This window comes from Nycticebus coucang, chromosome 6, assembly GCF_027406575.1.
Source record: "Nycticebus coucang isolate mNycCou1 chromosome 6, mNycCou1.pri, whole genome shotgun sequence".
NCBI classification, from domain to species: domain Eukaryota; kingdom Metazoa; phylum Chordata; class Mammalia; order Primates; family Lorisidae; genus Nycticebus; species Nycticebus coucang.
In genome coordinates this window covers 61,675,185-61,819,363 of record NC_069785.1, presented here as the reverse complement: position 1 = coordinate 61,819,363, position 144,179 = coordinate 61,675,185, and the positions used below count along the sequence as shown (strand labels likewise).

The 144,179-nt window shown below is 41.8% G+C and overlaps 1 protein-coding gene and 1 pseudogene across 6 annotated transcripts; one reads left to right on the top strand and one right to left on the bottom strand.

Moving 5' to 3' along the window:
- The first annotated feature begins 10,916 nt into the window (after positions 1-10,916).
- LOC128588695 (programmed cell death protein 6-like) lies at positions 10,917-12,864 on the top strand (annotated as a pseudogene).
- A 55,109-nt stretch (positions 12,865-67,973) lies between these two features.
- FAM81A (family with sequence similarity 81 member A) lies at positions 67,974-137,644 on the bottom strand. 6 transcript variants are annotated; one of them, XM_053594031.1, is made up of 9 exons: positions 136,213-137,644; positions 117,370-117,437; positions 116,257-116,530; positions 91,277-91,395; positions 83,095-83,224; positions 81,521-81,627; positions 76,528-76,663; positions 74,367-74,562; positions 67,974-69,381 (listed from the first exon to the last, which is right to left on the bottom strand). In XM_053594031.1, exons 2-9 carry the CDS (start codon positions 117,414-117,416, stop codon positions 69,257-69,259), a joined length of 1,134 nt encoding a protein of 377 aa, XP_053450006.1. In that variant the 5' UTR covers positions 117,417-117,437; positions 136,213-137,644; the 3' UTR covers positions 67,974-69,256. The 6 variants fall into 6 exon arrangements, with proteins under 6 accessions (XP_053450006.1, XP_053450008.1, XP_053450009.1 ...); XM_053594033.1 differs by having other exon boundaries at positions 137,206-137,644; XM_053594034.1 differs by having other exon boundaries at positions 117,341-117,437; positions 136,213-137,643.
- Positions 137,645-144,179: the final 6,535 nt, after the last annotated feature.

Below are 144,179 nucleotides of genomic sequence, written 5' to 3'. Positions count from 1 at the left end.
AAGAGACTTGAACAGAAACTCTGTTCACCCCCTACTAGCCTATATTTGTGTTTTATTGTTCATATGAGCATGTAACTGTGTGTATATTGGTTTCATATTAGTATGGAGTACATCGGATATTTATTTTTCTATTCTTGCAATAGTTTACTAAGAAGGACATGTTTCAATTCTATCCAAGTAAATATAAAAGATGTAAAGTCTACATCTTTTTTTAATGGCTGAATAGTATTCCATAGTATACCTATACCAAAGTTTATTGACCCATTCATGGGTTGATGGGCATTTGGGCTGCTTCCATGATGTGGCAATTATGAACTGAGTTGCAATAAACATTCTGGTACAAATGTCTTTGTGGTAAATTGATTTTTTTTCTTCTGGGTAGATGCCTAGTAATGAGATTGCAGGATGAAGTGGAAGGTCTACATTAGTTCTTTGAGGAGTTTCTATACTTCTTTTCAAAAAGGCTGTATTAATTTGCAATCCCACCAGCAGTGTAGAAGTGTTCCCTTCTTTCCACATCCACTTCAGTATCTGCAGTTTTGGGACTTTATGATGTGGGCTAATCTTACTAGGGTTAGGTGATAACTCAGAGAGGTTTTGATTTGCATTTCTCTGGTGATTAAAGATGATGAGAATTTTTTCATGTTTGTTGGCAATTCGTCTGTCATCTTTGGAGAGTTTCTGTTCAAGTCTCTTGCCCACTTGTAGAGGGAATTGTTTGCTCTTTTCTTATTATTTAATTTGAGTTCTCTGTAGATTCTAGTTATCAGGCATTTGTCAGATTCATAACAGGCAAACATCTCCCATTCCAAAAGCTGTTTGTTTGCTTTGTTTGTGGTACCCTTAGCTGTGCAAAAGCTTTTTAGCTTGATCAAATCCCAGTTATTTATTTTTGGTGTTGCTGCATTTGCTGGGGGGAGGGGGGGGCGAGAGGGGTCCTCATAAAAATTTTTTCCCAGGCCAATATCTTCAAGCATTTCCCCCACACTCTTTTCTAGAATTTTTATTGTTTTTTTCTCTTAGTTTTAAATCTTTTACTCAGAAAGAATAAATTTTTATCAATGGTGAGAGGTGTGAGCCGGTTTCAGTCTTCTATATGTAGATAACCAGTTTGCCCAGCACTATTTGTTAAATAAGGATTATTTTCCCCAGTGCATGTTTTTGCTAGGGTCATCAAAGATCAAATGACAATATGTTACTGGATTGGTCTCTAGATTCTCCATTCTATTCCATAGGTCTATAGCTGTATTTTTTTTTTTTTTTACTAGTACCATGCTGTTTTGATCACTGTACACTGGTGGTATAAGCTGAAGTCTGGTAACATGATGCTGCCAGATTTGTTTATATTTCTAAGAATTATATTCACTATTCGGATTTTTTTCTGGTTCCATATGAAATGAAGTACTATTTTTTCATGTTCTTCAAAGTATGACATTGGTGCTTTGATGGGGATTGCATAAAATCTATAGATTGCTTTGCATAGCATGGACATTTTAATAATGTTCATTCTTCCCAGCCACAAGTATGGTATGCTTTTCCATTTGTTAACACATTCCACTCTTTCTTTTCTCACAGTTTTGTAGTTCTCTTTATGGAGATCTTTCACATCCTTTTTTAGATGAATTCTGAGGTATTTCATTTCACAATTATATGTGGTGAATTATATTTATGGATTTACATAGTTTAACTAGCCTTGCATCCCTGAGATAAAACCTACTTGATCATAGTGTATAACTTTTTAATGTGTCACTGAATTCTGCTTGTTAAGATCTTTTTGAATATTTTTGAATTGATATTCATGAATAACATTGGTCTATAGTCTTCTTTTTTTGTTAGGTCCTTTCCTGGTTTGGGGATCAAGTAGATATTTGCTTTGTAGAACATGTTGAAGAGGCTTCATTCCTTCTCTGAGTTTTGGAATAGATTATATAATATAGGAACTAGTTTAACCTTTAAAGAGGAACTAGTTGGTAGAATTCTGGTGTGAAACTATATTGTCCAGGGCTTTTCTTTTTGGGGAGATTTTGTATAATTGATGTTATTTCAATCCTTGATATAGGTCTATTCAAAATTTCTAATTCTTAAGTTTAGGAAGGTGGCGTGCTTTCAGATAGTGGTCCATTTCTTCTAGATTTTTATATTTCTGGAAGTAGAGTTTTTTATAATAATCATTCAGGATATTTTGTATTTCTGTGGTATCTATTGTTATTTCCCCTTTATCATTTCTGATTGAAGTTATTGGAGATCTTACTTTTCTGTTTCTGGTTAGTGTGGCAAAGGTTTATCAATTTTATTAATCTTTTCAAATAACCAACTTTTTGTTTTGCTGATCTTCTGAATGATTCTTTTGTTTTCAATTTCATTTAATTCTGCTCTAATTTTGGTATTTCTTTTCTTCTGCGGGGTTTGGGGTTGGATTGTTTTTCCTTTTCTAGTTGCTTGAGATGATCCATTAGGCTGTTAATTTGCTATCTTTCTGTTTACTTGATGAAGGCATCTAATAATATAAAGTTTTCTCTTAGGACTGCCTTTGCAGTATCCCAATGAATTTTGATAATTTGTGGCTTCATCACCATTTTGTTCCAGAAATCTAATGATTTCCTTCCTAATCTCATCTTTGACCCAGCTGTTGTTCAGCACAAGGTTATTTAGCTTCCATGACTTTATTTGAGTATAAAGATTTCTGTTGCTGTTGAGTTCAACTTTTATCCCATGATGATCTGCGAAGATAAAAAGGAATAATTTTTTTTTTTATTTGTTGATGTTAGACTTGTGTCCTAAGATACGATCAATTTTGGAGAATGATCCTTGGACTGATGAAAGAATGTGTGTTCAGTTTTATTAGGATGAAAAGTTCTGTATATGTCTGCTAAGTCCATTTGTTCTAAGGTCATGTTTAAATCCATTATTTCTTAGTTTCTTCTTAAAGGATCTGTCTAGTACCGTCAAGGGAGTGTTAAAATCTCCAACTATTACAGTGCAGGAAGATATCATATTGTTCGGATCAGTTAGAGTTTGTTTTATAAATTAAGGCTCATTCAGGTAGGGTGCATAAATGTTAATTATTGAAATATCTTCATATTATATGTTTCTCTTGATAAAAATGTAGTGCCCATCCTTGTCTTTCCTTATTTTTGTTGGTTTAAATCTGATTGTATCTACAAATAAGATTGCAATCCCTGTTTTTTTCCTGATTTCCATTTGCTTGGATTATGTTTTCCATCCCTTCACCCTTGTGTGTTGTTTTGTCTTTTGATGTAAGGTGTGTTTCTTGAAGGCAACAGATATCTGGCCTGAGGTTTTGAATCCAGTCTGCCAGACTATGCCTCTTTAGAGGATAATTCAGGCCATTCACATTTATTTAGAGAATCGATAGATATGGTTGGAGATTTGGTCATCTTGGGTTTTGGAGGTCCAGAGCTTATTTTTTTCCCTAGCAGCATTGTGAAGGCTAGACTTTGTTCTTTAATTTCTGAGTGTGTTTACTTTGATGGTGGACCATCGTGCTGGTCATCAAAGAATGGTTCTGAATGATTCCTGTAGAGTTGGTCTAGTTATGGTAAATCCCTTGATATATGAATGTCAGTAAAGTATTTGATTTCTCCATCACAAATGAAACTCAGTTTACTGGGTTAGAAGATCCTGAGCTGAAAGTTGTTTTATTTTAGAAGATTAAAGGTCAATAACCATCCTCTTCTGGCTTGAAAAGTTTCAGCTAAAAGATCTGCGGACATCCTGATATTTTTCCCCTGTAGGTTAGGCTTTTCTTATGCCTGGCTGCTTGCAGAATTTTTTCCTTATATTAATTTTGGCAAAGTTAATTATAATGTGTCTAGGAGATGCTTTGTTTGGATTGAGTCTTGCTAGGTTTCAGAAACTATCTACTATCTGAATTTCTGTGTCTTTCATAATGCTTGGGAATTTCTTCATCATAATGTTTTGGAGTAGAGCATCTGTGCCTTTAGGACCAACCTCTTCTTCAGGAATCCTATAATTCAGATGTTTGATCTTTTGGAATGATCCCATAACTCTCTCAGGGAATATTCTGTTGTTGTTCTCCTTTTCTCTGCCTCTTTGAATGCTTGGAATAGTTCAAAAGTCTTGTCTTCAATTTCTGAAATTCTTTCTTCTTCCTGTTCAACTATATTACTAAGGGTCTCTACCGTGTTTCAAAGCTCCTTGAATGCCTTTTTCATTCCTTAAGCTCTGCTATATCTTTCCTCATTATGTCCAAATTCTTGGTGATTTTGTCTTTGAATTCATTAATTTCTTGAGACAAATTTTGAACTATTTTTTTATTTCTATTTCCATCTTCTCCATTCCAATAATCCTATTTGCCATCCATATTCTGAATTCTATTTCTGATATTTCAGCAATTTCTCTATGGATGGTATTTTCTATTGTGTCTTCTTTGTAAACTCTTGGGAGAGTTGATCTGCTCTGATTTTTTGTGTTGTGGGAGTTCTGCTGGTCCCACCCCAGGAGTAGTTATAGCTCTTTTTTTAAAAGAGTTTTTTTTTAATATAATTTTTAGCTGAAATGGTACATTGTTCCCCCCACACACACACATTTGTTGGGGGCTAATCTAATCAAGGGCTTTTAGGAAAGACTGTACTAACCTATTTGGCAGTTAAATCTGGCAGGGTGAGATTAGCTTGGAAGGCCCTAGGAACTGGAGCTAACCCTCCCCTTCTCCAATGAGCTGGGGTTGTGATTGTGGCTTTCCCCCTACATCTTTGCAAAGGTCCCTTTTAGGTTATCTCCAGAGATTCTGAGTGCTGGCTTGGTGAGATAGTTCAACCTCACTCTGTCTTGATGTTAGCCTGCCCTCTCTACCCAATCCTAAGGAGTTGTAGTATTTCGCTATATTCTGTGCTGGGCACAGATACAAACATCTGCTGCCCCACCCACCACTGATAATAGCTGGAACAGGGGAATCTGCAGGTAGATTCTCAGGTTCTGCCCCTCATTGCTTCAACTCAACTGCTACTCAGTTTTAGACAGTCACCAGGTGGACACCTCTGGCCATGAGTTCCAGACAAATTTGCTCAGACTGCACTCACAATACCCACCCAAAATGAGTTCAGGAGGTTGGTCACCAGGCAGACATCCCTGGACACCAGTTCCAGTGAAACTAACTCAGGCAGCACTAGAAAGCCCACCCAAATGACTTCAGAGGATCGACAGGTGGACATAAAACAGAAATCCATGGGCAGATTTGTCTGAGAAAGCCTAAGGTCTAGAGAAGGGTCTTTTCCAGCAGGAAAGGGAGTCAGGAAAATGGACCCCTCTCCCCACCAAAGTTAGAACTGCAGCCACTATTTCTGCACTGCAGCTCAGCAACCCCCACAATGCCCCAGCCTCCCAGCAAACTCTCCAAACACACTGGCCTCTGCAGCAGGCAATCTTTTAGGCAACTAGAAAAGATGGAAGGGTGAGTTGTGTGCTCAGGATTGTGGAGAAAATATTTATTCACTTTTGTGCCAGCCAGGATGGGGCCTAGGCTCAGAGATGAGACCTCACTGGTGTGGGCTCAGAACTTAGTAGCCCTCTCCCATGGAGTGAAGTGAGAGGTCCTTTTGTTCCATGCTAGCTCAGGAAGGCTGGCCATAGGCCTTCTGCTTGAGGGAGGGATCTCCAGTCCTCTTGTAATGGGCACCTTCCAACTAGTCACTGTGTACCCAATCTTAGTTGTCTGTCTTCCTCTTTCTTGGTCCCACCACTTGCCTGAGTAGGGATGATGTGCACCTCACTTTCTTCTTTCTCTGCTCAGCTCCCTCCTTCGGCTTCTCTTAGTGCCCTTCGGTCCAACATCTCTCCCTCTGGACAGGAGCCTCTGGCAGAAGCTGCTTCTAGTTGGCTGTATTGAATCTTCCCCCTACCACCTGTTACTATTTTCTTAGAATCTCCATCACATAGTCATTAGGCAAAGGGAGGCAGTGGCATATGGCTGTCACTTCTCTACAAGTGTGTTCTCAGCTGGGCAGCACAAGCATCCCTGAATCTGTTGCCGCATTTATAGGACCTCTCGTGGAGGAATTTATATTTTAATTTGGATTCTTCATTCCTTTCTAAAATGTCTTCAAAGAGATTACATCATATTGCAGTTTTTAAAATTTTTTTATATTGACATAATCTTGGACTTTGCAAAATAGTTGCAAAATAGTACAAAGAATTCCCTTATACTTTTCACCAAGATTTTCCAAATTTAGTATTTTATTTGCTTTCTAAACCATGAGAAAGTCAGTTTTGGACCTTGTACCTCTTAACCCTAAATATTTCAGTGTGTATTTCCTAAAAAGAAGACCATTCTTATAAATCACCATAGCACAATTATCAAAATCTGAAGGTTGATGTTGATAAAGTTCTATTAGCTAATCTACAGACTTTATTCACATTTTGTCAATTGTCTTAAGTCCTTAGCAAAAGAAAATCGCAGATCACGTGCTGCCTTTAGTTGTCAGAGTTGTTTCAACTCCTTTCATCACAAACATCTTTTCAGTCTTTCTATTTAATGGCATCGATGTGCTGGAAGAGTATGGGCCAGTTATTTTGTAGAATATCCCTCACCTGGGATTTGTCTACTATTTCCTTATGACTGGATTCATATTATGCTGTTGTGATGGGAATGCCACAGAAGTGGTGACCTTCTCAGTGATTCATACAGTGTGAAAATAAAAATATATTGGATCCACTAAAGGTTACTTAGCAAGGTAAATAATAGAAATTGTCTATTATTTTTAGAATCAAGGAGTTGGGGGAATATTCATGGGTCTTGAAGTTCATTCAAGGCTGAACATCTGTTTTAAAGGATCCAGAGGACTTTCAAGAGAAGCCATTTACTTTCCAGCATTATGTAATTCAGTTAAGAGACAGCAGCCTTCTTAAAATGCAGCTGACATCCCCCATAGTTTTCACTCTTCCCTGATATTACACTTTTAATTCATAAAGGTGAAAAGATTGAGATTGCAAGCACAATTTTGGAGGAAAAAGTGATCACCTGATACAACAACCAGGCATCCATGAACGGCTGAAAATGATCCAAAAGCATCTTTCAGCTGTGAATGTTTCAAACTCTGAGGCTCAAACTTTGTAATACGTAGGGAAGAAAATAGATATAATGATGTGAATAAGTGTATGCTACTGCCAATTTGCCAATTTAGAACTGCTACATTTAATGTGCAAGCACTTTTACCCATGCAAGGAAACTGATAGATTACATGTTCAAGTCAATGCACATTCATATGCTATACCAAATTGGTGAAAATAAATGAATGAAAATAAAATTCATACCTATACAATACCATATGTGATTTTGAATGATTTATAATTTATTAACTAATAGTAAGAGTATTACATAAGCCTAGCACTTTTCTCTAAGTTCAGACAATTAGCAGAGTTTTCAGAGAACAAAATAAATAAATGGTGAAGAAAAAACCTCACTCCTGTCTTCACTGAACTCAGAAAAGTAACTTTTCCAACTTTTAGGAAATTGCTGACATCAGAGTTTATCACGAAACCTGGAGTTAATTTGGCATCGTTGATGTCAGCAGCCAGGCAGTGCCTGGATTGCTATTATCACAAGTTTCCTCATCAGCTCAGCAGTAATAATGAAACTGATTTTTAAATTGGTGCATTCTCATTTATTTGGAGTAAATTTAACAACAACTTTTCTTTCCTCACCCCCAGAAAAACCATGTTCTTTATTTTTTTGTTTATGATATAACACATGAGAAGGTAATATTGGGACTTATCTATAAATTCAAAAGCAAAAGGTACAGGCATGTCACGAGGTCAGAACTCATTCAGTCCAATCTCCTATAGCATTTTCAGCCATAGCTGTACAATGTAATTAACAGTTATCATCAGGATTATAATGCATGTCTAAGCTCAAAGAAAGATAAATTGTGTGCCATTTGATTTTAGCATGAGGTCATTCAATATTCGTAGGTTCTTGTTTAAAAATAAATTACCAGGGCTCAGCACCTATAGCTCAAGTGGCTAGGGCGCCAGCTACATACACTGCAGCTAGCAGGTTTGAGCACAGCCCAGGCCTGCCAAACAACAATGACAACTACAACCAAAAAATAGCCGAGCGTTGTAGCGGGCACCTGTAGTCCCAGCTACTTGGGAGGCTGAGGCAAGAGAATCACTTAAGCCCAAGAGTTTGAGGATGCTGTGAGCTATGATGCCACAGCACTCTATGGAGGGTGACATATTGAGACTCTGTCTCAAAAAAATAAAAATAAAAAAAGCCAGGCATTGTGGTGGACGCCTGTAGTGCCAGCTACTAGGGAGGCTGAGGCAAGAGAATCGCTTAAACTAAGAGCTTGAGGTTGCTGTGAGCTGTGATACTATGGCACTCTACCAAGGGCAACAAAGTAAGACTCTATCTCAATAATAAAAAAAATAATAACAGAAATAAATAAATAAATAAATAACCAGGCCGGGCACAGTGGCTTATGCCTGTAATCCTAGCACTCTGGGAGGATTGCTTGACCTCAGGAGTTCCAGACCAGTCTAAGCAAAAGACCCCGTCTCTACTAAAAAAAGGAAAATAGAAAAACTAGCTCAGTGTTGTGGCAGGCACCTGTAGTCCCAGCTATGAGAGAGGCTGAGGCAGGAAGATTGCTCGGACCTAGGAGTCTGAGGTTGTCATGGGCTAGGCTGACACCATGACACTCTAGCCTGGGCAACAGAGTGAGATATTATCTCAAAATTAAAAAATAAAATAAAATTACAACAAATACAAATAAATAAAAATTACCAATGTCTAGTGACCATGGGAAATTTCCATTAAATAGAATTTGCAGAAAACTAGGACACATCTGGCTTTCCACCCCTTTTATATAAACAGATTAACATATAATATTAATATATTAACAATGTTTATGCACCACATAGAAATTAATTGATTACCTAGGTCACCTGTAGGAGGAAGAAAAAGAAAATAATGCTTGACGCCAACTATGGTCACATGCCACACAACGTTTGGGTCCACGAGGTGTCCACATGTGCATAGTAATCTCATAAGATTTTTATGGAACTGAAAAATTCCTATCACCTAGTGACCATGTCATGGCTGTGGTAACATCATATAGCAAGCACAATGCATTACTCACATGTTTGTGGTAATACTTGTGTCAACACACCTACTCCACTGCCAGCCACGTAAAAGTATAGCATGTACAATTATGTATAGTAGATAATGCTTGAACAGAAATGACTGGTTTCCTTAAACGTTACCGTGTGGATCATTATCCTGTTTTAAAACTAGTGAGACCTGGACGCTGGAGGTGTTGAGCAGCTAATGGCTCCTGTTGTATTTTATACATCATTTCACTGTGTGCTTATTGAAACTATGAAGCTGATACTGAAGGATGTACAGCTGTTTGGTTTACAAAACATTTTATTTAGCACACATTCGAGAAAGAAAGCTTCAATTATGTTAGAAAACTAGCTCGGAGATTTCTGCAATTTATTTTTTATCATAGAATGAAATGAAGCATTAGGCCATTAAATCCATCCTTCTTTCTTATTTACTTTTTTTTGACAAAGGTACGGATTGAGGTACCCAGTGGCTGAGTGGTGTAGTCAGTCACTTAGTTCACTCGTACTAAGTGGGGGCTAGTTCTAAGTCTCCTGATTCTTGGTCCAGCACAAGTTAGTATTTAACAGACATGTGGTTTTTGACTAAAGAATAAAATGTAAACTTGTTCTTATTTTATACAATTAAAGATTTAAAATAAATTGGTTAAAAAAAAAGAAATGACTGGTTTATAGATTGAGTATACTTTTTATTGTTATTTTAGAGTGTGCTTCTACTTACAAAAAAAAAAAAAGACTTAACTGTAAGACATCCTTGGTCAGGTCCTGAGAAGGTGTTCTAAATGAAGGCATTGTTATCATAGGTGATGACAGCTCTGTGTGTGTTATCACCCCTGAAGACCTCCCGGTGGGACAAGATGTGGAAGTGGAAGACAGTGATACTGATGATCCCAACCCCATAGAGGCCTAAGCTAATGTGTGTGTTCATGTCTTAGTTTTTAACAAAGCAGCTTAAAGAGAAAAAAGATTAAAAATAGATAAAAAGCTTAGAGAATAAGGATATAAACAAAGAAAAAAAGATATATATATATATTTTTTTTTTTGAGACACAGTCTCACTTTGTTGCCCTTGGTAGAGTGTTGTGGCATCATAGCTGACATCAACCTCAAATTCTTGGGCTCAAGCGATCCTCTTGCCTCAGTTGAGAGTGAGACCTTGCCTAGGGTCTCACTCTTGCTCAGGCTGACCTTGAACTTGTGACCTCATGCGATCCACCTGCCTTGGCCTCCCAGAGTGCTAGGATTACAGGTGTGAGCCACTGTGCCCAACCAATAAAATATTTTTGTACAGTTGTACAAAGTGTTTGTGTTTTAAGTGTCACTGCAAGAGTCAAAAAGTTTTTTAAAATTAAAAAGCTTATAAAGTAAAAAAGTTACAGTAAGCCAAGTTTAATATATTATGGAATAAATAAGTTTTTCTTATAAATGTAGTGTAGCCTAAGTATACAGTGTTTATAAAGTTTAGAGTAGCGTACAGTAATGTCCTAGCCCCTCACCTTCACTCACTCATCACTCACTGACTCATTCAGAACAACTTTCAATCCCACAAGCTCTATTCATGGTAAGTGCCATAGACACATAAAAAAGGTGTATCATTTTTAAATTTTTATACCATATTTTACTGTACCTTTTCTATATTTAGACATACAAATACTTACCGGTATATTACAATTGCCTACAGGATTCAGTAGGTAATATATTGTACAGGTTTATAGAGCAGGAGCAATAGGCTATATCATATAACCCAGGTGTGTAATAAGCTAGACCGTCTAGATTTGTGTGAATACACTCTATGACATTTGCACAACAATGATATCGCCTGATTCTGTGTGGTTCACGTCGTGGAGAGTCACTGCGGAGTGGGCGCTCAGTTTTCGGGTCGCCATGGCTGGTTACGAATACGTGAGCCCAGAGCAGCTGGCTGGCTTTGATACGTACAAGTACAGTGCTGTAGATACCAATCCGCTTTCTCTGTATTGTCATGCATCCCTTTTCGAACACTATAGTCAAGGTATTTCCTACTTGGCTGGTTCCCAATCTGATAACTTTTTCTGGCTTTCTACTGGTTGTATTTAATTTTCTACTTATGGCATACTTTGATCCTGACTTTTATGCTTCAGCACCAGGTCACAAGCATGCACCTGATTGGGTTTGGATTATAGTGGGCATCCTCAACTTTATAGCCTACACTTTAGGTCCCCAATTTTCTGGCAGAAATCTTGGCCCAATGTGAACTACTTGCTGCAAAACCTGTCTTAAACTGACATAAGGAAGTTTATATATAATCTTTATACTAGTTAGTGTGCTTGTTCTTCTGTTTTGCTACAAAAATGTTAATGTGTTTGATTAAAGGATGCTGCCCTAGGTCCTATTTGGGGAGTCTTTCATAATATATAGTATACGTCCTGAATTATAATTGCTAAGTCATGGAAAAAGCCCAAATGCCCATCGATCCACGAATGGATTAATAAATTGTGGTATATGGACACCATGGAATATTATGCAGCCTTAAAGAAAGATGGAGACTTTACCTCGTTCATGTTTACATGGATGGAGCTGGAACATATTCTTCTTAGTAAAGTATCTCAAGAATGGAAGAAAAAGTACCCAATGTATTCAGCCCTACTATGAAAATAATTTGGGGCTCTCACATGAAAGCTATAACCCAGTTACAACCTAAGAATAGAGGGAAGGGGGAAAGAGAGGGGAGGGAGGGGGGTGGTGGGTAGAGGGAAGGGATTGGTGGGATTACACCTGCAGTGCATCTTACAGGGGTATATGCGAAACTTGGTAAATGTGGAATGTAAATGTCTTGGCACAGTAACTGAGCTAATGCCAGGAAGGCTATGTTAACCAGTGTGATGAAAATGTGTCAAACGGTCTATGAAGCTAGTGTATGATGCCCCATGATCATATCAATGTACACAGCTATGCTTTAATTAAAAAAATAAATAAAATAAATAAATAAAGAAAAAAAACCTGAAAAATGTGTCCAGACCTCAGACTTGGGTGACTAGAATGGGTTAGGTGAGAAAATGTATAAAACCTAATTAATAGTTCATAAATTCAGTATTGCAATAACTACATAGGAGTTACACTGAAAATAGGAAATTATTGGCGTAGCGCCAGGCTCTGCCCCTGGCAAAGGCGGAAACGGAGTTGTTCCAGCAGAGTAGCATTGCCGCTGGAGCCTCAGCCCAGCTGTGTGCCTCGGCCGTGGCCTCCTATTCCTACCACCTCGGCCCTACTGCGAGCGTGGTGCTGCCGGATCAGAGCTTCCTGTGGAACGTCTTCCAGAGGGTTGATAAAGATAGGAGTGGTGCGATATCGGACAATGAGCTCCAGCAAGCGCTATCCAACGGCACATGGACTCCATTTAACCCAGTGACTATCAGGTCAATCACCTTGATGTTTGCCTGGGAGAACAAAGCCGGTGTGAACTTCAGTGAAGTACATCACAGACTGGCAGAATGTCTTCGCACTTACGATAGAGACAACTCTGGCATGATTGACAAGAACAAGCTCAAGCAAGCTCTCTCGGGTTTTGTCTACGGGCTCTCGGACCAGTGCCACTACATCATCATTTGGAAGTTTGACAGGCAAGGACGAGGGGCAGGTTGCCTTTGACAACTTCATTCAGGGCTGCCTCTTGCTGCAGAGATTGACGGATATATTCAGATGCTACTACACAGATCAAGACGGCTGGATTCAAGTGTATTATGAAAGGTATCTGTCCATGGTCTTTGGTATTATATGACCCTGGCCTATCCTGAATAAAACATGACTTACTTACAGACCCAAAATGCCAACTCTCTTACCTGTAACAGAACGTGGATGTGGTTAGATGCTGTTTTACCTTTAGATTTTACCACGTGGAGACCTGGCTGTACATATGTGGATAGGTTGATTAATGTTTTTGCAGTTGTGATATGTCGTTATATACAAACATGAGATTTGGTGACTATTTCTTTGTGCCATGTAGGAAATGGAATAATGTTTTGGGGATTGTGCTTGCAAAACAATGCATCATTTGCTTTTCTAGATATCTCCAATTCTGTAGTGGAAATGCTTTTATTAGCCAATAGAAATTGTAAAATAATATGGAACTTGCACAGAAGGCTTTTCGTGTGCCTTTTTTATAAAGGAGTTTATTGTATCATTTGAATAAACAATAAAGTGGTACAAATTTGGGGTCTAAAAAAAATGATATCGCCTAAGGACACATTTCTCAGACTATACACATACCTCTATTGTTAAGCAAAACACGACTTTAATTCCCTTTAGAATTTCTACACCTGGAACAACCATTTAATGAAATCAAGAGCTTTTGCTGCAGGCTCGGTGCCCATAGCACAATGGTTAGGGTACCAGCCATAGACACAGGGGCTTGTGGGTTCGAACCTGGCCCAGGCCTGCTAGACAAAAATGACAACAACAAAATAGCCAGGCGTTGTGGCGGGTGCTTATAATCCCAGCTACTTGGGAGGCTGAAGCAAGACAATTGCTTAAGCCTAAGAGCTGGAGGTTGCTGTGAGCTGTGATGCCACAGCACTCTACTGAGGGCAACATAGTGAGACTGTGTCTCAAAAAAAAAAATAGGACTTTTGCTGCAGACTCATTATTCAGAGAAATAAAGTTGAATTACTTCAAAAAATTATTCTCTTTTTAAAAGACATTTTTATTTTAAGAATATTTTATACAATTCAAAATTTTGACCACATAAAAAGCCACAAAGACTCCCATTCTCAGCGATGGCAAAGTTGATAGTATTACTGGACCATTATTCAGGAAAGGATGAATATCCAGTAAGGTGAGCCTATCATTTGAAACAGCTTCTACTCAGGTATTTATAAAACTTGGAAGAGACATTGGAGATAAGCTTTTAGGATGAGGGGGACCTTTCGTGACAAAAGTGGTGAACCTGGTCAACACACCTTGCATGATTTGTGCTGTGGCTCCTGAGCTGCACTTTAAGAGTCAACACACTGCAGGCTACCTTTGAGTCATCTGAGCGACCAAGACAATCACACCTTGGACAAAGGCAAACCCCAGACAGATCGCAGGCAAATGAAAATTCTATCTGGGAAAAATAACATTTTACTAAGCCTCAAATTATTTTAACAGACGGATTTTTAAATACAGCACAATCAAAGGATCAAGCATATAAGGGAGATAAATACACAAAACATAAGGCAAAAGCTATCAGAAGCTACAGATAATTAAAACACACCCACCAAGGATTCCAGTATGATTGGAACTAGCAGACACTGATTGTAAGATTTCTCTGCTTCTCATGACCAATTAGATAAAAGATAATATCAAGCATGTTGGCAGAGAACTAGACATTTTTAAAAAACTAAATTATTTGACGAATTAGAATTAGAACTTCTGAGACTGAAACATGTAACAGTTAAAATTAAGAACTCAATCAGCTATAGGTCTGATTGACCGAAAAAAAAATTGAGAACTCAATAAATACATTTGCCATCAGATCAGGTGCAACTGCAGAGAAAATCTGTAAATCAGGAGTTAGGCTGAAGTGATGGTGTACTGGTAAAGCGGCTGGGGCAGTGGGGTCAATTTGTACTGTTTGCCGATTTCCATGGTATAAATAGTCCCATATCATGCCACATGCCAAGTTATCAAGGGTTTAACAACCAGCTCACAAATTTTCTTTATATTACAAAATCTAACAATAGGCTCTCACAAACTATTATAAGTAGAACACCACTGGTTCTGAAGAAAATAAAGTTAAAGAATAAAAATACGTAGATGAAAGGCAAGAGAAAAAAAGGACAACAATGTGCAAAGATTTCTCTTAGATTTACTTATAGTCCCAAAAGGACAGGAGAGAAAAATGGAATAGAATCAACCTTCAAAAAGACAGTACCTAGAACCCTCCAAAATTGATTTAAAAAATTTTTTTATAGATTTGAGAAGCCTTGTAAGACCCAAACAGGGTAAATAAAAAGAGACTCTTACCAAGACACATGATAGGAAAACTGTAGAAAACCAAAAGCAAAGAGAAAATTTTGAAATCTAGAAGCAACAATGAGTGGGGAGGGGACTCACTGTTTTCATAGCATTTAGACTCAGTTAATATTTCAACCTACATGATAGAAACTGGAAGATGGGAAAATATCACCAAACTTCTGAAAGGAAATGACTGCCAACCTAGAATTCTTTAACTAGTGAAATCAGCCTTCCAGAATGAAAGTAAAATAATTTTTAGGCACAAATTAAACACATGTTACTGGCAAACCATATTAAAGAAAATGCTAAAGAGTAATCAAGTCAGAAAAATTAATCCCGGGTGGAAGCACAGAAACAAAAGGAAGGAACAAAGAAGAACAAAAACAGTAAATTTAAATGAATGATAAACAAGAATAGCAATGTCTTGTGGGTTTCAAATGCACATAGGAGTGAATATTGGACAACAATAGCATGTAAGTCTGGTGGGATGTAAATAGACCCAAAGTGTTTTAAGCTCCTAAGATTATCAGAAAAAAGGTTAAAGCAACAACTAATGTCAGCTTTCCAAACTGATGTATAGATTCAAAGCAATCAATCCCAGCCCAAAACTCAGCTGTCTTTTTGGTAGAAATTACCAAGCTGATTCTAAAATTTACTCTAAAATTCTAAAATTCATAAAATTCATGGAAATTCATGGATAATCTAAACCTAGATTATCTAGAACAACTTTGAAAAAAAAATTGAAGAGCTAATAGTACCTGATTTCAAGATTTGTTATGAAGTGGCAATAATCAAACCAAAAGTAGCATAAAGATAGACAAGTAGATCATTAGAACAGAATAGAGCCTAGAAATAAACCACATACATATGAGAAGCTGATTTTTTTTTTTTTTTTGAGACAGAGTCATGCTCTGTTGCCCAGATTAGAGCGCAGTGCCAGCATCACAGCTCACTGTGGTCTTCTCAATCTCCTGAGCTCAAATGATCCTTCTGCTTCAGCCTCCCAAGGGAATAGCTGGGACTACAGGTACACACCACCATGCTCAGCTGATTTTTAGAAAAATGATTTTGTAGAGACAGGGTCTCACTGTATTGCTCAGCCTAGTCTCAAACTCCCAGCCTGAAGCAATCCTCTCACCTCAGCCTCTCAAAGTGCTAGCGTTACGGGCATTAGCCACTGTGTCTAACTGGGTTCTGCTTTATAACCCAGAATAAATTACTTGTTCTTCAAATCTTAATCCCTCATCTGTAACATCAAGTAATATCTCTTCCATCTATACTCACAGTGAAACAACTAAGCAAATTAATATGTACAAAGGGGCTTTTCACAAATATCATCCAGATCATCAAGGTGTAGAATGAACCCATAGACTCTACTTTTCATTTTACTGGAAGGTAATTGCCAGTATGGGAGCCTCAGCCAGGGGCAAAACTGGGATTAGAAATCTGACCTCCCAAAGCTGAATTCAGTACTTTTCCAAGCTGCAATGTTACAGACCATTGGCAAGTTGACAGGGAGGCTAGAGCATCATTAAGTCACTTGCATGGCATGGACCCGGGTCTCCAGTGACTCAGGCTAGTGTGACTCAGGCCAATGATGATGTAACCTGGGAGAAAGCTCCTCTCTTCCCCCTGGGCCCTAGTTTCCTTATCAAACTGAAAGGGTTGGGCTGGATGACTTCTTTGTGCACTTTGGACAACTATATTCTAAAATGTTATCTCAATGTACCCTTAAAGAATTCCCAACAATAAAAAGAAAAGAAAATATTACCTCAAGGCAAATCTCAAACATATACACCTATTTCCACAGGGCACAGAATGGGCGTTTCAGATTATACAAATTTCCAACCCCACCCTCATCTTCTATGACTTCTCGTTACTTTGGATCAAGTCAAGTTCAAGTTCCATCTCTTGACACTCAACAGCCCGCCTCACCACTCTGAGGCCGTGACATCATCTGTCTAGCTGGCTGGACCCCCTTCTGCTGGCCTTGTGGGTAACTGTTCTCCACAAAGCAGCTACAGGGAAGGAGCTAAAATATAAGTCAGATCACACACTCCTCTGCTCACATTCTAACGGCTCCCATCTCAGCCAAAGTCAAATTCCCTGCAAGACCCAACATAATGTCCCTCTACCTCTTCCAATTGTTGGACCACTTCTTCTAACCATTGTCCAGCAGCTCTGGTCATGAGTCTCTTGGCTATTCCTGGCACACTATCACCTTCCTTAGGGCCTGTGCTCACATTTATGTCCCCATGACTCCAGCATTCCTCCATTACCTAAATGGCTCATCCCTTCACATCATTACTCGCATGTCACCACCACATGGAACCTTTGATGATCACTCACTTTAAAGCTATGTCCCTCCATGCACACATGCATGCCTTTCCCCTTTCCTAGCTCATTGACCTTCATTGCACTTGTCACAATTTACTTTACTTATTTATTTTATTGCCAGTCTTCCCCCACTGCAAATTTTGCTCCATGAGGGCAGAGATGGTCTGTTTTGTTCACTGCTGTGTCCTCAGCACCTACAACTGTTAAGTGAGATGCAGAAGGTGTTTGGTATTTTTTTACTGAATTCTGACCATAGGGAGATGGAATAACAAGTTGTAGTTTACTCACTTACCCGCCAAAAGAAAAGACAAGAAAAACTCAAGTAGGTCAATGGGCCACCCTCCTTTCAGGAATTCTTTTTAAATTTGGAAGGGTATAAAGGTGTGTGTGCACACACACATATGTTTAATGAAAGCAGAAAGAGAACAAATCTGGAAAAGTAACAGAATCATTCACCTAAGCTGAAAAGAGTTTCTGGACAAATCTGAGTCATGCAGTTGCTAATAATCATCATAAAGGGCTTCTAGATGTCAGGAAATGACCAGGAGGAACATTGAACAGTGAACCCCGAATAGGTATTAGAATAACCAGGACAATAAAAGAGGCAAGCTTCAATATTTACCCTGTGTTACAGTAAATGAATTAGCAGAGCATGGAGTTGGGGAGAAAGTAAGGACTTTACTACGGGAATGGAATCAGAAAGAAGCAATTATTACCTCTCCTCTGAGAACTTCACTGAACTCTCTGCCCCTGGTTCACCCCTGAATTCATAGGGTTGGGAAGCAGAGAGGTCACTATCAGTTTCACAATTGCATTTATCCAGCATACATGGCTGAGGCCACAGTTGAATTTGCCTTGACTGCAAATATGAAGTTGCTGAGCAATGAGCTATGGGGGGAGGAGCTGCCTCATAGGACAGTGTAGTAATTTGCTGCTGGGCAGGCTTCCACCCAAGTGCATCTGAGAAAATACACCAGCACATAGGAGAAGCTACGCCTCCCTCAACACGTGTGCGTGGCACCTGTTGTCAGCCAGGTCACTCTCAGTGTTGTTTCGTTTTTTGTGTGTGTGTCATTTGGAGTCTGATATTTTCTAAAGAGAGATGGAAACCAATTCTTGAGGAAGAAATATTTCATTCCGCTTTGGGTACAAGCTGTGTCATCCCCTCCCTCATTCCCACCCTGTTTCCACCTTCCTCTTTAGCCTCTTCCATCTCCTCTCCTGCCTCTCAGATCCCAGTCGTATTTCTCTCCCACTTCCGTTTCTCTTTCAAATTCCAGTGACGATCACTGGATATGGCACCTTTGAGTTGAAGGGTGTTCATTTTAAAAAAGAAAGAAACTGCTCTATTTCTTCTGGATTTTTCACATTCCCAGAGTCTGAGAAAGTCAGTATTCATTCAGTTAGCTCTCCTTCGAGCTTATCCTGAAAAAAGGATTTAATGGAAACATACATAAAATACACTAAGATAACAAAAACTAGGAGTAATAAATATGAGCAAGGGAATGTGATAGCCCAACCAGGTCCCTCCCTTGCCCACCACTTAGTGAAAGCCAATATTCAGAGGCAGCAGGTGTGGTAGTGGAGAAAGAGTTTTATTTTGTAAGGTGCCAGGTGAGGTGATGAGAGTAACTTCTCAAATCTATCTCGCTGAAAATTTGGAGGCTGTTTTTAAACAGGTAGTTTGGCTGTTTGGAGGCTGTTTCCCAAACAGGTAGTTTGGGAAATGAAGGCCTGGGGAATTGGGTCTGCCGATTGGCAGGGGATGAATTCATAGGGGTGGGAAGCAGAAATCATCTTCTCAGTTGGGACATTTCCTGGGTAGGGGTTCTCAAGGCTTGTTGGATCCATTCCTGCCCACAGTCTGCTTGACGTCAGTGGGTCTTCCCAAATTCAGACCTGGAAAAATATCTCAAAGACCAGTCTTAGGCTTTACAATAGCAAGTCTATATATAGAAGCAATGGGGGAAGTCGCAAGCAAGTCTTGCACCTGTCAGGGAGAATATGTGCCATTAAGCAGTAAAAAGTTATAGCAGTAAGGAAGTTCAGAAATAATGGTTGGTTAAACTTCTGGCTATATTCATACTTTCACAAAAATCAGACTTTTGTTACTGCTTTTACCTTATGGCTTAACATTATGTTAATATAGGTGGTTTCAGTCCCCCTGGACTTGATTACACCTCATTCCTGAGGTGTGGGCTAATAGGGTGGAAAGGGGTTGATAACTGCTCTGGCTTTCTACTGCTGACAAGGGGTATAGGTGGGGTTGGACCTGGGGTAAGAGAAAAGAAACACCACTTTGCAGTTGTCTGTAGATATTTATGAGTGCCTGGCTGGGGACCCAAAGTTTTCATTAAAAAGACACTGGTGTTCTTATCTGCTGCTTTAGTACAATATGTAAGGAAGCAGCAGATGAGAAGGTAAATAAGGAGCCGTATCATAATGAGAGAGAGTCTCAACTTTTTTTTTTATTATTAAATCATAGCTGTGTACATTAATGTGATCATGGGGCACCATACACTGATTTTATAGACTGACATATTTTCATCACACTGGTTAACATAGCCTTCCTGGCATTTTCTTAGTTATTGTGTTAAGACATTTATATTCTACATTTACCAAGTATCACATGTACCCTTGTAAGATGCACCACAGGTGTAATCCCACCAATCACCCTCCCTCTTCCCATCCTCCCCCTCCCTCCCCTCCGTCTCCCCCTTCACCCTATTCTTAGGTTATAACTGGGTTATAGCTTTCATATGAAAGCCATAATTTAGTTTCATAGTAGGGCTAAGTACATTGGATACTTTTTCTTCCATTCTTGAGATACTTTACTAAGAAGAATATGTTCCAGCTCCATCCATGTAAACATGAAAGAGGTAAAGTCTCCATCTTTCTTTAAGGCTGCATAATATTCTATGATGTCCATATACCACAATTTATTAATCCATTCGTGGATGGATGGGCACTTGGGCTTTTTCCATGACTTAGCAATTATGAATTGGACTACAATAAACATTCTGGTACAAATATCTTTGTTATAATGTGATTTTTGGTCTTCTGGGTATATGCCTAGTAGAGGAATTATAGGATTGAATGGCAGATCTATTTTTAGATCTCTAAGTGTTCTCCAAACATCTTTCCAAAAGGAATGTATTAATTTGTATTCCCACCAGCAGTGTAGAAGTGTTCCCTTTTCTACACATCCACACCAATATCTCTGGTCTTGGGATTTTGTGATATGGGCTAATCTTACTGGAGTTAGATGATATCTCAAAGTAGGTTTGATTTGCATTTCTCTGATGATTAAAGATGATGAGCATTTTTTCATATGTCTGTAGGCCATGTACCTGTCTTCTTCAGAGAAGTTTCTCTTCAAGTCCCTTGCCCAGCCTGCGATGGGATCACTTGTTCTTTTCTTGCTTATACGTTTGAGTTCTCTGTGGATTCTGGTTACTAAACCTTTGTCGGAGACATAACCTGCAAATATCTTCTCCCATTCTGAGGGCTGTTTGCTTGCTTTACTTACTGTGTTCTTGGCTGTGCAGAAGCTTTTTAGTTTGATCAGGTCCCAGTAGTGTATTTTTGAAGCTGCTTCAATTGCCCAGGGGGTCCTCCTCATAAAATACTCGCCCAGACCGATTTCTTCAAGGGTTTTCCCTACACTCTCTTCTACTATTGTTATAGTTTCATGTATTAAGTTTAAATCTTTAATCCAGTGAGAGTCTATCTTAGTTAATGGTGAAAGCTGTGGGTCCAGTTTCAGTCTTCTACAGGTTGCCAGCCAGTTCACCCAGCACCATTTGTTAAATAGGGAATCTTTTCCCCACTGAATGTTTTTAATTGGCTTGTCAAAGATCAAATAACAATAAGTAGCTGGATTCATCTCTTGGTTCTCTATTCTGTGCCAGACATTTACTTCTCTGTTTTTGTGCCAGTACCATGCTGTTTTGATCACTATCGATTTATACTGTAGTCTGAGGTCTGGTAGCGGGATTCCTCCTGCTTTGTTTTTATTTCTGAGTAATGTCTTGGCTATTCGAGTTTTTTTCTGATTCCATATAAAACAAAGTATTATTTTTTCAAGATCTTTAAAGTATGACAGTGGAGATTTAATAGAGATTGCATTAAAATTGTATATTGCTTTGGGTAGTATGGACATTTTAACAATGTTATTCTGGGCGGTGCCTGTGGCTCAAGGAGTAAGGCGCCGGTCCCATATGCCAGAGGTGGCGGGTTCAAACCCAGCCCCGGCCAAAAACCAAAAAAAAAAAAAAAAAACAAACAATGTTGATTCTTCCCGGCCATGAGCACGGTGTGTTTTTCCATTTGTTAACATTTTCAGCTATTTCTTTTCTTAGAGTTTCATAGTTCTCTTTATGGAGATCTTTCATGTCCTTTGTTAGATAAACTCCCAAATATTGCATCCTCTTTGGCACTACTGTGAATGGAATAGAGTCCTTAATTGTTTTTTCAGCTTGACTATTGTTGGTACCCTGTTTCCCCAAAAATAAGACACTGTCTTATTTTAAGGTGTTCTCCCAAAGATGCGCTAGGTCTTATTTTCAGGGGACGTCTTATCTTTCCTGTAAGTAGGTCTTATTTTCGGAGGATGTCTTATTTTCTGGGAAACAGGGTATATATAAATAGGCTACCAATTTATGAATGTTGATTTTGTAACCTGAGACGCTGCTGTATTCCTTGATCACTTCTAAGAGTTTTGTAGTAGAATCCCTGGTGTTTTCCAGGTATATAATCATATCATCTGCGAAGAGCGAAAGTTTGATCTCTTCTGACTCTATATGGATACCCTTGATCACCTTTAACTTTCATTACAATATTAAAGAGCAGTGGAGACAATGGACAGCCTTGTCTGGTTCCTGATCTGAGTGGAAATGATTTAAATTTAACTCCATTCAATATGATATTGGCTATGAGTTTGCTGTGGATGGCCTCTATCAGTTTAAGAAATGTCCCTTCTATACCAATTTTCTTAAGTGTTCTGATCATGAAGGGATGCTGGATATTATCAAAAGCTTTTTCTGCATCAATTGAGAGAAACATATGGTCTTTGGTTTTTAATTTGTTTATGTGCTGAATTATACTTATAGATTTACATATATTGAACCAGTCTTGAGACCCTGGGATAAAACCGACTTGGTCATGATGTATAATTTGTTTGATGTGTTGCTGGATTCTGTTTGTTAGGATCTTGTTAAATATTTTGGCATCTATATTCATTAGTGATATCGGTCTATAATTTTCTTTTCTTGTTGGGTCTTTTCCTGCTTTGGGGTTGTTGGGTCTTTTCCTGGTTTGGGGATCAGGGTGATTTTGCTTCATAGAACGTGTTGGGTGGTCTTCTTTCTTCTTTTACATTTTGGAACAGGTTGAATAATATAGGTACTAGTTCCTCTTTAAAGGTTTGGTAGAATTCTGACGTGAAGCCATCTGGTCCCGGGCTTTTCTTTTTAGGGAGGTTTTGTATGGTTGATGCTATTTCGGAACTTGATATTGGCCTGTTCAACATTTCCACTTGATTCTGGGTAAGTCTTGGAAGGTGACGTGCTTCCAAGTATTGGTCAATTTCCTTCAGATATTCATATTTCTGTGAATAAAGTTTCTTGTAATATTCGTTAAGGATTTTTTGAATTTCTGAGGAGTCTGTTGTTATTTCGCCTTTGTCGTTTCTGATTGATGAGATTCAAGATTTTACTCTTTTTTTCCTGGTTAGGTTAGCCAAAGGTTTATCTATTTTATTAACCTTTTCGAAAAACCAACTTTCTGATTTATTGATCTGTTGTATAATTCTTTTTGTTTTCAGTTTCATTTAATTCTGCTCTAATTTTGGTTATTTCTTTTCTTCTACTCGGTTTGGGGTTGGAATGTTCTTCCTTTTCCAGTTGCTTGAGATGTCCCATTAAGTTGTTAACTTCCTCTCTTTCCGTTCTCTTGAGGAAGGCTTGCAGTGCTATAAATCTCCCTCTTAGGACTGCCTTTGTGGTATCCCAGAGGTTCTGATAATTCGTGTCTTCATTGTCGTTTTGTTCTAAAAATTTGGCAATTTCCTTCTTAATCTCATCTCTGACCCAGCTATCATTCAGTATAAGGTTATTTAACTTCCATGTTTTTGTATGAGTATGCAGATTCCTATTGTTACTGAGTTCAACTTTTATTCCATGGTGGTCCGAGAAGATGCAAGGAATAATTTCTATTCCTTTAAATTTACTGAAGTTAGACTTGTGACCTAAGATGTGATTGGTTTTGGAGTATGTTCCGTGGGCTGATGAGAAGTATATGTATTCAGTTTTTTGGGGGTGAAATGTTCTGTAGATGTCTGCTAAATCCAAATGTTAGGATTAAATCTAATTAAACCTAATTAATGGTTAGGTTTAAATCTAAAATTTCTTTGCTCAGCTTCTTATTGGAGGATCGATCCCACACTGCCAAAGGAGTGTTGATATCTCCAACTATTATGGAGCTGGAGGAAATCAAGTTGCTCATGTCTGTTAGAGTTTCTCTTATAAATTGAGGTGCATTCTGGTTGGGTGCATAGATAGTAATAATTGAAATCTCATCATATTGAGTATTACCCTTAACAAATATGAAGTGACCATTCTTATCCTTCCTTACTTTTGTTGGTTTAAAGCCTATTGTATTTGCAAATAGAATTGCAACACCTGCTTTTTTCTGATTACCATTTGCCTGAAATATGGATGACCATCCTTTCACCCTAAGTCTATATTTGTCTTTTAAGGTAAGATATGACTCTTGTACACAGCAAATATCTGGCCTGAGTTTTTGTATCCAGTCAGCTAACCTGTGCCTCTTTAGAGGACAGTTTAAGCCATTCACATTAAAGGAGAATATTGATAAGTCTGGTAAAATTTTGGGTATCAAGTTTTAGAAAGTCCAGTGGATATTTTTAATCCTTTAGCCACTATGGAAGTTGGAGCAAGCCACTCACTCAATCAAAAGTTTCTGAGTGAGTTTACTTTTGTGGTAGAGGATTGGGCTGGTCATTATGGAGGATAGGTCTTAGAATATCCTCAAGACCTGGTTGGGTTATGGCAAATTTCTTCAACATATGAATGTCATTAAAGTATTTAATTTCTCCATCATAAATGAAACTCAGTTTAGCTGGATACAGGATCCGGGGTTGAAACTTATTTTGTTTTAGGAAATTAAAAGTCAATGACCACCATTTTCTGGCTTGAAAAGTTTCAGCAGAGAGATCTGCAGTCATTCTAATATTCTTCCCTTTGTAGGTAATGGATTTCTTGCGTCTGGCTGCTTTCAAGATTTTCTCCTTCATATTAACTTTAGTGAAGTTAATTATGATATGCCTGGGGGATGTCTTATTCAAATTGAGTCATGCTGGGGTTCTGAAACTGTCTGCTATCTGAATTTCAGAATCTCTTGGCATGTCTGGAAAATTCTCTTTTATAATTTCATGGAGAAGGGACTCTGTGCCTTGCGAGGCTACTTCATCACTTTCAGGGATTCCAATGAAGTGGATATTAGCCTTCTTCGAATTATCCCTCAGCTCTCTAAGAGAATGATCTGTTTTTGCTCTCCATTTCTCTTCCCTCCTTTCCTCTCTTTGCTCTTCCATCTCCCCGTGCCTCCCTCCTTCTTTTTCTCTCTGGTCTCCCTTCCCCCAAACCCACCATGTCATTAATTGTCATTAATTGTTCTCATATCAAAATTGAGTACATAGGATTCATGCTTCTCCATTCTTGTAATGCTTTACTAAGAATAATGTGTCCACCTCCATACAGGTTAATACGAAGGATGTAAAGTCTCCATTTTTTTTTTATTGGCTGAATAGTATTCCATGGTGTACATATACCACAGCTTGTTAATCCATTCCTGGGTTGGTGGGCATTTAGGCTGTTTCCACTTTTTGGCAATTGTAAATTGAGCTGTAATAAACAGTCTAGTGCAAGTGTCATTCTGATAAAAAAAAAAATTTTCCTTCTGAGTAGATGCCCAGTAATGGGATTACAGGATCAAATGGGAGGTCTAGCTTGAGTTCTTTGAGGGTTCTCCATACTTCCTTCCAAAAAGGTTGTATTACTTTGCAGTCCCACCAGCAGTGTAAAAGTGTTCCCTTCTCTCCACATCCATGCCAGCATCTGCAGTTTTGAGATTTTGTGATGTGGGCCATTTTCACTCGGGTTAAATGACATCTCAGGGTGGTTTTGATTTGCATTTCTCTAATAATTAGGGATGATGAGCATTTTTTCATATGTTTGTTAGCCATTCATCTGTCTTCTTTAGAGAAGGTTCTATTCATATCTCTTGCCCATTGATTTATGGGATTGTTGGTTTTTTTCATGTACATTAATTTAAGTTCTCTATAGATCCTAGTTATCAAGCTTTTGTCTGATTCAAAATATGCCAATATCCTTTCCCATTGTGTAGGTTGTCTGTTTGCTTTGGTTGTTGTCTCCTTAGCTGTACAGAAGCTTTTCAGTTTAATTAAATCCCTTTTGTTTATTTTGTTGTTGTTACAATTACCATGGCAGTTTTCTTCATGAAGTCTTTCCCCAGGCTGATATCGTCCAGTGTTTTTCCTGTGCTTTGAGGATTTTCATTGTTTCATGACTTAAATTTAAGTCCTTTATCCATCTTGAATTAATTTTTGTGAGTGGAGAAAGGTGCGGGTCCAGTTTCAGTCTTTTACATGTGGATATCCAGTTCTCCCAGCACCATTTATTGAATAGGGAGTCTTTCCCCAGTGTATGTTCTTGTTTGGTTTATCAAAGATTAGGTGGTTGTAAGATGTTAGATTCACTTCCTGGTTTTCCATTTGATTCCAAGTGTCTATGTCTCTATTTTTGTGCCAGTACCATGCTGTCTTGACCACTTTGGCTTTGTAGAACTGCCTAAAATCTGGTATGCTGATGCCCCTGGCTTCCTTTTTATTACTAAGAACTGCCTTAGCTATACAGGGTTTTTCTCTTTCCATACAAAACACAGAATCATTTTTTCCAAGTCTTGAAAGAACGAGATTGGTATTTTAATAGGGATGGCATTGAATTGGTAGATTTCTTTGGGAAGTATAGACATTTTAACAATGTTGATTCTTCCAAGCCATGAGCATGGTATGTTCTTCCTTTTGTTAATATATTCTGCTATTTCCTTTCTTAGGGTTTCATAATTTTCTTTATAGAGGTCCTTCACCTCCTTCGTTAGGTATATTCCTAGGTATTTCATTTTCTTTGGGGCTCTGGTGAAGGGAGTTGTGTCCTTAATTAGCCTCTCGTCTTGGCTGTTATTGGTGTATACAAAGGCAACTGAATTGTGAACGTTGATTTTATATAGTGAGATATTACTGTATGTTTTGATGACTTCCAGGAGTCTTGTGGTTGAGTCTTTGGGGTTCTCTAAGTATAAGATCATATGATCAGCAAAGAGGGAGAGTTTGACCTTTCAGATGTCCTTTATTTCCTTGTCTTGCCTAATTGTATTGGCTAGAACTTCCAGCACTATGTTGAATAGTAATGGTGACAGAGGACAACCTTGTCTGGTTCCAGTTCTAAGTGGAAAAGCTTTCGGTTTAACTTCATTCAGTAAAATATTATTACTGTGGGTTTGTCATAGATAGCTTCAATCAGTTTCAGAAATGTGCCACCTATGCCTATACTCTTCAGTGTGCTAATTAGAAAGGATGCTGGATTTTATCAAACACTTTTTCTGCATCTGTTGAGAGGATCATATAGTCTTTGTTTTTGCTTCAGTTAATAAGGTGAATAGCATTTATGGACTTGCATATGTTAAACCAGCCCAGGTTTCCCTGGGATGAAACCTACTTGATCATGTTGTATGACTTTTTTGATGATAAGCTATAATCTATTGGCTAGGATTTTGTTGCGAATTTTTTCATCTATATTCACTAGTGAAATTGGTCTGAAATTCTCCTTTTTAGTTGGGTCTTTTCCTGATTTTGGTATGAGGGTGATGTTTGCTTCACAGAATGTGTTGGGGAAGATTCCTTCCTCCTCAATTTTTTGGAACAATTTCTGCAATATAGGAATAAGCTCTTCTTTGAAGGTATGATAGAATTCTGGTGTGAAGCCATCAGGACCAGGGCGTTCTTTTGCTGGGAGATGTTTTATTGTTTCTTTGATCTCAGTGCTTGAAATTGGTCTGTTCAGGAGATTTATTTCTTCCTGGCTAAGTCTAGGGAGAGAGTGTGATTCCAAATATTAATCCATTTCCTTCACGTTGTCAAATTTCTGGGCATAGAGTTTCTGGTAGTATTCAGAGATAATCTCTTGTATCTCTGTGGCATCAGTTGTTATTTACCCTTTATCATTTCTGATTGAGGTTACTAGAGATTTTACTTTTTTATTTCTTGTTAGTCTGGCCAAAGGTTTATCTATTTTATTTACTTTTTTAAAAAACCAACTCCTTGTTTCATTAATTTTCTGAATGATTCTTTTGTTTTCAATTTCATTGATCTCTGATTTAATTTTGGATATTTCTTTTCTTCTGCTGGGTTTAGGTTTAGACTATTCTTCTTTTTCCAATTCTATAAGATGGCTTGTGAGTTTGTTGATGCGCTCTCTTTCTGTTTTTCAAATGTAGGCATCTAAAGTGATAAATTTTCCTCTCAGGACTGCTTTTGCTGTATCCCACAGATTTTGGTAGCTTATGTCTTCATTGTTGTTATACTCAAGGACATTAATGATTTCCTTTTTTTATTTCTTCCTGCACCCAACTCTCATTCAGCATAAGGTTTTTTAACTTCCATGCCTTTCTGTGAAGTTGAACATTTTTGTTAGAGATGAGTTCCACTTTTAGTGCCTTGTGGTCTGAGAAGATACAAGGTAAAATTTCAATTCTTTTGATTCTGTTGAGGTTTGTTTTGTGTCCCAGGACATGATCAATTTTGGAGAATGTTCCATGGGATGATGAGAAGAATGATGATGAGAAGAACACTCCATCCCATTTATCTTTGGGATGGAGTGTTCTATATACGTCTATCAAGCACAGTTGGTCTAGGATCTCATTTAAATCTCTTATATCTTTGTTTAATTTCTGCTTAGAGGATCTGTACAGCTCTGAGAGAGGGGTGTTAAAGTCCCCTATTATCATGATGTTATGGGATATCATATTGCTCAGACTAAGTAAGGTCTGTTTAAAGATTTTGGGAGCATTTAAATTGGGTGCATAAATATTTAGAATTGAAATGTCTTCTTGTTGTATTTTTCCCTTGACCAAAATAAAGTGACCACCATTGTCTTTTTTTACTTTAGTTGCTTTAAATCTACATGTATCTGAAAATAATACTGCAATCCCTCTTTTCTTCTGAATTCCGTTTGCCTGAAAAATTGTCTTCCAACCCTTAATTCAGAGTTTTAATTTGTCTTTTGAAGCTGAGTGTGTTTCCTGCAGACAGCAAATAGATGGCTTGTGTTTTTTAATCCAATCAGCCAATCTATGCCTCTTTCGTCAGGAATTCAAGCATTGACATTTATTGAGGCAATTGATAAGTGTGGTAGTGTTCTATTCATCTTATTTTGTGAGAGTCCATTGCTTAGTTTTATCTTTTGCATCATCATTGTGGAAGCTGGGTTATGTCCTTTAATTTCTGCGTGTTTACTTTGCTGAAGGTCCATTGTGATGGTCGGTGTGTAGAACATGTTGAAGTATTTCCCATAGGGCTGGTCTTGTTGTGGTGAATTTCCTCAACATTTGCATATCAGTAAAATATTTGATTTCTCCATCAATTTTAAAGCTTAGTTTAGCAAGATATAGAATTCTAGGCTGGAAATTGTTCTGTTTAAGTAGATTAAAGGTAGATGACCATTGTCTTCTTGCTTGAAAAGTTTCATTAGAGAAGTTCACAGTCACACTGACGAATGAATTTGCCCTGTAGGTTTGTTGGTGCTTACTCCTGGCAGCTTGCACAATCTGTTCTTTTGTCTTGACTTTAGATATGTTCATCACAATCTGTCTTGGAGAAGCTCTATTTGAGTTGAGGCAACCAGGGACCAATATCCTTCTGAAAGGAGTATATCAGAATCTTTGGTGATATTTGGGAAATTTTCTTTTATAATATTCTCTAGTATGGCTTCCATTCCTCTGGGGCATTCTTCTTCCTCTTCTGGGATACCTATAACTCGTATGCTTGAACACTCCATAAAGTCCCATAATTCTGTCAGTGAACGTTCTGCTTTCTCTCTCTCCTTTTCTGCCTCTTTAACTATCTGAGTTATCTGAAGAGCTTTGTCCTACCTCTGAGATTCTTTATTCTGCATGATCTAATCTGTTGTTGATACTCTCTATTGCATTGTTAAGTTCCCTAATTGACTGCTTCAGTTCCTTCAGCTCTGCTATATCCTTTCTATATTCTTCATATCATTCATCTCTTATTTGATTCTGTTTTTGGATTTCCCTTTGGTTATTTTCCACTTTCTCAGCAATATCCTTCATTATTTTTTGGTTGTTTTACACTTTCTCAGAAATTTCCTTCATTGTTTTCATCATCTCTATTTTAAATTCCCCTTCTGTCATTTCTAACATGTCTTTATAGGTGGAATCCTCTGCCTACTTCATGGTTCCTTGAAGGGGTTTCTCTGGACTGGTATTTCAGGTTGCCAGAATTTTTCTACTGATTCCTCTTTATGAGCTTTTTCTTGTATCTATATCCTTGCTCTAATTTTTCTTTCACTTCCTCTTGCTCTTTAAGTTACTGTGCCTCTGGCCTACAGTTTTAATGAGTCCTTTTGGTACGGGAGCAGAAGCATGAGAAGATTGAAGAAGAAGGGGAAGGGGAAATATTTATAAAAGAAAGAAAAAAGAGAAAGAAGAGTGGGTGAGTCAAAGGAAATATTGACAACAAGAAGAGAGGCACTAAAAGGAGACAGGAGTAATATAGATAGATAGTAGGGTACTTTGACCCAACTTTAAAAACCCTCAACCTCTGGGGGTACTGGGTTGGGTGTTTCTCTTGAGGTCAGCAGCTCTTTGCCAGCCTGATTAGACACAGCACCCCACCTCCACCAGGTAGAGAGGAAAGAAAAAACTATTATAAATCACACACACACAAAAAAATCAAACAAAAATGCTTACAGGACAAAATTGGGAGGAAAAACAAATAATAGGGTTAGAAACACTAGCAAAAATGAAGTTCTAATTGTTAAAGAAGGCAAAAAAGAAGATTGTATGCAAACTAGAATAGTGAAGAAAAAATAGAAAAAAAGAAAAAAATTAAAAAAGAAAAATGTAGAGGAAAAATGTTGAAATTAAAACAAACAAACAAAACAACAAAAACAACAACAAATACCCCAAGAAACAAAAACCCCAAAACCAAAAAACCAAAACAGTGTGTGTGTGTGTGTGTGTGTGTGTGTGTGTGTGTGTGTATGTATCTTGCTGAATATTGTCCAGGCAACAGGCAACAGGTGCAACAGGTGATCTTCTGTGGTATGAGATGTTAATCACAATGTTGACACAGTTGTATGAGATGGAGACTGGAGGCCTCTGCTGATCTCTCAGACCCCGCAGGCTTGGAAGCCCAAATGTCTCCTCAACCCAGTTAAAAGATGCTCCAAACTGTGAACCTTGGCTAAGCAGAAGCTTTCCAAGGAAAGCACTTATTCTGGGATCTCTTCTGGCATGGCTGCCCGCTAATCCAATGCACCCAAACCGGTCTTACTCTGTGCCCTGAGGGTCAAGGATATAATCTGCTAAACACTTAGATCTCTGCTCTTCCCCAGTGTCTCAGTCTCTGCCTTTGGGCAGCTCGGTCACTAGATTACTCGCCCAAGGTCTCCTGGCCAATTCCCATGCTGCGACCTGTGCAGGCAGCCCACATCTGACCATTATTAGCTCCTTTCCAGCTCAACGGCTCAGTCTGGTGCCTCAGACAACACCCAAAGTCATCCGCACACCTGCCCAAGATCTCCCAAGGCAGTTCAATTGAGTGCCCAAGTCCAAAAAAAAAAACAAAAAACAGCCCACAGGTAAGGCTTTTCCTGCTTGCAGTCTCACTGTTGATATGATTACAGCTGCAGGCAGCCTCCAACTGAGCAAACCTACCTACCACTTGCCAGTTCTCCACTGCTTTTGTCCTCCTAGTAGGGCCCAGAAGTCTCTTGCTGACTCCCTTTGTCATCAAAGGGAAGTTTCTGGACAGATCCCACCAGCCACAGATGCCTGGAATCTTCTCGCCCAATCTCACTGTGCCCAGTTGCACGGAAGCTGTTACTCGGCCACCATCTTGCTCCAGAAGTTTCTTTGTTTAATTTCTGTTTAGAGGATCTGTCCAGCTCTGTAAGAGGAGTGTTAAAGTCCCCTGTTACTATGGTGTTATAGGATATAATATTGCTCAGACTGAGTAAGGTCTGTTTCAAGAATCTGGGAGCAGGGCAGCACCTGTGTCTCAGTGAGTAGGGCGCAGGCCCCATGTACCAAGGATGGCAGGTTCGAACTCGGCCCTGGCCAAACTGCAACAAAGAAATAGCCAGGCATTATGGTGGGTGCCCATATTCCCAGGTACTGCAGAGGCTGAGGCAAGAGAATCACCTAATCCCAGGAGTTGGAGGTTGCTGTGAGCTGTGACACCACAGCACTCTACTGAGGGTGATAAAGTGAGACTCTATCTGAAAAAAAAAAAATCTGGGAGCATTTAAGTTGGATGGATAAATATTTAGAATTGAAATGTCTTCTTGTTGTATTTTTCCCTTGACCAATATAAAGTGACCATCACTGTCTTTTTTTACTTTAGTTGCTTTAAATCCACATGTATCTGAAAATAATACTGCAATCCCTCTTTTCTTCTGAATTCCATTTGCCTGTAAATTTGTCTTACAACCCTTAACTCAGAGTTTTAATTTGTCTTTTGAAGCTGAGTGTGTTTCCTGCAGACATCAAATAGATAGCTTGTGTTCTTTAATCCAGTCAGCCATTCTATGCCTCTTCCATGGGGAATTCAAGCCATTAACATTTATTGAGATAATTGATAAGTGTGGTAGTTTTCTATTCATCTTATTTTGTGAGAGTCCATTGCTTAGTTTTATCTTTTGCATCATCATTGTGGAACTACTACGTTCTGTCCTTTAATTTCTGAGTTCTTACTTTGTTGTTGATCCATTGTGATGGACAGTGTGTAGAACAGGTTGAAGTATTTCCCATAGAGCTGGTCTTGTTATGGTGAATTTCCTCAATGTTTGCATATCAGTAAAATATTTTATTTCTCTGTCAATTTTAAAGCTTAGCTTAGCAGGATATAGATTCCTAGGCTAGAAATTGTTCTGTTTAAGTAGATTAAAGGTAGATGACCATTGTCTTCTTGCTTGAAAAGTTTCATTAGAGAAGTCTGCAGTCACCCTGATGGATTTGCCCCTGTAGGTCAACTGGAGCTTACTCCTGGAAGCTTGAAGAATCTTTTCTTTTGTCCTGACTTTGGACAGGTTCATCACAATGTGTCTTGGAGAAGCTCTGTTAGAGTTGAGGTGACCTGGGGTCCAATATCCCTCTGAAAGGAGTATGTCAGAATCTTTGGTGATATTTGGGAAATTTTCATTTACAATATTCTGTATGATGGCTTCAGTTCCTCTGGGGCATTCTTCTTCCTCTTCTGGGATACCTATAACTCGTATGTTTGAACACTTCATAAAGTCCCATAATTCTGTCAGTGAACATTCTGCTTTCTCTCTCTACTTTTCTGCCTCTTTAACTATCTGAGTTATCTGAAGAGCTTTGTCCTCTACCTCTGAGGTTCTTTCTTGTGCATGATCTAACCTGTTGTTGATACTTTCTATTGCATTGTTAAGTTCCCTAATTCACTGCTTCAGTTCCCTCAGCTCTGCTATATCCTTTCTGTATTCTTCATATCGTTCCTCTCCTATTTGATTCTGTTTTTGGATTTCCTTTTGGTTATTTTCCACTTTATCAGCAGTTTCCTTCATTGTTTCTATCATTTCCTTCATTGTTTTCATCACCTGTATTCTAAATTCCCTTTCTTTCATTTCTAACATTTCTTTATAGGTGGAATCCTCTGCAGTAGCTACCTCATGGTCCCTTGTGGGTGTTGCTCTGGACTAGTTTTTCATGTTGCCAGGATTTTTCTGCTGATTCTTCCTCATGAGTGTTTTCTTTTACCTATTTCCTTGTCCTAATTTTCCTTTCACTTCCTCTTGCTCTTTAAGTTACCATGCCTCTGGCCTAGGGTTTTGATGAGCCCTTTTGGTGCAGGACCAGAAGAATGAAAAGGTTGAAGAGCAAGAAGGGAAAAAAGACAAAAGAAAAAAGAGAAAGGAGATGGGGTGAATAAAATGGAATATTGACAAAAATAAGAGAGGCACAGAAAGAGGGAGAGAGGAGCAATATATGTGTACAGTAGGGTACTTCGACCCAACCTTTAAAAAACCCCAACCTCTGGAGGTGCTGGGTTGGGTGGTTCCCTTGAGGTCAGCAGCTCTTTGCCAGCCTGTTCAGACACAGTTCCCCACTTCCATCAAATAGAGAGGAAAGACAAAAATGCTATAAATCAAACCAAAACAAGCCAACAGAAAACTTTATGGGATAAAATTGGAGAAAAACCATATAATAGGGGTAGAGACACTAGCTAAAATGAAGTTCTAATTGTTAAAGAAGGCAACAATGAACAATTATATTAAAGTAGAAAAATGAAGAAAGAAAAGAAAGGAAAAAAGAAAAGTCTAGAGGGAAAATGCTGAAATTTTTAAAAAAGAAAAAAAGTGGTATATATATTGTGCTGAATATTGTCTGGGCAACAGATGATCTTCTGGGGTATGAGATGTTAATCACAATACAGATACAGATATACGAGATAGAGACTGGTAGCCTCTGCTGATTTCTCAAACTCTGCAGGATGGAGAGCCTAAATCTCTCCTCAGCCCACTTAATAGGCATTTTAAACTATCAACTTTGGCTAAGCAGAAGGTTTCCCAGGAAAGCACTTGTTGCTGGGATTACTTCTGAAGTGGCTGTCCACTTACCCAATGTGCCAAAACCGGTCTCACTCTATGCCCCTGAGGGCCAAGGCTGTAAGGCATCTCAGTCCCCGCCTGTAGGCTGCTCAAGCACTACATTACTCACCCAAGGTCTCCAGACCAATCCTCGATCTGTGACCCTGAGGGTGGAGCTTGCTGGGGCAGTTCTCCCACAATGGCTCCATGACCCATAGCTGAACACTATTAGCTCAGCAGCTGAGTCAGGGGCCCTAGACAATGCTTAAAAAGTCCTCTGCACTCTTACCCAAGTTCTCCCAAGGTAGTTCAACTGAGTCCCCAAGTCCAAAAAAACAAAACAGCTCACAGGGAAGGACTTTCCAGTTTGCAATCTCACTGCTGCTGTACTTAAAGCTGCCAGCAGGATTAGACCAAACGAATGCACACAACCACTTGCCAGTTCTCCACTGCTTTTGTCCTCCTCATGGGGTCCAGAAGTCTCTCACTGACTCCTTGTGTCCCCAAAGGGATGTTTATAAGCATATCCCACCAGCCAGAGATGCATGGAGTCTTCTGTCCCCAGTTGCAAGGAAGCTGTTACTCGGCTGCCATCTTGCTCCTCCCTCAGTAGTATCTAATTCCTTAACAAGTAAGTGGTTCTCAACCTTCCTAATGCTGTGGCCCTTTAATATAGTTCTTGAGGGTCGCAACCCACAGGTCGAGAACTCTGGTCTAGGGTGTCACAATTTAGAGCCAGAGCACAGGAAGATTCTCCCATATAGACTTTCAAAAGGGCTCAACTTGAGCCAACTTCTAGGGGGCACTCTAATTCTAAATAGGGCAATAGGCAGTGCCTTATCCCAGGTCGGATTAGGCAGATTTTTTTTTCTTTAAAGACAGAGTCTCACTTTGTCCCCCTCGGTAGAGTGCCATGGCATCATAGCTCATAGCTACCTCAAACTCCTGGGCTCAAGTGATTCTCTTGCCTCAGCCTCCCAAGTAGCTGGTACTACAGGTGCCGACCACAATACCCAGCTATTTTTAGAGATGGAGTTTTGCTCTTGCTCAGACTGGTCTCAAACCTGTGAGCAGGCAATCCACCTGCCTCGGCCTCTCAGAGTGCTAGTATTACGGGTATGAGCCACTGCACCTGGCCGGGCAGATTTTAGTTAAGGTTTTCTTTATAGCATGACTGAACTTTTCGGTTTTTCCAGTGTATTGTGGTCTCCAGGGTCTAGGGAGATTCCAAGTTATAGTGAGGGTGTGGGAAATGTCCTATGCAATCTGGGCCATGAAGGAGCAGCACTGTCACTCTGGGTGGAAACCAGTGCTCCAAACCAAGGAATGATATCTTGTATTAAGACCTTAATGACTTGCTTCAGAAGTTTTGTCTGGCAGGAAAAGGCCTCAATCCAGCCCAAGAAGTTATCCACAAAAACAAGTAGGATGCTTGAAAATGCTTGATATCCTTGGCAAGTAAAATCAATTTGATAGTCCTTTTTTCACCCTTCAGCCCTGGTCTGAATTCCTGTGCAGGATGGGGGAAGGGCTAGTTTTAGGACTGTTTTGAGCACAGAGGATACATTTTTCTATAATTTTCTAGATTTTCTAAAATATATGGACCAGCAATATATTTTTGCAGCCACTGTGAGATGGCCTCCCTTCCTTAGTGGGTGGCATGTTATCATTCATAAGATATTTGAGTACCAGAATGGTTCTTGTCTCTTGCGTACCCACCTATCCTGAGTCCTGTGGTCGGGGTCAAACCCCCAAATCGAGTGTTCTTTTTAGGTATTCGTCTGAGTCTATGGGAGTTTCAAGGCCAAGATCTATTTCAGGCAACAAGGGCATCATAAAGTCTTGGGAGCCTTTTTGTTTTGATGTTTCCTTTATTGATTGCCCCTTGCCACCAGACTGTCTGCCTGCCGAAGTCCATGGCAATGCACTGTAGCTACTTCCTTGGTGGACAAAACAGCATCTATCAAGGCTAGGATTTCTTTGTGTTTGTTTTATTATCAGAGATTAGGAGTCCCTTTCTCTCCAGATGGCTCTATGAGCATGAGCAACAGAAACAGTGTACCTAGAGCTCATGTAAATGGTCACTCGTGCTCCAGTGCCCTGATGAGTGCTAACTGACTTTTGCTGATGTCCCAGGGGGAAGCACTTCTTCCTATAATGTTTATTGATGAGTCACCATTATGTACCTGCCCTCCATTGTCCCTGATCCATAAACTACTTCTATCAGTAAACATGTCAAATTCTGGATTTCCCAGGAGTATACCTGTCAGTCCCAGTCAGCTGGAATAAACTTGTTCAATCATTTTGTAACAGTCATGCGTAGGTTCAGATGACATTTGAGGAAGTGAGGTGGCAGAGGTTAAAGTAGAGACTGCTCTCAATGTTACATTTAGATTGTCTAGAAAGATAGCCTGCTGAGCTTTCTGGAGGTCAGCCAGCATCCTTTTTGTTCAAGTCGATGAAGCACACATGGAGGCTGTGCACAGTGATGGGCTGGGCTGGCCTCAGGTAAACTTTTCTGTTCCCTGATCCAAGTCATATGTGGCCACAACAGCTCAAAGACAAGAGGGCCATCCCTTGTAACAACGGCCAATTGTTTTGAAAAATAAGTAACAGCTCTTTTTATATTTCCCAGGTCCTGAGTTAACACTCCCTTATTTCTCATGCAGAAAAAAATAAAAAGGGTTTTTTTGTTTTGTTTTGTTTTGTTATTTCTAAGAACCCCAATGCTGGAGCAATTAATAGCTTTTACCTTAATATTTTAAAAGACCCTTTGACAGGCCCCAGTCTATTCTGAGGATTGTTAACTCCTCCATTTAAGGCTGCTGTCCCAAACCTTCAGGCTCTGGATCACCTGGGCTGCACAGCAGGAGGGGAGCAGCCACAGAAGCTTCATCTGTATTTACAGCTGGGTCCATCGCTCACATCACTGTCTCAGCGCCACCTTCTGTCAGATCCCACCAACTCCCACCACCTGTCCCCAGAAGAATTGTATTCTGTGAAACTGACCCCTAGTGCCAAAAATGTTGAGGACTGCTGTTTTAATGCGTCACATAGGGGTTTAGCGATAAGCCCAGAGTTAGGAATCCACATACAGCAGAGTTCAGCCATACCTAAGAAGCCCTACAGCTGTTGTGAAGTTACAGGTCTACCTAATCTATTGAGGAAGCAGGTTCCTCTGTTCTTGGGAAAGCTCAAACCCTAAATATTTCACCAAAGGCTTTGAAACTTGAGCCGTTTCATTGGATACCATGTATTCTCACTCAGCCAGGAAGTTTAGAGTCAATATATAGTGTTCTGATAGATGCCTTTTTTATAATGTCAGTGACTCATATGTCATATACTGTCATATATTGCAGAAAAGTCCCATCTTTTACCTGGATGTTTTGGAAGTCTTTGGCAAGGATTTCCCCAAAGATAGTAGGAAAGTTTTAGAAACTTTGGGGAAGAACTGTCCAACAGTATTATTGTTTTGCTTTTGTATCTGGGTCTTCCCACTCAAAAGCAAACAGTTCTTGTGACTCTGGGCTCAGAGGAATTTAAAAGAAAGCACTTTTTTTTTTTTTTTTTTGAGACAGGGTCTCACTCTGCCACCCTGGGGTAGAGTCCTGTGGCATCATCGTAGCTCACAGCAACATCAATCTCCTAGGTTCAAGCAATCCTCCTGCCTCAGCCTCCTGAGTAGCTGAGAATACAGGCATGCACCATTACCCCAGCTAGTTTTTCTATTTTTAGTAGAGATGGGGTCTCTCTTGCTTGGGCTGGTCTCAAACACCTGAGTTCAAGAGATCCTTCCACCTTGGCCTCCCAGAGTGCTAGGATTATAGGCATGAGCCACCACATCTGGCCAGAAAGCACCTTTTAAATATAAGATTGTGAAATAGCAAGTTCACCAGTCAGAGCTGTGAATAGAATAGAAGGATTAGGGACTACTGGGCAAATGTCTTCTACAATTTGGTGATTGACTCTTAGGTCCTGAACAAATCTACACTTTTTAGTCCCAGGCTCCTGGACTGGGAAGACTGTCCTGACTTGTGGATGCCCTATGAGATCATCTAAGAGACTATTGCAATCATCTCTGATTTAGAAAAAATAGAGTGAGTAATAGGATATTCTTCAAGAGTTCTCTTTAAGTACGGTTTCTTACAGACGGTGTGGCAGTGCCCCTGGCAAACAGCAGTTGCATAGCGAGTTCAGGGAGAGCTACGGGGTTTCATTGTCAACAGAGCTGAGCGCCTGAGCTGAAGAATTACCTAAGGCCAGCTCTGGAGAGACAGTGCACCTCCCCTACAGGGTGGACTGAGAAGCCAGTTCCATCCCACTCTGCAACATGGACAGGAAACAAAAACCTCGAGTGAAGAGCATCCCGTGATCAGGGCTACAGGGACAGTTCGCTGGAAACAACTTGAGCAGCAGATTCAACAGGACTGTCGTCTCAGTCGCTCCATTCTGGGTGCCCACAGGACACATAGCTCTATGCATGCAGTCACTTCCTCGTGAGCCCTCCAAGACAAGCCAGCACCAAAACCAACCAGAAAGCACATGAAATCAGTGACTGGCATTCTGGGATTATTATACTCAACTAACAAATGGCGAAAGCCAGAGGGCCCTAGCAAACAATAACCTTTTTTCTTTCTGACTTAGCTCTCCCAGGGGCTAGGGAAGCATTAAGCACCCCTGTCTGTGAGCAGGGCCTGTGAAACCAATCCATGACTTGGTCAGTTTGTTTCTGAAAGAGCCTGAGTGTGTCCTTGGCCCATTCCTGCTGGGCTGACTCCAGCCTCTCTCCCAGCCACTTCCCAGGGCTGTAAAAGCTGCAAAGAGGCTGAGCAACAAGCTAACAGATGGGAAGCCCAAAAATGTAAACCAAAAGTAAAATCCTAAGGCCCTCCCCCACCAACTGGCTGAATAGACCCCTCTTGGCCAAGGGAATCCCAGAAAAACCTTAAAAGTGAGCTCCTGTCTATGAAGGGAAGGAAGGTCGGACTTGCCTCCTTATACCCCCTCCATTTTGGAATTTGGACTAATTAAAAATTGGACCTAAGGCCAAGCAAGACAAAGCTTGAGTTACCGCCCTGCCATCAATTTGCTTAACAGGCCACTTTGAGAATATTGTGCTTGCTCTCTGACTAGAAGGCTCCCCCTTATATAACTTAACTCGAGCATTCCCTTCTATTGATTCTGAGTCTTTAAAGCTTTATTTCTTTGACCAGTTACAAAAAAAAAAAAAAAATCCCCGAACCTACCTATAACCTGTAAGCTTCCCCACACCCTGCTTCCGTATCTCCTACCTTTGGGGGCCAAACCAACGTACGCCTTCCATGTATTGATTTATGATTTCATCTCTCCGAAATGTAGAAAACAAAATCATAACCCACCTGCCTTGGCACCACTTACTCAAGACTTCTCAGATTTGTGGGTCCCTGAGCTAGCAGTCACTCATGTTTGGCTCAGAATAAACATCAGTAAATTATTTTGGAGTATTTAGCCTTTTTTCCATTAACAGAGAGAAACTGAGTCACACAAAAGGTGAAGTCAAAAAGAAAGGTCTAGAAAGTCAGGCTGCTGACCTTGGGGGAGCCAGCTGGGGCCCAGATTTCTTCTCCACGTTTCCTCACAAGGATCCTGAGTGGCTTGCAATACCCTGATTCCAGTCCTTCCACACAAGCAAGCCACGGTCCTACTGTTTACCTTTCCTGTCACAGTTTCTGTCCGAAGGACTGGCACCAGGTCACCTGAACCAGAGCGCTCTCCTCTGGCTGGTGCACGTGAATTACCCCACCCCAATCCTTGTCTTCGTGTCTCCTCAGCTCTCACTCAGTACAGCCCACAGGTCTTTTGCTCACGTGTCCTCACCGGAGATACCAGATCACAGCACGACGGGGGAGAGGCCTTTGGGCTCCCCTCTGCCAGATTTGGGGGTGTCCAGAGCCTCTTCCTAGGCATGTTTGTGTATGGCGCTTAGCTCTCCTCCTCGTGTTCAGTTGATTGTTACCAGTTTTAATCTCAGATACGACACTTTTCCTGCCCTCAAACCCAAATTCAGATGCCTCTCAGGTCAGACCCTCAGTCGCTAACCATGTGTCCATTATGCCACTTCAGCCTCTAGAGTCAGAGTTTCAGAGTGGTAGGGGGACCATAGATGTCACTGAATCCTGACAAGGCTTGAATCCCTTCTGCCATTATTAGATAGCCTGTGCTTTCCCCGCAGCCCAGGGAGACCCGCCTCCACCACTGCACCGAAGGGAGGCCTCCTCACCTTCTGACAGCTCTGCCCCTGGAAATTCGGGCAGCTCCCGCTCTCTTCCTGGGCAGCCCTGCAGTTCAGGAGCTCCTTTAGACGTCCACTGGGCTCACCGAGCTTCTCCGGCTGTGCACAAACATCCCCTGGGCTCTTGCAGCATTCACTTTCAGATCCCGCAGGTCTGGGTGACCTGGGTGAAGTCTGGGAGTCTGAGTCTCTACCGAGCTCCCAAGTGATGCTGATGCTGCCAGCTTACCTCTCTGAGCAGGGAGACTCCTGCTCGGGGTCACCTTTCTACTCAGGGTCACCTTTCTACTCGGGATCACCTGGAGCTCGTTACAAGTCCTCTCCCAGATCTCTTGCATCAGATTCTGCAGTTTAACACGCTTGACAGGTGTGAGGTCTACCCTTCAATGTTTGACAGGCTAGAGCAGAGATGGACAGCACCGCACATCAAAATCCCCTGGAAAAAAAATCCTGGAGCCCAGCAGCACCCCAGACCAGGGCAATGCAATCTAAGAATCAGCAGCTGTAAAGCTCCAGGTGGTTCAGGTGTGCAACGGTTAGGAGAGCTCTGCTAGAAGACTCTGAAAATGCAGGCCCAACTCTTGAAACCAAGGCCTTAGGAGAGCTTCGGAGTCGTGGTGGCCTCGGGTCCCCCTCTGCGCTGGGCAGACATCCACACTATTCAGCAGTCAGGGAGACTTGAGTTTGAATCCTAATTCCAACTTTTATTAGTTGCATGGCCTTGTGAAATTTACCTAATGGCTCTGTTCCTTCATGTACAAATGGAGCAGAGATCACACCTACCTCCCAAAACTACCATGAGGTTGAATTAAACAAGGAAAAGCATAGACAGGGGTAGTGCTATAGCTCTGTAGGCTGTTAATTATTATTAATGCTGAAACTTCTGTGTGTGGGCTCCTGCTGAGATGCATTGACTCATTGTACCAGTTGAACTTTCCCTTTGCAAGCGACTTTGTTTAACCAATTCTTGCTAACCCAGGCAGAAACGACTGTGCCCAAACCTAAGAAGAGGAAGGAATCAGCCCCTGGGATCTCAGCAGGAAAATTTCAAGTGCTATCTTGAGAATGATTCAGTCCCAACAAGAGGCTCTGGACACCCCCAAATCTGGCAGAGGTGACTCCAAAGGCCTCTCACCCGTTGTGCTGTGATCTGGTATCTGTGATGAGGACATGTGAGCAGAAGACCTGTGGGCTGTACTGAGAGAAGGGGAGCTGGGAAGACAAGGATTGGGGTGGGGTAATTTCCAAGCCAGCGTCTAAGTGAGTCAACTAGCGTGATTTGCCCCTTGGTGGGAGGTAAGGAGCCTTGTAAACAACATTTTCATCAGGGAACCACACAGAACAGGGCCCAGCTTGTTCTTCAAGAGAAGCCAGAGGCTGTCACCCAAGTAAAATAAGGTCAAGGTTATCAGGCCAAAGGAGACATCCTTCAGCCCAACTGTATTTTGAATCCAAAGGCACCACCACATCTTTGTCCTTATCACATTCTGTAATGGAAGTTGAGTGATTTTTTTTTTAAATAGCTTTATCAAAATACAGGGTGGCTCTAAAGTGTATGTGCAGTTTAAAATAGTGCACAATTTTTAATTGCACACAAACTTTATGGCCACCCTGTATAAGACATATATCATCAAATTCACCCTTTTAAAGTGTATCGTTTGGTAGGCCTTAATGCATTCATTGAGTTGTGTGACCATTATCCCTGTCAAATTCTAGAACATTTTCTTCACTGCCACCACCCCAAGAAACCCTGTTCCCATTGGCAGTCAGCCATCATTCCACCATCACCCCAGCCCTGGAAACCACCAGTCTACTCTAGACTAGCCCATCATGAACATTCCATATAAGTGGAATCATACCCTGTGTGGTCTTTTGTGACTGGCTTCTTTCACTTTGTTTCGTATTTTCAAGGGCCATCATGTTGTGACAAGTATTAAAATTTCATTTCTTTTTATGATCAAATAACATTGGACTGTGTATACGTATCACGTTGTCTTTATTCATTCATCAGTTGATGGACAGTTGTCTGGTTCCTGCCTTTTGGCTACCATGAATATTTATGCTATGAATATTCTCATGCAGGTCTTTGTGAGGACGTATGTTTTCCTTGGGATATATACCTAGGAGTGAAACTGCCGGGTCTTATGGTAACTACTCTCTATATTTAACTTTTTGAGGAACTGCCTGTTTACCACGCTGTTTTCCATAGGGCCTGCACCATTTTGCATCGCCCCAGCAAGGTCTGAGCATTCCTGATTTCTCCACATCTTCATCAGCATTTGCTATTGCTTGTCTTTTCTTGTTTTACTTTTCTTAACAAGGCTGAAGCTGTATTTCACTATGATTTTTCAGTTTGCACTTCCCTGATGATTAATGAGGTTGAGCATCTTGTTCCCCATTACATTTTATTCTATTAACTTCAACCTGTCATTTGAACTAACCACATATTTGGATGCAATCCTTTCAGTTCCTGGTCAAAGGCAAATAGCCTGTTTGCTGGAAAAAAAAAATTATTGAGTATGTTGGGGCTGGTGAGGAACTCTGAAGTTTGCCATTTAGATTGGCATTGAACTTTAATTTAGGAACATATTTAAGTTGGCATTGAACATTATTTAGTCATCTTTGGACAAGAGTGGATTCTTCTCTGCACAGCTCTAACCCTAACCCCCCTTGCAGGGCTCTCTCTCGCTCTCTCTCTCATCACTATGTGCCCTGTGCCTGGTCCTCTGCCCCTTTGCACTTTAAGAAAGTGCTCCTTCAGCAACCTGTACCTCGTCTTCTCCACATTTGTCAGCTTAGCCCCCAAACTACAAATTCTCCCAAAGAAAAGACCTTGCATGAAGAAGAAACCAGTCTGGCAGCACCCAGAGCTCAGTGGGTAGGGCGCCGGCCACATAGACCAAGGCTGGCAGGTTCGAACCTGGTCCGGGCCAGCTAAACAACAATGACAACTGCAACAACAACAACAGAAAAATAGCCGGGCGTTGTGGCAGGCGCCTGTGGTCCCAGCTACTTGGGAGGCTGAGGTAAGAGAATCACTTAAGCACAAGAGTTTAAGGTTGCTGAGTTGTGACGCCACGGCAGTCTACCCAGGGCGACAGCTTGAGACTCTGTCTCAAAAAAAAAGAAGAAACCATGTCTGATTTTCTGCAGAAATATGCAACATCTCTCCTTCTGTTTGGTTGGCTTATTCCTTCTCAGTTTTCTCTCTCCCACCTAGGTATGAGCAGGTGAGAAGACCCTTCCTAATTCCTGTCTTAGAGGATGATCCTGCCATCTTGGAGAAGACCCAGTCCCCCATTTGCTCCTTTACCCCCCCAGGGCTCCCAAATGTGCGACTCTCTAGTGTCCTGTTGTGTGCCATGGTCCAGGTAAGCAGCTGGAAGAGGTTCATCAACTGGGATGGAATCTGTCTCCCAATCTTACCTGCTTCTTCTGCAGCAGGGATTTTTCAAGACACAGTCCAAAGACTACGTGAATCAGACTGACCTGAAGGCTGGTTAAAACTCCAGAACTATTGAACCAGAATCTCTGTGGGGTGGATCCTGAAAAACCTACATTTGGAACAAACTCCTCAAGGATTCTTCTGTACACAGACGTATGAAAAACAGACTCTTAGAAGTATTATTTTTAATTTATTGCTAATAAACATACATGTATTTAAAGAACTCTTTAAAAACTTGTATTTTTGTCCAAACATACACAAAATGAGCAGAATGAAGACTCAAACCCAAGCCTTCCAACTCCTTGTGTAGGCTTCTTCCTCTCTATGACAACTGCCTCGCTGTTATCTGTGGAAATCTCAGGGGTAAAGCCGTGCAGAACCTGTTACCGGCTTACACCAGAGTCATGTCACTTTCCTGGAAGGTGCTGGGTCCCTGGGTCTCATCCCATATCTATAATTCTTTCTCTGTCCCTTCTTAAACATGCATTTCAAATCCAATAATCCTGGGATGTATGTTAAGCAATTTCAGGATAAATATCCACGTAACCCAGGTATCAGCTCATTTGTACCATCTTCCCACACCAGCTCATCCCCCAGCAAGCAGAAGAGACTGCCTGCAAGTTTAGATAACCATAGACCCAACTCAGCTTTATGTACCAAAGCATATCAGAGATTACTGCTCCCCTGTGATGGGCTGTCCTCGATAGGATGTCCACCTTGGTCTACTCAGGTGTGACCAGGACATATGAGACACCTGGGCAACAGAGTCTGTGTACAGGACAGTGTTTATTTAGAGTTGCAGGCACAGCCGTCACCATCACTCTCATTCCTAGTACAGTCCACAAAGTAGTCACATCACAAAGGTCTATTGAAAGTAAATTCAATGATAATAACTAGGGTTTCATATAGTTAAATGTCATTTGCTAATTTACTAAGGCTTCAAATAGAAACAATACCACCTCCTCCTCTGGTGTAATACAATTCCAGTAATAATCGTCCATTCAACGATACTTATTAATCATCTATTAATTGGTCCTTTTGCTAGGCATTAGAACACAGTTTATATTCTGAGAAGGATTCAGCATCTAGAGCGTGAAATCACAGTGTAGATGGGGAACTTCTTACCACCAACAAGGATTTTCAATGTGGGATATCTGAGAATAATGAGCCTATGTGACCTTGACTGAACTTCCTTGAGATTTCCTACCCCTATTTGTAAAATAAAAACAGTGAATCCAGCCAGACACGGTGGCTCACGCCTATAATCCTAGTACTCTGGGAGACTGAGGCAGGTGGCTTGCTTGAGCTCATAGGTTCGAGACCATCCTGAGCCAGAGTGAGACCTTTTCTCTAAAAATAGCTGGGTGTTGTCGTGGGCACCTATAGTCCCAGCTACTTGGGAGGCTGAGACAAAAGAATCACTTGAGCCCAAGAGTTTGAGGCTGCTGTGAGCTGTGACACCACGGCACTCTACCAAGGGTGACAAAGTAAGACTCTGTCTCAAAATATATATATTTATATATTTTATATGTATATATAAAATAAAATAAAAATAAAAAAGAAGAAAAACAGTTAATTTTAATTTTGTTATTAAAATTAAATGATATATGTATTTTAAAGTGTCTGACACATAAAAGATATTCCATTAAATATTAACTTTAGTTTCTTCCTCTGAGAATGAGAATAACTAAAGCAATCCCTGAGTTAACAAATATCAGTTTACATACAATTCGTATGTACGAAAGGGGCTATTACAATAAGTCCCCAAGTTACAAAGTCCTCTACAGGTTGTCATTAGTTAACACATTTGCAGGGAGGTGGCAGGTGAGTTCTTAAAAAATTAGCTTATTGCTCCATCTAGCGATAGACTATAATTCTGTATTCATTTTAGAAAAAGCTGAAATGAGGTTAAACTGAAATGATTTCTGCTTCCTGGGTCTGATGAAGAACCTTCTAGCTTTCAGAGCTCTTGTTTAAGAGAGACCTATGCTAGTGGTGCCTGTGGCTCAGTCGGTAGGGCGCCAGCCCCATATACCGAGGGTGGCGGGTTCTAAACCCAGCCCCGGCTGAACTGCAACCAAAAAAAAAAAATAGCCAGGCATTGTGGTGGGCGCCTGTAGTCCCAGCTATCGGGAGGCTGAGGCAAGAGAATCGCTTAAGCCCAGGAGTTGGAGGTTGCTGTGAGCTGTGTGATGCCATGGCACTCTACCTACCGAGGGCCATAAAGTGAAACTCTGTCTCTACAAAAAAAGAGAGGCCTATGCTTACACCCCAAGAATTTGAGGTTGCTGTGAGCTATGACGCCACGGCACTCTAGCCAGGGCCACTGAGTGAGACTCTATCTCAAAAAAAAAAAGACCTATAGTAAAAATGTATTTCTCACATTGCTTAGAAATAATGTGTAGGAGAGATGATAATGTATACAAAAGCTCTTGGCATGGAGTAAGTGCTGAACAAATGATTAATCCAGTGGTCCCCAATATTCTTACCTTCCTTTTGGTATTTTACTTCCAAACATAGACCCTTAAGAAAGATTAGTTAATGCCAGGTGCAGTGGATAACACCTGTAAACCTAGCATTCTGGGTGGCCGAGGTAGGTGGATGGCTTGAGCTCAAGCGTTTGAGACCAGCCAGAGCAAGAGTGAGATCCTGTCTCTAAAAGTTTTTGATGGGTGCCTATAGTCCCAGCCACTTGGGAGGCCAGGGCAAAAGCACTGCTTAAACCCAGCATTGTATGAGGTTGCTGTGAGCTATGATGCCACGGCAGTCTACCAAGGGTGACAAAGAAAGACTCTGTCTCAAAAAATAAAAAAGAAAGTTAAATTAATAGATTGCATTCATTAATTTATTTTATTTTTCATTAAGCAAACATTTTAGCCCATCTGGGACTATTAATTGAAGCATCTACCGAGTATAGGATAGGAGGCCTCACTACAAAGAGCTGCCGAAGTGTGTAAGACAACGTGAGGATACCTGAGACTTTAATCTGCAAAAGTGACCCGGCGCTCAAGTAGATCGCAGTCTAGGGAGAAGACACATGTATGTAGATGGTGGGGCTAATAGTTTTGAAATATATTTATTTATTGTGTCATTTGCATGTCCTTGCCCCTACCTGCCTCTAGTTCTACAGATCCATTTGCCCAAGAGATAACTAGGATTGTTATCACAGAAATACAAAGAGCACACAGTTCACATTCAGCATTGAAACTCAGAATAGATTCCTTTAAAGCACAGAAAGGCAATAGTCTTAAAAGCCAGGCTTTGTCACGAGAGAAAGAATTTTCTAAGTCCCTTTGACTGCTAGCCTGGCATCAAGGGCACTGATCCTAACCCCCGTCACGAGCCCACCGTGACACTGCAGAAAGAACATTCCTTCTACCGCGAAGGGACTTAGGTCACCCCCACTCCGGAATGCAGGAAGATATGGCAGAGGAGAAAATCATTCCAGAGAGGAAGCAGAAATACTCAAAGCAGCTTGATGCTCTTTCACCCACGTAGAGTGTGGGGAAGAGAGAGGAACATTGGCAAACAGGTTCTCCCTTTCCTTCCTGTTGAGGTGAAACTGCGGTGAACACACTAGTAAAATGCCCGGGTAGGTTGAGGTAGCACATTGTGGGGAGCAGGACAGGCTAAAGATTTACTGAAGACGCTCAGCATTTGGTCCTGCCCCAGACGGTTTGGACGGCAGCTCCATAACTGCAGAATAGGTGTGAATATTACCCAAAATTAAAACTCTGTTGCCAGAGAGCCTGGGTGAGAGCCTCAGAGGCACTGATGGACCGGCAGTGGCCTGGGGCAAAGACAAAGGGACTGTTTTGTCTGAGACTTTTTGGCAGATACAGCGATCTCCTTCCTTCCTTCCTTCCTTCCTTCCTTCCTTCCTTCCTTCCTTCCTTCCTTCCTTCCTTCCTTCCTTCCTTCCTTCCTTCCTTCCTTCCTTCCTTCCTTCCTTCCTTCCTTCCTTCCTTCCTTCCTTCCTTCCTTCCTTCCTTCCTTCCTTCCTTCCTTCCTTCCTTCCTTCCTTCCTTCCTTCCTTCCTTCCTTCCTTCCTTCCTTCCTTCCTTCCTTCCTTCCTTCCTTCCTTCCTTCCTTCCTTCCTTCCTTCCTTCCTTCCTTCCTTCCTTCCTTCCTTCCTTCCTTCCTTCCTTCCTTCCTTCCTTCCTTCCTTCCTTCCTTCCTTCCTTCCTTCCTTCCTTCCTTCCTTCCTTCCTTCCTTCCTTCCTTCCTTCTTCCTTTCCTCCCTCCCTCCCTTCCCTCCCTCCCTTCCCTCCCTCTCTCCCTCCTTTCTTTCTTTCTTTCTTTCTTTCTTTTTCTTTTCTCCTTTCTTTCCTTTCCCTTCCTTCCTTCCCTCCCTCCCTCCTTTCTTTCTTTCTTTCTTTCCTTCTTTTCTCCTTTCTTTCCTTTCCCTTCCTTTCTTCCTTCCTGCCTTCCTTCTGTACAGGTGATATTAGTTTATGAGAGAGCACGAAAGCCACATGGTTCCAAGGGAAAAAAAGTAGGTATGGGATATAAAGAAATGGCGTGATAGTTTTAGATGCAATTTATTCTTCTTAAGTATTACGTCAGTTAGGGTCTATTTGGGAACACAGAACCATCCCCAGGTTTTCCAAACACAGAGAATTTCGTACAGTTCCTGCATTATGGAAACTGAGAAGCCACCCAGGGGATCGTGAGGTGTTCCCGAGATGGAAGGCCCTTACTAACCATGTATCTGGAAAAACAGCACATTGGCAACTAGATGGACAGCAAATGCCTGAATTATAAATGGCTTTATTTTGTTAAAAAATATTTAATATGCAGGTAAATGTTTTAAATTAAAATTAGCTTTAAATAACCTTTACTTAAAAATATCATATTCATCAGGCCATGGCACTCCCACCTAGGTGATGGAGCAAGACCCTGCGCTCTAAAAACAAAAAAGTTATATTCTTTAATTTGTATTTTATCTTTAATTTTAACAATTTTGAATATTTTAGGAAAAATCTTATTAAAATATAAAAAATTTTATTTTAATGTTTCCTTTATGAAAATACATTTGAATTTCAAATACATTTAATATAATTACATTGCTAATCCTGTGGCTCAAAGGAGTAGGGTGCTGGCCCCATATGCCGGAGGTGGCGGGTTCAAGCCCAGCCCTGGTCAAAAACCGCAAAAAAAAAAAAAATTCACACTAGTAACAAAACACAAATTATTTAAAAACCTTGGTTATAAAAACACAATTAGTGATTCACCGAAACAAAGGTAAGAAAAAATACTTTATGGAATTGATGTATGATAATTTATAAATTATACCTCTTTGTTTTATTTTTAAATTTTTTTGAGAGACAGGGTCTTCCTCTGTCCCCCAGGCTGGAGTACAGTGGTGTGTCCATAGCTTACTACAGCCTTGAATTCCTGGGCTTAAGAGATCCTCCTGCCTCAGCCTCCTGAGTAGCTAGGACTACATGTGAGCACCATCACACCCATACACCTTTTCTTTTATTTTTTGTAAAATAGAAACATTGGGTCTCATTGTGTTGCCCAGGTTGATCTTGAACTCCTGGGCTCAACTTGGCCTCCTAAAGTGTTAATATTATAGGTGTGAGCCACCACACCCAGCTCTATTCTAACTTCAGAGAGTGCTTTCTTCAACTTCATCTGCCAACCCTTCTGAGTTGTTTGAGTTACTCTCTATTTCACGTAAGAGTATTTCCTCCAGTGCCTGGTAATTCATGGCTGTCCATTTTTTTAAGAGTGAGGTACTGAAGGAACAGGCCAGTTGGAAAGAGTGCTCTTCTGGGCAGAAGGATATAATGAGATGATAATGGAGGCATTGTTTCAGGTGAGAACAACTAAAGTAGTTATTGAGTATTAGGATGGTGGGAGACCAAATGTGGTGGCTCACGACTGTAATCTCAGCACTTTGGGAGGAAAAGATGGGAGGATCCCTTGAGCCCAGGAGTTCAAGACCAGCCTGGGCAACATAGCAAGACTCTGTCCCTAAAAAAAAAAAATTTAAATTAGCCAGATGTGATGGCATGCAACTACTCAGGAGGATGAGGCAGGAAGATCACTTGAGCCTGGGGGTTTGAGATTGTAGTCAGCTATCATGACAGCCCTGCACTTGGGCAACAGAGCCAGATCTTGTCTTTAAAAAAGGTTGGTGAGCCTGGGTGGGGTGGCTCACGCTTGTAATCCTAGCACTCAAGGAGGCCGAGGCGGGTGGAATGCTTGAGCTCAGGAGTTTGAGACCAGCCTGAGCAAAATCAGACCGCATCTCTACCAAAAATAGAATTACTGAGGCAAGAGGATCGCTTGAGCCCAAGTTGGAGGTTGCTGTGAGGTATGACACCATGGCACTCTACCCAGGGGGATAGCTTGAGACTCTGTCTCAAAAAAAAAAAGAAAAAAAAGTTTGGTGGGCAATTGGATGGTCACATGGGGGCAAGAAATCACCTGATTACTTGTAGGTCACAGGGGATAGATGTGACTTTACAATGGTAGGTTCAAATTCTGCCACCTTAATTAACCTGGAGACCACCACGATGGTGGAGCCCCAGATATCGTATAGTTCCCCACATGATGCAGTGTGACAAAAATGCTTAGACAGGTTTTTAGATTTAACTTCCAGTTTTTAAAGAAAAACAGGAAACAAGGGCTGGGTACAGTGGCTCACACCTGTAATCCTAGCACTCTAGGAAGCCGAGGCAGATGGATCGCTGGAGCTCATAGTTAGAGACCAGCCTGAACAAGAGTGAGACCCGTCTCTAAACTAGCTGTGTGTTGTGGCAGTGCCTGTAGTCCCAGCTACTTGGGAGGCTGAGGCAGGAGGATCACTTGAGCCCAGGAGTTTGAAGTTGCTGTGAGCAATGATGCCACGGCACTCTACCCAGGGCAACAAAGTAAGACCCCGTCTCAAAAGAAAGAAAGAAAAACAGAGGGGCAAGCTGTAAGTCAGCAGTAAGAAGCAATCAGACAATGCCAGAAAGTAGGACTCCAGAGGCCAAGCGGCCCAAGGTTTTTAATAACTCAGTATGGTAGGGTGGGGAGCCAGGGGACTTTTCTAGATCAAAAAAAGACTTATGAAACATAGTAATGAAAGGTAAAGTGTGCTCCTGGGTCCTACATGGGAGAAAGCAGCTTTACAGGTGGTCTGTGGGTAACTGGCAACATCAGATAGTATTTGTTACACAAAATTTCAGTTTCCTGTAAACCGAAATGTTCTGAGGCAGGGTGTCATCATATCTACAATTTTCTTTAAATGTTTCAGGAATGAAAAGATGCAACATAGGGCAAAATGATTACAGTTAAATCTAGGTGATAAGTATATTCCTGTTTTTTGTACACTCCTCTTTAATTGCTCTGTGTTCAACATGTTTGTAACAAGAATAGTTGTTTTAGGCCTGGGCACAGTGACTCACACCTGTAGTCCTAACACGCTGGGAGGCCACGGTAGGTGGATTGCCTGAGCTCAGTTCAAGACCAGCTTGAGCAAGAGCAAGACTCTGTCTCTAAAAAACAGCCAGGCCTTATGGCAGGCGCCTGTAGTCCCGGCTACTTGGGAGGCTGAGGCAAGAGGATCACTTGAGCCCAGGAGTTTGAGTTGCTGTGAGCTGTGATGCCATGACACTCAACCAAGAGCAAAAAGTAAGACTCTGTCTCAAAAAATTAATAAATAAATAAGTAAATTTAATGATTCTAAAAAAATAATAATTGTCTTACAGTGTTGAGGAGGCTGGAATAGAACACTCTGGAAAGGAGAGAATGTATCCAGCATGTGAGAAGAGCTCGGGAGCTACTACTTGAGTGGTACATATAGTATTTGATTTGACCACAAGGGTGTATTCAGTGACCCTAGTGAGAGCAATTTTGCTGGAACAGTGAGAGTGGAAAACCAAATCAAGATGGACTGAGAAATCAGTGGCAGACACAGACATCCAGGGTGAGGAATAGATACTAGATATTGATGTTCAACATTTTCAGCTGTGAGAAAGGAGAGACATGAGGCAATTGCTAGGTTTGGGTGCTGTGATTCCCTCATTCTTCTTTGTGTATTTCTTTTATCTCAGTGATGGGGATTGAGTCTTTACAAGCCTGCATCTCTCCCTGGATGAGCAGCTCCATGAGGACTTATCACAGTGCCCCACACTGACCAGGGTCTGACAAGTAGTAAGTGTTCGGTAAGTTTATGGCAGACATGAATGAACAAATAGAATGGTTGCCAATCAACTTAACTTCTAAGGAAAGTTACAAGGATGCAGAGAATTATTAGATAGTAAAGGCTGTAAAACAGCAAAATTGAACACACTTTCTGGAGGTGAAAGAGGCTGTAGGTACAGAAGGTGCTAGTCCTGACCATGCCTGGTGTTACCTGGTGTTGACCATCTTCAACACCTCACCACCTGCTATGGTTTGAATATATGTCTGCCAAAATTTGTATTTTGGAACTTAATCCCCAAGGGATAGTATTAAGAGGTGGAGCTCTTGGGAGTTGATTAGGTCACAAGGGCTCTGTCCTCATAGATAGGATCAGTACCCTTGCAAAGGGGCTGAAGGGAACTAGCGAGGCCTTTTTGCCCTTCCACCTTTCTGTGGAAGAGACAGCCACAAGGTGCCATCTTTTTTCTTTTTATTTATTTATTTATTTGCAGTTTTTGGCCAGGGCCGGGTTTGAACCCTCCACCTTCAGTATATGGGGCTGGCGCCCTACTCCTTGAGCCTCAGGCGCTGCCCAACAAGGTGCCATCTTTGAAGCAGAGAGCAGCCTTCACCAGACACGGAGTCTTCTGCCAGGACCTTGATCTTGGATTCCCCAGACTCCAAAATGGTGAGACATAAATTTCTATTATTTATAAACTACCCAATCTTAAATATTTTTTTCAGTGTAACAAAGAGAAATTTTACCTAGGACTAACAAAGAGAAAGTTTAGAGCACTTCCAAAGAAAGTTGGAAGTGGATCCCTCTCATGAAGCAGCGGAGGTGAGAGAGACGAGCTGCAAAGGCCTGCAGGGGCATAAAGTCTCCGTTTGAAATCGGTTGGGAGTCTTTCATTGGCCTGTCTGCGCCTCTAGGCTCTATTGCCCTTTTCTATTGGTCTTTGATTATCTCTTTCTATTGGTCATTAGTTACCTAGCTTACTTCTCCCCAAAACCCCCTTAGTTTGGATAGCGAGCAAAAAAAGTTATCTACCCCAGTTTCGGTGTAACAAATAGAATTTTTATTTAAAAAGAACAAACAGAAAGTTTAGGGCACTTCCAAAGAGAGTTGGAAGTGGGTTCCTTTCATGAAGGAGAAAAGGTGAGAGAGACCTAAGATACCACCCCATGATGAGAAGAAAAGAGAACTGGGTCCACGAAGCAACAGCAAAAACAACCGTATATTGGCAGCCCACAACTGATTGCTGTGTACCTTACTCTTGCCTTGTATGTTTATTTCTGAAAGGAGGGATAAACGAAAAGGAATATATTGAATCATTCCTTCCACTAACTCCCATGATGTCAGAGACAACTCCTGCAGAAATGCTCTCACCCATCACAAAGGAGAAAGCTCCCTGAGTAATATAATATTCAGTTTGTGAAAATTTGGGGGGCAACGTAGGGCATGGGCTTTGGACTCAAACCACCTCTTGGGGTCTGGAGCTGTCCTCCCTTCTGTTCCCCATGTGTAAAGTGTAATTACTATAATCAGCCACATTCCCTTGTTTGGAAGGTTTAATGAACTTGCACTTCTTGCCCCAGGGCCTTTGCACATACTCCTTCTGCCTGGACATTTCCTCCTCCACCGCCTGCTTCCTGTTACCTGCATCAGGTCTTTGCCCCACGTTGTCTTTCTGGCCATGCTGTTCTGACTTTCACCTTCCCTCCTGGCACTCCCTACTGCTGGCCTTGTTTTACTTCCTTTCAACTGCCACACTCAGTATTCACTTGCTTGTGTGTTTTCTACCCCCACCCCCACCCTGGCTGGAATTGAAACTGCACCAGGGCAGAATTTTTGCCCGCTTTGTGCACGGCCATCCCCCAGCCTGTGTTATGGTTACAGCCCCACCAACGTGCATACTCTCCTGAAAGTCCCGCTTCTCGGGTACTCAGTTTCCTGTTCTAGAAAATGAGAAGTGGGCCCAGTGATCTCAGGGCCTTTCCCCTGAGGCATCCCTTGGCTGTAGGCGCTCCCTCCTCATACAGATTCCTAGAAGTTTGTGTTCTGTCCATAAGGGGGCAGCAAAGGACGGTGAAGTCCAGGGTCAGGCCGGGCGGCTCCGGAGCGCTCACCGCCCTTCTCTAGTGGTTGACTACAAGGGAAAATACGAAAGAGACAAACATCTTTGTTTCTCACCCCGCTTCCTCCACTTCTCGGAGTTGTCACACCTGTTTAGAGACAGATCTCTGCTTTATTAATGGCTCAACCTCATTCCAAGAAGAAATGAATCACAAGTGAAACAAAGCATGGCAATTAGGGATAAAAACAGACAAAGACCATCTAAAGCAATTAAATGTTCCCCAAATAAGCTAATTACAATAACTGCACCGTGAGTTTAGGTCCAGTTTTCTAGGCATCTAGGCAGGGTCAGGAACAGGGTAAGGCAACCTTGAATGCAAGACGTTAGCAGAGAGGCACCGAAAACCTTGGAAGCCAAGTAAATAATATTTCAGTGTAATATTTCTAAAAATCAAAGTTTAAAAAACTTCACTATAAACAAAGTGTCCAATTTTTACATAAAATTCCATAAAATCACATACATAGGGCATACATTTTTCCTTTTGCCTCAATTCCAAAATAGCACCACATAGCTATTTGGGCACATTTGTGGGGTCCTTATTTAAGGTTTGATATTTTGTTCATCATGCAATTTTTTAGTATTAATTTTTTTATAGGAAACTTTCATGAACTGTATTGACTGAACTAAGCCATATATCATCTTTTGTATTATTAAAGCTATTGTCATATATTATTTTCTTTTCCTTTTTTTTTTTTTTATTGTTGGGGATTCATTGAAGGTACAATAAGCCAGGTTACACTGATTGCAATTGTTAGGTAAAGTCCCTCTTGCAATCATGTCTTGTCCCCATAAAGTGTGACACACACCAAGGCCCCACCCCCCTCCCTCCGTCCCTCTTTCTGCTTCCCCCCCATAACCTTAATTGTCATTAATTGTCCTCATATCAAAATTGAGTACACAGGATTCATGATGCTTCTCCATTCTTGTGATGCTTTACTAAGAATAATGTCTTCCACTTCCATCCAGGTTAATACGAAGGATGTAAAGTCTCCATTTTTTTTAATGGCTGAATAGTATTCCATGGTGTACATATACCACAGCTTGTTGATCCATTCCTGGGTTGGTGGGCATTTAGGCTGTTTCCACATTTTGGCGATTGTAAATTGAGCTGCAATAAACAGTCTAGTACAAGTGTCCTTATGATAAAAGGATTTTTTTCCTTCTGGGTAGATGCCCAGTAATGGGATTGCAGGATCAAATGGGAGGTCTAGCTTGAGTGCTTTGAGGTTTCTCCATACTTCCTTCCAGAAAGGTTGTACTAGTTTGCAGTTCCACCAAGCAGTGTAAAAGTGCTCCCTTCTCTCCACATCCACGCCAGCGTCTGCAGTTTTGAGATTTTGTGATGTGGGCCATTCTCGCTGGGGTTAGATGATATCTCAGGGTTGTTTTGATTTGCATTTCTCTAATATATAGAGATGATGAACATTTTTTCATGTGTTTGTTAGCCCTTTGTCTGTCATCTTTAGAGAAAGTTCTATTCATGTCTCTTGCCCATTGATATATGGGATTGTTGGCTTTTTTCATGTGGATTAATTTGAGTTCTCTATAGATCCTAGTTATCAAGCTTTTGTCTGATTGAAAATATGCAAATATCCTTTCCCATTGTGTAGGTTGTCTCTTTGCTTTGGTTATTGTCTCCTTAGCTTTTCAGTTTAATGAAGTCCCATTTGTTTATTTTTGTTGTTGTTGCAATTGCCATGGCAGTCTTCTTCATGAAGTCTTTCCCCAGGCCAATATCTTCCAGTGTTTTTCCTATGCTTTCTTGGAGGATTTTTATTGTTTCATGCCTTAAACTTAAGTCCTTTATCCATCTTGAATCAATTTTTGCGAGTGGGGAAAGGTGTGGGTTCAGTTTCAGTCTTTTACATGTAGACATCCAGTTCTCCCAACACCATTTGTTGAATAGGAGTCTTTCCCCCAAGGTATGTTCTTGTTTGGTTTATGGAAGATTAGGTGGTTGTAAAATGTTAGTTTCATTTCTTGGTTTTCAATTCGATTCCAAGTGTCTATGTCTCTGTTTTTGTGCCAGTACCATGCTGTCTTGAGCACTATGGCTTTGTAGTACAGACTAAAATCTGGTATGCTGATGCCCCCAGCTTTATTTTTATTACTAAGAACTGCCTTAGCTATACGGGGTTTTTTCCAGTTGCATACAAAACGCAGAATCATTTTTTCCAAATCTTGAAAGTACGATGTTGGTAATTTAATAGGAATGGCATCGAATAGGTAGATTGCTTTGGGAAGTATAGACATTTTAACAATGTTGATTCTTCCGGTCCATGAGCATGGTATGTCCTTCCATTTGTTAATATCCTCTGCTATTTCCTTTCTGAGGATTTCATAGTTTTCTTTATAGAAGTCCTTCACCTCCTTCGTTAGGTATATTCCTAGGTATTTCATTTTCTTTGAAACTATGGTGAAGGGAGTTGTGTCCTTAATTAGCTTCTCATCTTGACTGTTATTGGTGTATACAAAGGCTACTGACTTGTGGACATTGATTTTATATCCTGAAACATTACTGTATTTTTTGATGACTTCTAGGAGTCCTGTGGTTGAGTCTTTGGGGTTCTCTAAGTATAAGATCATGTCATCAGCAAAGAGGGAGAGTTTGACCTCCTCTGCTCCCATTTGGATTCCCTTGATTTCCTTGTCTTGCCTAATTGTATTGGCTAGAACTTCCAGCACTATGTTGAATAGTAAAGGTGACAGAGGACAACCTTGTCTGGTTCCAGTTCTAAGAGGAAAAGCTTTGAGTTTTACTCCATTCAGTAAAATATTAGCTGTGGGTTTGTCATAGATAGCTTCAATCAGTTTTAGAAATGTGCCACCTATGCCTGTACTCTTCAGTGTTCTAATTAGAAAAGGATGCTGGATTTTATCAAATGCTTTTTCTGCATCTATTGAGAGGATCATGTGATCTTTATTTTTGCCTCTGTTAATATGGTGGATAATGTTTATGGACTTGCGTATGTTAAACCAGCCTTGCATCCCTGGGATGAAGCCTACTTGATCATGATGAATGACTTTTTTGATGATAAGCTGTAATCTGTTGGCTAGGATTTTGTTGAGAATTTTTGCATTTATATTCATGAGTGAGATTGGTCTGAAATTCTCCTTTTTGTTTGGGTCTTTTCCTGGTTTTGGTATCAGGGTGATGTTTGCTTCATAGAATGTGTTGGGGAAGATTCCTTCTTCCTCAATTTTTTGGAATAATTTCTGCAGTACAGGAATAAGCTCTTCCTTGAAGGTTTGATAGAATTCTGGAGTGAAGCCATCTGGACCAGGGCATTTTTTGGTTGGAAGATTTTTTATTGTTTCTTTGATCTCAGTGCTTGAAATTGGTCTGTTCAGGAGCTCTATTTCTTCCTGGCTGAGTCTAGGGAGAAGGTGTGATTCCAAATATTTCTCCATTTCCTTCACATTGTCAAATTTCTGGGCATAGAGTTTCTGGTAGTATTCAGATATGATCTCTTGTATCCCCGTGGGATCAGTTGTTATTTCCCTTTTATCATTTCTGATTGAGGTTACTAGAGATTTTACTTTTCTATTCCTCGTTAGTCTGGCCAATGGTTTATCTATTTTATTTATTTTTTCAAAAAACCAACTCCTTGTTTCATTAATTTTCTGAATGATTCTTTTGTTTTCAATTTCATTGATCGCTGATTTGATTTTGGATATTTCTTTTCTTCTACTGAGTTTAGGCTTAGATTGTTCTTCTTTTTCCAATTCCATAAGATCTCCTGTGAGATTGTTGATGCGCTCTCTTTCTGTTTTTCGAATGTAGGCATCTAAAGCGATGAATTTTCCTCTCAAAACTGCTTTTGCAGTATCCCACAGGTTTTGGTAGCTTGTGTCTTCATTGTTGTTATGCTCAAGGAAGTTAATGATTTCCTGTTTTATTTCTTCCTGCACCCATCTGTTATTCAACAGAAGATTGTTTAATTTCCATGCCTTTGGGTGGGGTCGAGCATTTTTGTTAGAGTTGAGTTCCACCTTTAGTGCCTTATGGTCTGAGAAGATACAAGGTAAAATTTCAATTCTTTTGATTCTGTTGATATTTGTTTTGTGTCCCAGGATATGATCAATTTTGGAGAATGTTCCATGGGGTGATGAGAAGAATGTATATTCTTTATCTTTGGGGTGGAGTGTTCTATATGCATCTATCAAGCACAGTTGTTCTAGGGTCTCATTTAAATCTCTTATATCTTTGTTTAATTTCTGTTTAGAGGATCTGTCCAGCTCTGTAAGAGGAGTGTTAAAGTCCCCTGTTATGATGGTATTATCAGATATCATCTTGCTCAGACTGAGTAAGGTCTGCTTCAAGAATCTGGGAGCATTTAAATTGGGTGCATAAATATTTAGAATTGAAATGTCTTCTTGTTGTATTTTTCCCTTGACCAATATAAAGTGACCATCTTTGTGTTTTTTGACTTTAGTTGCTTTAAATCCACATGTGTCTGAAAATAAGATTGCAACTTCTCTTTTCTTCTGAATTCCATTTGCCTGAAAAATTGTCTTCCAACCCTTGACTCGGAGCTTTAATTTGTCTTTGGAGCCAGGTGTGTTTCTTGCAGACAGCAAATGGATGGCTTGTGTTTTTTAATCCAGTCAGCCAATCTATGTCTGTTCAGTGGGGAATTCAAGCCATTAACATTTATTGAGGTAATTGATAAGTGTGGTAGTATTCTATTCGTCTTATTTTGTGAGAGGCCATTGCTTAGTTTTATCTTTTGCATCAGTGTGGAGGTTAGGTTCTGTCCTTTGATTTCTGAGTTCTTACTTTGCTGCTGATCCATTGTGGTGGTCAGTGTGCAGAACAGGTTGAAGTATTTCCTGTAGAGCTGGTCTTGTTGTGGCGAATTTCCTCAATGTTTGTATATCCGTAAATGATTTGATTTCTCCGTCAATTTTGAAGCTTAGCTTAGCAGGGTACAGAATTCTGGGCTGGAAATTGTTCTGTTTAAGTAGATTAAAGGTAGATGACCATTGTCTTCTTGCTTGGAAAGTTTCATTAGAGAAGTCTGCGGTCACTCTGATGGATTTGCCCCTGTAGGTCAACTGGTGCTTACTCCTGGCAACTTGCAGATTCTTTTCTTTTGTCTTGACTTTGGACAGGTTCATCACAATGTGTCTTGGAGAAGCTCGGTTAGAGTTGAGGTGATCTGGGGTCCGATATCCCTCTGAAAGCAGTGTGTCAGAATCTTTGGTGATATTTGGGAAATTTTCTTTTATAATATTCTCTAGTATGGCTTCCATTCCTCTGGGGCATTCTTCTTCCCCTTCTGGGATCCTATAACTCGTATGTTGGAACACTTCATAAAGTCCCATAATTCTGACAGTGAACGTTCTGCTTTCTCTCTCTTCTTTTCTGCCTCTTTTACTATCTGAGTTATCTCAAGAACTTTGTCTTCTACCTCTGAAATTCTTTCTTCTGCATGGTCTAACCTGTTGCTGATACTTTCCATTGCATCTTTAAGTTCCCTAATTGACTGTTTCAGTTCCTTCAGCTCTGCTATATCCTTTTTATATTCTTCATATCGTTCATCTCTTATTTGATTCTGTTTTTGGATTTCCTTTTGATTATTTTCCACTTTATTAGCAGTTTCCTTCATTGTTTCCATCCTTTCTTTCATTGTTTCCATCATTTCTTTCATTGTTTTCAACATGTGTATTCTAAATTCCCTTTCTGTCATTCCTAACATTTCTGTATAGGTGGAATCCTCTGCAGTAGCTAGCTCATGGTCCCTTGGCGGGGTTGTTCTGGACTGGTTCTTCATGTTGCCTAGAGTTTTCTGCTGATTCTTCCTCATGAGTGATTTCTTTTATCTGTTTCCTTGCCCTAATTTTCCTTTCACTTCCTCTTGCTCTTTAAGTTCTCGTGCCTGTGGACTAAGGGTTACAGGACCAGAAGGGTGAGAAGGTTGAAGAGCAAAAAAGGGATGAAAGAAAGGAGGACCGAGTGATAAGAAAAAAAAAGAAAAATAGAGAAAGGAGAGGGGGTGGGTAAATGGAATACTGACAAAAAGAAGAGAGGCACAGAAAGTGGGAGACAGAGCAATATAGGTGTACAGTAGGGTACTTTGATACAACCTTAAAAAAAAACCACCTTCTGGGGGTGCCCAGTTGGGTGGTTCCCTTGAGGTCAGCAGCTCTTTGCTAACCTGATCAGACACAGTACCCCACCTCCACCAATTAGAGAGGAAAGACAAAAATGCTATAAATCAAACCAAAACAAGCAAACAGAAAACTTTATGGGATAAAATTGGGTGAAAAACCAAATAATAGCGGTAGAAACACTAGCAAAAATGAAGTTCTAGTTATTGAAAAAGGCAGCAATGGAAAATTATAATTAAACTAGAAAAATTGAGAAAGAAAAAGGATCTGTATGGAAAAGGTTGAAATTAAAAAACAAAACAACATCAACAACATCAAAATAAACAAAAAAAACCAACCAAACCAAAAATAAAAAAAACAAAACAAAGCAGTATGTATATGTTATTGAATATTGTCTGGGCAACACGTGGTCTTCTGGGGTATGAGATGTTAATCACAGTTCTGATACAACTGGAGGCTGCTGATTTCTCAAACCCCAGCAGGTAGAAGCCCTAAATCTCTCTTCAGCCCACTTAAAAGGCACTTTGAACTTGTAAACTTGCTGAGCACAAGCTTTCCCAGGAAAGTGCTTGTCGCTGGAATCACTGCTGAAGTGGCTATCCACTTACCCAGTGTGCTAAAACCGGTCTCACTCTGCCCCTGAGGGTTAGGGCTGCAAGGCGTCTCAGATCCCACCCTTAGGATACTCGGTCGCTAGGTTACCAGCTCCCACAGGATTCTAGCTCTGCGACCCTGAGGGCAGAGCTTGCCGGGGCAGATCGCTCACAATGGCTCCCTGTGACCCACAGCCAAACACTATTAGCTCCGTCTGGCTCAGCGGCTCAGACTGGAGCCAGACTGGCCCTAGACAACGGCCAAAGTTGTCTGCACTCCCGCTCAGGCTCTCCCCAAGGCAGTTCAACTGAGTGCCAAGTTCAAAGACACCAAAACAGTTCACAGGTAAGGCCTTTCCGGTTTGCAGTCTCGCTGCTACTGAACTTACAGTTGTGGGCAGGTTTAGACGGATTGAACACGCACGAACACTTGCCGTTTTTCCACTGTTTTAGTCCTCCTCTTGGGGTCCAGAAGTCTCTCGCTGACTCCCTGTATCCTCACAGGGGTGATGATAGGCAGATCCCACCAGCCAGAGATGCCTGGAGTTCTATCTCCCCAGACTCACGGTGCCCAGATGCAAGGACGCTGTTACTCGGCCGCCATCTTGCTCTGCCTCTTGTATTAATTTTGATCTTTAAAAATATTACCTTTAAGCCAGGCACAGTGGCCCATGCCTGTAATCCCAGCACTCTGCCAGGCCGAGGTGGGTGGATAATCTGAGCTCAGGAGTGCAAGACCAGTTTGAGCAACAGTGAGACCCTCATCTCTACTAAAAATTAAAAAACTAGCTGGGCATTGTGGCAGGAGCCTGTAGTCCCAGTTACTTGAGAAGCTGAGGCAAGAGACCCGCGTGAGCCCAAAAGTTGAGGTTGCTGTGAGCTATGATGCCACGACACTCTACCGAGGTGATAAAGTGAGATTCTGTCTCAAAAAAAAAAAAATTAAATTAAAATATTGCCTTGAAATATTATTTATCTTAATTAGAGAATTTTTTGGTGCCCCCTATAGGTACCAAGATGTGTACCTCACTTTGCCTCACCTTCATCCCAGACCTGCCAGCTCTGTCCTAGTAAGAAGCATCAAAAATCACCTGAGTACTTGGCTGACAAGCCCTTGCCAGGCATGCTACGTGCCCAGACATCCTAGGGCAGACCTGGCAGGCACACAGCACACAGTCAGCCACCCTGGCACACAGCACACAGTCAGCCACCCTCTTGGGACACTCCCCTGGGCTGACACACTGTGGCTCTTCCTGCTGAGTCTGGCACTGACTACCAAAACCTTGACACAATGTTCCAGAAACCTCTATCAGCTGATCAGAACCAATAGATGAGGTAAAATCTTTTTTAAAAACTCATTTTATTGGTAAGACCATGTAACATGAGATGTACGCTCTTCCCAAAGTTTTAAGTGTACAATACATGCTCACTGACTATAGGTACAATGTAGTACAGCAGATCTCTAGAACTTACTTATCTTGATTAGAGATAAAATCTTATAAATAAAGACTTGGGAAATTGTCAGTAATGGGGACAACTGACATAATGCCATAGGAATGAGGCTGGCTCAAAAGCTCATTTAGGCTAACAGATGAAAGCGCAGAGTGGTGGGCATGGCTGTAAGCTGAAGGGGAACTTACTGGGATAACGGACATTTCCACATGGGTACAGGAGAGTCAGGTAGCCACTAGGCACGTGAGGTTACTGAGTACAGGGAGAAACTGAACTTTAAAATAAATTTAATTCTGATTCATTTATTTTAACATTTAAATGGCCACATGTTTTCTTTTGGCCAGAAACACCATGTAGTAACTTGCCAAAGTGACCAACATAAAGCAAAAGAGGAGAGGCACCTGCTGTATGTTTTCTAGGCCATTTTAGGAAGCATGGGGTTGTTCCTTTGGCCACTTACATATCCATCTGCAAGCAGAGGTGATGTTGTAGACATCAGGAAATGGGTACTGTTCAAAAAGGAATGCCCCACAAATGTCACCAAGGCAAAGTTGAAAGGATCTATAGTGTGACCCGGCATGCTATTGGCATTGCTGGAAGCAAACACATTAAAGGGCAACAGTCTTTTTCTTTTTTTTTGAGACAGAATCTCACTATGTCACCCTCAGTAGAGTGCCCTGGAGTCACAGCTCACAGCAACCTCAAACTCTTGGACTTAAGCCATTCTCTTGCCTCAGCCTCTCAAGTAGCTGGGACTACAGGTGCCCACCACCCACCAGGCTATTTTTTTGTGTCATTGTTTAGCAGGCCCTGGCCAGGTTCGAACCCACCAGCCTGGGTGCATGTGGCCAGTGCCGTAACCACTGTGCTACAGGCACTGAGCTGAAGGGCAAGAGTCTTGCCAAGAGAATAAATGTATAGAGAGAGCACATGAAGACCCAAGATAGCTTCCTGAAATGCACGGTGGAAAATGATTAGGAAACAGAAGAGGGCTGAAGGGGAACCTGGGTTCAACTGCTGCACCAGCCGGAACACACCCTGTGTGAGGTCCCATTAGAGGGGCCTGTGCAGCTAGAACCTGTGCACTGGACTTTATGGCATAATCACTATTTAAAAAGAAAAAAAATCAAAGACCTCTGGACTATAAAAAAAAAAAAAAGCCACATGTAACTAACGGTTATTTAAGTATTAGTGCAGCGATTCTCAGATTCTCCTTTATGTTAGAACCATCTGCTGGGGGCGGGCACAGTGGCTCACGCCTCTAATCCTAGCATCTGGAAGATGGAAGCAGGTGGATTGCTTGAGCTCAGGAGTTCAAGACTAGCCTGAGCAAGAGTGAGACCCCATTTCTAAAAAAAAGCCAAGTACTGTGGCAGGTCCTTGTAGTCCCAGCTATTCAGGAGGCTGAGACAAGAGAATCACTTAAACCCAAGAGTTTGAAGTTGCTGTGAGCTAAGATGCTATGGCACTCTACTGAGGGTGACAAAGTGAGACTCTGTCTCAAAAAAAAAAAAAGTAATAATAATCTTCAGGACACATTAAAAGATTGCGGAGTCTGTGCTTAAAGAGTTTCTGATTCAGCTGATCAGGGCAGGGCCTGGGCATTTATATTGGTTATATTTCTAAGTTCCTTAGAGATACTGATGCTGCTGGTCTGGGGATGCTTGAGAACCACTGATCTGGACCGTATTCTGATTCCAAACAGCTGTGGGATATTGGACAATCACTTCATGACTCAGGCATTGGTTTTCTTGTCTTAAAAGTCAATGGCAGCCTGGGCTTTGGAGAAGTATATGGATTCTGTCTCTGCTCCTTCTTTACCCAGCTGTATGACCTGGAATCATTGGTTCTCTTCTCTCTGCTCCATTTGCAAAATGGAAATAACAGCACCTACCAAATAGAGCAATTACAAGGATTATATGTGATAAGGTATATATGATGTCTAGTTTGTTTTTTAAAGGTCGTTTCCTGCTCATAATGTCTGTTAAATGAGATTACGTATGTTACTGGTAGCACACCCAGAAATAAGCAGTTTTACAACATAATTCTGTCAGGATTCCCCAGTGTGTTAGTTATCTATTGCTGTGTAGGACAAAGTGCCCCACATTTGAGTGACTTAAAAAAACAAATTATTTATTATCTCTTAGTTTCTCTGAGTCAGAAATGTGGTCAAGGCTGAGCTGGATGCCTGAAGTTGCCGGGGCTGCAGTCTCATCAGAAGCCTCAGTAGGGGTGGGGTATCTACTTTAGTGACTGATTATTTCACTAAATCTAATGTCCTCAAGGTTCATCCATGTTGTAGCACAGGTCAGAATTTCATTCCTTTTTAAGACTGAATGACATTCTGTTGTATGTGTGAATCCCATGTGTTTATCCAATCATCAGTTAGTTGATGGACCTTTTGGGTACTGTGAATAATGCTGTTAATGAAAACAGGTGCACATAAATCTGTTTGAATTCTGGCTTTTGCTTTCTTTGGGTGGGGTTCCCATCACATGATTATTGGAAAGTGTTCATTCATTTAGGGCTATCAGACTAAGGGTATCAGTCACTTACTATACTACATGACCCTCTCAATAGGTTGCTTCCACCAGCACTAGTGGAAAGAGTAAGAAAGACGCTGCAGTTGTTTTATAACCCACTTTCAGAAGTGACAAGCCATCATTTCCACCATTCTCTTCATGGGAAGCAAGTCCAGCACACACTCGCGAGAAGGGCATCCCCCGAGGAGGTGAGTGCCAGGAGGTGGGGATCTCTCAGGCACATTTCACAAACTGCCTCATACAGCCAGCATCTGGATCTAGAAGTCAGCTGGGCCAGCATCTGGATCTAGAAGTCAGCTGGGCCTGCCGTGCAGGTATCTATATTAAAAAATGCCTGTAAAAGTTCTTTATCTCTGAGTTTACATGAATGACAAAGTAACTTTTTGAGATGAGCTGAACCAATAACCCAGAATGAAAAATATAGATGTCAACACAATGTATACACATTTTAAGAAAGGAAAGAAAAAACTGTATTAAATTTTCTCTTTTTTTTGGCAGTTTTTGGCCGGGGCTGGGTCTGAACCTACCACCTCCGGCATATGGGGCCGGCGCCCTACTCCTTTGAGCCACAGGCGCTGCCCACTGTATTAAATTTTTAATATTCAAGCTACATTTGACTTCTGCAATGACCAGAGGTGCTCAATGTGACTTGCATCCATCTTTCATTATTGATATATCTCCTGTCTTAAAATGTGTATGTATTGTTGGAGCACCGTCTCTATAATCTGCCAAACATTTTCTTTCTCTCTCTCTCTCTCTCTGTTTTTTGACTCCTGCTTTTGTATCAGATCCATAAATTTTCTTAAGGGTAATTCTATTATAGTTGATGCTGCTATTCAGTGTGGATTCTAATTTGGTTGTCAGTTTTCTGTCACCATAGGTACACAATGCACCTGTCTGTGCAGTCCAGCCCAGCCCACACAGACCTCTCTGGTTTATACCTCAAATGCCAACCTGCCAGCTGGGCTCCCACCTTCAGATGTCATTTCCAAGCTGGAACTCTGGGCCCTGCACCTCCAGCCTCCATAGCAGCCTTCATCCTTGCTGAGATGGCACTTATCTTCCCTGGCTTTGTCACCACCCACCTCGATCCTCTCAACAACAGCCCCGCAGTGGACTCACACACTGCAGCCTTAGGTCTGGGGAAGCCCCATCTGCTCCAGAGACGGGACTAACTCACTTGAGATTCCGCCCGCCCTGGCCACATGCAAGGACTGTTCTTACTCTGGTCCTGTCTGTTTCTCTTCATCCAGGTCTGTGGCTCTCCTATGTCCTGGGCTGGAATATCACTTTCTTTGGAGGTTCCAGTGGCTTCTCAAATGTGGTCCCAACAGATAAGTGAACACTTTGGACCCAAACAGGGATCCCATCTCCCCTCCCATCCCCCAGTTTTCACAACTTGATGTCTACGATTGCATAAAAGAGAATTGCCCAAGGTCAAACAGCTAGAAGAGTATAGTGACGGAAAAACTCCACTGAGTTACTATTGGGTGTCCAGAATGTCATGAATAGTTTGACTTTCATTTTTTCAGGCTGAGATCCTAGTGGGATCTCCATCCCTCGTGGGATGACCTCAATTTGGAGGCAGCCATCTTTTCTGCTCTGCTCTATACTTGCCCAGTGTAACCTATCTTCCATCATACAGAGCCACAGTCTACTACGTAGGCCAGCCCAAACACAGAGCACGAAATGCCTGTGATCCCACAGTCCTGTGGCACCAACTGGGCCCACCTCCCAGGCCTCCATCAGTACAACCAGAGGACAACATCTGACCCAGATGAAGCCAGTAAGGTTGCCTCGTTAGCCATTTGGAACAAGCTGCCTAACCTTTTAGGTGACTAACTTTTCTCATCTGTAAAAGGGGGAAACAGTAACTCAACTAGTTGTTGAAACAAAGAGTTAACGCACACAAGGGGTTTGGCAGAGGCGCACAGTACACACTCGGGGACCGCCAGCCAGCATTACTGGGAGTGAGAAGGCAGCAGAGGAGCCCTCCGCAGACAGAGCAGCCCCTGATGACCTTTCCAGGGCCTCCGCACTTTATTTCAACCATCAGGGATTTCTAGGGAAAGTAAATAGAAATATCTCCTATGGCATTAAGTTTTCTTAATATCTCCTAATTAAGTTTTCACCTCATCACTAGAAGACTTTGACATTTAAAAATCATACACCACATTTATTTGGACATTTTATTTTTTTATTGCAAATTTCTGGTAAAGAAAAGAACATGGAAGCTGATTCTCATTTAAACTTTGGTAGTTTGGCGAGAAGAGTACTGAGCTGTGGCTGCCAGCTCCCACTTTGGCTGCACACTGAACACCCAGGGCCTGATGCCTGCCACCTGCTACCCGACATTCTGACTAAAGGATTCTGGGGGGCAGATGGGCACTGATAGTTATTTTATCTCCTCCAGATGATTCCCAGGTGTGACCAAGGTGGAGAACCCCTGTGGTGGCTCATTGCCTGAAGCTGGTGTCCTCAGAAGCACCTGAGAAAGTTCCACTGTCACCTGCTGACATCACCACGCCCTCCCCCCCGCCAGAGGCAGGCTGGCATCCCATCCCTCCCTTCCCAGGTGTCAGATGTGCTCATTCTTCTGGCTCTCTGTGCCGTGGCTTTGTGCTTAAACGTGAAGAACTTCACAAAACATGTTGCTCTATCGCCAAAAGACATTCACTTTCTGATTGCGAAAGAGTATTCACCTCTCTTTTCTTTGTTCAGTGGATATTTGTGACAAAATAAAAAAATATGCGTTGGATGACATATTTCTTATCTAACCTCTCATGTTTAAAAAAATTCTTTGACAAACCATTAAGAGTAAAATACGATGTACTTTAGCAGCATATTTTATGTGGGCAAACAGTAATAGCCAGTTCCATATTTCATTTATGATTTATTCTAAAAATAGAAAATGCTTTTATTTTCCTGAGTCCTTGACAAACAAAAGAAAAAGATTTTATTTTATTTTAAAAGTATTCCTGTTTTCCTGTTTCCTGGGACACCCTCACAGTTTAGAACGGTGTGTCTCACTATCAGTTTTTACAACACAGGTGAACAACACAGCACTCGTGCCAATTTTCAATGACTAATCAAATATGGCGATTGAAAATAAAACACCCGTCATCTACAAAGTTGCTCAAGATGAAGGTTTCTTGACAGTGTTATAAATGCAATATCAACTCGATTCTTTGTCCATACAAAAGTATGAATTTCTATTCCACCAGTAAGACTGAATGATTAATGCCTGAACAGTGATAAAATTTTTAGAACATTTAAAAAATACAGAGGATCCCATTGTTACATCATAATTCTCACCAGTTATCCTGCCTTCTATTCTGTCTTCCAATCTCGTATCGGGTATGGTGCGTTGACAAGATAAAACCAAGGCACAAAAGTACAGCTACAAGAAGTGTATATAAACTCTAGCACTTCGTGCCAATTTTGGAAACATTTAGAGAGATCATAAAGTCTGAAAAAGTATCACATTCTATTATGATTAATGAACAATTAATTGTGCTGCAGTAAACAGACGATTAACCACCGATCCATTATTAAATATATGGCTATCACTACACAGGTTGCAGATAATTCAAAAGTAGTTTTAAATATTAAAATCAGTATATCCAGGTGGCTGATATAGACATTGTGCCTTTCCATTTGATTTGTAATCTATATGGCAGTTATCAATTGTTTAATTATCATTACATCAACGGTGGGGTTTCTTCCAAGTGTGAAATCCTTTCCCCTTACAAAAGACAGAAGAGTTACAGGAAGATAACCAATATAAGAAATGCATAGACAACAATAATAAAATCCAAATGTGGACTCAAAGGCTGAATTCTAATCTATCAGGACATTCTCTTAATTTAGGGTGGGGAGCAACACATTCCTGGGGCAACTCATTAGTTTCTTAATTAAAAATCACCATGGCGTTTTTCAAAATAGTAAACAGTCTTGGCTAGAGCATTTCAAAATCCATGGGGGATAATTCCATTGAATTTAGAAAAGTGAAATAAAGTGGTAAAAACTGTACTTGGTACTTTTAAAGAAAGAGTGTTTTCAGGACTCAAGGTAAACATTTAGACCCATGAAAACACACTTCTTGGCACATGCACGCCATGGATGAACAATCCTGGATGCAGCAAAGGCTACAGAGGGATCTCGTTCCAAGCCCCACTGGCAAAACCTTCTTTTAAGTCCTTGTCCAGCCCCTTCACACAGGAGCCTCCGGCCTCTGCATTTGTTGGATTTGCTTCTGTAGCTGGTCCTTGTCCAGCTTCATCTTGGCTTCCAGAACTTGCCTGAGGGATCCTATGCTTTCATAGATGGCTGTAAACCCTTTAAGAGGACGCAAATTTCACAACAGTCAATATTTTGAAAAACAGTGCTATATCAAACTCTATAGCATATAGTAATAGTTGATTCTGGCAAAAGTTATTAATAGATGCTAAAACCCTTGGGGTCGAAGTTTGATGGGAAACAAGTTCTATATCTCCCTGGAGATGAATTTTTTTTTTTCCTAGAGATGAATTTTTAATTAGAAAGAGGGAAAAGGAACCATTACAATGGAGAAATCTGGCATAAACCACTTTAACCAAGTGCTCAAAGTTAGCACCACTATGCTGGGAAAAACCAACACTGTGTACCTCCTTATTAGACATGCTGGGGGGGACGGAGACACAATATCACTTCTGTGGCATTTCCTGACTCCTATGAAGAGGAAACAAATAAACCCAAACTGAAGGGCATTCTGCAAAAGTCAAGATGACAGAGGAATTGAGCCAAATTAAGAGACTAAATAAAGACACATGGTAACGATGACATGTGATTCCGGCTTAGATCTTCAATGGCATCACTAAACATCCAGGAAACACGAATCAAAGCCACAGTGAGACATCGCCTCACATCTCTCAGAATGGCTTTTTAAACAAAAAGAGGAAAGATAACAAGTGTTGGCAGGGCTATGAAGAAAAAGGAACTCTGCACACTGTTGGTGGGAACGCAGAATGGTGCAGCCATGGTGGAGAACCACGGGGAGGTTCCTGAGAGACTTATTTATTTATTTTTTTTTCGTGGTTTTTGGCCGGGGCTGGGTTTGAACCCGCCACCTCCGGCATATGGGACCGGCGCCCTACTCCTTGAGCCACAGGGGCCACCCAAGATTTATTTTTATTTATTTATTTTTTTTTGTAGAGACAGAGTCTCACTTTTATGGCCCTTGGTAGAGTGCCATGGCATCACACAGCTCACAGCAACCTCCAACTCCTGGGCTTAAGCGAGTCTCTTGCCTCAGCTTCCCGAGTAGCTGGGACTACAGGCGCCCGCCACAACGCCCGGCTATTTTTTGGTTGCAGTTTGGCCGGGGCCGGGTTTGAACCCGCCACCCTCGGTATATGGGGCCGGCGCCTTACCGACTAAGCCACAGGCGCCGCCCTCCTGAGAGATTATTAATAGAACGATTATGTGACCTAGCAAGCCCACTACTGGTACATCCCCAAAGGAAATGAAATCACCACCACGTGAAGACATCTGCACTCCCAGGTTCACTGCAGCACCACTTACAATAGCCAAGATGTGAACAAAACCAAAGAGTCCGTCAACAGATGAATGGATAAAGAAATTGTGGGACACATACAGAATGACTATTACTCAGCCTGACAAAAGAAAATTTGCCATTTGTCACAACACAGACAAGCCTGGAGAACATTATGCCGATAAGCCAGACACAGAAAGAAAAATACTGCATGATCTCATATGTGGAATCTAAGAGAAAAAAGAGAAAAGAAAGTCCAATACACAAAAATAGAGGATAAAAAGGTGATTACCAGGGATGAGGGGGGTGGGGGGAGATGTAGGTCAAAGGATAAATATTGAATATATGTAGAATGAACTGTTAACAACGTTGCATTGTATCTGGGAGTTTTGCTAAAAGAACAGATTTTAGGTGCTCTTTGCACACACCCACAAAAACAGGGTAACTGTGTAAGATTACGGATGTGTTGGGCAGCGCCTGTGGCTCAGTCGGTAGGGCGCCGGCCCCATATACCGAGGGTGGCGGGTTCAAACCCGGCCCCGGCCAAACTGCAACCAAAAAATAGCTGAGCATTGTGGTGGGCGCCTGTAGTCCCAGCTACTCGGGAGGCTGAGGCAACAGAATCGCTTAAGCCCAGGAGTTGGAGGTTGCTGTGAGCTGTGTGAGGCCATGGCACTCTACCGAGGGCCAGAAAGTGAGACTCTGTCTCTACAAAAAAAAAAAAAAGATTACGGATGTGTTAATTTGCTTGAATATAGTAGCCGTTTCATTATGTATATCAAACATCTTGTATATGTATATCAAAACATCTTGTTGTATACCTTAAACATATACAATAGAAATTTTAAGTTTAAAAAACGTGTGCTTAGAGAAAAAATAGAAACTGGACTGGAGAAGATTTGCTATAAAGGGAACAATGGCAAAAGCTGAGAACTGAAGGTTGAAAAACATTTCATTGAGGTACATTGTACATGGTAGTTATTTAAGGGACTGTCTTTGTCCTTAGGATATATACATTGAAATAATAAAGAGGTAAAAAGGCATCATGACTTTTGCAACTTATAAACGATTCAGGAAAAAAACTGTATTTGTATATATACATACAAGTATCAAGCATATTTCTAAAATATTAACAGTTGGTGAGTCTAGGATATATAGAGTTCTTGGACTATTCTTACAGTTTTTCTAAATTGGAAATTATTTCAAAATGAAAAGTTTAAAAAAATTTCTATCAAAAAGGAGTTCAGGCCAGGCACAGGGCTCCCATCTATAATCCCAGCATTTTGGGAAGCTGAACTGGGAGATTACTTGAAGCCAGAAGTCCAAGATCAGCCTGGGCAACACAGCAAGACCCCACCTCTAAAAACATTTAAAAAAAAATCAACTTGCACCTGTGGTCCCAGCTATTTGGGAGGATGAGGTGGAAGGATCTCTTGAGCCCAGGAGTTTGAGACTGCAGTGAGCTATGATTGCACCACTGCACTCCAGCCTGGGGGACAGAGTGAGATTCTTTTGCTAAAATAAATAAATAAATAAATAAAAAGGAGTTCTAAAATAATAAAAAGGAGTTTTAAAAAGGCATTCATATTATTCTTTATTCCCATTGGTTTTTAAATTAAACATTTAAAAGGAAATTCTTATCTTCATTAGTAAAGTTAGAATTTTCTCTCAAAAAATTTTCTTTATGGGACAATTCGTGAAAAAATATACACATTATTCATTGAAAATAATGTTCTTACTGACACAGACAGATACAACATAATGCTATATAAAATAGTAATTTACAAATCAGCATGTAGAGTATGAACTTTTTTTTTTTTTCTTTTTTGAGACAGCCTCAAGCTGTCACCCTGGGTAGAGTGCCCTGGCATCACAGCTCACAGCAAGCTCCAACTCCTGGGCTCAAGCGATTCTCCTGCCTCCGCCTCCCAAGTAGCTGGGACCACAGGCACCTGCCACAACACCCAGCTATTTTTTGGTTGCAGCCGTCATTGTTGTGTGGCGGGCCCGGGCTGGATTTGAACTCGCCAGCTCAGGTGTATGTGGCTGGTGCCTTAGCCGCTTGAGCCACAGGCACGGAAGCCTGAACTTTTATTTTGAAAAGCACATAAATATCCTACATGCATAGAAAGATACACATAAAGTGACCTCTGAGTGAGAGAAGTTACATTTTTAAAAATATTTTATGCTTTATGATTTTCCATTAAAAAATATATTGCTTGGCTTGGTGCCCATAGCACAGTGGTTACTGTGCCAGCCACATACACGAAGGGTGGTGGGTTCGAACTCAGACCAGGAACAATGACAACTGCAACAAAAAATAGCTGGGCATTGTGGCGGGTGCCTACAGTCCCAGCTACTTGGGAGCCTGAGGCAACAGAATTGCTTAAGCCCAAAAGTTGGAGGTTGCCGTGAGCTGTGACGCTACAGCACTCTACCAAGGGCAACCATAGTCTCAAAAGACCTCTCATAGACCTCTGTCTCAAAAAAAAGAAAGAAAAAGAAATATATTGTTTTTATAATTTAAAAATAGTTTTAGTTTTAATTTTCAAAAGGCTCATAGGCATTTCTTATTAGATACTATATATTAACAACCCCAATGGTATATTGAATAGATAACAAATTCATTCAGGAAATGATGCAAAGTTAAACATCAAAATATTCAAATACCATATTTTCATAGTCCAAAAAACTGAGAAAGAAAACCCATTTTTATCTTTGCAAGTTCTCCAATGCATAATTATAGCTTCTACTCAAATAAATTAACTTCTGGTAATAATGACAAAATTATTCTTGGGGTAACTAGGTATTTTTATTTCCATGTGGCCAAAACAGAAAAATTCCACAGAAGAAAATTTATGGAATCATATATAATAGAACCTCTGTAAGTTGACCACTCAAGGGACTGTAACAAACTGGTCAACATACAGAGGTGCTCAATATAATGAATGAGCCCTCCTGTGCTGATACTTACCTATGGTGCATGTGTGGCTTATAAAAATTTAGTCAACTTAAGGAAGTGGTCAATGTAGGGAGGCGATCAATGATAGAGGTTCTACTGTGATTGTAAGGAGCTAGGAAATAAGTTAGTCCTACTTTTCACGCCACAAGATTGTTTCCTCCTTACTGACCACAATCAACCAGCCCCCACTTGAAAACTTTCAGTAACCAAGAATATTCAAGCTCACAAAGCTACCAGTATCTTATAGAAACCATAAGATACTTGTGCCTCCTATTGAATTAAAATCTGTCTTCCAGTAACTTCCATTATTGGCCCCAGTTCTGTATTCCTGAGTTCAGAGTAAATCTAATCCCTCCTTTAAGTGACAGTCCTCAGAACTTCACATCAGCTCTAACATTTGCCTCTAAACAAGCGTGAATGGATGGGCCTTGTTGACTTCTGAGGACAGGAAACCATTCATTGCCAGGGTGGTACTGTACACAGTGAAGAGTATAAAATAAGCCCTCAAAAGGCCCTGAAAGGAATGTACTTACTTCTGAGACATGCTGACCTTGGCTATGAACAGAAAAGAATCTGCAGACGGCACTAAAGAAAATGGACTTCAGTTGCAAGCTGGGCCATTTTAGTGTTGTTTGCCTGTCCCTGGTGGTGGCTCTTGACATTCACGCAGCATTTCAGTTCAAGACAGCACAGGTACTTAGAAAATCAACCAAGGACATTTTCACCTACCATTAGCCAGGCTCATGAGCAGCTGCAGGGGGACACTAATTACCAGGCTTTTAGATCAGATAGAAAATACACCATGTGAGCTGTCTGGTTTTGGCCTACCCGCATTAATTTCTGCTTTCATCTCCTTTAAGTTCTGGTTCATCTGCAACTCCAGCTTGGTGATCCGCCCATGTATCTTCTCCTCGTCTTGCTTTGTTCTCTGCCCATCACTCGTCTTCTTGTGACCCTCTTCTATTTTGTCCAGTCTGGCTGACATCTGGCCGAGCTTCTTCTCCATGTCCCTTTCACTGGCTCCCTGAGATCCGTGATAACAATTGTACTTGATTATTCCGAAAAGAAAGTCTGCCCCATATTTCCATCAGCCATAACATCATTTAACAATCGTCTGCAAGGAACAGAATTGCAGTGGCCCTGATGACCCACCCAGTCTCTATTCTCCATTTCTTTCTTCACAGATGCCCAATTTTCAGCGGGGTACAAGGTCGTCCAGAATGAAGACAACACTTGCCGCTGTCTCCTGAGTTGGGTGGGGCCATGGGATTGAGTTCTAGATGATCAGAGGGAAGCTCTGGTCTGTGTGGCTTCCAGGAAAAGTTAAAAGCTGGCTAGTATCCTTACTCCTCCTTCTTCCTTTTGTTTCTGGAATTCAGACATAATGGCTGGAGTCCTAGCAGCCATTTGAATTATGAGGAGGTGGGTCGCTCTCTAGGATTGGCAAAAAATTAAACTAGAAAGATCCTGGGTCACTAGGACTGACAAGCCATCATATCCGTCCTCTGTTGCCTATCCCTAGAATTAATTTTACGTGAAATAAAAATAAGCTTCTATTTTACTAAAGACACCATTACTCTAGGGTTTACTGTTAGTTATTAAACCAATCCACATGTCAAAATAAATGGTGATCCCAAGACCCAGAATTGCTAGTACAAATGTATTAGTATGAATCTAAGTAAATCAGTCAGTAGATCTGGTGAAAACATGGGGAAATATTAAAAGAAAATATTTGAAACCTTAAAATATTTGGAATGTTAAATATTTTCTTCCCTTTCCTTTTTACCATGCTTGGTTTCTATGGGATTCTGTGTGTGCAGGTGAGCTTGGGAGGCCAGGACTTCAATTGGCATGCTATAAATGGGCTATGGCGTGACCGGGCTCTCCAGATGGCACTCAGCGCACCACGTGCAACTCCACAGCCCACATCTGGAGACAGGGGAGTCAGAGATGCAAACTACACCTGTCACTTCAGCTTCAATCACCAAAGTCCCACAGAGGAAGCAGGGCAAGAAAAGAGAAGGGAAGGGGAAATGGTCACCCTAAAATAACCAAAACCCACAAAATGTGCTTGCCAAATGCTGGTTTGAGCATCTACTGACTCTGAAGGCTAAATAAGAAAGCCTTGCTTGATATGGTTTTAAAACAGTTCTGCAAAGCTTAACTCTGTGACAGACTAGGGCAAAAGGACAAGGAAGAGGAAAAAGAAATTAGTGGATTCCCTTGACATGCTGCACTCTGCTACTGCACACTGCAGAGACAGTGGGGTGGAGGTGTCGGGAGGGAGGAATCTGTTCAACACCAGAGAAAGGCAAAACCAGATCAACTGGGATAAGTCAGTAACTGTTAGTATTGTTTGTTTAATCAAAATGGTCCCTAGACTTAAATAACTGTTAGTTTTGCTTAGAAATGAACACTAACAGGCCGGGCACAGCGGCTCACACCTGTAATCCCAGCACTCTGGGAGGCCGAGGTGGGTAGATTGCTTGAGCTCAGGATTTGGAGACCAGCCTGAACGAGAGTGAGACTCTGTCTCTAAAAAAAATAGCCACGTCTTGTGATGGGTGCCTGTCGTCCCAGCTACCCTGGGAGGCTGAGGCAAGAGAATCGCTTGAGCCCAAGAGTTTGAGGTTGCTGTGAGTCGTGATACCACAGTACTCTACTGGGGGGTAACAAGGTAAGATTCCGTCTCAAAAAAAAATGAACATGGACAATTTGGATCATTAAGATCTTGACTTAAATTCCTCTTAACCAAAAGTACTGAAATTTTCTATGTGGCCTTTGTTAATCAAAACAGGTCAAAGTGTTCTCTTTAAGAAGAATACAAAGAATCAATAGTGAACTAAGGAAATGGATTTTAAGGCAAGAAATGACTGAACAGCTCTAGATATTGCCAAATAAATCAGTGATAAGTTACCGCATATTATTCAAACACTGTAGGCTCCCACTGAATAACTTTACCAAATTATTGCTAAACGTCAATACCTACACAGTTTTCCTTAACAATCAAGGAAAGCTTCTCAATTTTCTGTAAAAGTTCTTTTTCTATCCGCTCTTGTTCTTGCTGCAACCAACTCCGTGCAGATAAAATCTGGTTACTGAGTTCTTCAACTGTACCTTTAAATCTAAGAGAAAAGAAATTAGCAAGTTAGATGTAAAACAATTTTTTTTTTTGAAACAGAGTCTTAAGCTGTCCCTCTGAGTAGAGTGCCATGATATCACAGCTCACAGCAACCTCAAACCCTTGGGCCTAAGCAATTCTCTTGCCTCAGCCTCCCAAGTAGCTGGGACTATAGGAGCCACATCCCCGCTATTTTTTTGTTGTTGCAGTTGTCGTTGCTGTTTAGCTGGCCTGCGCCGGGTTCAAACCCCCAGCCTTGGTGTATGTGGCCAGCGTCCTACCCGCTGAGCTACAGGCACCACCCCTAAAACAATTCTTTTCTTTTTTTGTAGAGACAGAGTCTCACTTTATGGCCCTCGGTAGAGTGCTGTGGCATCACACAGCTCACAGCAACCTCCAACTCGTGGGCTTAAGCGATTCTCTTGCCTCAGCCTCCCGAGTAGCTGGGACTACAGGCGCCCGCCACAACGCCCGGCTATTTTTTGGTTGCAGTTCAGCCAGGGCCGGGTTTGAACCCGCCACCCTCAGCATATGGGGCCAGCGCCTTACCGACTGAGCCACAGGCGCCACCCTCTAAAACAATTCTTAATGACATCAGACTGCCTCAATTTCCATTTATCAGATTTCTGGTAAGTATGCCAGCATTAAGCAGCTCGATCAGAATTACATGCTTACCTTTTTCAAGTACTGCGCTTAGCACTAAGTTGGGAAGGAGGAAAGGCAGGGAGTTATAACAGACGAGCAGCTGGTGATGACCCCTAGCCATGAGAAGTGGCAGTGCAAGCACAGAGGTGACACGTGATGACACAGAGCTGTGCCAGGTGCCACCCTCTGTGTTTCTGGGTGTCCGTGGTACTCTGGGCTCAGAGAACATAGCGTCTCTCATCTCCTCTTCCAGGCTCCCCTCCTTCCCCAGGCTCTTCTTCCCTGTCCCTTCTGTCTCCAAGACTGGAGCCTGGCTCCCTTTCTCACTAATGTTCCCCAAATTGCTCTTGCACCATATGGATATTTCCTAATTTAAGTCAAAAGGAAAATTGAAAAAAAAAAAAAAAAAGTCCCAATCTTCTATTCCTGTCATCCTCTCCCTTTCCAAATTCCTTATAGTAACTGCTCATATATGCTACTTCCCCTTACTTTTTTCTATTTTTTTTTCTTTTTTTGAGACAGAGGCTCACTTTGTCACCCTTGGTAGAGTGCTGTGGCGTCATAGCTCACAACAACCTTAAACTCTTGGGCTTAAGCAATCCTCTTGCCACAGCCTCCTAAGTAGCTGGGATTACAGACATGCACCACTACACCCAGCTAGTTTTTCTATTTTTAGTAGAGACAGGGTTTTACTTTTTTTTTTTTTAGATAGAGTCTCATTACATTGCCCTCAGTAGAGGGCCATAGTGTCACAGCTCACAGCAACCTCCAACCCTTGTGCTTAAGTGATTCTCTTGCCTCAGCCTCCCAAGTACCCTGTTTCCCCGAAAATAAGACATCCTCCGAAAAATAAGACCTACTTACAGGAAAGATAAGACATCCCCTGAAAATAAGACCTAGTGCATCTTTGGGCACACACCTTAAAATAAGACACTGTCTTATTTTCGGGGAAACAGGGTAGCTGGGACGACACGCGCTCACCACAACGCCCAACTATGTTTTGGTTGTAGTTGTCATTGTTGTTTGGCAGGCCCAGGCAGGATTTGAACCTACCAACTCTGGTGTATATGGCTGGTACCCTAGCCACTGAGCTTCAGGCCCCGAGCCCATTAACTGAAATTTACTATTCTTTACCATTTTGTTCTATTGATTTAGACAAATCCTAAAACAGTTTTCAGTTCATATTTTTACATTTTACATAAATGGGACAATAATACAGTGTGAGTTTCTACAAATTCTTTTTTCACTTAACGTTGCTATCTATGGAATCATCCACGCTGATGTGTATAGTTGAGTAATATTCCATTTTACAAATATACTACCATTTATCCATTCTTCTGTTGACAGATACTTGTTTTGGTTTGTTTGTATCAATTTTTCTATTAAAAATAACAATGTTGTGGGCTGTGTATGGTAGTTCACAGCTAAGAGCAAGATCCTGCTCTATGAAAAATAGAAAGAATTAGCCAGGCATTGTGATGGGTGCCTATAGTCTTAGCTACTCAGGAGGCTGAGACAGGAGGATGACTTGAGCCCAGAATTTTGAGGTTGCTGTGAGTTAGACTGATACCACAGCACTCTAGCCCAGGCAAGAGTAGAGTGAGACTCTGTCTCAAAAAAAAAACAACAAAAAAACTAAAACTAAAATTAATAGTGTTATAAAAATACTGACACATAGCTCCTAATTCTCATGTGCAGAGTTTCTCTAAGGTATGAACATGTCGACCTTTACTCTTGCTTGCCAGAGTAGCAGAACTCCCTCACACTTTGCTCAATGGTACAAAGAGGTCTTGTTCACATCCTTGCCAACACTTATGTGAATTTTCAACCATTGGATTTTTTCTAACATTTGGAAATTACCTACTCTGACTTTATTTTCAGAATAGAAATTTTAATATATACACTTAATCTAGCAAAACCTGATGTTATTCAATATCTATAATTTGACCCTAAAAAATTCCTTAGAACACTTTCATTTCGGAAACCTTCCTCCTAACTTATATGTTGTTGTAAGTCAAGATTCTGGTTTTGGGTTGTGTAGTGTTTTGACACTCCACAAGTTAGATCTCAATATTATTATTTGTTTAGATTTGCCCATACATATCACATTCTTTGCCCATCCTTTCTTCTTTTATCTCAGACCTTCCTTTTGTATTATTTTTTTTTTTACCTGAAAGCTATCTTTTAAAAATTCCTTTCATGAAGGTTTATTAGTAAACCCCCGAGTTCTTATTTGCCTAAGAACAAAGGGCTGAGTTGACAAAGGGCTGGGTTGACAATCATTCTCTCTCAGCCCTTGAAGGAATTAGACCAACCTTCACCCAGCCCCCATTAACACAGCTGGGACTCCAGAATTGGTGTGATTTCTCTCTCTGCTTTAAGATAGCCTTTCTATGTTTGGTGTTCTGCACTTTTACTCTGATGTGTCTGGTCTTCTTCTTTTTTTTTTTTTTTCCTTCTAACTAGAATAAGCCTAATAATTATTCGCCTTTCAGAATTTGAGATTTCTCTATCATCAATTCTCTATTATTATTTGTCATCATCTCTTCAGATAACCCCTGTCCTCAATTTTCTCCATTGTCTCCTCCCAGAGTTCTGATTAGGCACCACACGTCAGGCCTTCTCACTCCATCCTCTTATATCTGCTTCTACCACTGCCACAAAACCTACACCTGCACACTGGCCACCACTTTCCAGCCTCACATGTTCCACCACTTCTTCTGACCCTCCATTCCAGCCACCCTTGCCATCTTTCAGTTTCTTACACGCTGCATTGCTCCCACGACAGGCTATCCAATTTCATGTATCCTCACCCTCCTCTTTGTGGCAAAGCCTATCCATTCTTCAGCTCTGCCCTCAAACATCCCTTCCTTAGGAAGGCCCCACAGCCAGGTCTCTGTTAGTCTGACAGCACCATAGTATTAGTCTCCTGTGGCTGCTCTGAGAAATTACCATGAACTTGGTGGCATAAACAATATCAATTTGTTCTCTTACAGCTCTGGAAGCTAGACATCACTGGGGGTAAAGTCACGTTGTCTGCAGGGGTGGTTTCTTTTGGAGGCTCTGAGGGGAGAATCATTTCCTTGTTTTTTGCAGCTTCTGGTGGTCACCTGTGCTCCTCGGCCCAGAACCCCTTCCCCCACCTCCAGCGTATATCACTCAGTCTTGCTTCCTTTGTCACACGGCCTCCTCTCTCGCCTCTGACCCTCCTGCCTCCCTCTAGTGATTATATCAGGTTTACTCAGTTAACCCAGGACAAATTCATGATCTATGTGTATTTGACTTAATAACAAAAAATAAAATAAATAAAATAAAATAAAAAATCTATCACTTAATCATATCTGCAAAGTCCCTTTAGCCATATAAGGTTACATATGCAGGCTCGGTGCCTGTGGCTCAAGTGGCTAAGGTGCCAACCATACACCTGAGCTGGCAGGTCCCAATCCAGCCCGGGCCCACCAAACAACAATGACGGCTGGGCGTTGTGGCGGGCACCTGTGGCCCTAGCTACTTGGGAGGCAGAGGCAGGAGAATGGCTTGAGCCTAGGAGTTGGAGGTTGTTGTGAACTGTGATGCCACAGCACTCTACTGAGGGCAACAGCTTGAGGCTCTGTCTCAAAAAAAAAAAGGTTACATATGCACCAGATCCAGGGATGAAGATATGGAGATACTTGGTGAGCCTTTATTCAGCTTACCACTACCACATGCCTTTCCTTTAAAGCCCTATTACCTTTAGTAATAATGTTGCATAAGCTTGTCTAAGTCATTATTTGATTAATATTTAATAATATGACACATTACATGTGCTTGTTTAAGTCGTTATTTGATTAATGGTCATCAGCTCCACAGACTGTCAACCCTCAAGGATAAGACTGGAATCTGGGTTTTGTTCATTACTAGTTCCTCAGTGCCTAGGCCAGTACTCAATAAATACAGGGTAGACACAAAGTTGGTGTGAAATTTAAAATAGCTTAATTGCAGGTGAACTTTATGGACCCCCTGTATTTACCAAATGAACACATGGATTGCTATACAACCACTAAAAACAATAATTATGAAGAAAATGTGGCAACATGCTGTGTGGAAACTTCTCCTTTTAACTTCTCCTGTGTTTTTACTTTGTATAAGAAATAAAAACCACGAGGGTAAAAAAATGTATTGCATTAACTCATAAAGAACTTCAACCAAAAAATTTTTTTATAAATTGATGACTTACTTAGTGTCCAAGAGCTGAAGCTGGTGGTTACTGTCTCTGTGGGACATCTTCAGTTTGGTGCTCTGCTCTGATATAGACAAGTCCACTTTGTTCAAAAGCTGAGAAATCTGGAAAGGAAACCTTGTTTATAAATATGACATCTGACCTCCTCTTCAGATGTCAATCCCAAAAGCATTTAGTAAGCCGTATTCTACATAATGGCGTTGAGATCCAATCCAATTTAGTAAATTCATCAAGGAGTTCACCTCATCTTTCCACCTCCCTTTTCCCTCTTACACACTCATCAAAATCAAGACCAGTAACACTCCCAAAATATTCATCACACACCAGCACTTCACAGTTCCCTGCCCAGGCCCACTACTTCCACCAGCTGGCATGAAACAGGGTCAACTTCACCTTGGAATTTCTACCATCAGTATGGCTGTTAGTCACAGAAAATGGAATTTTTAATCATTTATAAAGTCCACGAAGGTCCCAGTTTTACCTCCATATCAAGTCAGGTCACTGGTAAATACAACGGACTTACAGACTCTAACCCTTCTGCTCCCTCCCCACTATCTACCCAATTAAATTCCAGTGTCTTTTTACTAACATTCAGTGTTAAACTAGGCCTTTGTGAGATGGCTGCATTTCCTGCAAAAATTACAATGTTTAATGTTCCTAAAATTCACGGTATTTTTCAGATCCAGAATAATGAAAAAGTATGCCTCTTTTGATGAATTTCTGCGTATATTTTACTTGGCTTGGTTACCTACCAGGAAGCTGAAGGTCTCCTTACTATTTTCTGGTGCACTCATTCCATTCTCATTCTTCAAAAAAAAAAGTATTGGATTTGTCTTTTTATTCTTTTATTTTATATTTTACATAGTAGCTTTCGCTCATTATTGAAGGTAGTAATTAGGGTGTAAATATTTTTCATCCAATAAATGACCCAATGCCCATATTTTACTATAAGAGTGTCTCTTTCGATGAAGACTAGCAAATATGGGAAAAGTCCTAGAAAACAACACCTACTATGGCAAAGTGGCCAAAAAGCAAGCTGTGAAATGCCAAGAGTTCTGGCTTTGTGAAATTAATCTGTGAATGTCAAGGCCAAAGACCCTCGAATCCATCAGCCAGCCTACCCTCCAGCTTTGTCCCACCTTCGTCCCACATACAGACTGTGTGAAGAAGCGGGGCCCGTGATCACTCCTAGTGAATACGGTAACTATTTCCTGAGCCAAAGATTGGGAAGAGTGAGGTGTAAAGCAATGCCTGGCCACTTACCTGTGTAAGAGCGATTTTTAGAGATGAAACCTAGAATTTCTGAAATATATTGTTTCAGGAATGAGGGGAAAGAACCCCTATAATTAAGACTATGCAGAAAAATCTTGGAGGCTTGGTTGCCAGGCTCATGAAGGGCTTCTCCCATCAAATAGGGAAGGAAAAAGTAAAAAAGAGAAGATGCTTTTGTTTACATAAACCCATGCTAGGTGCCCCAGCTGGTTTCTCACGTAAGAAATAATCAAGACTACGTTATTCTTAGCTGAGGGTAAATTGCCCTCTTTTAAAACGCCACCCGAAACAGGTCATACCTGTCCCTCTGCATCTTTGATTTTTGTTTCCAGGATGAGTTTGGCAGCTTGCTGTTCTTTGTTCAAGTGCTGGAGCCCCTCATAGGTAGTTTTGTGCTCTGCAGAGAGCCTGGCTATGCTGGCATCACATCTGTCCAGACAAAGAACAAAGCTCATTCTTATTAAAACTTAAAAAGTGCTCAAAAGCTACTTTACGTACCATAAAATGCAAAACCAAACTCAAAGAAACGGCACTATCATTCTTTTGAACAGAGGTTCAAATGGATTCAGAGAGCTGTCCTCATCATGGTTTTTAAACTAAACCACAGGGATGTTACTTAATGAGGATAGAGATGTAACCACCATAGAAGTAAAGGCTTTGCAATGCTCGTGAGTATGAGTGGTATATCCTGGGAGAGCAGGATTACAAAGAGCCTGTCTAAGGTGCTGGATGTGGCCTGTCTCTTCTCAGTACCACTCTGCCCTTTAAAATGCGGCGCCTCTTTGGATTTGGGAGGCAACTTGAACCACATTTGAAAGTATTACTTCTAAACTTTTACCCAACCACTGTAAGGCCATATGCTTTGTATGATGTCCATAGCAGGGAAGGCTATGCCCCTGCTCCAAGCTGTAGAAAAGCTGCTCTGCCCCATGGAACTTATAAATTAGCAGATCCATTGGTGCCAAAGTATCTGTGGCAGGTAAGCTGTGCTTGCAGCCTCTGTCAAGCCCTGAGAAGGGAGTCACAGAATGCACCCCTAGGAATTTAGAGCTAGGTAGTATCCTATTTGGGAACAATCACCCCTCCTTTGAGAAGAGCTGTTGGCTTGCAACTGGGCTCTGGCAGAGACTGAATGGCCAACCTGGGACATCAGGTGACTCTGAAGTCTGAGCAGTTCATCATGAATATCACACCATAAAGGCAGGCAAATGAGCAGCACTCCATCTTTGAGGGGAAGGGGATCATAGCCATCAGATGTACACAGGCTCTAAAGGCAGAACAGCCCAGACTCCTGTGGCATCTACTCCTGCTACTGGACCGGCTCTCCTTAAACCACAACCATGGGTTCTTCAGGAATGTACAGCTTCTCATCTAGGGGTAGTGCACCACACCTGTAGACTCAGCTACTTTGGAGGCTGAGGCAAGAGAACTGCTTGAGTCCAGGAGTTCAAGCTATACAACATAGCAAAACCTCTCGAAAATAAATATATATACACTTAGAAGTTTAAAAAAATAAAGACAACCCTAAGGCTTCTTGAAAAGTTCTTAATGACCAGGTGACTGAAGCAGATAAAGTCAGGCCTGGCTTATGAAAATTCAAGAGAAGTGGCTAGGCTGGACCCAGTGGCTCACACCTGTAATCCCAGCACTCCAGGAGGCCAAAGTGGATGGATTGCTTGAGCTCACAAGTTACACACCAGCCTGAAAAAGAGAGAGACCCTGTTTCTAAAAATAGCCAGGTGTTGTGGCAGGTGCCTGTAGTCCCAGTTATTAGGGAAATGGAGGCAAGAGATCAATTGAGCCCAAGAGTTTGAGGTTGCTGTGAGCTATGACGCCATGGCACTCTACTCAGGGCAACATAGTGACGAAAGAAAGAAAGAAAGAAAAGAAAGAAGGAAAGAAGGAGGAAGGAAGGAAGGAAGGAAGGAAGGAAGGAGGGAGGGAGGGAGGGAGGGAGGGAGGGAGGGAGGGAGGGAGGGAAGGAAGGAAGGAAGGAAGGAAGGAAGGAAGGAAGGAAGGAAGGAAGGAAGGAAGGAAGGAAGGAAGGAAAGAAAAAAGTAGCCAAGCATGGTAATAGGCTACTAGGGAGGTTGAGGCAGGAGAATCGCTTGAGCCCAAGAGTTTGAGGTTGCTATGACCTGTGATGCCACAGCACTCTACCCAGGGCAACAAAGTGAGACTCTGTCTCAAAAAAAAAAAAAAAAACAAGACAACTGGCTAATGGCAAGAGATCACTCATAATTAACAAAACATTTTTGCTCCTTGTGAATAATAGCTCTCTGTATCATAGGAGCTAAAGTGCCAAAACTATACTTCCCAGACTCCTTTGCCAGAAGGGTTCTGAATTAGAGTCCACCAATGAGAGGTTCTTACAGGAAATCCTGAAGGCAAAGGAGGAGGAGGAGCCCTTACTCTCCTGTCATGGTAAACTGCAGATGTAAAGTTTATAGCACTTCAAGGCATATTCCTGGGAATCATTATTTCTGTGCCGTTGATAGCTAAGATCATCACTGGCTTCTCTCTGGGATTCTTACATAGAAATATTAGGATCATCTTATCAAATTCTATATAAAACTCTATTGAGATTTTAATTGTAATATTGTTGGTCCTAAAGATCAATTTGAGAAAACTGACATCTTTAAAAATATTAAAGCTTCTGGCTTGGCGCTTGTAGCTCAGCGGCTAGGGTGCCAGCCACATACACCAGAGCTGGTGGGTTTGAATCCAGTCTGGGCCTGCCAAACAATAATGATAACTACAACCAAAAAACAGCTGGGCATTGTGGCAGGTGCCTGTAGTCCCAGCTACTTGGGAGGCTGAGGCAAGAGAATTGCTGAGGTGCTGTGAGCTATGATGTCACAGCACTCTACCCAGGGCGACAGCTTGAGACTATCTCAAAAAAAAAAAAAAAAAAATTTAAAGCTTCCAATCCTTGAATATAAATGACATTTACTTCTGTTTTCTTACTATCTTTGTATTTAAGGTTTTTAAATTTTTTCTCTGTAGAGGTCTTGAACATTTTTTGTCAGATTTATGTTTAGTTACTTCATTTTCTCTGATTTTATTTTAAATTTATATCCTAAGTAGCTTTTCTAGTTGTTTGCTATTGGTTTCCAAAAGGAAACTGACCTTTATATACTAAGTTATTTAGCCACCTTCTTAAACTCTCATTTCAGATTAAAAGAGAAAAATCATCTGATTATTTCAACAGATGCAAAAATGTTGCAGAAAGTGCAACAACTATCCATGACAAAGATTCTAGTAAATTGGTAATGAATAGAATTTTCTTAATTTGATAAGGAAACCTACATTAAAAAAAAAAAAACTAGAGCAATTATCATCTAAAATGAAAGTATTCCCATGAAAGTGTGGCACAGGAGAAAAATGCCCACTATCACAATTAGAACTTAATATTATATTGGAGATTTTAGCCTGTGCAATATGACAAGAAAAAGAGAAAGAATATAATGGTTGGGCAGCACCTGTGGCTCAAGGAGTAGGGTGCTGGCCCCATATACTGAAGGTTGTGGGTTCAAGCCCGGCCCTGGCCAAAAATGCAAAAAAAAAAAAAGAATATATTGATCAGAAAAGAAGAAATAAAACTGTCACTACAAAGCAGATATTATAACCATTTCTAGCGGGAGTAGGACCCCTAAAAGTACATTATCAGAAGCATCAATAAAATTAGATAATTATTTTGCACCCTTATGTGTAAATACAAGAAAATAAATAAATAAATTATTATTTTGCAATCAGATGTTTGCAATAACTCTTCTAGAATATAAACTCCATGTAAGGGGAGATTATATCTGCCTTTATCATCGCTAAAACCCTAGTTTGTATTCACCATTCACAAATATTTATTAAACCTCTAATGCAGTAGAGGTTTAGAAAACATTTACTAAGTACTAGAGAGGCACTGTACTAGATACTTGATGTATATTATTTCATTTAATCCTCACAAATCATTCCCATTTCATGGATGTTAAAAATAATACCAAATACAGACCCTGATTTTTTTTATATTGAGTTCATAATTTCTTAAGCAAAATATTATTAAAATCGTATTTAGGAAAATCTGTGCTTTTAACATATTGTGAAATAAAAATGTATATTTTTTAAAGGCATTATTTTCTGATCCAAATATAAACTTGCTGAATGGGAATGATAAGGTATCAACCCACCTCACACTATATATGAACTATGAACTCAAAATGGACCAAAGACCTAAATGTAAGAGCTGAAACTATAAAACTTAGAAGAAAATACAGACATAAATCTTTGTGACTTGGATTAAGCAAGGGTTTCTTAGCCATAATACTAAAAACACAAGCAACTAAAGAAAAAAATAGGTAAGTTAGACATAATCAAGATTTAAAAATTGTGTGTTTCAAAGTGCACAATCAAGGAAGCAAAAAGAATAATATCCTTACAACAGGGGAAAATTTTTCAAATGAGCTATCTTCTAAGGTAATTGTATCTAGAATATATTTTTAAAGAATCCTACTTCTCAATAATATAAAAAAAACATTTAAAAATAGGCAAGGGAGTCAAATAAATATTTCTCAAAGGATATACAAAGATATATACCAATAAGCATATTAAATGATATTCAGCACCATTAGTCATTAGGAGAATGCAAATCAAAACCCCAAGATACTCCTTCAAACCCACTAGGATGGCTATGGTCAAAATACAGATAAGTGCTGGTGAGGATGTGAAGAAACTGGAACAGTGATACATTAATTGTGGCAATGTAAAATGGTGCAGCCACTTGGGAAAACAGCCCAGCAGTTCTGTTCCTCAAATGATTAAATATACAGACTTATCATATTATTCAACAATCCCCCTCTGGCTACGTATCCAAGAGAAATGAAAATGAATGACCACACAAAACTTGAACAAAAAAATTTCACAGCAGCACTATGTATAATAACCCCAAAGAGGAAACAAGCTAAATGTCCAATTGAGAAGTGGATCGATAAAATGTGGTTTAGAGTGGGATATTCTCTAGCCATGGAAAGGAATGGAGTACTGGTGCCTACTGCGACAGGGATGAGCCCTGAAAACATGATGCCAAGATAAGAAGCCAGTTTCACAGGACCACATTTACAGTGGCAAATCCATAAGAGGCAAATCCATAAGAGATGGAACGTAGTTGGTGGTTGCCAAGGTTTGGAGAACTGGGAATCTAAGGGGAAAATGGGAAGTGACTACTAATTGGGTATGGGATTTATTTTTGGATGATAAAAAATGTTCCTAAATTGATTGTGATGATGGTTATACAACTCTGTGAATAAAAACCACTCTACTTTAAATAGGTAACTTACGTGGCATGTGAATTATACACCACTAAAGCTGCTCAGAAGACGGGCAGTAGAGGGGAGAGAGAGATATCAGAAGCCGTCATGCATTCCTTGAACCGTGAGCTCAGGGCAATGCACCCACCTGGGCCTCTGAGAGTGCCAGGATTACAGGCGTAAGCCACCGTGCTCGGCCTCATCATGCGTTTCTATCATTTCTACTGGGCCTTGAGGTCTGATCAAATCTTGTTTCAAGTATGCTGTGCTTAGCAGGATAAATGTGTCTCTCACCTCCATCGAGAACTTGCCTTTGCCTTTTTTTTTTTCCCTAAGACAGGGTCATACTCTATTGCCTGGGCTACAGTGCAGTGGCATGATCACAGCTTAACTCAACTTCAGTCTTGGCCTCAAGTGATCCTCCCACCCTAACTTCCCAAAGTGCTAAGATTACAGGCACAGCCAACGTGCCCAGTGGCCTTTGCATTTCTGAGCCAGATGTACAGGGAGAAATTCAGGGTCTGTTTCCTATCAGTTATATCACCAATGGACCCATAAAAACCCTGAAAGTAAACATGAAATGATACAGCAGCCTGTTAATTTAAAAATATCTCTTAAAAAGTTCATATCCTTTCAATACAATTACATAATCAATGCAAGAAAGCCAAAACTTTGCCAAAGAATTTTGTTTCACATGAATTCATTTCAACAATCAAGTCTCATTAAAATTCCAAGGGAAGGACAAATATAGCCACAAAACAAAGCAAAAATATCTGGTACTCATAACAAATGGTTTCGATGGTTTTAGAGTAAAAATATTTGTTACAGGGAAGGAATGAGTTGGGAAGAAAAGTTGTTAAGAAACCAAAACAGCATGTAAGACTCCTGAGAGTATTTCTAAATAATTTTTCTACTTTGTACTAGGATGATTCCACTGCTGTGAGATGATAACAGCCACCATTTGTTGCGTGTTCACTCCCGCCCACCCAGGGCCCCTCCCTTGATCTTCTTCTGCAACTAAAGTGGCTACGGAGAGCATTCCCAGTTGTCCTACAATCCCTCCTCCGCCCTGGAGCTCTCAAGAAATCTTCTTAACTCTGAGAGGCATCATGGAGCTGGGGTTTCTTCTAAGCCAAACTCCATGGAGTCAGTGTTTGTCAGCCCTATTACAATGATTTTCTTTATTTTTTTATGGGTATATAATAGCTGTGCTGCTGTGATTATTCTTTTTTTTTTTTTTTTTGACAGAGTCTCACTTTGTCACCCTCAGAAGAGTGCCATGGAGTCATAGCTCACAGCAACCTCAAACTCTTGGGCTCAAGCCATCCTCTTGCTTCAGCATCCCAAGTAGCTGGGACTTACAGGCACCCACCACAATGCCTGGCTATTTTTTTTTTAAGAGACAGGGTCTTGCTCTCATTCAGGCTGGTCTTGAACTAGTGAGCTTAAGCAATCCACCTGCCCCGGCCTCCCAGAGTGCTGGGATTACAAGCGTGAGCCGCCCCACCCAGCTAAATCATTTTTGTTCATCCAAATGAATGCTGAATGTTGAGTACCTTACAGTTTTCCAGAGACTGTTCCAGGCACTCAGCTACAGAAATTAAAGATATGGAATGCCAAGCTCAAGGCAGTGAAGACAGGAAGTGAGGAAAACAGCAGAGATTCAACAGAGTGGAGAGTGTGACAGTGGGGTGTCAGGGAAGACTCTGGAGGAGGTGACGCTTGAGCTGAACTTTGAAGGCTGACAAGGAGTTCAAAAGGAAGGAGGAAAGGCATCCTCAGTCCAGAACAGCACACGTGCAAAAGCACAAGGACAGATAGGAGAACATGGCCTATCCAGGGACTAACAGAGAGTTGATGGCTGCTGGAAAGGTACAGTGCAAGGGCAGAGAGGTCAGCAGGGTGTTCATCACCGAGGGTCAGACGAAGGAGGCTGGAGTCATCCAGACAAGCATAGATAACCACAGAAGGAGTGGTCAACAAGTCCTCCACTCAATCCATGCAGCCCTCGTCTGCTAGACTGATCTTTACCCCAGATCCAAACACACATCCGCAGCATTCAAGGCCTTTTGTGTGTTGTCTGCTCTAAAGAGGCCATGGATCCTGTGGGTCCCCGTTCTCTCCCCTAATCCCCGCTCCTCAGCAGACCACCCTCTGCCATCTCAGGCTGACCCAAGCATCTACTTGCTCCTCAGCGGCAGGGCTGGCGCACGTCGATGTGCTTGGCTCTTAATAACAGCAGGGGGCAGAAGAGAACCATAAATACTCTGGACACCTCTGTCCCAGCCAGATAAAACAATCCCCAACACACTCCTTGGGCAGTACTTCTCAGATGTTCACCTGCACGTGAATCCAGGGACCAGGTTAAAATGCAGGCTCTGACTGGGCAGCTGTGCAGCAGGCCAGAGACTGTACACTTCCCACAAGTCCCCAGGGTGTGCCTGTGCTGCTGGCCCCACTTGGAAAGCAGCACTTTGCATCCTAAGGGAGGTGATCTCTCTCTCTCTTAAAATTTTCCAATCTGTCACAGACCAATACTTTCAGAAAATAAAATTAAGAGGAATTATAAATAAATGAAAAAAATTATTTTTGAGACAGAGTCTCACTAAGTCACCCTCGGTAGAATTCCATGGTGTCATAGCTCACAGCAACCTCAAAGTCTTGGGCTTAAGCAATTCTCTTGCTTCAGCCTCCCTAGTAGCTGGGACTGCAGGCACCCACCACAGCGCCCGGATATTTTTGTTGTTGTTGTTGTTGTTGTTGTAGTTGTTATTGTTGTTTAGCTGGCCCGGGACAGGTTCGAACCTGACAGCTTGGGTGTATGTGGCCAGTCAGCTATGGGCGCCGCCAATAAATGAAACATTTGTTACAGACATACAAAATATAGTCCCACCTTTGCGTACTGGATTCAATAAACACAATTATTACACTACCAATTACACAGCGAACCCTCCCATCGTTTCCTCCCACAAATGACCCTAATTGCAGAAGCATGAGCAGTCCAGACATGCTCACAACTGGGTTTAGCTTCTACCACTAGATTTTATGGGCAAAGCAGGGAGGAGACGGACTAAAAGAAGCCAAGGAATGTGCTTTCAGGCTTCATGAATATATTCTCCATTAGAACAGAGTCTATAAAACAGTTTTTGATGAACAGAGTGCCCTGCCTTTGAACACCTACCTTGCCACTCTTCCTCGAAGATCTCCCAGACCAGAGAGCTGCCGCATCTCCAGGGTCTTTAAGGCAGAATTAGTTCCATAGCTAATGTTGTCCCTGGCACGGATCTGCTCCTGGAGGACCTGGGCAACACAAAAAGCCACCAAGGGACTCACTTGAGAATTTACACGCTGCCACAGATGCATTTTATACTTTTGGCAAAAACATGAATGTTTAATTCACTTTTTTCATAAGCAGTTCTTTTTTAACACTCACCTGATAAATAAACATATATACAAAGAACCAGAGAGCTTAGAAAAAGAGAGAGTGACCTCACGGGCTATTCCCAGACTAAGTCTCTTAATTTAATAATAAAAAGGAAGTTCCTTTATTTTTGTTATTTCTTCCTTGATAATGAAGTCTTCTTTTCCCCTCCCCCCCTTTTAAAGATGGGGTCCTGCTATGTTATTCAGGCGGTCTTCAACTCCTGGGTTCAATCCTCCTACCTCGGTCTCCTGAGTAGCTGGGATCACAGGTGACAGCCACCACTCCTGGAAGTATATATACTTCTTAATATAGCATTTTCAGGGTCCATAGGTTGTGTATGAAGTTTTTCTCTTTTATTGTTTTAATTTCAGTTTTGAATCCCTCTTTGATCTAAGGATAGCTAGGTACAAAAGGATTACTTAAAAATGCATCTTTTCATTTTGGTCATTTTGATTATTTATTTCTAATTATATTGGCTTATGATAAAAAAAATATGGTCTAGCTGGGGCAGTGGCTCACACCTGTAATCCTAGCATTCCGGGAGGCTGAGACAGGTGAATTGCCTGAGCTCACAGGTTTGAGACCAGCCTGAGCCACAGCAAGACCCTGTCTCTAAAAATAGCAGGGCATTGTGGTGGGTGACTGTAGTCCCAGCTACTTGGGAGGCTGAGACAAGAGAATTGCTTGAACCCAAGATTTTGAGGTTGTTGTGAGCTATGAGGCCACAGCACTATACCAAGGGCAACAAAGTGAGACCCTGTCTAAAAAATATATATATATATACTTTATATATAAATATTTTATATATATGTACTTTATATATAAATATATACATATGTAAGAAATTTAATTTTTGAATATGTTAAGGTTTGTTTTGTGGCACATGATTGATTTTTTAAGATCTTTCACAGATATGCAAAAATTTGCATTTTCTATTTAAGGAACAAAAGGTACAACACTGTCTATGACATTGGGTTTGCTCAGTCCCTTATTTATTTTTCTCTAGATCTTATTTGTCTGCTAAATCTCTCCAGCTGGGAAAGAGAAATTATGAATTCCCTCACTGTAAAACATTTTCATCAAGTTCTCCTTACACTTTCTTTTTTTTGGCCGGGGCTGGGTTTGAACCCGCCACCTCCGGCATATGGGGCCAGCGCCCTACTCCTTTGAGCCACACTTAGCTGCCACTTTATGGTTTATTATAAAAGTGTTTATTACACTTATATAATAACTTCTTTATCCTATTTAGTGCTTTTGATAGTAAGTTTCACCTTACCTGATACTAATATTGCTACTGTGTTTTATAAGTAATAAGGCAAACACTCACTTGGTCTAATTGTACACCAGGACTGTTCTCATGGCTTTAGGCATGTTGACTCATGACACCCTCTGACAGAGGTACTATTTTTGTTTTGTTTTGGTTTCATTTTTTTTTTGTAGAGACAGAGTTTCACTTTATCGTCCTGGGTAGAGGGCTGTGGCGTCACACAGCTCACAGCAACCTCCAGCTCCTGGGCTTAGGCAATTTTCTTGCCCTAGCCTCCCGAGTAGCTGGGACTACAGGCACCCGCCACAACGCCCAACCGTTTTTTTTGTTGTAGTTTGACTGGGGCCGGGTTTGAACCCACTACCCTCGGTATATGGGGCAGGCGCCCTACCCACCGAGCCACAGCCGCCGCCCTGGTTTCATTTTTTTTGAGACAGTCTCACTCTGTCACCCTGGGTAGAATGCTGTGGCGTCACAGCTCACAGTAACCTCAAACTCTTGGGCTTGAGCAATCCTCTTGCCTTAGCCTCCTGAGTAGCTGGGACTACAGGCACCTGCCACAATGCCAGACTAGTTTTTTTTTTTCTCTCTCTCTCTCTCTTTTTTTTTTTTTTTAGTAGAGATGGGGGTCTCGCTCTTGCTCAGGCTGGTCTCCAACTCCTGAACTCAAGCAATCTGTCTGCCTCAACCTCCCAGAGTGCTGGGATTACAGGTATGAGCCACTGGGCCCGGCGGACAGAGGTACTATTATGATCCCCATTTCACAGATGGTGAAATGTCTACATAGTTAAATAACTTGCCCACAGCCACACAGTCAGTCAGGGACAGAGCTGGCTCCACAGACTGTGGTCTGTGACACTCCGCTCTGTCTGTTGTCATTCATCCTTGTTGTTGCCTTTCTGCTTTCCCTTATCTGACCTGTTTAATCACATTCCTTCCCTTTTCTCCTCTTGTTCACTGGGGACATTCCTTGACCCTGTCTTTCCATGAATGGCCGCCTTCCCTTCCCAATGTGCCTGCTGTATGCAAGTCTACTCCAAGCTCTGTCCTGGCACAGCTCCCCATTACAGACATCCAGCCTCCCTGGGGCCCACCTCCTCTACCTCTCGACCTCAGATGACTTATGTGGAAGCTCTTTACTCTTCTCCCCTCTTGCCCTTCCCCCACCCTAACTGGGCTGTGCCAAAATACCCCAGTTCTTCTCGTTGGGCTGTTGTTAGACGCTGGCTTACAGAATGCCTGTTGTATTTCGATATATTTTTTTCTTTTTTTAGCACTTCTGTTACATAGTCCTAGGCAGTGATCAATATCACTTCCATGAAATTATACAGGTCTTTTGTTAAGGATCACTGCTCACCTTTGTGCTTCTCCTGATCATTTTTCCCTCTGACAGTCCCTGGAGAATCTTTTCTCTAGCATTTTCCTTAAATTAGGCACTCGGAGAAAAGACTCTCTGAATCCCAGTCATGCCGATAATCTTCCTTCCCTCACCCTGAAGATGCAGAATTCTCCAGTTAAAAGCTTTTCTTCCCAGTGAACTCAAGGCTGCCAGGAAGGCTGATGCTTCTGCCTCTGTGTTTCTCGGCTCCTTAATGCCTAAAAGTTTGCAAGATTTTTTTCATCGTCTTTAAAGTTGAGGAATTGTATCAGAATGTACCCAATTGTGGGTCTTTTTTATTATTATTATTCAATTCTACCTAGACCTCAGTGAATCTTTCAATCCACACTCTCAAGATTTTTCTTCAACTCAGGTAAAATTCCTTCTTCTATGTAACTAATATTTCTTCTCCATCTGTTTCTTTTTCTCCTTCTGGAGCTCTTATTATTCACATGTCGGGTGTCCTGGATTTGACCACCCAGGCTTTTATCTGTGCCTCATGTTTCTCTTTTTTGGAATTTGGCTCTGATGTTTCAGAGAGTTCTTCAAACTTTGTCTTGTGGGCAAACTAACTGGCTCTAAGTCATCTACTGACTTTTAAAAATTTAAGTTCAAAAAGAAATTTTATGTTGTACTTGGATCTCCTTAAAATGCAGGAATTATTTTTTATTCAAGGCTCATCTGTTTCCTGTCTCATTTGTGCCATTTCTAAGGACAGCAGGAAGAATAATTCCTCCTTCTGGTTGCAGAGCCCATTAGCAGTGATGAGACTTTTCTTTCTCTGCTCACCGGTGTGCCTTACGTAGGTGGTCCTGAGTGAGCAGGAGACGCAGCCAGTGAGAGCACAGGGCCAGTCTCCTGGTAAGGAGGCCGGTCTCTACATCTGGCCCTCCCCAGCTCCCCCAGCACAGAGGCAGCAGGGACACAGCCCACCTGACAGCCCCGTCATCCCCATGTGGGGCAAGAAACTGGTTCAGTTACCTGATGAGAAGCAGTGAGCCTGGCCCCTCCTCCTTGGGCACCTGACCCTGAGGTCCTGGCCCTCACTGCACAGCTATCCCTGCTGGGTCTCTGCTGCTCACCTGCCTGTCCCTCCCAGCTGATCAGGAAGGTGGAACCGGGACCAGGAGCAGAGTGGAGGGAGGCATGCTGAACCACCACCTTGCCATTACCTCCTGCACCAATTGAGGCATTTCTTGAGGAGACATTCCTGAGTATCCACTTGTTATTATTTATTTCTAGAAACATGATAGTTTCTGATACACTGACAATTTGCAGTCCCATGTTGGCATGGAAAGCTCAATTAAGACAATGTAATTACGTTTACATAAATTGCTTTTGCTTCCCTTTTCTCAACTGTTTCTTTTTAAGTGTAACGTGTACCTTATACAGAAAAGTGCACTTGTATGCATTTTTAAACTTCCTTGTTTATAAATGTAAAACATACTAAGATTTTTAAACTTCCTAGTAAAAAAAACAGAAATTAGGAATGTGAGTATTTATTCTATTTTCCTCATTGGAATCTGCCTAAAGCCACTATGGATGGAATGACAGTGACAATAAAAATGCATTTCACTGAATGCAAGACTTATCTATTATTGCCTATAGTTTGCAACTTTTTCTCAATGAACTTGCTCTATGAAGACTAGAATGCAGATGAGCTACAGTCACCTATGAATGACAAAACGTTAGTCATCTGAATGCGTTCTTGCACGGAAGGATCTGACTAATGCAGTTCTGGCACTCTCCCACTGATGCAAAGGCGCTGGCGAGCTCTCTTAATAGGAAGTAACACCTGTTAGTTATAGTTAATCGAAAATAACACATTTATATATATATATATATATAAAATACTTCAAACCTCTGTTTGTAATAAGGCCTAAGAGCAGTGGTTCTCAATTATCTATAGGTTGCGTAAATATCACAAAGATAGTTGGTTACACACACAGCTTCTCAGGCCTCATCCCTAGAAAACCAAAGCTGGGGAACGGAGACAGGAATGTGGCTGCTGGTGACTCACACACCACGCCCGGAGTGCCACTGCATCAGGCCCCATAGAAATGGCAAAGACTAGAACCAGCATTATTTCATCTGAGTTGGTACTCAATCACGAAGCACAAAAATCACCAAGCAAAGACATGGAAAGCAGTTCACAAAGAAGGAGCTAAAAATAATTAAACAGCACATTTTTTTAAAGGCTCAACCTTTCTGGTAAGCAAAGAAATAGGAAATAAAAGTCACACCATTACCATGTGCCATTCTGGAGTGGAATGTTGACAGTGGGGGAGGCCGTGGGGGGCAGGAGGGGTATGGGGACTCTTCGTAACTACTGCTCAATTTGCTGTGAACCTAAGATTGTTTTGGTAAAGTCTATTTTTTAAAACAACAACAACAAAAAAAAAAAATCAGAACATTTTCCCTTATTAAGAAGCAAATATTTTTAACTTATACTACTAAAAAAGTATATCAAAAATCAAAAAGGCGGGCGGCGCCTGTGGCTCAGTCGGTAAGGCGCCGGCCCCATATACCGAGAGTGGCGGGTTCAAACCCGGCCCCGGCCAAACTGCAACCAAAAAATAGCTGAGCGTTGTGGCGGGTGCCTGTAGTCCCGGCTGCTTGGGAGGCTGAGGCAAGAGAATCGCTTAAGCCCAGGAGTTGGAGGTTGCTGTGAGCTGTGTGAGGCCACGGCACTCTACTGAGGGCCATAAAGTGAGACTCTGTCTCTACAAAAAAAAAAAAAATCAAAAAGGCATAGTGGCCCTTCTTGCTAGAACTTTTTGTAGAGAGTGATATTGTAAAATATATTGATAACGTTCATAATATGTGACCTCGTAACTCTAGTTCTTAGAATTAATCTTGTGGGTCTGTGTGTGTTTATATGTGTGAGACAGAATCTTGCTCTATTACCCCAGGTAGAGAGCCATGGCAACATCATAGCTCACTGAACCTCAAACTCCTGGGTTCAGATGATCCTCCTGTCTCAGCCTCCCAAATACCTAAGACTACAGGCACCCACCACAACACCAGGCTAATTTTTTCTATTTTTAGTAGAAATGGGATCTGGCCTTTGCTCAGGCTGGTCCCAAACTCCTGAGCTCAAACAATCCTCCCACCTCAGCCTCCTAGAGTGTTAGAATTACAGGTGTGAACCACTGTGCCCAGCCTTTGGAATTAATCTTAAAAGAACAATTAAGAAAAATGACAAAAACATATGTACAAAGATGTCTTCATAGGCGGCGCCTGTGGCTCAAGGGGTAGGGAGCCGGTCCCATGTGCCGGAGGTGGCGGGTTCAAACCCAGCCCCGGCCAAAAACCAAAAAAAAAAAAAAAAAAAGATGTCTTCATAGTGTGATATATATAAATACCAAGTATTTTATAAGATAATTATGCAAACACTAAGAAGTTCAGGGAAGCCTAAAACAAGGGGCAAAACATACAGTTTAATATTAAGCAAAAAGAATGGATACACATGATTTCAGCTGTGTATTAAGATGTACATAAAACCCTAGAATGCTAATGTTTTATTTATCTCTAGAGTGAAATTATGGTTGATTCTTGCATTTCCCACCATGGGCATATGTTACTTTTATAAACAGAAAAAATAAAAACAATCAAGTTTTTTTAACTTGGAAGAAAAGTCCATTTAACTTTCAGAATTCTGCAGATAAATAAATCTTGTACCAGAGTGCTTTGAAAAATACAGAAAGTAATTTATACCAGAGCTTAACACAGCAGTCACATTACTGAAAAGTTATATGAAAACAGAAAACATTAGAGAGCTTACTACTTAAGGGAATTCTAGAAAGAAGCTTCAGGATAATAATTCCTCTCTGTAACATCAGTCAGTAATGTTCCCAAATTTGGAACACTACATCATCATGATGCATTTACTTTAAAAAGTGTCTATCCTTAAGTGTACATTATCAATTCTCAATTATCGTCAATTCAGTTCAAAGCACTAGTTTTTAATGTCTTCTGTGTGCTGAGTACTGGGCACATTTTCAGCGAACTCAATTGTTGCAGGAAAGACAGCAGAGTTGTAAGTGCATTGCCCAAGTCCAGACAACATTCCAATATTCTTTTCAGATAATCTTTTTATTCTATTTACTTATTTATTTTTTATTTTTTAGAGACAAGGTCTCTTACTATTGCCCAGGCTAGTCTCAAACTCCTGGCCTCAAGTGATTCTCCCGTCTTTACCCCCCAAAGTGCTGGGATTACAGGCCTGAGCTCCAAGTCCATGCAACAAACACGTTTCAGACAACCACAGAGAAGAGCCACCTGACAAAAGTAATGCCTCCAGGCTCCCGCCTGTAGCTCAGAGGCTAGGGCACCAGCCACATACACTGGAGCTGGCGGGTTCAAATCCAGCCCGAGCCTGCCAAACAACAATGACGGCTGCAACCAAAAAATAGCCAGGCATTGTGGCAGGCACCTGTAGTCCCAGCTACTTGGGAGGATGAGGCAGAAGAATCACTTAAGCCCAGGATTTTGAGGTTGCTGTGAGCTGTGACGCCACCGCACTCTACTGAGGGCGACATACTGAGACTCTGTCTCAAAAAAAATAAAAATGATGCCTCCAGTCTTCATTTATTTTTTTCCGTGATATGGCCTATATTTAAAGAACCTCCCTTCCCAAGACAGCATGGAATAGGGACCCTTCCCCCATGTGAGCCTCAATTGTGGTACAATGCAGTTTACGCAAAGGTGATGACAAACCCATGCTCCAAGCCTCCCAGAGAGGACAACGTGCCTGAAGAATGACCAGGAAAGAAACAACTCTCTGGGTTCCTCCCTCATCTAACTCTTTCTGGATTGGTAAGGATTTGGAAATGAAAAGTGTAGCTCCAATATCACCTCCAGAACATTGTGACAAAGTTAACACAGGACCTTAGGAGGTGTGTCTCTCTACGTGGCTTTTTGCATTTTTTTTGAGACAGAATCTCAAGCTGTTGCCCTGGGTAGAATGCCGTAGTGTCACAGCTCACAGCAAACTCAACATCTTGGGCTTAAGCGATTCACTTGCCTCAGCCTCCCAAGTAGCTGGGACTCCAGGCGCCCACCCCAGTGCCTGGCTATTTCTTTTGGTTGCAGTTTTCATGGTTGTTTTAGCTGGCTTGGGCTGGGCTCGACCCCACCATACCACAACCTTGGTGTATGTGGCCGGAGCCCTACCGACTGAGCTACGGTCAGTCACTGCCTCTACATGGCTTTTATCTCCACACTCAGACTTAAAGCTCCCTAGAGTTCCAGCCTGATGTATCAGTAGCCTTCCTGGCATTATTACCTCACTATTCGATGGGCCTCTAAACCTTGCTAAGTCTGAAACAGAAGTCTTTCCCTCCAGCATGCGGGAAGTAATGTTAGCTCTACCTCCAACATCAATCCAGAATCCTTCCGCTTCTTTCCATCTGCACCGTGACTCCATGACTAAATAACAGCTTCTCATTTCCAGATCCAAACTTCATATTGCCAAGAAGGCTGAGCTGGCCCTCTCCCTCCACTCAGGACCCTCCATCTAATGGTCCTCTTTCTGCTCTTAAGCACACCACACCTCTTCCTGTGGTGGCCTTGGAACCAGCCCGTCTCTCTCTCTGGAATGGTCTCCTCCTGGCATACCACCACCTCGTTATGTCTGGCCCCCTGTCACTCCAGTCTCAGGGCACATCCCCCCTTACCATCCTTTCCAGGACATCCTGCACCACTATCCATCTTGTCATCTCATCAGAGCACTGGGCGTCACCTAACATGGCCTTGTGTACTTATCCCCATCAGAATGCGTAGTAGACCTAGGACAGGGAGCTTTGTATGGCTGGGTCACCACTGCAGCCCCAGTGCCTCTGACAATGCCTGGCTCTTGATGGATAACTGAGTAGTTTGTCAATTTGTTTACTTCCAGGATCTGGTTGTCCAAGTGGAAGGCTCAGGGACTATCTCTAGCTAGAACCCAAAGGTGATCTTGTTCTGAAAGATGAACTCAGACAAGCTAAAATGTACTGGAGACAGAGCAGACAGCAATTTATTAATTTACATTGAAAAACCTCTATTGACAGCACTGGACAAATACTCCAATCCCATTCAATTCACGGTCTTCTCCCCCTAGAATCAGGTCAATGACAAGCCAAAAGTAGTGAGTAGAGTGAAACAAAATGAATTTGGATGATAATCACCAAAATCCTTCTGCTGCGACACTGGTACCTGTTCCAATAGGACTAGATCACTCAACTGCTGGCTGAAATTCCCTATTTAGGTAAAATGCATAAAGTCCAGTAGCCAAGACTCTGTCCTTGCTGGCAGTGCGGGACACACACTGAACCAAGGGCGTGTATGTCAGTCTAACTACACGTCAACATCATTGTTGATACCTCTGCTTCTACATGTTAATAAAATCCAGCGCTGCACTCATCAGTGGAATTCAGAAAACTCTTCAGGAATTCATCCACAATTATTAAACCAGCAAAGCAAGTAAAATCGACTCAATTAAATTATACAGGTTTCCACTACCCAACTTGGTCAAAACCAACATCCCAAGCCAACAGGACATTATGAAGTCTCAGCACCAGGAAAACAGCAGTAGGCCTACAGATTTAACCAATCAGGTGGCAGGCTCCACTGCCCACCAGAGACAGCTAAAGCCCTAAGGAAACCAAAGGGGTCCAAACTATATCTCCAAGCCATCAATTGTCATGGAAGGAAAAGCTTACCACCAATGAAAGAATTGGGGACTGCTTTCTAAGACTTGGCTTCCAGGGACTGATAATAGCTTAAACCAAAGACATAATGGATAATCCAGACATGTATAATTTATAGTTGACTACATTACCTTTTCTAAATTTATAATGATGGTAATTTGTGGAAAGTTTCTCGGGAATAAATAATTGATAACCTACTCCACATCACAAGGCAAACTGCTAACGGAGAACTTGGGAGGTGGATGTATTAAAAGAATAGATTCTTCCTTTCACATGTATCAAATACCTTCCGTGTACTGGTACACAAGAGTCAGCTGTTTTCACACTGGAGTCTGCTGATAGTATACAGGTAATAATTATGGGGCTCTGGAAGGGCCAAGGACTCCAGAGCATCCCCCCTTCCAGGAATACTTCAAGTCCTTGAACCGACATCCTTTGAGGAGGAAACTTTACTGAGCTCCTTCTATGCGCTGGACACTGGCAAGTGCTAAAAATAGAAACATTAAAGCTCAGTTATAGCCCTTCAGGATCACAAAGGGTAGAGTTTGACAATTAAAATATAGATTTTACTTTTTCCTGTGTATAACTGTGTTCAGAGCCACATGATAGAGAATCATAAGGACTTGTCTAGGCAAATTTACCAAGATGTAGGGGTTTTTGTTGGGTGTTGGAGGATTGTTGTTTTTTTTTAATTTCTTTTTTTATTGTAAAATCATAGCTGTGTACATTTGTGCACAAATGTAGCAATCAATGGGTACAAAGTGCTGGTTTCATATACAATCTGAAATATTCCCATCAAACTGTTCAACGTAGCCTTCATGGCATTTTCTTAGTTATTGTATGTAGACATTTGCATTCTGCCTTTAGTAAGTTTCTCCTGTACCCATTCTAAGATGCACGGTAGGTTTGGTCCCACCCATTACCCTCCCTCAACCCTGACTTCCCCCCTCCCTTCCCCTCCCTTGGCCCTTTCCCCATATTCTTGTGCTATAGTTGGGTTATAGCCTTCATATGAAAGCTATAAATTAGCTTCATAGTAGGGCTGAGTACACTGGATACTTTTTCTTCCATTCTTGAGATACTTTGCTAAGAAGAATATATTCCAGCTCCATCCATGTAAGCATGAAAGAGGTAAAGTCTCCATCTTTCTTTAAGGCTGCATAATATTCCATGGTATACATGTACCACAATTTGCTAGTCCATTCATGGGTCGATGGGCACTTGGTCTTCTTCCATGACTTAGCAATTATGAATTGGGCTGCAATAAACATTCTGGTACAGATGTCTTTGTTATATTGTGATTTTTGGTCTTCTGGGTATATACCTAGTAAAGGAATTATAGGATCAAATGGCAGGTCTATTTTTAGATCTCTAAGTGTTCTCCAAACATCCTTCCAGAAGGAACTTATTAGTGTGCATTCCCACGAGCAGTATAGAAGTGTGCCCTTTTCTCCACATTCACGCCAACATCTCTGGTTTTGAGATTTTGTTATGTGGGCTGCTCTTACTGGGGTTAGGTGATATCTCAAAGTAGTTTTGATTTGCATTTCTCTGATGATTAAGGATCTCAAATAGCCAAAACATTACTCAGAAATAAAAACAAAGCAGGAGGAATCACACTACCTGACCTGAGACTGTACTATAAATCAATAGTGATCAAAACAGCATGGTACTGGCACAAAAACAGAGAAGTAGATGTCTAGAACAGAATAGAGACCCAAGAGATGAATCCAGCTACTTACCGTTATTTATCTTTGACAAGCCAATTAAAAACATTCAGTGGGGAAAAGATTCCCTATTTAACAAATGTTGCTGGGTGAACTGGCTGGCAACCTGTAGAAGACTGAAACTGGACCCACACCTTTCACCATTAACTAAGATAGACTCTCACTGGATAAAAGATTTAAACTTAAGACATGAAACTATAAAAATACTTGAAGAAAGTGCAGGGAAAACTCTTGAAGGAATTGGCCTGGGTGAGTATTTTATGAGGAGGACTCCCAGGCAATTGAAGCAGTATCAAAAATACACTACTGGGACCTGATCAAACTAAAAAGCTTCTGCACAGCCAAGAACACAGTAAGTAAAGCAGGCAAACAGCCCTCAGAATGGGAGAAAATATTTGCAGGTTATACCTCCAATAAAGGTCTAATAACCAGAATCCACAGAGAACTCAAACGTATTAGCAAGAAAAGAACACGTGATCCCATCTCAGGGTGGGCAAGGGACTTGAAGAGAAACTTCCCTAAAGAAGACAGACGCATGATCTACAGACACATGGATGATTGTTTTTGATACAGAATCTCACTCTGTTGCCCAGGCTTCAATGCCTTGAGTGTCAGCCTAGCTCACAGCAACCTCTAACTCCTGGGTTCAAGTGATCTTTCTGCCTCATCCACCCAAGTTACTGAGACTACAGGCACCTATCATGGCACTTAGCTAATTTTTCTATTTTTAGCAGAGATGAGGTCTCACTCTTGATCAGGCTGGTCTCAAAGTCCTGAGCTCAAGCTATCCTCCCACCTTGGCCTCCCTGAGTGCTAGAATTATAGGCGTGAGCCACTGCAGTATTAATATATCTCAATCTGACTAGCTCTATCAGGAGCCTGGAGTAGGCTTTACATCTTGAGAATGGCTTCAGCTTTATTTTTTATAATATAAAATCTTCTGCAGAGGACAATTCTTAAAAAACACACACCCAGTAAAATTTTACTGAGTGAACTAAAAAGCAAGCATAAACCATTAACGAAAATAATAGAAAGCCAGGCAATTTAAAGAAGAAATCCATTAAGAATCTACAGACAAAAAATAACACTTTTCACATCACTGAAACACAACCTGAGTATCTTCACACCTCTTTGCTTTAAATATGCAAATATCACCTTTTGTAGAATATCCACTCTCCCAGTTTTTATATGACTATAAGTAATGACTTCTTCTGAGTCATATCTTATTCTACTTTGTTATGTTCTAAATGTTTATGACCTCCAAAAATTCATATGTTGAAATCCTAACCTCCAACATGGTGGTGTTAAGAAGTGGGAGACAATAAGGTCATGAGAGGAGACCCTTCAAAGATGGGATGAGTGTCCTTCTAAGAGGAGAAGCAGGAGCTTGCTTCAGCTCTCTGCTATGTGAAGATAGAAGACCAGCCACCCACAACCCGGGAAGCAGGGCCTCACCAGACACTGGATCTGCCAGCACCTTGATCTTGGACTTCCCAGTCTCTAGAAATATAAGAAATAAATTTCCATTCCTTCAGCCACCCAGTCCATGGCAATTTGTCATAGCAGCCTGAACTAAGACAATCATGATTTCATTTTAATGAACATTGGTTACAAGGTAGCAATTCCGATCTCTCATCAAGCATCCTAATTTTGGTTGTGGTTAGGTAGATATGCTTAGGTTCATAAGATAAATCCATATAATTAGTGTTTTATATTGGAGTTCTAAATTTCTAAACTTCCTTGCTGCTACTTTATCACAATATATAGTTATTATGAGTTATGAAAACATAAATACTCAGATACCCAAAGTAATTGTTTTACCCAATTAGATTTTACTCAGTTTTCTCTCTCTACAAGAGAAATTATCTTTTCATTTTCAAAACTGCACACTCCAAAAATACATGTAAATGGAAAAGAGGGTTGTCGGGTTAAGGTAATAATAATCATTACATAAAACGTGTTACACATGTTAGGAAAACAGCAAAATTGAAATTACTTTAAAACTCGGCTCGGCGCCTGTAGCTCAAGCGGCTAGGGTGCCAACCACATACACTGGAGCTGGTGGGTTCGAGCCCAGCCCGGGCCTGCCAAACAACAATAACTACAACTGAAAAACAGCTGGGCATTGTGGCAGGTGCCAGTAGTCCCAGCTACTTGGGAAGCTGAGGCAAGAGAATGGCTTAAGCCCAAGAGTTTGAGGTTGCCATGAGCTATGACACCACAGCACTCTACTGAGGGCTACATAAGTGAGACTCTGTCTCAAAAAAAAAAAAAAAAGAAAGAAAGAAAGAAAGAAATTACTTTAAAACTCACTGCTTGTAAATAGTTCAACTATCATCTTAAAGGAACATGTCTGGAGAGAAATAATTAAAATGATTGATGACTTTGGATTGCTGGGCGTGTTTGCTAATGACTCAAATTATGGAAGCAGTTCAAGTGAACTCTCATCACAGAAACGATGGGGCAGGGGAGAACTCAGTGAGAACTGACATTACAATTACCTAGTTTCATGAACAAGTCCTTCCTGAAACTCAGGAAGCAAAGAATAGCTGAATAGCCCAACTTGTCACATTTGAGATTTGCTTACATAAGATCAGGTTACAGAAGAGCTTCCAAGAGGCAAAGTAGAAAAAAGAAAGGAGTACAGTTTGGAGCTTTTAAACATGTGGGTTTCTTCTCAGCACTGCCACTACGGGCCTTGAGACCCCCGGCCATGGGCTGATTTGAAAAGGATGCACTTGGCATAGATGACCTCAGAATCTCTTTTAGTCCTTTTTGCTAGCTGTAAATCTACCACTGGCTTCACTCCAAATTGGGCCTTTATTCACTTAACACGCTTCGGCTATGCTTTGAACAATGGTGTCCCCTCCAAAATTCATGTTGAAACTTAATCTCCATTGTGGTGAAATTAACAAGTGGGACCTTTTGGGAGGTGATTTAAGCCCCCAGGGCTCCACTTTTGTGAATGGATTAGGGCCCTTTTCAGAAGGGCTTGAGGGAGTGGGCCCACTCCCTTCCGCTCTCCTGCCAGGCAGGGACACAACGCTGGTCCTTTATAACCCCTCCACCTTCTGCCATGTGAGGGTGAAGCAAGAAGGCCCCTCATCAGACAACAAAGACCAGCACCTTGGTTTTGAACTTCCCAGCCTCCAAAGCTGTGAGAAATCAATGTCTTAGGGTTTGTGAAAGCAACACAAATGTACTATGACAGCATTCATAGCATTTTGCTCCAAATACTGTGTCTAACAATGCAAAGATGAATTAAGACGAGGTTCCTCTCTTTTCTTTTCTTTTTTTTTTTCTTTTTTTTGAGCAGTCTCTCACTCTGTCACTCAGGCCAGTGCTGTGACATCAGCCAAGCACAGCAACCTCCTAGGTTCAAACCATCCTACTGCCTCAGCCTCCCAAGTAGCTGGGACCATGGGTCCTGCCACGATGATCGGCAATTTTTTTTTATTTTTTTTTTTTGTCTATTTTTAGTAGAGATAGGGGTGTCGCTCTTGCTCAGGCTGGAATGTAATTCTGAAGCTCAAATGATCTACCCTCTTTGGCCTCCCAGAGTGTTAGAGTTACAGGCGTGAGCCACCTTACCCAACTGGCTGGTTCCTCTCTTTTTGAAAAGCCCACAGTCTACTAGGGGCAACAGGCTTGTAGAAAAACAATGCCAGTCCTATTCAGTAAATCCTAAAGCAACAGTGGCTTCTGCTGGGTGTTCAGGATGCATTGAGGGAAAGAGATGGGGGTAAGGGAGGATCTGGCAGGAGGACTTCCTAGAATGAAGGAACTACCAACCACAATGGAGGGCCTGCATGAAGTTGGAAATCACATATTTAAAGTGGTTCTGATCTGGCTCGGTGCCCATAGTACAGTGGTTACGGTCCCGGCCACATGCACTGAGGCTGGTGGGTTTGAACCTGGCCTGGGCCTGCTAAACAAAAATGACAACTGCAACAAAAAAATAGCCAGGTGTTGTGATGGGCAGCTGTAGTCCCAGCTACTCGGGAGACTGAGGCAAAAGAATGGCTTACGCCCAAGAGTTGAGGTTGCTGTGAGCTGTGATACCACAGCACTCTACCGAGGGTGACATAGCGAAACTCTGTCTCAAAAATAAATAAATAAATAATAAATAAAGTGGTTCTGATCATTGGATAAGTGCATGGTAGCCCCCAAAGGGGAAATTATTCCCCGGATTCCACAATTGCAATTAAAGCACTATCACCTCTTAGATTGATAGAAAAAATTAAGAGCAGGGTTTTTTTTTGTTTTTTTTTTTTTTTAATTTGGCCGGGGCTGGGTTTGAACCCGCCACCTCCGGCATATGGGACCGGCACCCTACCCGCTGAGCCAGGGTTTTCTAAGTGTTACGCTATCTCCTTTTACCTGAGGGGACAGTAATGTCAGAAGAGAGTAACTCCTCTCTCTAGTCTTTTCCCCCCACCCACAAGCAAAGGGAACAGAGCTGAGTACACACAGGGAAATGCTGGGTGTGGAAAGAATGAAAAGGCAACACCTACATTCTCACATGAAACACGGGGTGTTTGCATTTTTTAATGACATCCTATGCAGTCTCTCTGTCTCAGCAGGGCATACATTCCAAGACCCCCAGGGGTACCTGAACTGTGAAGAGTACCAAACCCTGTATGAACTATGTTTTTTCCACCTGATAACCAAGATTGCTACAAAGTGACTACGGGCAAGTAGTTTATTCAGGGTCCATCCAGGGGACAAAGGGATGATTCATGTTTCTGGAGAGCCAGAGCAAAACGGCGTGAGATTTTATCACGCTACTAAAACAGTGCCCGATTTTAAACTTTTTAATTGTTTACTTCTGGAATTTTCCATGTACTGTTTTAAGACCCCAGTTGCCTACAGGTAACTGAAACTGCAAAAGCGCACTACTTTTGCCCTTTTGCAGTTTAAGGGTAAGCGGACACTGCTGTGCTTCTTTGCCATTGGTTCAGAGGCTGGGAACCAAAGAACCACTTATCCCCATCACTTTCATTTTATCTATTTTCCTTTCTAGATTTAGGTGCAGAAGAGCTATCAGCCTCCCAGCATATCTGCAATCCTTTGCAAAACTGAAATGTTTAAGTTGGGGGTTCTTCAATTTCGTGCAGTTGTCAACTTGGAGATGCTGAGTTACTCACTCTCTGAGATAAAACTGCCTGAGCACCCAAATATAAAACTGGAAAGATCATTCTAAATATAGACACCACCTTCCAAACACAAGTAAATTATCCACAGCAATCTTATAAACTGTCTATGCCTCTCTGATGTCATTAGACTTCTTTGGTTAAGAAAATCAAACCTGACTCTGGCTAAATTAGAGGGAAATGTAGAATTGATTGGAAGGACAAAGAGGAGAGATACACATCATGAATAGGGAAGCTGAGTATCCAGACTGAGGAGAAGGCACAAAAGTTATACCCTGAGGTCCAGGCAGCAAGAACTACGGGCCAGTATCCTGTAGGCACAGGGCTGCAGGGAGTGTACTCGGGCCATTTCCAGTCCTTGGGTCACTCTGGTCAGTTTTTGCATTCTAGAAAAGGAAAGTCTGACTGCTCTGGCCTGAGCCAGGGACCCCAATCCCCTTCAGCTAAAAATGTGATAAGATACCCCAATTAATAGCTATCCCCGTCTATATCCAGTGGAAGAAAGGTAAATCCACGAGGCAATCAGGCTGAGGGCAGTGACTATGCCCTAGGCCAGGACCAAAAGGCACAAGCTTGGTGAGAATTATCAAAAACAATAGGAGCTGAGGCCAGCACGGTGGCTCATGCCTGTAATCCTAGGACTCTGGGAGGCCAAGGCAGGTAGATAGCTTGAGCTCGCAAGTTCAAGACCAGCCTGAGCAAGAGCGAGACCCCATCTCAACTAAAAATAGAAAAAAATGAGGCAAGAGGATCACTTGTACCCAAGAGTTGGAGGTTGCTGTGAGCTATGATGCCAAGGTGACAGCTTGAGACTCTGTCTCAAAAAAAAAAAAAAAAAAAAAAAAACAGGAGCTCTGCAAACAGTAGCTTAAAAGAGCTGACATAGCTAATGATAACAGTCAAAACAAACTTTAAGACAAGAACTACAGACCAGGTGGAGTGACTCATACCTGTAATGCTAGCACTGTGAGAGGCCAAGTGGTCCCTTGGAGGATCCTTTGAGTTCAGGAGTTTGAGACCAGCCTGAGTAAGAGCAAGATCCTGTCTCTGCTAAAAATAGAAAAAATTAGCCAGGCATTGTGGCAGATGCCTATAGTATGAGCTGCTTGGGAGGCTGAGGCAGGAGGACTGCTTGAGTCCAGGAGTTTGAGGTTGCTATGAGCTAGGCTGATGCTACAGCACTCTAGCCTGGGCAGGAAAATGAGACCCTGCCTCAAAAAAAAAAAAAAAAAAAAAAAGACAAGAAATATTACAAAAGCCAAAGAAAGACAACTTATGATAAAAGGGTCAATACATTAGGAAAATATATACAATAATAAATGCATCTGAACCTGACAACAGAGTGTCCAAATACATGAGGCAAGCACTGACGGAACTGAAAAGAGAAACAGAAAATTCAACAATAGGAGTTGGAGATGCCAAGAATTGATAGAAAGAGACAGAAAATTAGCCACAATTCAGAAGACACAAAACAAGCCTTAAACATTTTAAAGATATTAAAAATATGCAAAGTATGTTCTCTCACCAGACGAAATTAGAGATCTACAACAGAAATAAATTCGGGTAAACCCCAAACATGTGGAAATTAATCGGCACACTTCTAAATAACACATGGGCCAAAAAAGAAACTGCAAAGGAAATTTTAAAGTATTCTTTTTTTTTTTTGCAGAGACAGAGTCTCACTTTATGGCCCTCGGTAGAGTGCCGTGGCCTCACACAGCTCACAGCAACCTCCAACTCCTGGGCTTAAGCGATTCTCCTGCCTCTGCCTCCTGAGTAGCTGGGACTACAGGCGCCCGCCACAACGCCTGGCTATGTTTTGGTTGCAGTTCGGCCGGGGCCGGGCTTGAACCCTCCACCCTCGGTATATGGGGCCGGCGCCTTACCGACTGAGCCATAGGCGCCGCCCGGAAATTTTCAAGTATTCTTAATGAATTAAAACAAAATTCATGAGATGCAGCTAAAGCAATGTTTAGAGGAAACTTTATAGCTTGAAACACCATTATCAAGGGAAGAAAAGGACTCAAATCAATTACCTAAGCTTGCAGAAACTACCTTAAGAAACTAGTGAAAGAGAAAATTAAATCCAAAGCAAGCAGAAAAAAGGAAATAATATAGAGTTGAATAGAACAGAAAACAGAAAAACGATATAAAAATTAAAAAACCAGGACTTACGTTTTCAAACAAAGACCCAGTATTTTTTTTTTTTAAGATATTCGGGCCAGCTTTATTGAAGGGGTGGGTAACACACCTGAAGACTCAATATTGTTAAGATGGCAATTCTCCCCATGTTGATCTATACATTCACAACAATCTCTAACAAAACCATAGATTTTTAAACATAAATTGGCAAGCCAATCCTAAAATTTATATGAAAATACAAAGGACCCAGAATAGCCAAAACAATTTTTTTTTTTGGAGACAGAGTCTCCCTATGTCGCCCTCGGTAGACTGCCATGGCTTCACAGCTCACAGCAACCTCACACTCTTGGGCTTAAGCAATTCTCTCGCCTCAGCCTTCCAAGTAGCTGGGACTACAGGCACCCGCCACAACGCCCAGCTATTTTGTTGTTGTTGTTGTTGCAGTTGTCATTGTTAGGTGGCCCAGGCTGGGTTCGAACCCGCCAGCCTCAGTGTATGTGGATGGCGCTGTAACCACTGTGCTACAGGCGCTGAGCCGCCAAAACAATTTTGCAAAGGAAAACAAAATTGAAGGATTTATACTACCTAATTTCAAAATGTACTCTAAAGCTAGAAAACAAGACAGTGTGGTACTGACATATGGAAAACCATACAGTTCAATGGAATCCAAAAATAAGACCTTGTATTGTATGGTCAATTGAGATTTGACAAAGAAACAAATGGAAAAAGGATAGTTTTTCCTTAGACATCAGAATGAAAAAAAATTAACTTAGACCCTTGTATCACACCACAAACAAAATGAATCACAGACTGAAATATAAAAACTATAAGTTTTTAAGAAAATAGAGGAGAAAAATCTTTGTGAAGTTGGGTTAATAAGCAAACAGTTCTTAATACACAACCCCATGGGTATAAACCATAAAAGAAAAAAAAATTGGTAAGTTAGACCTCATTAAAATTTAAAATCTTTGTACTTCAAAAGATTCAATTAGGAAAATGAAAATAGCATCACAGAATGGGGGAAAATATTTGCAAATCACGTATCTGATAAGGGACTTGTATATAATAACTTTATAAAAGTTTTTAATAAAAAATTAAAAATTTGGGCACGCCTATGGCTCAGTGAGTAGGGCGCCGGCCCCATATACCAAAGGTGGTGGGTTCAAACCCGGCCCCGGCCAAACTGCAACAAAAAAATAGCTGAGTGTTGTGGTGGGCACCTGTGGTCCCAGCTACTCAGGAGGCTGAGGCAAGAGAATCGCCTAAGCCTAACAGCTGGAGGTTGCGGTGAGCTGTGATGCCATACCACTCTACTGAGGGCAACAAAGTGAGACTCTGTCTCTAAAAAAAAAAAAAAATTAAATATTTATTAAAAGACAAATAACCTGATTTAAAAATGGGTTCATCTATAGCATAGATGAACCCTGAAAACATTATGCTATATAAAATAAGCCAGATACAAAAGGACAAATATTGTATGATTCCACGTATATGAGGTAGCTAGAAAAGGCAAATTTATACAGATAGAAAACAGGATAGAGATTACCTGTTCTAAGGTTTCTAGGAGCGGAGGAGAAAGTAGAAAGGGGAGTTACTGTTTAATAGAAATAGCGTGGGGTAATGAAAACATTTCAGACATGGATAATAGTGATGGTTGTGCAACATGTGAGTGTATTTAATGTCACTGGATTGTACACTCAAAAATGGTTAAAATGGTAACGTTTTTACCACAATGGGAAAAAATTTAATTTTTAAAAAACGGGCAGAAGATTTAGAGAGATGCTTCATCCAAGAAGACAAATAAATGGCCACATGAAAAGGTGCTTGACAGGGCTAGTAAGTAGGGAAATGCAAATTAGCCCAATAATGAGAGACTACTGTACACAGTCACTGGAACAGCGGGGAGGAACCTGCAGCTTAAGGCCACATCTGGCTTTCTAGGTCCTCAAGTACAGAGCCTTTTGATTGAATCCAAATTTTACAACACAAATGCTTTTATTTTTATTAATGCTTTTTTGTTCATCTTTTTATCTATTTTATTTTTTAAAACGAATGTATTTAAAATACCAAACTTAATTAAGTTTCAACAAAGTAATCCTCTCAGATTGACCAGCATAATTAAAACAGTAGTAAGCCATACGGGCTAAATTAACCGCTCAGGATTTAGTTCTAACTTCCTCCATCTGACTGGCGCCACAACTGCAGGAGGCTGGTTGGCCAGACTTTATGGAGGTTGAGTACTCCAGTCTGTTATCAGCTTTTGACAATGGTGCACTGTGTTTCTGTTTGAAGTAGAATTTGTAAATAGTTCCACGGCTCAACAGTATTTTTTAATTCTGTCTGCTTAACAGTCCATCGTGTCAAAAGACCAAAAGAATATGGAAGGAAAAAAACAGATTTTCTAATGAGGATTGAAAATTGTAATAGTGTCTTGTTTCTGCTAAAGAGTAGATCAATTTGCTTGCTTTGTGATACTTCAGTATCAACATTAAAAAACTTCAAAGCTCATCAGCACTGTCACACCCATAAGGACCACAGGTAATTTAAACCAGAGGGAAAGGCATGGAAGGTTGTATTGCAGAAATTAAAAGATGAAAAGCAAAGCAAATTCTTTCAAACAGCAATAAGACCTGGCAATAATGCTACTGAAGCAACTTATAAGTAGCTTATATACCCGCGAAACCATTAAGTGATGCAGTAATTGTGAAAGAATGCGTTATTAAAGTTGTCGGATGTGGCTGAAGTTGTAGCATGCTTACACCCTGAGAACATTTCAAAGTCCAAACAACTGCCTCTTTCAAGGGAGAACCATACTGACTGGCAGCATGAACCAGGCTCCGACTTAACAGAACAACTTCAGGCAATATTCCAAAAGGAAAGTATATATTATCCAATTACACTGGATGAATCAACTGATAGACAATACTGACTCTGCACAGGCTTTAGACTTCATTCAGGTCATAACAGAAGATTTTCTTTGCTACGAAGAGTTACTGGCTTTAGGCCCTCCCACAAACAAAACACTGAGAATAGCTATCTTCAACACCTTTCAAGATAAATACCATGAAGTTGAACTAAAGTTGTTAAATTTAGAGAGTATATGTACAGACGGTGCACCTTCCATGACAGGAAAACGTGAAGGTTTTATTGCACAGACAAAAAAATGTATTAACTGATCCAGATGCTATCATTTCTTTTCATTGTATCTTACGTCAGCAAAATCTCTGTGCTAAAGCCACTATTTTAAGTGAACTTTGCAACAAGTTATGAGCACTGTTATCCATGCAAATGCAAACCTGAGATATTCAGTGTGGATTTGCCGTATCATTCTAAGCGGCATGGGCTATCACAGGGACAGATGTTAGCCAAAATTTAATTTCTGCAAGAACAGTTAGTTAAATTTTATGAAAAACAGAATCAGCAATGTGAATTATTGAAAGAAGATTTTTACAGGAATGCAGCATTTCTGTAAGATATGTCAAATCAAAACGAATATTTCTTTCAATGTAAACTAAGTCTATATATGATACATGGTAAAAATTCAAACATTTTTTTAAAAGCTAGCTTTTTATCAAAACACTTCTTCAAAAAGAAAATTCAGATGAACATTTTTTCCCAGTTAACAAACATCACTGATGAGCAGGATAATGTGCAAATCATTTAAAGAATACCCAACTATTCTAGACCTATTAATTGGAGAATACAATGAAAGGTTTGCTGACTTCGAGAATTAGGACATCACACTCAAGTTAGCATTTCAGCTTCGCCTAGTTGATATCACCAAGGCACCTAAAGTACAGATGGAACTGATGGAGCTCTCAGTAGAAGACATTTTCAATTCGTTGTTACATGCTAAGAAAGATTGAAATATGGAAAAATACAGTATGATACCCACGCCCGAAAAGTGTTCTCTTGCTTTACAGCCACTTATAGCTACACATCTACCTTCTCCTCCCTAATCCAAATGGAGACTCCCTTAAGGTCACAAATGACTAAACCAATCTAGAGGGTCAACTGGAACTGCCCAGCACCCCTATACTGAAACCAAATCTTCAAATCGTTTCCAACAAAAAGCAGACATAACAAAGTCTTTAAAAGATTAGTTAACTTTACAGGCGGTGCCTGTGGCTCAAGGAGTAGGGTACTGGTCCCATATGCCAGAGGTGGCGGGTTCAAACCTAGCCCCGGCCAAAAACCAAAAAAAAAAAAAGATTAGTTAACTTTAAAATTAACAAATAGTTTTCATGTTTGGAAATTACTAAGTAGATAGCAAGGCAGCTTTATTTGATAACATCTAAATTAATGTAGCCTTCCAACATGAAAATGTTCCCCATCCTGCCCTAGGGTGACTATAATGGAAAAGACAGCTAATAGCAAATGTTGGTGAGGCTGTGGCAAAACTGGAGCCTTCATATATTGCTGGTGGAATTATAAAATGGTTTGGCCACTTTGGAAAATCATTTGGCTATGTTTGTTATGATTGTTGTTTTAGTTCCTGAGGCTCAAATGGCTATGTTTTAAAAGTTAAACATAAGCTCACTATAAGACCCAGCAATTCCACTTCTAATAATTTACCCAACAGAAACAAAAACATATTTCCACATCAAAGACTTGTCATAAGTGTTCATAAAAGCTTTACTGCTGCTAGCTAAGAATAGAAAATAATCTAAATGTCTATCAATTAATGAACAGATAAGCAGAATGTGGCATAATCATACAATAGAAAACTACTCAGGCATAAAGAGGAACATGATACGTTCTAGAACATGGCTGAACCTCAGAAAGATTATGCTAAGTGAAAGAAGCCAGGCACAAAAGACTTAATATTATATAATTCCATATACATAAAATTTCCAGAAAAGACCAATTCATAAAGACAGAAAAGAAATAGAAATGAGTGGTTGACTGGGGCTGGGTGGAAGTAGGGATTGACTATAAACAGGTTTGTGTGATTTGGGGGGATATCGCAATTCCCTAAAATGGAATAGTGTTGATGGTTGTCTGATTGCATAAATTTACTAAAATTCATTTATCATACACTCACAATGGGTGAATTTTTTTTTGAGACAGAGCCTCAAGCTGTTGCCCTGGGTAGAGTGCCATAGCATCACAGCTCACAGCAACCTCCAACTCCTGGGCTCAAGTGATTCTCCTTCCTCTGCCTCCCAAGTAGCTGTGACTACAGGCACCTGCCACAACACCCAGCTATTTTTTGGTTGCAGTGGTCGTTGTTGTTTGGTGGGCCCGGGCTGGATTTGAACCTGCCAGCTCAGGTGTATGTGGCTGGCGCCTTAGCTGCTTGAGCCCAGGTACCAAGCCACAATGGGTGAATTTTTATGGCATTTAAATTACATATCAATGAACCTGTTCAAAAAATAAATAAATAAGCCCTGGCATGGTGGCTCATACCTGTAATCCTAACACTCTGGGAGGCTGAAGGAAGGAGGATCCCACAAGCCCAGGAGTTCGAGATAGCTTGAGAAAGATGGAGACACCCATCTCTACTAAAAATAGAAAAAAAAATTAGCTGAGTGTGGTGGCAGGTGCCTGTAGTTCCAGCTACTTGGGAGGCTGAGGCCGGAGGACTGTGAACCCAGGAGTCTGGGGTTGCTGTGAGTGAGGCTGACACCATGGCAATCTAGCCTGGGCAACAGAGACAACATCTCAAAAAAAATTAATTAATTTTAAAAATATGACAACAGAAAAAGAAAAGAGTTAAGAAGTATAATTAAGATACAATCCCTATGCCAGGAAACAAAGATTTTCTTTAATCTAGCCACATATCTTTAATTCATATATATAACAATTACACGCAAAAGGTATGACCACAGTGCAGAGACGGAACCCCAGGGCCTAAATGAGCTTAAGCTTTCTGAACTAAACTGGGTGGTCCCGACAACTGCTCAAAAAACAGCAGTAAATTTGCAAATTCTAAAAATAGACAACATTGCCCTTTCTGAGAAAAATCGAGCAATAAAAGGGGTATCTGAGAAGCAATTCAAATGCCAAAATTGTTTGAGTAGTAAACTGTATTACACATAATCACTATGACCTAGAAACATTGAATCTGAAGCAGCAAAGGCTGACCTAGTAATTGATTTAGTAGCTGTCTTCAAAGCCATAAAGGTTCTTACAGTGAAACTATCTGACTAGTTCTTTTCTCTCTGCATTGAGAGCCAAACAAAACAAAACGATTTAATAATCAGCAAGGTAAATTTAGATTAAACATAAATAACACTGACAGTGACTGCTATCAAATACTGGAATGAATTTAATTAAGATATTTGTGCAACCTGTTTCCTTGGTGATCATTAAGAATAGCAAGGCAGGCAGCTTTGGTCTGAGTGCATTACTGCTCGGGAGGAGGGCACACCTTACCTCAATGTCCCGATTTAGTTGCTTCACTATGGCAGTTATGTTCCTGATGTGCTCCTCCAAGAAAAGCCTGGCCAAGCGGTCACCTCCCCCTTTGTTTTGCATTTTCTGCAGACTGTTGACAATGTCGTCTTTAATCCGGAAGGCGTGCTCCACGAGGGCGGCAGTGGTTTTCTCATGGCAGAGGATCCTATCTTCCAGCTGTTCCACTAGGCTCACAGATGAGTAAGGTGCCATGGTCAGGGACTGGCTGTGTCGGGGCATGGTTCTAACTCGCCTAGGGAAGGGAACCACATCGAGAGGGTTGTTCGTTGGGGAAAAAAATAATTTTTAAAGGCAGATTCAAAACTTCCCAGAGAAAGAAATATAAATCACCTATTTCTATAAGCTACATAGGGTTTGAGGCACGGTTTCTGTCCAAAAGAGTTTTTTTCCCATGAGCTAAGCAAGATCTTTAAATAATTATGCCCTTGGACTTGAGTGTGCTGGTAGCAAGTTCTATGACCTCCAAGAGCAAGAGGCTGGAGGAACTGGGCCCACCAAAATGTCTCCCCATTATAAGCCATGTTATCAAGATCAAGCTTACAAACAAAGTCTCCTGACATAGCTCCTTTCCTCCTCCCTCCCCCTAAAGCAGTGGTTACAAATCCAAATGCGTGTAGAAGTCTGTAAGTGACATAATTAAGTGACGCATAACACGTATGATGCAATAGAGAGCCGTGGGGACTGTGGAGAACTGGCAAGGGCATTATCCAGCCAAAGGGAGCCATGATTCTGCTCCACCACAAGTGACAATCTGGGAATGCAGGTCCATTTTTCCAGATCATTTTCCAGATCTTTCAAAAAAGAGCTAGCAAATTGACAGGAAATTGAACCCTCCTCCAGACTGTGAAATCTCCATCTCCTGGGGTCACTGAGTGGTCCACAGCAGTCTACAAATTGAAAGCTAGGAAAGGGGACACAATAGCACTTCTCTTGCCCTTGAACAAAACCACGCTCAGATAATGTAACAGCCCAAGCCTTCATTTTTAATAACTATCACACCCACCAGCAGCCCTCATGGGATTGGTGAAAAGGAAAAGTATACCTTAGATGCATATTTTCCATATATTATACCTTTCCTCAGTGACAAGAGAAGGAAATACGGTGCTCTGCTGGGCCATTTTCTTTTTAATAATTCACATCTGTTGAAAAAATAAGCACTAAATTATTTAACAGTTTATATCCAGAACGTAAGTAACCTCAAAAACTTACTATTAAGTTGCTAAGTGGATCATAAATTATGTTGACACTAACCAGTTATATTATTAAACACCTTGTATCTTATATATAAAATAAGCAACAAATGTTTCCGAATAAGAAGGAAAAAAAGAACAAGCAAAACCAAAACACTTCTAAAATGAATACTGCTCAGCCTCACTAGACGGATTAATAATGACTGTTAAATGGGTTTCCTGAACTATCTTCTCTCCAAATCTGCATCTCAAGCTTGAGAAATCACTTTTATAGAAACAAGAGTGACTTAAACAGACTTATTCAATCTTATACTTCTCTGGAGATACTTGCAGACAACGACATTAGTAAACTTGATTGTAACAAATGTAGTAAGTTCCATGGCAAATGAAGAGGACTTGTTTCTAAATCGACCTTAAATAAAACAATGCACGATCAATGTGACCTAATTTGGAGGGAATCTATGTCTCCACTAAGAAAATGAGAATGATATTCTTTATTAGAACTTTAAAACTTTATTGTAAGATACCATTGAAAGAACCAGACCAGCGCCATCTTAGGAGTTAAGTTTCACTCCCTCCTCTACTCCCCCCACCCCCACCATTTCATTCAGTAAGTTTCACCTTCCAGGCAAGTCCAGGTAAGCCCAGGCAATTCCCTGAAATCATGAGACAACTGCCCACCAATCAGGGACCCCCCCCCCACCTAACCAATCCAGAAGCGCCTCCTTTGTTTCAAGCTGTGCACGCCCACCTGCTGCAAGGGACCATAAAATACCCCTGTTCCAGGGCTTGGGGCTCCTGGCTCTGATCCGTTGTAACGGAGACCCCAGGAGTCCAAGCTCGAGCTTGCAATAATACGGCTCTTTTGCTTTTGCATCGGACTCGGCTTCTTAGTGGTCTTTATGGGGGATTTCAAGATCTGGACACAACACCATCATCCAGATTATATCTCTCACATAAGGAATATTTGATCATCACAATTCATTACAAATCTGAACAAAACTAGTTTCTCCATACTTCTGTTCATTGCCTTAAAACAATGAATGCCTAGTAACTGAGATCTGATTCTATCATTACTTCCAATTTAGATGCTAGATTCAGAAAGCATTTCTGATTGAAGCCACTGTTTTGGCATCATCTTGCCAGTGTTTTATTTTAGAAATTCAAAATGTGAACATTGCACTTCTCGAAACAAAGAACTTAAAATATAAACAAATTGCATTTAAACAAAAAAAAAAAAAGCAATCCCAACAAGCTACAACACTCAAGGAGCTCATAAGTGTCAAAGATAAGAATTTCTGCCACATAGACTACAGGAGTGCCGCTTATTCCTGGGGGATACAGTCCAAGTACCCTAGTGTATGCCTGAAACCATAGATAGTACCAAACCCTAAATATTCTATGTTATTTCCCATAAATAGAATGGATCATAGGTATGTATTTCACATACACACCTATAATAAAGTTTCATTTATACATTAGGCACTCTTGTGCTCTTGTACTTTGGGACTATTATTAAGTAAAATAAGGATCATTTGAACACAGCACTGTGATACCTCCACAGTCAATGGGATCACAGAGACAGATACTAAGTGATTACTAGGCGGGTAACAGACAGCACGGACACACACTGGACATCCTGGACAGGACAGAGCAGGGACACATGGGATGTCATCACCACACTACTCAGAACAATGTGCAATTTATTTTTTATTATTTTATTATTATGTATTGATTTAAGAAAGTATCTCACTCTGTCACCCAGGCTAGAGCACCATGGCATCATAGCTCACAGCTACCTCAGACTCTTGAGCAGAAGCAATCTTCCTGCCTCAGCCTCCCAAGCAGCTGGGCCTACAGGTCCCTGCCACAATACCCAGCTAGCTTTTTCTATTTTTGAGAGACAGAATCTTGCTCTTGCTCAAGCTGGTCTTAAATTCCTAAGCTTAAGGGATCTGCCCGCCTTGACCTCCCAGAGTGCTAGGATTATAGGTGTGAGCCACCAAACCAGCCCTAACAATGTGCAATTTAAATGAATTTTTTTAATTTCTAGAATTTTCCATCTAATATCTTTGGACTAAGGCTAACCGTGGGTCGCCGAAACTGCAGAAACCAAAGCTGTGGATAGATAGGAGAGGACTACTGAAAATAAAATTAGGCCAGTAATTCTAAATTAGGCTATTTAGAATCTTTACAATTTTAAAACTGTTAAGACACCTCAGATGAGATATTAATCTAAATAATGTTTAAGAAACAGTCACTTGGCATCTATTAGGCAGCCAAGCAATCTAAATAGATAAGACAAACTCCCTTTCTTCTAGGGAAGTCATCTAAATCGGCCATAAAAAAATGGGATAAGTGGCTAACTGCAGGAACAAAAACAGACGGGAAGGAAGAAAAGGAGGAGGGTTAATGTTTCCCAGGTAGCAGCTAGAGCAGTGAGAACTGATGGAAGGGAACAGGCTTTCCCGAGGTGGGCTAGGAAGAGATCATTCCAGGACTTCTCTCGTCAACACTCCAACCTCTACTTCCGTTCTCCTCAACGCCCTACGGTCTGACCTGTTCTTCTGGCCTCATCTTTAGCCACTTCACTGGCTCCAGTCAGCTCTAACACTCTCCACTGCCACCCCTCCAGCGCCCTCCTTAGATATATCACTGACTCTCCTGCCCTCTTACCTTTGCTCACGAGCCCTATCAGAAATGTCCTTCCCATCCCTGCCAGTCTAGAAAGCTCGTACTCATCCTTTAAGACCTCACCAGCGCCTTGATTCTATAAACTGTCTCCCTCTCTTACATTTCTTCAGCACTTTAATGATGTTTTCAATGCCACTTATTATGCCCTATTCTTTTTAGCTGCTTAATGGTCTGTGTCTGTTACTAAATGATATGCTTCTTAAGAGCACATTTCAAATCTTAATAGACAGACAGGTGACCTGGAAGACTCCGGGAATGTTTGTTGAGTGAATAAATGACCAGTGCATCAGGATCAGAGACAGCAGCTATAACAGCAGTAGAGAACATGGCTCAGTTAAAAAGTATGCCTCTCTTTTACAGAACACACTCTTGAGTAAAACAGAAAAAGAAAGAAAGAAAACACAAAAGAAATGGGGAAAAAAATTAAAGGAAAAACTAAACCAAAAAACGTATAGCTCTTTTTTTTTCTTTGAAAGAGTCTTACTCTGTCACCCCTGGCATCACAGCTCACAGCAACCTCAAATTCCTGGGCTCAAGCAATCCTTTTGCCCCAGTCTCCTGAATAGCTGGAACTACAGGCACAGGCAATAATACCCAGCTACTTTTTATATATTTCTCTCTCTCTCTCTTTTTTTTTTTTACAGTTTGTGGCTGGGGCTGGGTTTGAACCCACCACCTCTGGCATATGGGGCTGGCATCTTACTCCTTTGAGCCACCAGTGCCGCCCTGCTTTTTATATTTTTAATAGAAATGGGGTCTTGCTTTGCTCAGGCTGGTCTTGAACTCCTGAGCTCAAGCAATCTACCTGCCTTGGTCTCCTAGAGTGCTAGGATTATAGGTGTGAGTCTCTATGCCCAGCCAAAAGTATAATTCTTTACCAAGCCTGAGTCCCAAATATTATACACTCAATGGAGTGTCCGAATGAATGGAAACTATGGCATCACCTCCTCTGAAGCCGTTTCATCCATCTGGATGAAGCTACAAAAGCCCAACCAGTTCAACTTTCTAAAAAAGCAGTCTATGCACCACTGATTACTGGAAAAGGCTTTTCAGTAGCCAGCCCTTCTGCCTGCTATGTGCTATGATAGACAATTGTAGGCTCGGCGCCTGTGGCTCAAGTGGCTAAGGCACCAGCCACATACACCTGAGCTGGCATGTTAGAATCCAGCCCGGGCCCACCAAACAACAATGAGGGCTGCAACCAAAAAATAGCCAGGCGTTGTGGTGGGCGCCTGTAGTCCCAGCTACTTGGGAGGCAGAGACAGGAGACTCGCTTGAGCCCAGGAGTTGGAGGTTGCTGTGAGCTGTGATGCTACAGCACTCTACCCAGGGCAACAGCTTGAGGCTTTGTCTCAAAAAAAGAAAGAAAATTGTATATGGCCTGAGGTCACCACCCAGCATTCAGAACTGACGTCCCCTCTCGAACATGGTGAGGATCTGTCTATCTCAGCGGTTCTCAACCTGCGGGTCGCCACCCCTTTGTAACTATGAAAATACATTGCGGCATTTGGAAGGTTGAGAACCACTGGTCTATTTGTTAGGTCGCTTGCTTTGTTAGTATCATGATTCTTTGCCAGAACATGGGATTTACACTGCAGATGAATAAAGATTAAAAATAAATAAGTCACTAGATTAAATAGCTTCTCAAGCACCATTTCTAGATCCTCCCATTGTCAATTCTGGTTTCCTTGCCTGAGACTATCATCCCCTGGACATTTATAAATCTCATCTCTGATGCCACAAGTGGGTCTACAACCTTATCATGGGGGTCTGGGTTTCACACTGTTTTTGTTGTTGTTGTTGTTTTTTGTTTGTTTGTTTTTTGCAGGTTTTGGTCGGGGCTGGGTTTGAACCCACCACCTCCAGCATATGGGGCCAGCGCCCTGCCCTTTGAGCCACAGGCACTGCCTATTCACACTGTTTTGATTATGCTGTGATTCAATGTTATACTAAACAGTCGTCACTTTATAAGATCTTAAAAACTGGGGAGATTAGGGGAAGGAACAGGTAGATAAAGCAAGGAGAAAAGAAGTGAAGGATATAAGAAAAATTAAAAGCACAATGCCCCAAATATGCAAAATAGCAATAGAATTTGGAGGTTCATACAAAAGTAAAGGGAAATGCTATTATCTAAATCAAAATAACTTGGTGGCACCTGTGGCTCAAGAAGTAGGGCACCAGCCCCATATATCGGAGGTGGTGGGTTCAAACCCAGCCCCAGCCAAAAAAAATTACTCGTGATTAGGATGATTCTGTGAATGAAGTAAGAAGCAAAAAGAAGCAGATATATATGCATATTTAATATTTTAATGATAAAAGGAGGTATTAATGTCAATCAATTTTTTATGTATTTTTTTTTATGTATTTTTTAAGAGAGACAGGGGTCTTGCTATGTTGCCCAGGCTGGCCTCAAGCAATCATCCTTCTCAGCCTTCCAAGTAACTGGTACTACAGGCACATGCCACTGTCCCCAGAGAATTATTACATTTTTATAAGTCATATGACACTGAGTAGAAATATCACAGTATCATTTTAACGTAACATGATAAATGAATTTAATAAATCAAAATGACAATTTTTACTAAAAAAGAATACCAATCATGTAAAAACTAGCATTTTTTCATTTTGCCATTAAAATATAGCACTGATACGTTAGGCTGTCAGAATAAAAAACATAGGCAAAGCATTTATGAATAAAGGGGTTGTAATTTGGTGGTGAAAAAAACCTATTTCCTTATAGTTAAAAATAGAGTGAAAGGATAGGCAGGCAGAGAACAGTTGAAAGTGTGTCTGGAAAGACAGGTGGGAGTTGTTCTCTAACTCATTTCCAGCAACCTCAGAGACGGACTTTATCCCAGGGTCAGGGAGGCTCTCGGGTGGTGAAAGGCAGGAGCCTCCAGGGCAAGCGAAAGTCTGAGGGGGGAGGAGCCGCAGTGGTAGCTTCAGACCCAGGGCCTTGGGGACTAAGACAGTGTTGTTCAGCCTTTTTTACCTCACAGCACACTTGAACCTTCCGTGGCACACTTAAATTATGTTGATCAAAAAAAAAAAGAGTAAACTTTTACTTACTGTGCTTTAACCTTGTTCTGAAAATAATTTATTTAATGATCTTTAAAAATGTTGGCACCACAACTAAGATCCACTCGCAACACACCAGTGTGCCGGAGCTCACTGGCTGAAAATCCCCGGAGTAGGAACTGAGCCAGCCCAGGGATGGATCTGCCTGAGCCCCCTCAGTTCTCCTCCTCCTCTTCCAGCTCATCTCCCTGACTCCTCTCTTCCAATTTTTTTCTTTCCCTACTTTTCTTTTTTTAATTACTCTCCATTCATTTTCCTTTGCCCTTTCCCTGCTCATAACGTCCCATTGTGCCATCCACTTTCCTTGTACGGTCTCTCATTCTCCCTTTTTAGAACTACAGTCCAATAGACAAGATCTAACATATTTTTCTACCATGGAAACGTGAAATGTGTGGTGGGAACCAGACCTGGATTAAGTCAGCCTCTCAGGCCTGGTCACCTCTGTCTGCCCTGACAACGCTGATTTAAACCCATGACACTGGGACCCAAGATGCTGAAACATGACAATCAAAGCATGGTACCTGTTGTGGTGGACGGAATAATAAGGACCCCGCTCCCAGCCTATCTCTTGGTGTGCACACCTCAAGTGATCTCTTATGTAGGTGGGACCTGTGACTTGCTTCTAACCAAATGAATACAGCACCCAAAGACCAGCCAACTGAGAGTCACCCATCAGAAGGCAGTTGTAGTCAGCTTGAGTTCCAACAACAGGTCACATAGGTGTGATTCTGTTCTGGGTGTAGGATATCTATTTTACAATCTAAGTATTTAGGTTTCATTTAATTCATTTCCAAATGGTTGTCTTGCTTGGAAAATCTCAAAAGAGTACTGAAGAAAGAATAAGAATTTTCACAAGTCTCTTCATAACTGTTCTGCCAGTAGAAGCAAGTTATAAATCTAATTTGCCACAACAGATAAAATCACCAGAGTCACCATTTCATCCCATCAGATTGGCATAAATCAAGTGTGATGAGATCAAGCATTGACAAGAATATATATGGAGCAAAACCAGATGGGAAACACTGGATGGGAATGTGTATCGGTCTCACCATTTGGACAGAAATGCTCAGTATCTAGTAATGCCAAAGATGTACACCTTTACCCTGCTGCCCAATAATTCTTATACTAAGAAACGCTCGAAAAACTTTCCAAATGTGTTCATAGGAGACTTATACAATTATGCTTAAGGTAGTCTTGTTTCTAATGGCAAAAACGTAGAGAGAAGGGGAATGAACACCCATCCTTAGGCAAGTGGATGAATAAACTGTGATGTATTATTCATGCAATGAAAGAACAAATAGCATCAAAAATAAATGAATTAGAATTATAAGTCCCAATGTGATGAATCTCACAAATAGTATATTAAATGAAAACAGCAAGTTTAGGCTGGGAGTAGTGGCTCATGCCTATAATCCTAGCACTCTGGAAAGCTAAGGCGGGTGGATTGCTTGAGCTCAAGAATTCAAGACCAGCCTGAGCAAGAGCAAGACTCATCTCTAAAATTAGCCTGTAGTCCCAACTGCTTGGGAGGCTGAGGGAAGAGAATCACTTGAGCTCAAGAGTTTGAGATTTTGGGCAGCACCTGTGGCTCAAGGAGTAGGGCGCCGGTCCCATATGCCGGAGGTGGCGGGTTCAAACCCAGCCCCGGCCAAAAACCAAAAAAAAAAAAAAAAAAAAGAGTTTGAGATTGCTGTAAGCTATGACGCTACAGCACTCTACAGAGGGCAGTAAAGTGAGACTCTGTTCCCTCCCTCAAAAAGAAAAAGAAACAGCAATTTGAAGAAGGATGTCAAAAATCATGTGACTTTACAATGTCACCTTCCTACAACTTCAATGACTATACAATGTCATCTTCATAAAGATTTAGGGCGGCGCCTGTGGCTCAGTCGGTAGGGCGCCAGCCCCATATACCAAGGGTGGTGGGTTCAAACCCGGCCCCGGCCAAATTGCAACCAAAAAATAGCCGGGCGTTGTGGCGGGCGCCTGTAGTTCCAGCTACTCGGGAGGCTGAGTCAAGAGAATCGTGTAAGCCCAGGAGTTGGAGGTTGCTGTGAGCTGGGTGAGGCCATGGCACTCTACCAAGGACCATAAAGTGAGACTCTGTCTCTACAAAAAAAAAAAAAAAAAAAGATTTAAAATATGCCAAATAATATGCAAAATCTGTAACATCTAAAGAAGAACATGGAAATCAGACAGGGGCATACAGGGAGCTTTGGCTAAATGTATGTTTTACTTCTAAAACTTAATTTTTCATTATATCATTAAAAAGGAAAGAAAGGAAATTACTTCTAGGAAGTAATTTTTCCCCTACTTAAAAAAGAAAAGAAAGACCAAATATGGAAAGAGTAAGGGTTCAAAGGAGAGCAGATTGTTAGTTTCTCTCTAGGACGGGCACCAAACTCAATGCTGCCCTATGCATTCTAAGACCAAAAGAGGGGAATTCCATGGCAACAGTGACTAATCCCTCTGTCAAATCCCTACGCATACAGCATTTTATCCACACTTAACACTATGTGATGTTAACTACATGTTAATATTTCTATAAATGGCTACTGGAATATCGATAGATATTTAAGGCAATCGTTACAAAGACTATGAAGTAACAATATTTCTGAGGTAGCTACAATGTTAAGGTTCTAAAAAAATGTAGATTTATGGTACATACTGTATAGAACTATAGCCAAGGCCTAGTTTAGGTGGTGCAAATGTTTTAACGTACAAGTTTAAAGGATCCTGCAAATTTTTAAGTTCTCCTTCACCACTGCCACTGCCACCATTGCCATACCCCATTCCTCCTCCTCCCACAGTGAGCCATCTACCTGAAGGCTTCCAGTAGAGATGGACAGGGGAGGAGACCCAAAGGCAAAGCATTACCCTGCTGTGTGCACAGGCCTCCAATTATAGCAGCAGTTGTCCATAAATTAACCACAGGGGCCCAGATTGGTAAGTGCCTTCAAATTATGTGCAAAAATGAAATCAGCACAAAGAAGCACATCCTGTCTCCTTTTTAGTAGGCAGCTCACCTCTCCCCACTCCTAACTCCTAATGGGCTCACACGTTCAGAAGTGTAGATGGCATTATGGTTACAAAGTGAATCTGCAGGAAATTTGGTCATCCAGGTTTTACGTGGTCTCTAAGGAGCTGGGTGTACTCACACGAAAACATCCATCTTTGGACACACGAGGCCAAGGACACACACGTTTCTGACACTTTTGACATTCTGGGCTGTTACCCCAGGAACCCAGAAATCCCTCAACCATCATAGAGAGGTAAAGGCAAGGATTCCAGCCCTGGAAGTACTGTTATGTTACAGTAATACCCTTTAAAACAGTGGACAGAAAAAAATCAAAATGCAAATAGTGGCCCTGGGTACACTTTCATTCTGCTTTTCCTTATTTGTGAAATACTTTAATAAGTGTGTTATTTTCATAAGAACAAAAATTTAAATAAATACTTCTTGAAAAAATAAACCAAGGGGGGCGGCACCTGTGCCTCAAAGGGGTAGGGCGCCAGCCCCATATGCCGGAGGTGGTAGGTTCAAACCCTGCCCCGGCCAGAAACTGCAAAAAAATAAATAAATAAACCAATGAACAACAATAGAAAAAAAGCAGAAGTTGGTCCTTTACAGCTACTGCAACCAAGAAACAAGCCTGATTGTGGGTTTAAAAGATTGTACAGTTAAAACACGTTTGCTGTCAATTTTTACCTTTGTCTCTTTCCCTGTGGGCATGTAATTAGGCTTGAGCCTTGTGCTCTCATCAAAGCAATGATTGAAGCCTAGATTGCCTGTACATTAGGGAATCAGATGAACTGTATAGATTCCGTGGCTCTGGGGTGCCACCAGCACAGTATTCCAAAAGCCTGAGGTTCCAGGGGAAGTGCGAGTCCCTCCACGGGGTCCCAGAGCAGATGTGTCCAATGTCTTTTGTGAAATATAGCCTCGATTGCACTTAGCGAGACTTGTGTTCTTTCCCCTCCACTCTACCACATTCACAAAGGGAATTCTGTCAGCGGTAGAAAGATGAGGGGCACTTGTGTTTCTGACCCATCACAATGAATCTTTTAGAATGCACAAATGGTGGTCTTCCATTGCCAGTACAGCAATTACTGTATAACAAGATGCAGCCAAACTGTAATATACACGGCCTCCTTCGGTCTGGACCGACCTGTGGACAGACGCTGAGATGGAACACACACTGACCTTGCTTTCATCCACCCTCCACAGCGCAGAATGATGTTAACGTTTTTAGGAGAACCCCTGCAAAAACAGATTGGTTTTTGTTCTCATCTATTAATAACAGCTATTTTGAAATGCTGTTTAAATCTTCTATTGTTATTTGAACTTGTCATGGATTATGTCTCCCCAGCTGAGCTGCTCTGGGGCAGCAGGGACGACATCCCACATGAATCTGTAATCCCCGTGGAGCCCACCGCAGCGCCTCTTCAGAGGCTCATAAATACTTGTTCACTTGTCTTTTTGTTGTGCTAGTAAGGGAAGGCCCATTGTTTTTACCCGGGAGTTGCTGTGTCTAAATGACGGATCAGTTGCTGACTCCAGGTGCCTCTCCAGCTAGGAACCCTGCAGACAGTGTTAGGTCACTGAGTATGGTGCCCCGGCCCTCACTCCAAAAATGAAGCATCTTAATATTACTTTGAGGGTGTTTCATTATGATAAACAGCTGTATTTGGCCACTTTTCTTTCTAGCATTAGCAAAAGACACATTACCAAATGTCGAAAAAAGAAATCTGCCAAATGCAACAGCTAGAACAGAAAAAATATTATTAAAAGCTGGTATAAACCCTCTACCTACTGAAATACCCCCACCCCCATGCACCAAGGATCACACAGAGGAGGGGAGGCAGGACTCTGTGCGCTCACCCAGACAGAATGCCAGCCCTGACTTCTGGTTCTAGCCTGTATGAAGCCCTGTCTCAGAAACTAAGGATCTGGGCTTGGAAGAAAGATCCAGTCTCCGCCAGTCTGTGCCCTTTTCCTCACACACGGAGCAAAGGGGCTGGGCTTCTCTGCCTAACACAAGAGTCTATGAGAGACTCTTTTATTTGGAGTAGCAACTTGAGCACAGCACATTAATTTTATAACTATTTTAGAGAGAGCAGGGGAGGACTCTTGAGCTTTTCCAGAGATAATTAAAAATGGGGGAGGGGAGAAATCTGAAATAAACAAAAAACAAGCTTCAAGGCACCAGGGGTTTCTGAATAACATCTTCCCAGTTCAACAATTTTAAGAATTCCATAATGCAAAAGCAACCCCCACACATTCTCTCCCACATAAACATGCTTTTTATTTAAGCCATACTCAGCGACAGCAGCAGAATCTCTCGCCTTCCCTTCCTCAGCTACTTCATCCAGAGAGGATGTCACCTCCACAAAGGCAGTCTTGGGGAGCTTGAGGGGGGGACCACCCGTCAGCAGGTGCAGATACCCCTTGAGGGAAGAACAGCACAGTTCCCAATAACCCCAACCACTGGCCACCTTAAAATCTGATCTGTGACCCTCAAGTACCCATGTTGCTTTAGCAGAGACTGAAAAATTCAGGCTTTTTGATGTTTATCAACCAGCACATTTCCAGTAACTCTCCTGATGTGCCAGAAAGAGGGAATTATTTCCCCCCAAACCATTTTTATTATCACCAATAACTACATTTTTAAAATACTAAGAACCACTTAGCCATAGAAAGGAACTGACAAGAGACCATGGAGCAGCAAAAAGCAATTAAATTTTCTCTTTTTCCAAAAATCACCTGCTTTTATATTAAAAACAAGCGGAACAATAAGGTGCCTTCAGTAAGTCAAAAAAAAAAAAAAAGAAAAGAATCAGTAGGGAGAGAGAGGACAATAGGAGAGACATCAGGAGACAGGAACAGACAGCAAGAGTGAGAGAAGGAAGAGGGAGCCAGAGGAGGCCAGACGTGCAGGAGGGAGGACGCAGGTGGCTGCAGGGTTCCCAGGGAGGAGGGGAGCCTGAGAAACTACTCCTCTCACATTCAGCTGCTCATTTGGGGTGTGAAGAACTAGTTGGGCCATTTTTAATATGCTATGTTAGGTTTCTCTACTCCATTTTTTAAAATCAAATGTGCTCTTTCTTTGTCTTGACACATATACATGAAGTTAAGATGTCATCAGAGGAAAGCTCATTTTTTCCCACTTACGACATGAAAATAGCTTCTCCAATTCTGTTTTCCTAAAAGGTCCTATTTTGAGCCAACACCCACCTGATTGGGTGAGGCCTGGGTCGCACACCCACCTTCACGGACCAGATGCTGCAGACAGCTCTCAGGTTATTCTGCGCACCCGCTTCCTGTTTTAGCAAATGACTTAGTCCAGTCAACAAGCATTCATTGAGCCTCTACAGTGCTGAACAAGGCACAGCTGCCACACAGTGGAGGAACTTCAATTCTATCAGGAAATGATACTAGCAAGCCACCATGCCAGGATGGAGAGGCTGGGAAGGGCCACGTGAATGGTAAGAGCCGGGCGTTGCCACCAGGCAGAAGGCAGAATCACTTTGAACTGGACGGTCAGGAATAGCATTTGGGGAGCAGGCATTTGAGTCAGCTACGCAAAGGGGTGAACTCTATGAACTCAGGGCAGTGTGAGAAAGGGTCGGTAGAAAGAGAGGACAAAGCAGAGAAATATAAACTAGTAAGAGCCACCGGGCTTACAGGTTGCTAAGCAGTGGGAGGCAAGGCTTGAACACTCCACGGGGCACTCTGTCCACCACTGCCTGGAGTAGGAGACAGGAAAGGACAATGGAGGGCAGCCGGCATCCCAACATTTGGTGACCAACTGGACGCGGGAGTGTGCAGAAGAGCCCCAGGTATTCAAGGTCCGGCTACAGAGAGTAGGATGGCAGCCCTATAATCATCGGGGAATGCACTGGGACGGATGCGGTGCCAGTACTCACTAGAAAACATCAGACAAGGCCAGGCACAGTGGCTCACGTCTGTAATCCTAACAGACTGGGAGGCTGAGGCAGGAGAATCACTTGAGGTCAGGAGTTGGGGACCAGTCTGAGCAAACACAAGGCCCATCTCTACTAAAAATAGAAAAAATCAGTGGGGGGAGGGTGTTGTAGCCTGCGGCTATACTCCCAACTACTTGGGACGCTGAGGGAGGAGGATCACTTGGACCCAGGAATTTGAGATTGCTGAGCCAAGCTGAGGACCAGGACGACAGAGTGAGACTCTGTCTCAAACAGAAAAAGGAAAAAAAGAAAGAAAGATAAGCCCACATTAAAGGGCGTTCTACAAAATAACCAGCTCCTACTCTTCAAAGTGTCAAGGACATGACACAAAAGGATTGGAAAACTGTCCCAGATTAAAGGAAATGAAAGAGTCGTGACCACTAAGGCCACACAAGATCCTGGATTATTTCTGGACCAGAAAACATCTTATTAAGATCTTTCTTTCTCCTCTTTTGCTAGAAAGGACATTACTAGGACAATTTGGTGACTCTTGAATAAGATCTGTAGATTAGATAATAGTTGGTTTTCTGATTTTGATATCTATTGTACAAAAAAGTCATTTTATAAAGTAAATATAAACATAAGTAGGGGGTACAGGTGTGTAACATGTGTACAAATTACTCTGAAATGGTTCAAGAAAAATAACAACATGTACGTCTGTCCATATATACATTCATGTAGAGACACCAACAGAAGAAGAGAGAGAACATGATAGCTGAGAATGATAAAGCAAGTGTGGTAAAAAGTCAATCCTTGCAGCATTTGGTTAAAATATATATTGGAATTATGTAAATAACTCTTGTACCTTTTCCGTAAATCTGAATTATTTCCAAATAAAAAGATGTAAGAGGTGGAAAAAATGATTAGGGAAGGCAGGATTACAGATGGAGATGAAATAGTCTAGCTTCTGAGTATTACATTCTGGGTGGGATCTGGGAGCAAGGTCAGAGGGCACCCTGAGCAAACCAGGGTTAAGCAGGGCTCTAAGGTCAAGACTGCTGGAGTTCCTTTCCCAGGTCTGCTCCTTGACAAAGCAGTGCCTTATTTAAGTGATTCTAATTTCCCTCTGCTTCAATTTCTTCACCCACGTAACTGGAATCATAAGAGTCTGTGCCTCCCAGTCAGAGCGAGGATTAGGGGACATAATACAGCTGAACGAGGTGCCCAGAGAGGCGCAGGAAAGTGCCCAGTGCTCTTTAACTACCATAGGGGCTCGGAAGTGATGTTGAGCTGGGAGAGGAAGAAGGGAGGAGGCTGGGAAAGGAAAAGGAAAAAACCAAGGACAGGATCTCACAGACGCCCCACATCTAGATGCCAGACACAAAAAAAGGAGAGAAATGAGGTGCAAGTGGGCCTGGACAGCCAGTGCCACAAAGACGGGGAGAGATGTGCAGGAGGGCTGACTGGGAGCAGAAGATGCAGGACGCGGATCACGGAGCAGAGCGATGGGTCTGCCGTGAGGACACGTCTGACAGAGCCCCACCCCCCACCCCAGGGAGCCAGAAAGGTGGGTGGGCAATCCAAGGAGAGAAACTGAGGACAGCTCAACACAGCAGCAGTGTCTAGAACTGCACGGTCCCATACGGTAGCCATCAGCCTCACGTGAATTGAATTCAAATGAATTTAAAACTAACTAAAATGAAAAACTCAGTTCCTTAGTCACACTAGCCACATTTCACGCGCTCCATAGCCAGAGGTGGCTAGTGACTACCACGTGGGACAGTAGAGCTATAAAACATTTACCCCACCCCAGAAAGTTCTGTTGGACAGAGCTAGGATTCTGCACGATTTCTTTTCTTTTCCTTCTTTCTTTTTCTTTTTTTTATTTTTGGGGATTCATTGAGGGTACAGAAAACCAGGTTACACTGATTGCATTTGTTAGTTAAAGTCCATCTTATAATTGTGCCCTGCCTCCAAGAAGTGTGTCACACACTGTGATCCCCCCTCCCTCCTTCCTTTCTGCTCCCTCATTCCCCCCACACCATGTACTAGGTCATCAATTGTCCTCATATCAGAATTGAGACATTGGATTCTTGTTTCTCCATTCTTGTCTGCACAATTTCTTAAAAGACATCTCTTAAGTGGAGTGAGGGTTGGACAGGCAGAGTAAGGAGGGACCAGAGAAACTGGAGAAAAGGGATTATAAATACAGCAAGAGCCCAAAAGAGTCAAGAAGGAAGGAATGAAGTCCAGAGAATAGTGTAGGGTACACACGGGTTAATCTTGGGGAGAGGACTTGTAGATATTTTCTTCCTTTGAGAAAAATAAAATAAAAAAGGATGAAGACACCTGTAATACTAGCAGTTTGGGAAGTTGAGGTGGGTGGATTGCTTGAGCTCAGGAGTTTGAGACCAGCCTGAGTAAGAGTGAGACACTGTCACTACTAAAAATAGAAAAACAAGCCAGGCACTGAGGCAGGCACCTATAGTCTCAGCTACTAAGGATTCTGAGGCAAGATGATCAGTTGAGCCCAAGAGTTTGAGGTTGCTATGAGCAATGATGCCACAACACTCTACCTAGGGCAACTCAGTAAGACTCTGTCTCAAAGAGGAGAAGAAGAAGAAAGAATAAGACCAAGAAGGACAAAGAGAGAAAGAGAAAAATGCATGAGGGTAGTAAGGAAGGTAAAGTGGGAATTTATACTGTGAGATTAGTGGTGGAATTGGCGCCAGCATAAATCTCCTGTGGAACCAGTCAGAAGGTCCTTACGATTCTCTCCTGGATAATTTGACAGGCTGAGAGAAGAAAAAGCAGATAATGAGGGTGATTTTGGATTGAGGACTAGAATATAAGAAGCTCAACATGCTAAGACAAAGGATTCTGGAGTCCAGACAAAACTGAAATGGCTGGTAACCTATACGCTCCAAGTCAATGAAAGGGGATGAAGGATTGGAACAGCAAGGGATTAAGGGATCAGAGTCCTTGTTGATGGTGAAAATCAGGTGCAGTAGGTTTAAAGAATCAGCTGAATAGACCGAAGTCCAAGTTCCAGATCTTGAAGGTGGAACAACTCCCAAGATGTTGGTAGTTAGAGAAAAGTAGAAACTGAGACTGTAGAAGTTGATATTGAGAAACTTCAAGGTCAATGGATTAAAAGAGCCTCAACACAACCTCCAAAGTCACTGGCAAGAAACAAAGCAGAGAAGAGAATGAAGCTAGCTGCTCAGGGTCGGCGCCTGTGGCTCAAGGAGTAGGGCGCCGGTCCCATATGTCGGAGGTGGCAAACCCAGCCCCGGCCAAAAAAAAAAAAAAAAAAGAAGCTAGCTGCTCACATTTTGTGTTTGTTTCTTTATCACTTTTTTGCAGCATCAGGTGAATTGATTCCCACTGAACCGGTGTGGACACCAGAATTACCCAGAGTTCTGTTTTCTTCTCTTCATTCTCCTTATCCTGCTGCTCCTCCTTTTGGGGTTAGGTGTTTTGGTTTTTTCAAGGCAGTGTCTTTCTCTGTTGCCCAGGCTGGAATGCAGTGCCATCATCATAGCTTACTGTAACCTCAACTTCCTGGGCTCAAGCAATCCTCCTGTCTCAGCCTCCCAAGTAGCTAACCCTATAGGCATGCACCACCAAGTCCAGTTAACCTTTTTATTGTTTGTATAGATAGGGTCTCTCTCTGTTGCCCAGGTTGGTCTTGAACTCCTGGCCTCAAGCAATCCTCCCGCCGTAGCCTCCCAAAGTGCTGGGATTACAAGCATGAGCAAACTTGCTTGGCTCTGTTTTCTTAAAAAAAAGATAAAATAAAATAAGGATTTTTAGAATGCATAACCTCCCCCCACACCATGATTCGAATTTGGTATATTTGAGAAAGTCTAAGGAACCATGTTTTTTTAAATGTTCCAGGTGATTCTGAGAAGCCACCAGGTTTGCAAAGCACTGGCCAGAAGATGAGAAAGAGGGTAAGGGGGCAACAGCAGGCAGCACTTACTACCTTCTAAGAGTGAGTTGGCTGGGAATGGGTTCATGGCTTGAAAGCAGCACTAAGGAGCCAGTGGAAGCGCAATCCTGCACTGGTGAGAGGGAAGAGGTCAGCGGGGAGGGCTATTCTTTTTTTTTTTTTTGTAGAGACAGAGTCTCACTGTACCGCCCTCGGTAGAGTGCCATGGCATCACACAGCTCACAGCAACCTCTAACTCTTGGGCTTAAGCGATTCTCTTGCCTCAGCCTCCCGAGCAGCTGGGACTACAGGTGCCCGCCACAACGCCCGGCTAGGGAGGGCTATTCTTAAATAGGAAAGGTGTTCACTAAGGCTCTGGTGCTTAGGAGGAAGAGGTGGGCTCAGAGACCAAAGAAAGAAAAAGAAAATTCAGGAGTGTGGCTGCAGGATAAAAACAAAAAAAAGACACTGCAAAGCAAATTGGAATCACACAGTTAGTGGCCTGCAGAAAGAGGAGACTGAATAATTTGCTAATGAGGGTTCCAAGTGCAATGAGGTATGTGGTTCATTAGAGGGTTTGTAGGGTTTAGCAGTTGAATTCTTGGGTAGTAAGGATTTTTCTGTCTGTATGCTATCAGAATTCTAACATGTAAACCATTAAAGATTGTTAAACCCTCAGGTCAACAAGCTTGCAAAAGCTTACACATTAACCTTGGAAACCTTGTCTTTCCACTCCACATTTTTATACAGATATAATCAGATTCAAATGAATATCAAAAGTAGCCTTGAAGCAGACGGTCTGAAGAGGCAACGGGAGAAATATGTAAGAGAGCAGGCACTTCCTCCCTTCCACCACCATGGAACAGGGAAGTTTACCTACTGAGAATATGGAAGGGGACCCGAGTGTCTTTTTTAGTACCAGCGAACGCTAAAAATAGAAGTGCCACAGCCTACTAGGGCTCAGGAGCACTCCCCCAAAACACACGCACGCACACACACTACGGCAGGGCCCTGAAGGCAGATACGATGTGCAAATCCAGCTAGGAACAGTTCACAAAAAAGAACATATTTACTTTCACAAACCCAACTCTCATTTAAAGAGCAAACTGCAAATGCTTGCCCCTGCTTCTGAGAGAGCTGCACTTTGGTGCATTCAAATCAGTCTAGCATTATTTCTGGTTACTCCTAAGAAATAATTTCTAACACTGGCGTACACAGACTTTAAGCGGAGGGTGCGAGCGCACGCGCAAACGCGCGCGCATGCACACACACACACACACACACACACAAAACCTCGTGCACATTGAAGATATGACTCACTTAATTTGCTGCTGCCTGCCACTACTGGGTTTTGATTTTACCTGTTCAAATACAAAGTTTCCTATTAGATTAACTACAGGAAAGAACTCAAGAGCATCAACCCTGATTTTGTTCGTGTCTTTAGAGCACCTAAGGGGGGTTTACCTATGTATTTTAAGAGCCACCGACTGTTCTCTCCACAATCTTCCATAAAACCATAACGTATCTTGCCACTTTGGAAGCCAATTAATGGAAATCCCCGTAGAATAGCCAGGGTTAAGCCTTGTATACCCCTTGTACCTGCAGAACCGCAGAACTGTACTTTCGGGCTCTTTCTCAGCTCACAGTGCAATGGCACAACGTAGTGTGGAACTGCAAAGAAACCCGAGCCCCTCCTTTGAAAAGGGAGAAAAAGAGAAGGGGCAGAGGAGCAGAATGGTTACCCTGCCCAAGGTCACTCAGTTCTGAGCGGTGGTCTGCTGACTTGCCCCTACCCCTGGCAATCTGGGCACCACCGCGGCTCCCCCAAACAGTTCGGGCTTCGGCTGGGTTGCTAGCATGCAGCCCCCGCGAAAATGCAACGCCAGTTGCGCTCTGTGCCCAACTTCATCCCTTCGCGTCAGCATGCAGTTAACCCTCTCGCCCGCGGCTTGTCACATGGGCCACGCGTACCTCCCTCTCTTCCCCATGCCTATCAACTGAGCAGCTGCCCCCAAGGTCACCGACGGTCTCGGGATGCTCCCGCCGCCCGGACCCGGAGGAGGCGCAGCCGGGGGTCTGGGGCGCGGCACTCACCGGGGCGGGGGGCGGGCGCGCCACGGCCGCCCATGTCCTCGCCGGCGCGGCTGGGTGCGGCGGCCGCGGGCGCTGGCTGAGCGGGGCGCCCGGCTGCGGGCTCGCGCCGCGGGGAGCGCTGTCCAATCAGCGCGCGCCTGTCTCCTGGCCCGGCGCGCGGCCCGGCCGAGTTCGCGGCTCCCGGGGGGCGCGAGCCGTCGCGCGCCGCCCGAGCCGCTTCCGGGCGCGTTGCCTGGACGCGGTTGCCGTGGCAGCCCGAGCTGGAGGCTTTCCCCGCGCACCCGCGCCCAGCCTGCCGGCGCCGCCCCTCCTCCCTCCTGGTTCCCACACCCAAAATAGCCTCTCCTCGTCGCTGCTGTTTCCCACAGAGCTCGCATCCAAGCGCCTTGGAGTTGGCGGGCGGGGATTTCGCTTATTGGAAAATAAATCCTGTTGTAGGGCTGGTTGACTTGAAGGCAGAGGTGTTGAAATGGTGCCTGATTAAGATAATAGCCATGGTGGTTGCCCTGTAATTCTCTCCAGAGTCCTAACATCCCTTATTTACTAAACCGATTTCCCGCAAAAATAGTTATCTGCCCCCCCCCAAAAAAAAACTGGAGAGAAGTTATTTGATCAGGCCTCTATCTGGCTCGTGCGCGGTCGCCCCCCTGTGCAGGTGAACGAACCCTTCGGGGCTGCTAAAGAATCATCTAAAGAATCTCCTTGACACCTGCAGCCGAGACCGAGGATCGGATCGTGTCTCAGCGCAACAGACACGACGCAAGAAAGAACTGCTAACAACCTTCTCTCCCCTCCCTTTCTTCTCCCTTCTGCTTCATGCCCCTCCCAAGGCTTCCTAACTCTTTCCACCTTCCTCTCAATTTTGGATTCTCATTGTGATGCTGCACGAGTCTATTCACTCAGGATTTTGCTTCCTCTCGATGGGCGGGAACCCCACCTTTGCCCGCCTCGCTGCGTCTGGTTCACACCTCTTTCACAGACGCCAGTACTTACACTGTGCAGGTGATCTCGTCTGCCTCCCCCACCAGCCCGGGCCCTGTACGGGTGATCCCGTCTGCCTCCCCCACCAGCCCGGGCTCTGTACGGGTGATCCCGTCTGCCTCCCCCACCAGCCCGGGCCCTGTACGGGTGATCCCGTCTGCCTCCCCCACCAGCCCGGGCCCTGTACGGGTGATCCCGTCTGCCTCCCCCACCAGCCCGGGCCCTGTACGGGTGATCCCTTCTGCCTCCCCCACCAGCCCGGGGCCTGGGCCAGTGATCCCGTCTGCCTCCCCCACCAGCCCGGGCCCTTTACAGGTGATCCCGTCTGCCTCCCCCAGCATCCCAGGCCCTGTGCAGGTGATCCCGTCTGCCTCCCCCACCAGCCCGGGCCCTTCCTCCGGAGCGCAGGGAAGGAGCCCTAAGGTAAAAGAACTGAGCTCTGGAGTCAGGCTGAGCCGTTTTGGAATCCTCCCTCTAGCAGTAATTTGAGAGCCGTCTTGGGGATTCTACGGCTGTTTCCTCCCCTATAAAGCCAAATAATGCCCTCCCCAAAGGGCTAATCCGTCTGCGGTATTCATTCAGTCAACAGTATTACTGGATGCTTGCCAACTGCCGGAAAGTGTGCTTAGCTCTAAGACACAATGGTGAAGAAGGAAAAAAGAGACATCACTCCCCGCTTTCATGGAGTTTATAGCTTGACGTAATGTGAATCGAATAATCACAGACTCATGTACAACTGCCATTGCGACCAGGAGACTCGTGGCCTTTAGTCCCGTGATGTGGAGACCTGATCTCACAGCGTTCTCAGAGCGCTGTAAACGCTCAGGGATTCTTCTTTCCCTTTCTCCATTAGATTCCTGCTGCCTGGTACATGGTATGTATTCAGTAAATGCATATAGAACAGTCCCAGGGTCATGGTAATAACAGTATTGCTCAATTTCCAATGACTTTCTGCAGCTTAAAATATATTCAAAGCATCTGTAACTTGACACGATGCCTGGACAGGTGCGCAGGTGTTACCGCAAGCACCCGTTCAAACCCAGAGCCCCCACAGCCCAGGAAAAGGTCCAGCGTGTTTCTCGCCAGTCTCCATCCCGTTTTCTTCCATTGTGCAGGGCGTGCATTGTGCATCTCCGACAGACACGGGACGGTCCCTCAGTCTTTTTTCCCCTCTCTTCCTGCGCCCCCTTAACCTGCTCGTTTCCCATCTAGTCAAAGCCTCAGGGCACCCACCCATTCGTGACTTCCTAGGAGGGTGACAGTGGAGTCGCCATATATTCTACAGAACGAAGTGCCCGTAAAGCAGAGGAAACTCCCTCTTGCTACTTCTTACGACCTTCAAAGACACTTTGGTATTTTATTTGCTACAAGACTCCCTCACTCTCCAGGGTAGGGAACAAGAGGGTGGAGGGTAGGGGGCTCTTGCCATACAGATGGACCCTTCATAGAAGGCGACTTTCATTTCCTTTCTAAAAATCATACCAATTAACAAACAAAGTCTGATATTTAAAAAGATTCACTAAAAAAAAAAAAAAAAAAGATGCGCTAACCCAGAGCCCTTATTTGTCTTAATGATAAGACAAATAAGTGGAGTTCTTTCAATACCTGAATTTCTCATTATGAACTGAGGTTTCAAAGTGGTCTTGGATCAGGCCCACGATTTCCCATATCTGACTTACCTTTTTTCCTTTCTTGGAATCCTGAGGGAAAGAAATTTAGTGCACCATGATTTATGCCTACCCTAGTTTGTTTCCAATTATTTTACTATTTCTGTAGGCTAAATTGCAATAAAATATCCATTTTCCAGAATCATTTTGATTGTAGCTCACTACAGGAGAGGGATTTTTCTTTTTCTTTTTTTTTTTTTTCTTGACAGAGTCCTGCTCTTTTGCCTGGACTAGAGTGCTGTAGTGATAGCCTACCTCACAGCAACCTCAAACTCCTGAACTCAAGCAGTCCTCCTGCCTCAGGCTCCCAAGTAGCTGGAACTAAAGGAGGCTACCTCCACGCCCAGAAAATTTTTTCATTTTTAGTAGAGAAGGGGTCTCTCTCTCTTGCTCAGGCTGGTCTAGAACTCCTGACTTCAAGTGACCCTCCCAGAGTACTAGGATTACAGGCGTGAGCCACCACAGTAGACTAGAAGATGGATATTTTTGTGTGTGCATTACTTTAATTAAAAAGCCATGACTGGCTGGGTGTCATGGCTCACACCCGTACTCCCCACACTTTGGAGGCTGAGGCAGGAGAATGGCTTGAGCCCAATAATTCAGAACATCCTGGGCAATATAGCGAAACTCTGTCTCTACAAAAAAAAATAAAAAATAAGCCTGGTGTGGTAGTACGGTCCTATACTTCCAGCTATCCCAGCTACTTGGGAGGCTGAGGCAAGAGGGTACCTTGAGCCCAGGAGTTTGAGGTTACTGTGAGCTAGGCTGATGCCACTGCACTCTAGTCCAGGAAACAAAGCAAGGCCCTGTCTCAAAAAACAAACCGAAAAACTCTTTACTGTGGCTTTCAAACTCCCTCTGTATCCATCTAGGACTGCTCTTTTCCTCTGTTTAGAAGCCACAGCAACCTTCTTCTTATCCTCCATATATGCCAAGCACCTTTGCACTGGCTGTTCCTTCTGCCCGAAATTCTTTTCCTACATCATTACATAGCTGACTTCCGGTCATCTAGATTTCAGACAAATGCCACCCTCTTACTGAAGTCCACCCTAAACATCCTTTCTAACCTAGCCACCATACTCACATCAGTCACTATCATACAACTCTTCTTCATTTTCCCCAGGACCATCAGCACTTTCTAAAATTGTATTGCATGCTCGTTTATAAGTTTTCCCCTTAGACTGTAAGCTCCGTGAGGAGGTAGACCACAAAACGACTACTGTGTTCCTCGTGCCTAAAATCATGCCTCACAGAGTCCAGGTGCTCAAGAAATGAGGGAATTGAGGCACAGAGAAAAAAATATACCCCAAATCAGCCAGTTAGTAAGAGAGGAAGCCAAAATTTGAACCCAAGTCTTTGGCATGAATCTCGGAGTCCTTTTGTTGCATTATATAATTCACGTAATATATATGTTCAGCGGGTAATTGTCTTAATTACCTGAGTCATAGGAAAAGGTCACCTGGATTTTTGTTTTTCATAATGCTTATTAAAAAATTACTAAAATGGGATGGCGCCTGTGGCTCAACGGAGTAGGGTGCCGTTCCCATATGTCGGAGGTGGTGGGTGGGTTCAAACCCAGCCCTGGCCAAAAAACACACACACACACACACAAACGTACTAAAATGGCTGAGTGTAGTGGCTCACGCCTGTAATCCTAGCACCGTGGGAGACTGAGGTGGATTGTTTGCTTTAGCTCAGGAGTTCGAGACCAGCCTAAGCAAGCAAGAGACCCCATCTCTACTAAAAATAAGAAAACTAACTGGGCATGGTGGTGCACGCCTGTAGTCCCAGCTACCCAGGAGGCTGAGGTAAGAGGACTGCCTGAACCTGAGAGTCTGAGATTGCTGTGAGCTACAATAATGCTATGGCACTCTACCCAGGGTGACAGAGTGACATTCTGTCTCAAAAAAGAAAAAGCTCAGGGCAGTGCCTGTGGCTCAAGGAATAGGGCGCCAGTCCCATATGCCGGAGGTGGCAGGTTCAAACCCAGCCCCGGCCAAAAAAAAAATTCAATGTACTGATTTTTTTCTCAGAAAATGGGTCCATGTTCTTTTAAACAAAACTAGTTTTAAAATTAATGTTCTAAATTCTCAAAAAAAAAAAAGGAGGGGGGTTTTATAAGAACGGAAGAATTGTGATTTGTTGAGCATGCATTTTGAATGTATCTGAAATACAAAAAGTATGCCCTTAAAGAAAGGCAATATTATGCCTTAAATAACCAAAAGGTTTTCAAAAGAATAGGTTCATGTACTTCAAAAATATTCTATAATTTTTTTTCTTGTAACGCTGGATTTTTTTTTTTTCATTTTTTTTATAACAAAGAAACTTAGTTCTGGCTGGGCAGAGTGGCTCACACCTGTAGTCTTACCACTTTGGGAGGCCAAGATGGTAGGATGGCTTGAGCTCAGGAGTTCAAGACCAGCCAGAGCCAGAATGAGACCCCATCTCTAAAATAAATAGCTGGGCATTGTGGCGGGGGCCTGTAGTCCCAGCTACTTGGGAGGCTGAGGCAAGAGAATCACTTAAGCCCAAGAGTTTGAGGTTGCTGTGAGCTATGACACCATGGCACTCTATCAAAGGCAACAAAATGAAGCTGTCTCAAAAAAATAAAATTAAAGGCTCAGCACCTGTAGCTCAGAGAGTAGGGCGCTGGCCACATACACTGAAACTGGTGGGTTAGAGCCCAGCCCAGTCCTGCTAAACAACAATGACAACAGCAACCAAAAAATAGCTGAGTGTTGTGGTGGGTGCCTCTAGTCCCAGCTACTTGGGAGGCTGAGGCAAGAGAATCACTTAAGCCCAAGAGTTTGAAGTTGCTGTGAGCTGTGATGCCACAGCACTCTACCAAGGGTGACATGGTGAGACTCTGTCTCAAAAAAATAAATAAATAACATTTAAAAATTAAAAAACTAAATTTCAAAATGAGTTGCCTTGTATGTGTCTTTGTTTAATTTCCTTTGCCAGAGTCTTGGTCGTTCTGTTCATGAGTTCTGAAGGACTCATGTTCTTCAGTTACAAGAAAATGCATTATGTAATTTCTACAATATTAAGGGGCTTACTCTGAGCATCTTTATTTGTTGTCCTGTCAGTATTACTCATAAAAATGCCTGTGTTGAAGATTTTTTAAGGCTTTACTTATTATTCTCCCTTTTTAAACTTAATAAAAGGAAAGCTACTATTTCTCTGGAAGTATTCCTACAGATGCCAGTATTATCTCCCCTTAGAAAAGGGGTAGAGTCTTTCTTGGAGAAAGAATAACCAATCTGATTATGTTAAGGTTAGATATTGAGTATGTTTGAGTTTTAAACTTATTATGAATTAGCAATAATTTTGAATGTGTCACTGAGACCTGTTCAAAAAAGAATGTTTTGACTTTTAAGTGCTGTAATTAGAAAATTTTGTCTCCATGTGTAAAATAAAACCGTTTGAACCAGTATTAATTAGACTTTCACTCTTCTGCCTGGATTTGGGGAAAAAATAAGCCAGAGAAAAAATAAGCCAGTCTCTGATGTAAGAGACTTGGGCAGAGGTCCTAGTTAAGAACAGGTGCACTCTTGATGTTGGGAACAGGGCAGGCAGGCAGAGGCATGCGTCTTAAAGGGTTGAGCCTGGGTTGAAAGATGGGACTAGAAAGGTGCCGGTCTTCTTTGTTCCAGGGATGTTTTGAAATCTTACTTGAGGGCGGCGCTTATGGCTCAACAGAGTAGGGCACCGGCTCCATATGCTGGAGGTGGTGGGTTCAAACCCAGTTCAAACCCAGTGAGTTCAAACTGCAAAAAAAAAAAAAGAAATTTTACTTGATTGTTCATGCAAACAAACCAAACAACTGAAAGCAGAGGTCAGATAAGGGTCTGGTGGTGATGGCATTGACTTCATAGACATTGTCAGCCACATTTGTCCTCAGAGATGTCCACTGAGAGAAAGAATGCCTTCCACTGGCACCACGTCCATGGGTCTCTTTTCCTTTTAAAGGCCTTGTTTCATACTTAATTTGGTCAAGTCATGTAAGGGGGACAGGAAGGATTCAGAAAAACAAAGCAGAAACCATCCTGTGACAATGTGACTCATTGTTCTTAAAGAAGAGAGACCTTGGAATTTGTAATAGGTACAGCCTAAAATGGTTCAGGATATTAGGAGCTGCACATACATCCGACTGGGACGTTGAGAACTATGTGAAGGGAAAGAGATGGTTTTGGAGTGTGGCTGACACCAGAAAGATACCTAGAATTGTTCCAAGACAAGCAATGGCAGTAATAATGTGCAGAGGGAGTCAACCAGACTAACAGACAAATTCTGCCTCCTTGTGTAAGAGCTGATAGTTGAGCCAATATTAATTAGATCTTCACTCCTCCAACCAGGTCTTGGGAGACAATAATAATAATGCATAGGTTAGACATAAATAATATTATAAATAATAAAGAAGGTGTTATTTAAGCTCTTTACATGAACTGGTGCCTTTGATCTCCATTATAGTTTAATGAGGTAGACACCATGTTATCTTCATTTACAAGTAAGGACTCTTAGTCAAAGAGGGACTGCATAGGGGAGGGCAAGGTAGTTCATGACTGTAAACCTACCACTCTGGGAGGCTGAGAAGGGAAGATCCCTTGAGCTCAGGAGCTCCATACCAGCCTGAGTAAGAATGAGACCCCATCTCTACTAAAACTAGAATAATTAATTAATTAATCAATTTGCTCAAAATCATTTTTATATTTCACTATTCATATTCTTTGATATGTGCTGACCCTGAGGAATGAAGGGAGAAAGGAAACAGCATTGATTCAGCTCTCACTGTGCCATACACATCACCTACTGAAGCCTACATTTCCTCCTTTAGTCTCATTTGGTTCTTGGGAAGCACTTTAGCACCTGGTTAAAGGCACAACTGTGACATCAGAGGGGCAGAAGTTCAAATTCCAGCTCTAGCTGGACAAGTCGCATAAAGCCTGTGAGCCTCTGTTTATTCATGAACTGTTACAAGGAAGAAATGAAATACTGCAGGTAAGCACAGTGTCTGACATGTCAACATTGGCTATAACAGCACCCAGACCAGGGCCGGGGCCACCATGGGGAAGGGAGTGAAGTAAAGTTTAAGGTGCAAAATTGAACGGAGTGCTAGAAAAAGAAAAGATAAGAAAAAGACCCTCAAGTGATCAAGGTAAGTAATAACAAAATATTTTAAATATCCAAACTGATACAAAAAACCCCATGATAAACAAAATGAAACTACTGAGTAAGAACAGGATTGATGTTCCTAATTTCCTTTGCCTGACTTCAGTATGGGTTATGGGTTGTCTTTTAATTCTGCTACCCACGAGG

Bases quoted from the DNA above. Each gene is read 5' to 3' on its own strand.
- FAM81A (XM_053594031.1), bottom strand. From the start codon at position 117,416: ATGGCCCAGCAGAGCACCGTATTTCCTTCTCTTGTCACTGAGGAAAG. The intron at 83,225-91,276 runs GTAGGTGTTCAA...TTGTCTGGACAG, and splicing joins CTTCGAGGAAGAGTGGCAAG to ATGTGATGCCAGCATAGCCA. The intron at 74,563-76,527 runs GTAGGTATTGAC...CACGGATCTCAG, and splicing joins TGATTGTTAAGGAAAACTGT to GGAGCCAGTGAAAGGGACAT.